Genomic DNA, 123,117 nt, shown 5'->3' on the forward strand with positions numbered 1-123,117 from the left:
AGAAACTCTCCAAATACAGGTGTGCCAAGCTTGTAGCGTCATACCCAATAAGACTCGAGGCTGTAATCGCTGCCAAAGGTGCTTCAACAAAGTACTTATTAAAGGGTCTTATCAGGATAAAGGTAAGACCCAGATGCAGCCCGTGTCGAAGTAGCAATGTTTATTACAGCAACAGGGGCAAAGGTACAGGACGGCAGGCAGGCTCAGGGTCAGGTTAGGCAGAGGTCGGTAATCCAGAGGTGGGGCAAAGGTACAGGACGGCAGGCAGGCAGGCTCAGGGTCAGGTTAGGCAGAGGTCGGTAATCCAGAGGTGGGGCAAAGGTACAGGACGGCAGGCAGGCTCAGGGGGAAGCAGAGTGGTCAGGCGGGCGGGCTCAGGGTCAGGACAGGCAAGGGTCAAAACCAGGAGGACGAGAAGAGAGAGACTGGGGAAAAGCAGGAGCTGATACAAAAAATGGTGGTTGACTTGACAAACAAGACGAACTGGCAACAGACAAACAGAGAACACAGGTAAAAATACACAGGGGATAATGGGGAAGATGGGCGTGACCTGGAGGGGTGTCACGGTTGTCGTCTGGGAAGGACCAAAACGCAGCGGGTTGTATACTCACCTTCTTTTAATAGGTGAAAGAAGGAAAACCAAACAAACACGTATACAAAAATAACAACAATGATGATGAACGACGACAGTCTTGTCAGGCAATGACAGCTAAACAAGAAACAACCTCCCACAAATTACAAACACACCCTAATATATAGGACTCTCAATCAAAGGCAACTAGACAACACCTGCCTTCAATTCAGAGTCCACACCCCAATTAACTAAACATAGACACAGACTAACTAGAAAGAACATAGAAATAGACTAACATAAAGCAGTGACCAAAAAAACCCGGAATACATAAATCAACTACCCTCTACATAATACACACACCCCGAACCACATAAACCAAATACCCTCTGCCACGTCCTGACCAAACTACAATAACAAATAACCCTTATACTGGTCAGGACGTGACAAGGGGGGAGGACAGGTGAAACAGATCAGGGTGTGACAGGTCTAAATACTTATGTAAATGTGATCTTTTTTATTTGCATTTTTACAAATACATTTGCAAAGATTTCTAAAAACGTGTTTTTGATTTGTCATTATGGGGTATTGTGTGTAGATTGATGCGGATTTCTTTTTAAATTATTTTTTTAATAAGGCTGTAGCATGACAAAATGTGGAAAAAGTCAATGGTTCTGAATACTTTCCAAATGCACTGTAGGTAAAAGGCCCTGGTAACTTCATGACCCTTTTCTACACATTGATTTAACAAATCAAAATGCTGGACAGTAAAACAGAGTAACAGACTGTATAATTCATTATGATAATATATAGCACACAGCGCCGTCAGTCACCTTGATTTATGTCACAAAGCCATTAAATAATTTGCCACCTCATTTGGTAATTTGCCAACATTGATAAAGATAAATCCTTTCTAAGTACATCTTACAATAGACTTTGGTCTGAACCTGAACTCCTGTGACTAAGCTTAAATCAAGAAGTTCTTTATTCACTCAGAAGCTATTCAACAAGCAATCTGGAATTCTTGTTCCTGACTCAAAATGGTCAAGTAATTGGCTTTGTGTTTGACAAGATGTAGTTTAAAAGGATAAATACAAAAGTTCCTTTGGATTAGAACTCAATATCTTGCTTTGTTGCAATTGTAAAGCATACATTGACTATTTGAATCTTTTTATTGAGTAAATGCTGAGCATAACAATACAAACATACATTAACTGTACTATTATTTCTACCTCATGAGAACTGGACTATGTTAGTAAATATACTTCCCTATGGTCCCTTGCTTTGGTCTTGTGAGCTCCATAATTGTAACCCTTGTGTTCTGACACATCTTTGCTGTAACCAGTAATGCTGCCATTATGATGACCTGGCATAGGCCCTTTTCCAATCCTTTGTAGAAATTAGGAATGCACTTAGAAAGTCCTCTCTCTCTCTCTCTCTCTCTCTCTCTATAATCTTTGAAAAGTTGAAATGGGGGCAGACTTAGCTTTGAGGTCTCTACAATGTCCACATTGTTTTATGATCTGCAGTGAGAATAAGACCCAGGTCAGTTCAAGCTGTAAACCATCTTAAAGGCATGATCAAACAACATCTTTTGTGAATGATAGGCGGCATACATTCCATTGAAACATGTTAAAACCAATTGTGTGTGATATAAACTGAGAGTACAAAACATTGGGAACACCTGCTCTTTCCATAACATAGACTGACCAGATGAATCCACTTCAATCAGTGTAGATGAAGGCGAGGAGACAATTGAGACATGGATTGTGTATGTGTGCCATTCAGATAGTGAATGGGCAAGGCAAAACATTTAAGTGGTAGTAGGTGCCAGGCGCACCAGTTTGAGTGTGTCAAGAACTGAGGTTTTTCACACTCGAACAGTTTCCTGTGTGTATCAAGAATGGTCCACCACCCAAAGGACATCCCAGCCAACTTGACACAACTGGGGAAGCATTTGGGGTCAACATGGGCCAGCATCCCTGTGGAACGCATTCGACACCTTGTAGAGTCCATGCCCCGGCGAATTGAGGCTCTTCTGAGGGCCAAAGAGGGTGTAACTCAATATGCCTAATGTTTTGTACACTCAGTGTATGTGAATATACAGTAGACTTATGTGCACAGGTTCGGGTTATCAAGAAAAACATTTTAAAATGTGTTCCTCAAGGCTAAAATACACTCATCAATAATATTTTGTCTCAGGACATGTCAACACTGTATTCATGCCTTTGTCATCCCTTCTTCCAGTCAACAGTCTCCTAATAAGAGTGTTATTCCCAGTGTTGCCCTCGAGTTCATCAGACAAGATGGCGCCGTACTGGATGACTCCCACCCCTTGTGATTTTTGGGGCATTTTCACAAAATGTATCCACTACCGTTTCTTATAACCGATGATAACTTTTGAACATGAGATCTGCAGTTACTTACCCCAATTCCGGCTTCAACTTTGACTTCGACTCATCTGCCCTGGGCTCTTTCTGTAATTTCAGGGTAACCAAGAGGAAATGGCGGCATTACAGAGGCAAGAGAGGGGGAATTCTGTCGAGATTAAAGCAAAGGGAAAACCGGCCACCTCTTTCCTCCATTCTATTGGCCAGTCACTGATTTGCTACCAACAGGACTCCCGTAACTGCAATATTCTCTGCGTTTCTGAAACATGGTTTTCCAACTCGCTGGATTCTCCATTCAGAGAGCGGACAGGACATTAGAGTCAGGGAAATCGAGAGGGGGAGGGGTGTGCCTCTTCATTAACAACAAATGGTGTTCTGACTCGAGTGCAGCGGTAGTCTCAAGCCATTGGAATACCTGACGGTCAAATGCCGACCCTTCTACCTCCCAAAGGAATTTTCAGCTGTTATCGGGACTGTTGTATACATTCCACTTCAGGACAAGAACTATAACAAGCGGGCACTTAACAAACTGTATGAAGGCTATAAACTAGCAGGGAAACTGACATCCAGAGGATGCCTTCCTCGTTGGTGGAGATTTTAATTCTCCGTCATTAAGACACGTGACGTTCAACTTCCATTAACACGTCTCTTTCGCCGCTAGGGGCGATAGCATCCTAGACCACTGTTACTCTACACAGAAGCAAGGATACAAGGCCCTCCCCTATTCGGCAAATCAGATCATGACTCTGTACTCCTGCTTCCTGTTCACAAGAATAAGCTCAAACAGGAAGTACCTGTGAATCACTCCATTGAGAAATGGTCATCAGTATCAGAGATTATGCTACAGGACTGCTTTGCTAGCGCTGATAGGAATATGTTCCGAGACTCCGCCCATAACATCAACGAGCTAATCACCTCTATCACCGGCTTCACAAGGAAATGTATCAGCGACGTTCGACCCACAGTGAAGGTTTGCTGCTTTCCAAATCAAAAGCCCTGGATTAACACAGAGGTTGGTGCTAAACTAAAGGACAGGGCTACCACACACAGGGCTATCGCTGACAACTCTGAGGCTATAGCTGAGGACAGGAACAAGTACATGAAGTCCCGGTACGACCGCCGCAGAGTCATTAAATGAGTAAAAGGCCAATATAGGAATAAGGTGGAATCATATTACACAAACTCCTATGCCCATCGCATAGGGCAGCTGGCAGGCATATTCGCATCGATTTTTCAACCTCTCCTTGTCCCAGTCTGTAAATCCCCTCATTTTAAGATGACTACCACCATTCCTGTTCCCAAGAACTTTAAGGCTTTATGCCACAATGAACACTGCCCTATAGCGCTCACATCTGTAATCATGAAGTGCTTTGAAAGGCTGGTTATGGCAAGCATCAACTCCATCATCCCAGACATCCCAGACCCACTCCAATGTGCATACTGCCCCAACACCATTGTTCCCTCCAAGCTCGTCACCAAGCTTTGGATATTGGGACTGAACACCTCCCTCTGCAACTCAATACTGGACTTCCTGACGGGCCGACCCCACTTTGACCCTCAACACGGGGGCTCCACAGGGGTGTGTGCTTAGTCCCCTACTGTACTGACTGTTCACCCATGATCGCGTGGCCCCGCACAACTCCAACACCATCATCAAGTTTGCTGACGACACAACAATGGTAGGCCTGATCACTAGCAACGATGAGACAACATGCAGGGAGGAGGCCAGTGACCTGGCAGTGTGGTGCTGGGACAACAACCTCTCCCTTAACCTCAGTAAGACAAAGGAGCTGATCGTGGACTACAGGAAATGGGGGGGCGAGCATGCCCCCATCCATATCAACGGGGCTGCAGTGGAGCGGGTCGAGAGCTTCAAGTTCCTCGGGGTCCAGATCACTGACTTAAAATGGTCCACACACAGACGTTCAGGAGGTTGAAAAAGTTATACAGCTGCACCATTGACAGGATCTTTACTGGCTGCATCATTGCTTGGTATGCACCACCCTCGATCGCATGGCACTACACCCAGGACCTCTATATGAAATGAAGGCCTGGAAAATCGTTAAAGACTCCAGCCACCCAAGCCATTGACTGTTCTCTCTGCTTTCGCACGGCAAGAGGTAGCGGTGCATCAAGTCTGACACCAACAGGCTCCTGAACAGTTTCTATCCCCAAACCATAAAACTGCTAAATAGCTAACAAAATGGCTACACGGACTATCTGAATTTACCCTTGTATTTATTTTTATTTTTGCTGTCTTTATGCATACTCACAGGACTCTACACACACGCACACTGACACTCCAACACACACAGTACATGCACACACATTTATACTGACTCTACACACACACACACACTCACATGCAATTTTAATTTACGCTGCTGCTACTCCGTTTATCATACATCCCGATGCCCAGTCACCTTACCCCGATACATATCTACCTCTATCACTCCAGTATTCTGCACATTATAAATATGGTATTGGAACTGACCCTGTAGATATACTGAACAAAAATATAACTGCAACATGCAACAATATAAGGAAATCAGTCAATTGAAATAAATAAATTAGGCTCTAATCTATAGATTTCACATGACTGGGAATACAGATATGCAACAAAGTTGGAGGTGGCTTGTGGTAAAGCGATGAACATTCAATTCTTTGGCAACAGCTCTGGTGGACATTCCAACAGACAGCATGCCAATTGCACACTCCCTCAAAACTTGAGACATCTATGGCTTTGTCTTGTGTGACAAAACTGCACATTTTAGAGTGGCCTTTTATTGTCTCCAGCACAAGGTGCACCTGTGCAATGCCACACTTGTCAGGTGGATGGGTTACGTTGGCAAAGGAGAAATGCTCACTAACAGGTATGTAAACAAATTTGTGCAAAAGATTTGAGAGAAATAAGCTGTGCGTATGGAACATTTCTGGAGTCTTATATTTGAGCTCATGAAACATGGGACCAACACTTTACATTTTGCGTTTATATTTTTTGTTCAGTGTAGCTTTATTTCTCATGTGTTTTTGTTCTAACTTATGTTATTTTTAGTACTACATTAATATTGATCATTGCATTGTTGGGTTTAGAGATTGCAAGAGATGCATTTCACTATACTTGTGCATGTGACATGACACACAAAACATGAAACTTGGCTGCCTTGACAGACAGTTAAGAGTTAAATGTGTTCTCAGCGCTGTCTTACAGTGGCTCTGAGTGGCTCATCCATTTTTTTTTCGTTCCCAATATGTCTTGAGAAGATAGCAGGGCATGACTGGCACATGGGCTGGGTTCTTCCTGTAAAGGGATGTTCCAAGGAGCTTGGGAGAGGAGGATGCCATTTCTTGAAGACCTTCCCACAATTGTGACGTAAACGCAGAGACCACATTTAGGAATCATGGCTAATTCATGAACAGTGTGTCCACCAAGTGTTATTAGTCAGAATGGTCATACATATTTCAGAAGCCATTCTTTTTTTGGATGAATGATTAAGGAGCCTATCAAATTGACCATTGTCTTTCAAAAAATAGTCCTTGTTTTAAAAGCTTTTTTTTTCAACTTGGCAAACTAGTGTGACACAAGACATTCCCTGACTCTCCATGTTTTCTTACGGAGCTTGAATTTGAGAGGCTCCATTCCTTGCAGCTTAATGAACTCAAAAGGCTTGAAGGCAGAGTGTCCAGTCAGTGCCAATCCTACCTATCTCTTTGTCCACCTGGATTTGGGAGGTTCATTTGTCCAATTGATTAGCTTCACATTTGACCTACTGTCCATCCCGTCCAACCATTACATTTACTGTCGGCAAAGACTAAAAGCCCTGGCCACTCGTACATTATTAGCTAGATGACACCATGTGACACCATGTATATTTTATAAAATGTTACCTCTAATGTGAATTGGAATGAATGAGGTCAACTGAATGGGCAGGGACTGGAGGTAAAATCAAACCCCAAAGTTAGAAAACTGTTAGGGATTTGTGCGGTGACGTAAAGGGTGGAGGGAGCAGAGGAGGAGCGCTGTAGTGCACGATTACTAATCCGTAAACCCGGGATAACAACAGAAGCATTCAGCAGGTCATGGAATTCAGCAGCGAATCCTGAGCGAGGGGTAGTGGAACAACCAGCACAGCATTGAACTATAGTGGTACCCTTAGGTCCTAACGCAATGGTGCTCCCGAGAAGATATTTTCCAATTCATGTGGCACTTATTTGTTTGCTAGAATGGACCCATATATTAGGCTTCAACCTGGATACATTGAATGTCCTGAGGAAAGACGGAGAACCGGGCAGTTTATTTGGATTCTCTCTAGCCATGCACCGGCAACTTAATCCTTCAGATAAGACAATGTAAGATTTGTTGTTTTGTTTGTTTGTGTTGTTGTTACTGTATGAGTTCTGTTGCATTTATTGCACTTATTATGGGTTGGTTAGCTACTTATTTTACGTCTCCACTTTACGCATAGTTGGACCATTCATCACTCGTAGCAGGTTCATTGGCCAAATTCTTATGGGACCGTTTTCTTGTCGACGGAGGTGAAAATGTAAATGTTAAACTAATACGTTTTGTTAAACTTTTCCTAATTTAAAAGCAACTTTTCGCAATTGTTTCATTATGTAGATAAATTACCCATTGCTTTTCCTACATGGAAATAATGACAGATTCGTTGTCGGATTTTAAATACTTGTAGAAATTACGTTAAGGAATTTAGAAGATTTTTACTCCCAATGTTTTGTAGACCTACATGTTGAATGCGCTGTAGTAAGAGCACAGTGAGGATTTATATTCAGTAGAGCGTGTGGTTTTATTAAGAATGCCCTTTGACAGAGACCTTGCTACAAGTTAACAATGGCAAACCAGAGGTAACAAGCTTTGTCACTCGAGAAATCTTGCATGTTAATTGAATTTGTTCAAAAGAAAGTGACTCTAAATCCCCAGTAACAAGTGACTACTCAAATGATATCTATCAAACCCATTTTCACAGTATTGGACACTGTAATGCATGCCTAGCTGTTATTTAAAAAGTATAATATTACTGTTATCATTTCAGAAGCCTTTTGGCAGTGTCAAGTGATCAAACAGTATTATACTGAACAAAAATATAAACGCAACATGCAACAATTTAAAATATTTTCTGAGTTACAGTTCATGTGAGGAAATCAGTCAATTGAAATAAATTCATTAGGCCCTAATCTATGGATTTCACATGACTGGGAACACAGATATGCATCTGTTTGTCACAGATACCTTGAAAAAAGTGGGCCTCGCAATGGGCCTCAATATCTCATCACAGTATTTTTGGGCATTCAAATTGCCATCGATAAAATGCAATTGTGTTCATTGTCCGTAGTTTATGCCTGCCCACATCATAACCCCACCGCCACCATGGGGCACTATGTTCACAACGTTGACATCAGCAAACCGTTCACCTACACAACGCCATACACGTGGTCTGCGGTTGTGAGGCCGGTTGGATGTACTGCCAAATTCTTTAAAACAATGGTGGAGGCGGCTTATGGTAGATAAATTAACATTACATTCTCTTGCAATAGCTCTGGTGGACATTCCTGCAGTTAGCCAGCCAATTGCACACTCCCTCAAACTTGAGACATCTGTGGCATTGTGTTGTGTGACAAAACTGTACATTTGGCCTTTTCTTTCCCCAGCACAAGGTGCACCTGTGTAATGATCATGCTGTTTAATCAGCTTCTTGATATGCCACACCTGCCAGGTGGATGGATTATCTTGGCAATAGGAGAAATACTCACTAACAGGGATGTAAACAAATGTGTGCACAACATTTCAGAGAAATAAGCTTTTAGTGCACATGGAACATTTCTGGGATCTTTCTGCGACCAACACTTTACATGTTGCGTTTATATTTTTGTTCAGTGTACTTTGTATGGGGTTCTTACTGTCAATATTTCCTTTCACCAATGACTCCAGCCTTGTGCACTTATTGAATGAGTTCATAACATGGTTATAAACCCTGGTCTATAAAACAAACGGTTGTCATTCTACTAAATAACAACTCTGACATCTTCAGTGGTGTGACCATGGTTTTCACTATGACGCTATGGTCCGTTCTTTGATAGTTGAGATTTATTCCTGTGAAAAGAGCAATGATCTGTGACCTTTTTGTTTTCCTAACTGTGAGAGTGGCTACGTGGTACATGAGTCAAGGTTAGTTATTGGTTTAGAACAGGAGTGCTAAGGGCAGTGGTCCAGACAGAACCCACTGGGATTTTAACTGTCAAACATCTGTGTAAGTACAGTGCATTGTGCACCATTTTAAAAACATGGCAGCCCAATCATTGCATATATTAGATAATTAACAATCCATCAAGTCTAAGTTCATCCAGCACCCTGTAGGTAAGAGGTATTTACTATTGAAAAAAATGGCTAGCTGGAGCACATCTGAGCAGTCGACTTCTGAGCCCTTACCCGCTATGTGCTGATTGACTTAGGTCTGCCCACTACAGGCGGTCCGGCAAAAACCAGGCAGATGTGTCCATATTCAGAGTTTTATTGGCTCTTGGTCACCACCACAGAGTTGTGTGCACACACACATCATAAATGCACCGTTCTGTATACATCTGGCCCTTGTGTTGTTGTCCTCTGGTGGCTAGCTAGCTTGCTAAGATTGGCCTGTTCCTAAATTAGCTATGGATGGAGATAGGGATTTGGACTTGTGCTTTTACTTAATTCTCCTTACTGGCCAATGATTATAACGGCGATCCAACCATACATTTATACATTTATAGTGCCCCTGGACTGAGATGATGGAAGTTCAATATGTAGCTAGATGTAGAAGGCTAATGTAGAAGGCTAATGTTAACTAGCTAACATTGCCCATGATAGGAAGTTAGGCTAGCGAGCAAGCATTTTAGCCAGGTAGCCTAGGACAACAAAAACTAAAAGAGTGTACTGTAGACCGTTTCGTCAACATGAAAGAGAGGAGGATGGCGTTGGCTTTTCTCCACAAGTAGAGTGAGTCAACATGTTTTTTTCTACTTGCACAAATACACACACACACACATCAGAACCATGGACAGCCACATCATATTTAGCTTAAGTTGATTGGACTAAATTGTTTTTGGAATCTTTTAGTTGTCACTGTATTAGACTAAGCAGAGGTGATTTGATGATGTTGAAATGGTGCTGGAATAGTGTAGGCAGCTCCTGTTTTCTTTGCGACATCCGGTAACCCTCCGTGGTTCTAAAATGTTGGAAACATTAACTTGCTTGACCATGCTGTAGGTCATGTTTGTTACATGCAATATGCTTTCACCATCAAACAAACTATCATGGTCCAAACACACCAAGAAAATCATTAAGAGACCACGACAACGCCTTTCCCCCCTCAGGAGACTGAAAAGATTTGGCATGGGTCCCCAGATCCTCAAAAAATTATACAGCTGCACCATCGAGAGCATTCTGACCGGTTGCATCATCACCTGGTATTGAAACTGCTCGGCATTCCAAACGTAACTCGCTACAGAGGGTAGTGCGTACAGCCCTGTACATCACTAGGGCAAAGCTTCCTGCCATCCAGGACCTATATACTAGGCAGTGTCAGAGGAAGTCCCCCAAAAATGTCCGACTCCAGTCACCTAAGGCATAGACTGTTCCCTCTGCTACTGCACGGAAACAGTACCGGAGCGCCAAGTCTAGGTCCAAAAGGCTCCTTAACAGCTTCTACCCCCAAGCCGTAAGACTGCTGAACAATTGATCAAATAACCATCCAGACTTTGCATTGACACCCTCCCTTTGTTTTTACACTGCTGCTACTCGCTGTTTATTATCTATGCATAGTCACTTTACCCCTACCTACATGTTCAAATTACCTCGACTAACCTGTACCCCCGCACATTGACTCGGTACCAGTACCCCCTGTATATAGCCTCATTATTGTTACTTATTTTTGTACTTATTTTTTTAACTTTAGTTTATTTAGTACATATTTTCTTAAAACTGCATATTTGCCGCATGTGACAAATACAATTTTATTTTATTTTGACTTCACTGGACAGACTTCACCGGACAGAGGTTGCTCTCCGGTTTTGTGATGAAACAAAGATGTGGTTGAATTTATTCTTCTTATTGTCTCTGCCTTAGACCTATACAGTATATCACGGTCGCAAGGCTTATGAACTAGCAGGTTATAGAGCAAACAACGCAATTATCACAACAGGTTGAAAAATTGCGTTTTTGGGGGGCTTGGCTTCCCAAGTGATTTTACCCACACACCGTTACTGACTGTAGACTACATAGCCTATCATTATCATTGCAGACACCAATTCACACCACTAAAGATGAGATGTCAACATCTTGGCAGAGAGAGAGGCTAATTACTGCTGCCAGTCAGAATTGATGGCCCTCTCTCTCTAGTCAGCTCGAGATCTTATCTGATAGGCCATAAATCAAGTGTGCATGCAGAGTGCACCAGGCCGTTTAGAGTCTTCTACTAACTTTATCTGGCATATAACACATTATCTTCCAGTAATAGTAACATGCACAACATACTCATAATAATACACTATACATACAAAAGTATGTGGACACCCATTCAAATTAGTGCATTCGACTAGTTCAGCCACACTCATTGCTGTCAGCTGAATAAAATCGAGCACACATCCATGCAATCTTCATAGACAAACATTGGCAGTAGAATGGCCTTACAACGTGGCACCGTCATATGATGTCACCTTTCCAACAAGTCAGTAAGTACAATTTCTGCCCTGCTAGAGCTGCCCTGGTCAACTGTAAGTGCTGTTATTGTGAAGTGGAAATGTCTAGGAGCAACAACGGCTCAGCCGTGAAGTGGTAGGCCACATAAGCTCACAGAAGGGGACTGCAGAGTGCTGAAGCACGTAGCGTGTAAAAATTGTCTGTCCTGGCTGCAACACTCACTACCGAGTTCCAAACTGCCTCTGGAAGCAACATCAGTACAATAACTACTGTTCATCAGGAGCTTAATGAAATGGATTTCCATGGCCGAGCAGCCACACACAAGCCTAAGATCATCAATGCCAAGCGCCAGCTGGAGTGGTGTAAAGCTCGCCGCCATTGGACTCTGGAGCAGTGGAAACACACTCTGGAGTGATAAATCACGCTTCACCATCTGGTAGTCCGGCTGATGAATCTGGGTTTGGCGGATGCCAGGAGAACGCTACCTGCCCGAATGCATAGTGTAAGTTTGGTGGAGGAGGAATAATGTCTGGGGCTGTTTTTCATGGTTCGGGCTAGGCCCCTTCGCTCCAGTGAAGGGAAATCTTAATGCTACAGCATGCAATGACATTCGAGACGATTCTGTGCTTCCAACTTTGTGGCAACAGTTTGGGAAAGGCCCTTTCCTGTTTCAGCATGACAATGCCCCCGTGCACAAAGTGAGGTCCATACAGAAATGGTTTGTCAAGATCGGTGTGGAAGAACTTGACTGATCTGCACAGAGCCCTGACCTCAACCCCATCGAACACCTTTGGGATGAATTGGAACCCTGACTGCGAGCCAGGCCTAATCGCCCAACATCAGTGCGTGACCTCACTAATGCTCTTGTGGTTGAATGGAAGCAAGTCCCCGCAGCAATGTTCCAACATCTAGTGGAAAGGCTTCCCAGAAGAATGGAGGCTATTATAGCAACAAGAGGGGGACCAACTCCATATTAATGCCCATGATTTTGGAATGAGATGTTCAACGAGCAGGTGTCCAAATACTTTTGGTCATGTAGTGTAAATACAACCATGCAAAAGTCATATTAAATGGCAATTCTGTACTGACGTTATGTATTAGTTAAATAGGTAAACAATGATACCAACTGGCTACAGAACAACTATGTTATAGATGTAACAAGATAACCAACATTGTTCAGGTTTCAGTAGCATGCAGTAATCATCATAAACAATCCCCAACAATATAAAGCCCCAACTTACATTGTGGATGCACACACCACTTCTAAAATAAACACTGAAAACTTGGTCGCCAGCCAGACTTGCATCTTCTGTCGAAGACTAAAAAACACTGAGCTACAGTGGGCGGAGCCAGAGTCCAAATGGCCATTCAAATCTGCTGATTGGCTGAAAGGAATAGCCTTTTTTACAGCCGCCCCTGGATTTCTTACGGAAATCCAAACAACTTCGGAAATGCCTCAATGTGGGGCATAGTCTTTAAGTGCCTTGTCCTATCCAGCAGGACAGGCAGGGCAGAGGGTCAGAGCAGCTAAGGGACCAGACAAAGTGGGGTCCAGTCCTACTGTGCATCTTGCCAAACTAGAGCGGCAGCTGATAGCAAGTGTCACTTTAGAGGACCATGGGGGCCAGGAGGGTGCTGGCTTTGGGGCACGTAAGGGCGTAGGGGCCACCCCACGAGGAGGTTGCACAATGTCGCAGGAACAGTGTCTGGCCATCCCATGGGATGCCACGGGGGTGGTGGAAGATCCTCTAGCTCAGCTGGTTGAAGGTCGCTGGGGCTCATTCCTGGGCACTGAGTTAGACTTCTCCCTACTGCTGAAGATGATGGCTCCCATGGTGGAGCAGGTGGAGACCTCTGGGCGAGGCTCATCAGAGATCCGAAGGCAGGGGCAGGCTGGGCCGCAGAGATGAGGTCAGGTGATTTCCCAGGTGTGAGGGCCAAGGGTCTTCCAGTGCAGGAGGTGGGGCGGCCTCCCAGAACTGGAGACAGCAGGCCCCTGGGTCAGTGAACAGTGGTTCCCCCAGGTCAGGAGGCTGAGGGCCTAGCCGGGCAGGAAACTCAGGGCCTACTACTAAGACAGAGGACTGCAAGCCTAGATGAGCAGGGAACTGGGAGCTTAGCTCTAGGACAGGTGGCTGGGCACCGGCTGAGGCTGGGGGCTGCGAACTGGCTAGGAGCAGGGACTGCAGACCTAGGGTGACCGCCAACTCGGGGCCTAGCAGGGCAGGAGACCCAGGGCCTGGAACTAGCACAGGAGGTTTACATTTAATGATCTTTGATGGAAAAACAGAAGCTTGGAATTTCTCAGGAGCCTGGCAGTTGGCTGTGTCCCAGTAAAGCTCAAAGGCAGGTTATAATCTACTGGGTAAAGACTGAGACACTGATTTATTAGCAGTGATAGAGGAGCTCAGACCCTGGTGGTTTGAAAAACCACACACTTTTGCCAAATGTTGTTATGGCCTGGCTGGTGTAACAAGCCAGTGCCAAGTGTTGGTGTAGGTAAACAGACACAGTTAGAACAGCTGCAGTGGTTCTGGGGACTTTGAGTGCACAGCTGTAGGGTCAGCATCACACACCATTTGGGGGAAAAGGTCAGCAAGGTCACAGGATACAACCACAGTTTGGCCACCACTATTCATTTACACGTTGGGCTCTATTTTAACAGGCCTAACGCAATTGTAAATCGTTGCGCTGGTGGTAGCGTTATAGGTTCAGGGGTGTGTCAGAAATATTTGAACTATTTTCACAATCGGAATTATGGGCGTAGTAGCTGGCGATGCCGTGAAAGGGCTGGGTTTTGGAGAATAAACAACTTGTGGGTGTGTGTGAAGGCTTGGCCCCTCACTAGCCAATCAGAATGTGCTCCATGGCTAAATATGTGGTTGCTTCATGTTGTGTATTTACGGTATTTTATGTATTGCTTTGTCATCAACTCCAATTTGAAAGTTAGTCCCTTATAAGCCTACTTCGTTAAATAGCCTGCCCCATATTTGCTAAATATGTTGAACATGTTTGCAGTCCACAGTCTTCTAATTGCATTGGTTCAGTATGGAAATACATTGTTAAACATAGGCTACAGTATAGCATTCGCACTGATATAGGGGCTAGCCTTATGTCACGTCCTGACCAGTATAAGGGGTTATTGGTTATTGTAGTTTGGTCAGGACGTGGCAGGGGGTATTTGTTTTATGTGGTTCGGGGTTTATGGGATATGTATTTATGTAAGAGGGGTGTTTGATTTATGTGTTCCGGGGTTTTTGGGTAATGTTCTTGTTTTGTATTTCTATGGTTTTCTATGTTGTGTATTTCTTTGTGTTGGCCTGGTATGGCTCTCAATCAGGAACAGCTGTACATCGTTGTTGCTGATTGAGAGTCATACTTAGGTAGCCCTGTTTTGCCTGTCCCTTTGTGGGAAGTTGTTGTTTGCATAGCTGTATATGTAGCCTGCAATCCTGTTCGATCGTTTTTTCTTGTTTTGTTTGTGTTCAATAAAAGTCATTATGAGCACTCGACCCGCTGCGCCTTGGTCCACTACGTACGACAACCGTTACACCTTACTGTAAATTGCAGTCTGAATATGGACATGCCAAACGTAGTCAATAAGCAAGATTAAATTCACTAGGCTATTGATAAGGCCTAAAAAGACAAAAAAAAAAAAAATGACCTAGCAACTTGTTTTAAATAGGCGATGTCTAGATACAGTTACAGGCACCATAACTGCTCCCTGTGGGCGTATAAACCAGACGAGGCAACTTAGACTATGGATGGTTTTACGCACATCCAAACTTTGTTTCTAAAATCATGTTTTATAAACATCATAGAACCATCTTACAGATCATACTGTATTTGCACTTCTGCAGAAATAACAGACAAAATTGCATTGCATTCGAAGCCATGGAAGTTTGGTTTTTAATCAAATTATACGAAAAACAACCAACAACAATATTTCTAAGTAGGATCGAGTCAGAAGCATGAAATCATAAATCACTTCTCTCGTTTCATGGCATTGTGTGCACACACAGCCTTAAATGTCTTGTCACGACTTCCGCCGAAGTTGGTCCCTCTCCTTGTTTGGGCGGCGTTCGGCGGTCGACGTCACCGACCTTCTAGCCATCGCCGATCCACTTTTATTTTCCATTGGTTTTGTCTTGTCTTCCATCACACCTGGTACCAATTCCATCAATTACATGTGTATTTAACGGGTTTTGTTTGACCCATTTATTGTATTATTCTGTTGACGGTGGTTTATGGTTATTAAACACAACCGTTGTAAATCAGTTTCCGCTCTCCTGCGCATGACTTCTCTGCCGCCAGTAGCATTGCATTACATGTCTTTACACATAACATTTGCATGTCTGTACTTAATACTAGGCTCCTGTCAATTATCGTTGCCTATGTGTGTGGCAGATTCTCCCAAAAATTATAGGAGGACTGAATAGTATTTGAGGAGTGTGTCTTTGGTATCGGATGAGGAGTGCTCTTCCAAAAGGGGGGTGGATAGCCTACGTGAACAAGCAAATGCAGGGATGTGAATTATGAGTAATAAAAAAGCATGCGGGCAAAAACCTCCAAAATATTTAAAGCATTCTCAGTAGAACATTTTAAAACCCCTTTATTCAGAGGCTTCTTTTGGCTAATGGTCAAAATCAAAAGACACACTATATGCTATGCTGCTAAACCAGCCATGATTAAGGGGAGGGTAGGCTATGGTTGGTTTTGAATCAAATGAAATGAAATGGGGGGAAACCAATTGTTTTTTTAAATATTTCTAAATACGAGATTCAAATCCACAAAAGGCACACCTCTCATTCCATGGGCACTGTGTGTCATGACTGGATAGGCTGCACTTCTGCTCTCAAAATCCCTGCCATTAACAACTACGTTACTGATTTTTGTGGGTCTTAAAACTTCCCGTTAGCGCTGCATGAAATTGTCACTTTTCTGCTTGTTTTTAAGGACACACCGCAAATATTGCCACCCCTCCTAGCCCTAGTCTGTAACCAATCCTACTGTCTTAAACTTCTTGACATGGATAGGAATATGATGGCTCTCCATGTACTTAGTAGCTCAGCTAACTTGATGCTATAACCTGGGGGTTTATGTTTTAGAGGAACAGAGGGCAGTAGATTTGCAATGTTATTTTTGATAATGTGTCCTAAAAAGTTAATTTCCGATGCGTTGAACCTTTTCAAATCTTGTTGTACTTGGAAAATGAGTCTCCTTTCCCCTAAGTGTAACTTGTTGGCAGTTCCGTCTTTTGCCTGGCTACCCATCCACATCGCTCCTGTCAAACACCACACGCACTAACGTTCCTTCTCCACGACGAGTCTGGATTTGCTTCCTCCCCGAGGACTTCTAGAATGTGAACACATTCAAACCATTCTGTTTGGTTCAAGAAACGCATTGGGCCAGAGCCGGCCTACACCAATCATGATTCACGTCATTTTTACGTCAGCACGTACTACTTCTAGGATAGCGGGTTCAGACTGATGTATCGAGCGATCGATACAGCAGCGAAATTAAATTCAGGATGAGTCGTCAGGCAAGTTCCATGACTGTCAAAGTTCTCAACTACCAGTAGCACTTTTGACTTTTTGTCTTGTGGACTCTAAGCTAACAAAGTCCAGCCTTGCTTGTGTCTAATTGCTTAATTGTTCCCTATTAGTTTATCTAGATCAGAAGCTGTTGGGTAATCATTATAACAGGGGAATAAGGTGCTTATCTATAAGTACTTTAAAAATATATTTATTTTCTCCTTCAGAAAGGATCAGCTTGTTTTCATGTGTCATCTAGACTTTGTACGCAAAGGCTGGAGTGCTGCGTGTGAATGCCGATGTTACCCTTCAGTGCCTTGCCAAATTTTACAACTACAGCTGAAGTCAGAAGTTTACATACACCTTAGCCAAATACATTTAAACTCAGTTTTTCACAATTCCTGACATTTAATCCTAGTAAAACATCCCTGTTTTAGGTCAGTTAGGATCACCACTTTATTTTAAGAATGTGAAATGTCAGAATTATAGCAGAGAGAGTGATTTATTTCAGCTTTTATTTCTTTCATCACATTCCCAGCAGGTCAGAGGTTTACATACACTCAATTAGTATTTGGTAGCATTGCCTTTAAATTGTTTAGCTTGGGTCAAACGTTTCGGGTAGCCTTCAACAAGCTTCCCACAATAAGTTGGGTGCATTTTGGCCCATTCCTCCTGACAGAGCTGGTGTAACTGAGTCAGGTTTGTAGGCCTCCTTGCTCGCACATGCTTTTTCAGTTCTGCCCACACATTTTCTATAGAATTGAGGTCAGGGCTTTGTGATGGCCACTCCAATACCTTGACTTTGTTGTCCTTAAGCCATTTTGCCACAACTTTGGAAGTATGCTTGGAGTCATTGTCCATTTGGAAGACCCATTTTTGACCAAGCTTTAACTTCCTTGCTGAAGTCTTGAGATGTTGCTTCAATATATCCACATCATTTTCCATCCTCATGATGCCATCTATTTTGTGAAGTGCACCAGTCCCTCCTTCAGCAAAGCACCCCCACAACATGATGCTGCTACCACGTGCTTCACGGTTGGGACGGTGTTCTTCGGCTTGCAAGCCTCCCCCTTTTACCTCCAAACATAACAATGGTCATTATGACCAAAAGTTATATTTTTGTTTCATCAGACCAGAGGACATTTCTCCAAAAAGTACAATCTTTGTCCCCATGTACAGTTGCAAACTGTAGTCTGGCTTTTTTATAGTGGTTTTGGAGCAGTGACTTCTTCCTTGCTGAGCGGCCTTTCAGGTTATGTCGATATAGTTCTCGTTTTACTGTGGATATAGATACTTTTGTACCTGTTTCCTTCAGCATCTTCACAAGGTCCTTTGCTGTTGTTCTGGGATTGATTTGTACTTTTCGCACAGAAGTACGTTCATCTCTAGGAGACAGAACGTGTCTCCTTCCTGAGTGGTATGACGCCTGCGTGGTCCCATGGTGATTATACTTGCGTACTATTTTTGTACACATGAACGTGGTACCTTCAGGCATTCGGAAATTGCTTCCAAGGATGAACCAGACTTGTGGAGGTCTACAATTTTTTTTATCTTAGGTCATGGTTGATTTCTTTTGATTTTCCCATGATGTCAAGCAAAGAGGCACTGAGTTTGAAGGTAGGCCTTGAAATACATCCATGGATACACGTCCAATTGACTCAAATGAGTTCAATTAGCCTAACAGAAACTTCTAAAGCCATGACATCATTTTCTGGAATTTTCTAAGCTGTTTAAAGGCACAGTCAACTTACTGTATGTAAACATCTGACCCACTGGAATTGTGATACAGTGAATTATAAGTGAAATAATCTGTAAACAATTGTTGGTAAAATTACTTGTGTCATGCATAAAGTAGGTGTCCTAACTGACTTGCCAAAACTCTAGTTTGTTAACAAGACATTTGTGGAATGGCTGAAAAACGAGTTTTAATGACTCCAACCTAAGTGTATGTAAACTTCCGACTTCAACTGTATCAATGGAGAGCACTGCTGAGAACCTTTACATGCAGATACAAATCCCTGTGTGTTGTTTCCCACTCTAATGCAGCTCTATGGGGTTGGTTTTCCCAGGCTTTAAGTGAGAGTGTGATGTGCAAGAGTAACATTGGAATAAATAGTGATTTTGAAAGCCCTCAAATATCTTGAACTGCACTTCGAACTGACAGCTCAGTTGCTCTGTGAAACTGTAGTTAACATCTTTGTTTTGACTGAGCTGTTATTTGCATTTCACTGGCTGTTGATAGAGGGGAGGGGACATAATTTGGGCTTCGATCTTCCCCTTTCCCAACAAGCTTCCTCTTCGGAGGCCTTGTTTGGTAAATGAAGGTCCATGACCCTATCCAAAGAAGAAATAGGTGGTTCACGGAATAGCTTGTGGAATCATGCAGAGTGGAGGAAGAAGGTGGAGAGGATTCCCTGCCCCCCTTTGTGGAAATTCCCACAACGTATTCAATGGATTTGCACTGTGGCCCACTATCACCCATATACGCATCTGTTTTCCAGTAACTCCCTTAGCGATTTAACATATCACTTGTAGTGTATGGACAGTGATCACTCAATTATGTCCCCAATATAGTTCCCTAATAGCATTACAATACTACTTAATCTATGTAACACAACAAACATGCTGCACAATATGCAATATTGTTACCCAGATATGCAATAGAATCAAATGTATTTATAAAGCCCTTTTTACATCAGCCGATGTCACAAAGTTCTATACAGAAACCCAGCCTAAAACCCCAAACAGCAAGCAATGCAGATGTAGAAGCATGGTGGCTAGGAAAAACTCCCTAGAGAGGCAGGAACCTAGGAAGAAACCTCAGAGAGGAACCAGGCTCTGAGGGGTGGCCAGTCCTCTTCTGGCTGTGCCAGGTGGAGATTATAACAGTACATGGCCAAGATGTTCAAATGTTCATAGATGACCAGCAGGGTCAAATAATAATAATCACAGTGGTTGTAGAGGGTGCAAAAAGTGAATACCTAAGGAGTAAATGTCAGTTAGCTTTTCATAGCTGATCATTCGGAGTTAGAGACAGCAGGTACGGAAGATAGAGCAAGAGAGTCGAAAACAGCAGGTTCGGGACAAGGTAGCACGTCCGGTGAACAGGTCAGGGTTCCATAGCCACAGGCAGAACATTTGAAACTGGAGCAGCAGCACAACCAGGTGGATTGGGGACAGCATGGAGTCATCAGGCCAGGTAGTCTAGAGGCATGGTCCTAGGGATCAGGTCCTCTGAGAGAGAACATACACTGAGAGAGAGCATACACTTAAATTCACACAGGACACCGGATAAGACAGGAGAAATACTCCAGATATAACAGACTGACCCTAGCCCCCCGACACATAAACTATTGCAGCATAATTACTGGAGGCTGAGACAGGAGGGGTTGGGAGACACTATGGCCCCATCTGACTATACCTCCGGACAGGGCCAACCAGACAGGATATAACCCCACCAACTTTGCCAAAGCACAGCCTCCACACCACTAGAGGGATATCTTCAACCATTTGAGCTAACACCGAGTATAGCCCACGAGATCTCCCCCACGGCACTAACCCGAGGGAGGTGCCAACCAAGACAGGAAGATGACATCAGTGACTCAACCCACTCAAGTGATGCACCCCTCCTAGCACCAGTAAGCCAGTAACTCAGCCCCTGTAATAGGGTCAGAAGCAGAGAATCCCAGTGGAGAGAGAGGGGAACCGGCCAGGCAGAGACAGCATGGGCGGTTCGTCGCTCCAGTGCCTTTCCATTCACCTTCACATCCCTGGGCCAGACTACACTCAATCATAGGACCTACTGAAGAGATAAGTCTTCAATAAAGACTTCTCTCACATGGCTAGGCAGACCATTCCATAAGAATTGAGCTCTATAGGAGAAAGCCCTGCCTCCAGCTGTTTTGCGTCTTGTGACCATAGCGTACATGTAGGTATGTACGGCAGTACCAAATCGGAAAGATAGGTGGGAGCAAGCCCAGGCAATGCTTTGTAGGTTAGCAGTAAAACCTTGAAGTTTATTTAGTGCTTCATCCAGGTAGCCGGATAGTAGAGCATTTCAGTAGTCTAATCTAGAAGTGAAAAAAGCATGGATACATTTTTCTGTATCATTTTTGGACAGAAAGTTTCAGATTTTTGCAATGGTACGTAGATTGAATAGAGCTGTCCTTGAAACAGTCTTGATATGTTCATCAAAAGAGAGATCAGGGTCCAGAGTAACGCTGAGGTCCTTCAGTTTTATTTGAGACGAAGATTAATTGTCAGATCCAACAGAAGAGCTCTTTGTTTCTTGGGACCTAGAACTAGCATCTCTGTTTTGTCCGAGTTTAAAAGTAAAACATTTGCCGCCATCCACTTCCTTATGTCTGAAACACAGGCTTCCAGGAAAGGCAATTTTAGGGCTTCACCATGTTTCATCGAAATGTACAGCTGTGTATAGTCCGCATAGCAGTGAAAGTTAACATTATGTTTCCAAATGACATCACCAAGAGATTAAATATATAGTGAAAACAATAGTGGTCCTAAAACGGAACCTTGAAGAACACCGAAATGTACAGTTGATTTGTCACTGGACAAACCATCCACAGAGACAAACTGATATCTTTCCGACGGATAAGACTGAAACCAGTTCAGAACCTGTCCGTGTAGACCAATTTGGGTTTCCAATCTCTCCAAAAGAATGTGGTGATCGATGGTATCAAAAGCAACACTAAAGTCTAGGAGCATGAGGACAGATGCAGAGCCTTGGTCTGACGCCATTGAAAGGTAATTTACCACCTTCACGAGTGCAGTCTCAGTGCTATGATGGGGTCTAAAACCAGACTGAAGCATTTTGTATACATTGTTTGTCTTCTGAAAGGCAGTGAGTTGCTGCGCAACAGTTTTTCAAAAGGTTTTGAGAGGAATGGAAGATGTAATATAGGCCAATAGTTTTTTATATTTTATGGGTCATGGTTTGGCTTTTCAAGAGAGACTATTACTGCCACTTTTAGTGTGTTTGGTACACATCTGTTGGATAGGGAGCCATTTATTATGTTCAACATATGAGGGCAAGCACAGGAAGCAGCTCTTTGAGTAGTTTAGTTGGAATAGGGTCCAGTATGCAGCTTGAAGGTTTAGAGGCCATGACTATTTTCATCAATGTGTCAAGAGATATAGTATTAAAAAACTTGAGTGTCTCCCTTGATCCTAGGTCCTGGCAGTGTTGTGCAGACTCAGGACAACTGAGCTTTGGAGAAATACGCAGATTTAAAGAGGAGTCCGTAATTTGCTTTCTAATGATCATGATCTTTTTGTCAAAGAGGTTCATTAATTTTTCACTGCTGAAGTGAAAGAAATCCTCTCTTGGGGAATGCTGCTTTTTGGTTAGCTTTGCGACAGTATCAAAAACAAATTTTGGATTGTTCTTAGTCTCCTCAATTAAGTTGGAAAAATAGGATGATCGAGCAGCAGTGAGGGCTCTTTGATACTGCCACGGTACTGTCTTTCCAAGCTAGTCAGAAGACTTCCAGTTGGTGTACTACCATTTCCGTTCCAATTTTCTGGAAGCTTGCTTCAGGGCTTGGGTATTTTCTGTATACCAGGGAGCTAGTTTCTTATGACAAATGTTGTTAAATTAAGTTCCTCAGTTAGGTGGTTAACCGATTGTTTGTACTCTGACAGCTTTGGGTAGGTGGAGGGAGTCTGGAAGGGCATCTAGGAAACTTTGGGTTGTCGGAGAATTTATAGCATGGCTTTTGATCCTTGGTTGAGCAGATTATTTTTTGCGATCGCAAACGTAATAAAATGGTAGTCCGATAGTCCAGGATTATGAGGAAAAACATTAAGATCCACAATATTTATTCCGCGGGACAGAACTAGGTCCAGAGTGTGACAGTGGCAGTGAGTAGGTCCGGAGACATGTTGGAAAAAACCCACTGTCGATGATGGATCCGAAAGCCTTTTGGAGTGGGTCTGTGGACTTCTCCATGTGAATATTAAATTTAAAAATGAGAATATTATCTGCCATGACTACAAGGTCCGATAGGAATTCAGGGAACTCGGTGAGGAACGCTGTATATGGCCCAGGAGGCCTGTAAACAGTGGCTATAAAAAGTGATTGAGTAGGCTGCATAGATTTCATGACTAGAAGCTTAAAATACGAAAACACAGTAATTTTTGTTTTTGTAAATTGAAATTTGGTATCATAAATGTTAGCAACACCCCCGCCTTTGCGGGATGTGCGGGGGATATGGTCACTAGTGTAACCAGGAGGAGAGGCCTCATTTAACACAGTAAATTCATCAGGCTTAAGCCATGTTTCAGTCAGGCCAATCGCATCAAGATTATGATCAGTGATTAGTTTACTGCCTTGGAAGTGACGGATCTAACATTAAGTAGCCCTATTTTGAGATGTGAGATATCAAAATCTCTTTCAATAATGACAGGAATGGAGGAGGTCTTTATTCCAGTGAGATTGCTATGGCGAACACCGCCATGTTTAGTTTTGCCCAACCTAGATCGAGGCACAGCTCCCGTCTCAATGGGGATAGCTGAGCTGACTACACTGACTGTGCTAGTCGCAGACTCCACAAAGCTGACAGGCTGGCTAACAGCCTGCTGCCTGGCCTGCACCCTATCTCATTGTGGAGCTAGGGGAGTTAGAGCCCTGTCTATGTTCACAGATAAGATGAGAGCACCCCTCCAGCTAGGATGGAGTCCGTCACTCCTCAGCAGGCCAGGCTTGGTCCTGTTTGTGGGTGAATCCCAGAAAGAGGGCCAATTATCTACAAATGATATCTTTTGGGAGGGTCAGAAAACTGTTTTCAACCAGCGATTGAGTTGTGAGACTTTGCTGTAGAGCTCATCACTCCCCCTAACTGGGAGGGGGCCAGAGACAGTTACTCGATGCCGACACATCTTTCTAGCTGATTTACACGCTGAAGCTATGTTGCGCTTGGTGACCTCTGACTGTTTCATCCGAACATAGTTGGTGCCGACGTGGATAACAAAATTCCTATACTCTCTACACTCACCAATTTTAGCCTTAGCCTGCACCATCTTCAGCGTAGCCTTAACGTCGGTAGCCCTGCCTCCTGGTAAACAGTGTTACTTATTATTTTGAAGTCTAATACTGCGGGTAAGGGTGTCGCCAATGACTAGGGTTTTCAATTTGTCAGAGCTAATGGTGGGAGGTAATGTTAGCCATTCTCATTGACTCATCCGATCATGTTTTCAGTGTTCCTTAGTATGTGGCTGTGGCTCTCACTCACTGTTCAGGCTGGAAAATATGCCCCGGAGAGGTCCTGCTGAAGTGTTTGTCTCTCACTAGGGTTGTTCTGTTTGTTCCTCTTTTATAGTGTTAGCCTAACAGGGATGCTTTTTTTCATTTAGTGAAGTGCCAAGTACAGCCAATTCCTAAAAACCCTCCTAAGCTATTACATTTAATTGCAATATCAGTCAGTCACATCTCTTATATTTACATTTTAGTCATTTAGCAGATGCTCTTATCCAGAGCGACTTAAAGTAGTGAACGCATACATTTCCTACATTCTCCGTACTGGTCCCCCATGGGAATCGAACCCACAACCCTGGTGTTGCAAACACCATGCTCTACCAACTGAGCCACACAGGACCACTTACACAGTATTGTGCATAAATATAGGGCATAAAAAAATGTCTCTACAAGTTATTCAACCCTAAAACGTATTCATGCAGGATATTGTCACTTGCGGTTGTTAAGATTCTCTTAGGCACTCCGGGTGATTTGGATATGTTGTGGTCAGTGAACTAATGTTGTACAGGACAATCATATGATTGAATATGCTCCAAATTAGATCATACTGTTTCTCTGCCTTGTGCTAATTGTACAGCACAGTAGACTACTGTACTACAGAGACAGATCATGAGAAGTTCCCCAAAATAATTATTCTGAGGACATTAACTGACAGCCAGATGAAATACAAAAAAAACCCATCTTTAATTGTGGTACATCTCAAATGGCATGTTCACAATTTCTTGAAGTCTATGAGACAGTACTATGATTGCTGGCAGTTTGAATATTAAGTAGTGGACATGTGCTATATTTGCCAGTTTGACATGGTGTCCAGGCCAGTTATCCAGGCCAGTTCTGGGTTACTAAACTGACCTCTTTGGTCAATATGGATGATTGAATATGACAGCTGCAGTATAGGATTACCAAACATCTCTGACATCTGCTATTGTCACAGTATATTCATCTATAGACCTTGAATATCTTAAAGAGACAGTAATTGGATTTTTTAATTTTTTTTTATTATTTCTTTTTTTTTTGCAGACTGTTGATTGGAGCACCAAGAGCCAAAGCACTGGCTAACCAGAGAGCCAACATAACCGGTGGCCTGTACAGTTGTGACATCACCACCGAATCCGATGACTGTGACCGCATCGATTTTGACAATGAAGGTGAGGTGTTACTGAAATCTGTTTCTCTCTGTTTCTCTTTCTTACACAACATATGGTTGAACATTCTGCTTTATTAACCACAATATACTCCAAGTAAAATTCATTCTAAAGCGAGAATCAACATAAATTCCCACAGAGGATGTGAGAGTTGAGAACAAGGAGAACCAGTGGATGGGGGTGACAGTTAACAGCCAGGGCCCCGGAGGGAAGATTGTGGTAAGTCACAGTGTCAGAGAATACTGTGCATTGCTGTGTTACTAGCCAGGTTCATAGTGCTTTGTATGTCTGCCGTGCAGAACGTTGCGTCAGATCTACAGCATCATCGGCTTAGGACCTAGCCTTGCGAAGCTGATTCCGCTGTCTCGTCATTGCAGACCTGTGCTCACCGCTATCAGAGACGTCTGTTTGTGGACACTGCTCAGGAGTCCCGCGACATCACAGGTCGCTGCTACATCCTGAGTCAGGACCTCACTATTGATGCATCCTCTGATGAAGATGGAGGGAACTGGAGGTTCTGTGAGGGGAGAGCCAGAGGCCATGAGAGGTTTGGCTTCTGTCAGCAGGGTCTGGCTGCCACGTTCACCAAGGACTACCACTACGTGGTGTTTGGCGCGCCTGGCGCCTACAACTGGAAAGGTAGGTGGATGTACAATATATAGATTTAAATCTCAGCAGAATGAGCTGTGCAGTATATTGTGCTTCACATGTCCTCTAGAGGTAAGGAAAGGCTTTGCAGCATACTTCATCAGACGTTTCCTAACTGTGCTTTAAAGTGTCAATCAGCAGTTGAAACGATGACCAAGCATTCTTCCGACCACTGTTTCTGTAAAAAGCGGGGGGACGGGGCTGGATAAATGTAACCACCCTCAAATTCAAAGACAGAGCTATGGATGCAAGGACTGACCGTCTATGGTTTCACAATTCTAGTTTGAACCATGTTTTTAGGCTATACAGTGTGTGTTTACATTTACTTTGTTTACAAACATTGAACAAGCTTATATTTTGGGTTCTGATGTGGTACGCCAGTTGAACTAAGCTCAGGAGTCATTTGTAAGTCATTCTTCGAGAATGAATGGGTAAATTTCATTAATTCAGAAGTCCGACCATGGATTGCCTTTCAATACAATGTTATTTTCACCTGTAAAAAAAGAAATTCACCCAGTTACATTTTGCTTGTGTCATTATTGTTGAAGTTTTCATATTGTTTTGTTGAGGATCATATTTAATCCAGCACCATTTCGTTGACATCTTCACCCCTCACTCTCAACCACTCTAGGCATAGTACGTGTAGAGCAAAAGAACAACACTTTGTTGGAAAGGGGATTTTATGATGATGGGCCTTATGAAGTTGGAGATGAGAACATCTTGGATCCTGACCTGGTGCCTGTGCCTGCTAACAGCTACTTAGGTGGGTACAGTAGGTCTGAACTTTGACTGCGGGAACTATGTGTTTTCTGTGCTTAGGCATCCTGTTCATGACCAGTTTGTCTGCTGCCAACGCTGATCAGTTTCTGTATAAGTCGTCTTCTCTACAGGTCAGCCCTGAGAAAAGTCTGGATGTGACGACCAATAGTTTCTTAGGTTTGTGACTTCTGAGGTGGCTAAAACATACTCTCTTAACCATTCCATCTACATGGTCACTAACTTGTGAATGGTTTATAATCTGAATTTTTACCATGTAATTATTTCAACGTAATGCTTGAATGTACTGCTGTTTTTACTGGGATACTTATATGTATATCAACATATGTTTTCTTGGTTGCTTCAAGATGACATGACGACTATATTTCACATCGTGTTTTTCTTTACATCCCAAATTCACTCATTTATTCATGAAAGATGAACGCTCTGAATGATGCATAGTATAAGATATAAGATATATACCTAGATTCCTCTTATGTCATGTTGCAGGGTTTTCCATTGATTCTGGGCATAGCATCACCAAGGGGCGTGGCCTGACCATTGTGTCTGGGGCACCGCGAGCCAATCACTGTGGGGCTGTGGTCCTGTTGAGAAAAGAGAATGAAGCGTCCGCAAGACTCTCCCCAGAGTACATTCTAGAAGGGCCTGGACTGGCATCTTCTTTTGGATATGATGTAGCTGTGGTCGACCTGAATGGAGATGGGTATGTGACACAAGTTGACTTCTGCTTTTTCAGTTTTGGCTTATCCATACATTATGTCAGGGGCCCCCAATTACATTCAGCCGTGGGCCCATTTTTCCTTGAGCGGAAGGTTGGGGGGCCGGAACTTAGTTATAATTTGTACACTGCAAATTCACTTCAAGAATCCCAAACAGATACAGTATTTGGCATAAACAGAATCATTTCAAACCTTGATTACATTGGGATTAGAGCTCTGCTATCCAAGCTGAGTCTGACCGCCCTGACATTATACATTGGGTTAGTGCCATGCAGGGCCTGTTTTTTTCATAAATAACTAGGATATGGGCAGGGCATCACTAAATTGATCACTAACATTTTGAAGCTGAGCCATTTGCCCGTGCCCTGCTGCGTCGTAGAAGTCCTTCAACCTCGTCAAATATAAGATGGGAGATTTCACCGAAAATTATAATGTTCCTTGAGTTTTGTTGGAGTTTACAGCTAACTGCTCTCATGTCTCATCATTGAGCAGAGCAGCCCAAGCGGAGCCGTTGCTATGGGTACTTACAGACCCAGAGCCGCCATGAGCAGAGTGCATGCAGAGTGAGCAGCGTGCAGGGAGTGAGTGACACACAGAGAGGAGCAGCTAATGGATTTACTAATGGAGGAAGTTATTTCTGGTTTTGGGCAGGGCCGGGCCGGGCCTTAAATTTGGCAGAAACAATCGGCCTGGGTAGGGTAGGGCATGAACATTGTGGGCATGTGTAGGGCTCGGGTTTAAAATTCATGCCCGTGCAGGGCTCTAATTGGGATACGATCACAGTGTGAATACTTGGGAGCAGATTTCCTGAATTAAAATCACTTTGAGATGATTTCCTGGTGATTTTAGGAAAATTATATCCCCCCCAAAAACGTTTTATTTTTTACTCAGAAAACTTGTGGGGCCAAATATACTGAACAAAAATGTAAACGCAACATGTAAAGTGTTGGTGCCATGTTTTATGAGCTGAAATAAAAGATCCCAGAAATGTTCCGATATGCGCAACAACAAAAGAATTCTCTCAAATGTTGTGCACAAATTTGTGTACATCCCTGTTAGTGAGCATTTCTCCTTTGACAAGATAATCCATCCACCTGACAGGTGAGGCATATCAAGAAGCTGATAAAACAGCATGATCATTGCTCAGTTGCACCCTGTGTTGGGGACAATAAAAGGCCACTCTAAAATGTGCAGTTTTGTCACACAACACAATGCAACAGATGTCTCAAGTTTTGAGGGAGCATGCAATTGGTTGGCTAACTGCAGGGTTCTCCACCAGAGCTGTTGCCAGAGAATTTAATGTTCATTTCTCTACCATAAGCCGCCTCCAACGTTGTTTTTGAGGATTTGGCAGTACGTTCAATCAGCCTCACTACCGCAGCACACGTGTAACCATGCCAGCCCAGGATTTCCACATCCGGCTTCTTCACCTGCGGGATCATCTGAGACCAGCGACCCGGACAGCTGATGAAACTGAGGAGTTTTTCTCTATGTAATAAAGCCCTTTTGTGGGGAAAACTCATTCTGATTGGCTGGGCCTGGCTCCCCAGTGGGTGGGCCTGGCTGTACCCCTGCCCAGTCATGTGAATTCAATATTTGACTGATTTCCTTATATGAACTGTAACTCAGAAAAATCTTTGAAATTGTTGTTTGTTGCGTTTATATTTTTGTTAAGTATAAAATCACCCGCCTATTGGGGAACCCTGTATTATGTCATCAAACCTACATGGATATTGTAACTTATGTTTCAAATTTGGTCTTTACTTTTTGCTTCCCAGGTGGCAGGATATTGTTGTGGGAGCCCCTCAGTTCTTCATGAAAGAGGGAGACTTTGGAGGAGCTGTTTATGTCTACATCAACCAGGCAGGAAAGTGGGACAAGATCACCCCAATCCGCCTCAATGGAACCAAAGACTCAATGTTTGGGCTGGCAGTGGAGAACATCGGTGACATCAATCAGGACTCCTATCAAGGTGGAAACCTGGCATCTGTACTTATTTCTGACCTTTCTGTGCTTGTGTCATAACATTCCATAGCTAAATGGCTTCTCTTTTACAGACATTGCTGTTGGAGCGCCCTACGCTGATGCCGGGGCAGGAAAAGTATACATTTACCATGGCTCTGCTAATGGAATCAACACCAAGCCAGCACAGGTTGGTTATGCAGTGTTTTATTGGTCAAAGGATATGCTTGTTGAAGTAATGGAATGACATCACTGCTGCATCCCATTTTCACTTATTGATTTATTTGTCATTTCAGATCCTTGAGGGAATGCCCAACAACATCAGATTATTTGGATATTCTCTGGCTGGGAATATGGATTTAGATAAGAATTCCTATCCTGATATAGCTATTGGGTCTCTCTCAGATACAGTTCTCATTTACAGGTAATGATCTTGTTAGGCTATCTACAACAATCCAGTTACGACCTCACAAATACATTTCACGATAACACATACAGTAACAACTCTTTTTTTAGGGCAAGGCCAATTATTAGCATTAAGAAGGATGTCAAAATTACTCCAAAGGAAATTGACTTCACAAAGAAAACCTGTGGCAACAGCATCTGGTAAGGTGTTGATGGGATTTGATGACTACTCATGTTTGAAAATATGTCTGACATCTTTGCACTTCTGTAGATTTGTTTCCTATTAACACAACTGAATTATAATCCATTTGTGGTCTATAGCTTGACCGTGGAGGCATGTTTCACCTATAAAGCAAACCCTGTATCCTACAGCCCAAAACTAAGTAAGTCAAGCCTCTCTCTTCTTTCACCTCAAGCCAAATGGCATAATTTGTCATAGTCCTGAAAGTCCTGAATCCCTTTGTCCTTACATAATACATACTGTTGTTCTGGAATGCTTCCTTACAGCTATCCGCTACGCATTTGAGGGTGAGGCAGATCGCAGGAAGCAAGGGCTTCCCTCCAGGATCCTCTTCCTCAATAAGTCTCGCACCGACCAGGACTTCCAATCGACCGGAACTCTGGACCTCCGGGGACAAAACAAAAGAGCTTGCATCAAGACAAAAATCAAACTGCAGGTATAGTTTTTGGTATTCTTCTAACCCTCTTGGGATTCTAGAATGATACCTAGAAGGGAGCTGGTGTACATAATTGTTTTCTCTGTCTGTAGGATAACATTAGGGACAAGCTGCGTGGTATTCCCATTGAGGTGTCATTGGGAATCCAGGGTACCAAGCGGCAGAAGAGGCAGAACGCTCTCCCCCAGCTTGTGCCTATTCTTGACAACTCCCAGCCAAGCAAGGTCGTCACGGAGGTAACCATAATTTCCCAACTGTTACACATGTTTCATGATGTCATTGAATGTCTCAGAGTGATTGGAATTCAGTAAAGTTTAGAATGGACTTACTGTCAGATGCATTGAAAATAAGCTTGATCTTACTTCATTACAGGTGAACTTCTTAAAGGAGGGATGCGGAAATGATCATATTTGCCAGAGTAACTTACAACTGGAGTACAGATTCTGCTCCAAAGAGCTCAACCAAGATATATTTCCCCCATTACCTATGTGAGTATGAACACACATTCTTAGTGCATATACATTCTGGGACTTTCGTGATAAGATTTGGAAAAGAACCATGAATCTGAGGAAGAGGTATAAGGCAATGTTTTGTTTTTATCCAGGGAGAATGGGCTACCAGTGATATCCCTCAGTGATCAGAAGGACATAGCTCTGGAGGTGACAGTGAAAAACAGAAATGGGGATGATGCCCATGAGGCTAAGCTGGTGGGGAGGTTCCCCAACGCTCTCTCATACTCCGGTTTCCGCTCTCAGAAAATGACAGTAAGTGAAGTGACTCTGGTTTATTTCAGCATGCACATTTTTGCTATCCGTCAAGTAATAACATTGTAATGAGTTTTTGTTCTCCAGAGGGATAAACCGGTTCTCTGTTTAGCCAATCAGAATGGCTCCCAAACAGAGTGTGAACTGGGGAATCCATTCAAAACAGATTCAGAGGTAGGCTATGCACTTGTTTTCATTACAGAATTTTTTTAATTCTGTCATTGTGTGGCTCACTCGTGGTGAATGTTATGAAATATTTGGATGCAATGTGTTTCCAGGTTACTTTCTACATAATCTTGAGCACTGCTGGTATCTCTCTCAATACTGCAGAAATTAATATTGACCTTGAGCTTCAAACGTAAGTAGCACTATTATTTTTTTCACGAAGGTGACTGATGATTGACTTGGTGGACTTGTATAAATATTCTTTCTTCAATTCAGTCTGGTATGAGAACGGTAGCCCCTATCTGCAGAAGTATGGTGTCTGTGGAAAGCTGAGTATCTTGGCCAGTATCTTGTACCTTCAAATCTTTGGTGTGACTTAATACCATATATGGGCACACACATTTATAAGGGCCGATGACTGCAACCTAGATTGTGGTTAGCGTTTTTTATTTAACTAGTCAAGTCAGTTAAGAACAAATTCTTATTTTTAATGACGGCCTAGTGGTTTACCTTGTCAGCTCGGGGATTCGATCTTGCAACCTTTCAGTTACAAGTCCAACGCTCAAACCACTAGGCTACCTGATAGTTAGCGTTGTGTAGCATAAACAAAATAAATAAGGAAGACGTTGATACACACCGAATCCGGGGCTTCACAGATCATTAGGATATCATATTTGTCTGACTGTGACCTAATGTTATTGATCACCAGCCCCGAGAGTCAAAAATGTGTATTTTACACAACGTTTTCACCAAGCATCTTACATTTGGTCTGTCTTTGAGCTATAACTACAGGGGGGGATATCAAATTAATCTGTAGGTTGGTAGGAACAAATCCAGCCAATGTTATCTGATGAAGTATGACTTAATGGCAACATCGAATGTCTACGGAGTGACTGTCTTTGCGCATCAAAATATGTTCCCTGCTTACGCGCTGTAGGCATCCATTAGACTGGAGATTGGCTACTAATGGCAACGTGACAGTCTTGTAGCCAATGAGATACGCTTTCAAGGGATATGGAGTTGACTTGGACAAGGCCTCGAACCTTTTATGCGTGATGCGAACAATTGCTACCTGGCTCAGAGGACGAGACGTACCGCTACATTACATTGTAAACATATTTAATCGAATTTTCACAAAATATGGCTTCTCAAGAAAATAAAAAGGATATCGAAGTGAAGTAAACTCATATAAATATATCCAACAGGAACCTAAAAAGAAGGCCGCTATGAATATGTATATCGACATAGAAGCTTTAGATACAATTCTGGAGTCAGACTCGGATCAGGGGAGCGATTTGGACAACGAAGATTTCGACTCGGCCGATGAAGATTGCTTTCTAGAAGGATTCGATCCACTTTTAGATTTGTAAGTAAATGATTTCCATGGCTTTACATAGCTAATTTACTATATGTATTTCGGTTTTTATAAGTTGTCTGCTTTTTGTGCTTTGGATTTAGTTTACATGGGCCTATGTAACAAGTAATTTCAATGTTATATAATTCCAAAGTAGTTATTGTCTATGTTTCATATTAGTTAACTGTTTGCTGTTCTAAGTTTCATCCTTGTAAATCTGGAGAGGCCACAAAACTCTTATGGCCGTTATTTATTCAGAGGGGTTTAATGCTGAAGACATCCCCCTTTTCCTTTCCCTTTCTCTGTGGTTCTCACCTCTACCTTTGTCTCCAAAGTGTTACTGTTTGCATTGTGTGTGTGCTTTACACCATCTATGTGAGTCACTGTCCAGATCAAATTTAGGCTTGGTGTTTTTACTTTACAGTAATGTTATTTGGTAACAAAATATCAACAAAATATCCCTTTATTTTAGTCACCACAGTATGGAGGATGCAGAGGATTTGCATGATGATGTTTGGGAGCCACCCTTCCCAGCAAGCGCCCAGCCGGTCAAGGTCTTCACCCCCCACTGCTATGTCAATTACCCCGTCTGATGGTTCTAAATCCACCACTCGACAAAGGCCCCACTCCTCTTCAACCACCCCCACTGCAGGCCTTGGCACCACTCCCCTGTCTGCATGTTCATCTGGAGGTGCGGAGGCAGGGAGGAGATCTAGGCCTCAGAGAAGAGGGAGAGGGAGAGGCAGTGGAAGCAGCACAACTGAGGACAGGTGCTATACAGTCCTTCAAGATGATGAGGAGCCAGAACAATTTAGGTTTAAACCCAAACGACCTGAAGGCCCACAGTTGGTTAGTGATGAAACATACACCCCCTTACAGCTGTTTCAGCTCTACTTTACCACCTCTGTACTGGGAACACTAATTGGTAATACCGACAAGAAGCAGCAGGGGGGAAGGAAGATGTCTTGGAAACCTGTCACAATGGCTGACATGCTCAACTACATGTCCTTGGTGATTTACATGGGACTGGTACAGTTATCAAGACTATTTGACAACTGGAGCAAGTCCCCACTCTATCGGTTCGAGTTCCCCACCTCCATCGTAGGTGAAAACCGATTCTTGGCCATCAACTGTGCTCTTCACATGAGTGACCCACAAAAGGAGAATGACCAGAAGAAAGGGGCTGCAGGGTATGATTGTCTTGCTAGAGTCAAGCCCCTTTATCATGACATGGTGGAGGCATGCAAAACTTATTACCAGCCTGCTCAAAATCTATATATAGTTGAGCGCATGGTTGCCTCAAAGACTCGAATTGGCTTGAAGCAATATATGAAAAATAAGCCGACCAAATGGGGCTACAAGCTCTTTGTGCTAGCCAATTCAGAATCTGCCTACACGTGGAACTTTTTCATCTATGAAGGCAAGGTGATCACACCCACTGGGAAGGGCCTTAGTTATGACTCTGTCATGCAGCTGATGGACTTCCTCTTACTTGGCAGTGAGTACAAGCTCTTTGAGGACAATTTCTGTACTAGTCATAGACCTTTTCATAGACCTCTTGAAAAAGAAAAAAATGGGGGCTTGTGGCACTATTCATCCTAACAGAATTGGGTTTCCTAAGACCAAGGTAAACGACATAACAAAGACAGCGAAGAGGGGTACTATACGTTGGATCAGGACTAATACGCTGCTTTTTGTGAAATGGATAGACACTATGGAAGTAACCATGCTCACCACACAGCATAAGGCATTTAATAACAACAATGTCTCAAGGAGGGTGAAAAATGCCAATGGGGCAGGGATGAGGAAGAATATCCCCGTTTCTGTGAAGGACTACAATGACAGCATGGGGGGTGTTGACCTAGCTGATGCTCTGATAGGCTACTACCAGGAAGTGGTATAAGACTTTTGTTTACCACTTTGTGGACATTGCTACAGTAAATGCTTTCATTCTCCACAAGCAGATGGCCAAAGCTAAAGGTCAAACCCCTCTCTCTCAGTTGGCCTTCTGAGAGCAGCTGGTGTTGGAAATGGCTGAATTAGGGGCCCAAAGCAACCTCACTACCATCACAAGACACACCCCCCCCCCCCCCACACACACACACACTCAAGGTGAGCGCCACTATCCAACACACATGCCAAAAGACAAAAGGAAGAACTGCAAGCATTGCACAAAACACGGGGGGGTGAAATGCCAGATCGCTTTTTGTTTCCTTGCAGAGAGGGACCGCTTCAAAGACTATCGACATGCACAAGCTATGGTGAAATCGAATCATCTGGGATGTAAAACGAATATGAATGCAATTTATAAATAGTTCAGCCTATTTCTATTTTTGCACATTTTCTAGCGAAGGACACGTGTAACCAAGTTTGTGTTTCAGAATACATTTTATATCTATTTTTTTATGTATACATGTTGCTTTCATATGGTTTTTGTAAACAGTTCATTTGAATGTGGGACCAATACATTGGATATGCCTAGGCTAAACATTCAGGCACTTTGGAGAGGTTGAAAAAAACACTTGTATGTCCCCCGACACCACCACAATGTTTGAGAGAGGTTGGTGTTGTAGAAATGTTGTTTTTATAGTTACCAATAACTTTTAGGCACATCCATTTAGCAAAAACAGTGTACTTACCACATTCAGACACTTTGGAGAGGTTGAAAGGACACTGGAATGTACCCTGGATACCCCATAACACCACCACAATGTTTGAAGTGAGGTTGATATGGTAGAAATTGTTTTTATAGTGAACAAACAGCATTTAGGGATTGCAAATATGTAATAGCACTGGAATTATCTAATTTACAGACATATGCCACTTTGGAGAGGTTTAGGGACACTTGGAAACGTCCCGTGACCACACATGACAACACTTTACTACAACATCTCCCCATTTCTAGTTGTTAGGTCTATCAAGCCTATTTTTTTTCTGATATTGTTCACATGTTGTGGAAGCCACCTGATGTGTTTCCAGCTCTAGCCATCAATAATTCACTTATAGCTTGTCAATGAAAGATGACCATCAAAATAACAATAAAAACGTATTTTGTGTGTGCTTGTTCTTGTGTTAACTATCTATCTTCTAATCATTTCCTCATCTCCCAGATGTCTTCTTTCCAAATATACAAAGTTTCTGCATGTCAGAAGCATGTAATTACACACGAACAGCAGTTACTTTTGGGTATGTCTATTTCAGGCGGAAATCTATATTTTGCAATTACATTTTAAGAGGATAACAAACACTTATGTGTCACTTCTCTACTTTCAGGACCAGTACACAGGACAAAATGGGAAGAGTGAAAGCAAAGGCTAAAGTTGTGATTGAGCTGTTACTTTCTGTTGCAGGGTAAGTAGTGTTTCTAACATGTTGACTACTGCATCAACTAGATTTAAAATACTTTTTGATCTGATTTATTTAAAAGTACACGGAGAGCGAACATCAATGACATGCATGTCAATCTCTCATGGCTCAAAGTGGAAGAGAGATTGACATCATCATTACTTGCTTTCGTAAGACATGTTGAGAAGCTGAAGGTACCGAGCTGTCTGTTTTAAAATACTAGCACACAGCTCGGACACCCATGCATACCCCACAAGACATGCCACCAGAGGTCTCTTTACAGTCCAGAACAGACTATGGAGGCGCACGGTACTAGAGTCGTGGCCAAAAGTTTTGAGAATGACACAAATATTAATTTTCACAAAGTCTGCTGCCTCAGTTTGTATGATGGCAATTTGCATATACTCCAGAATGTAATGAAGAGTGATCAGATGAATTGCAATCAATTGCAAAGTCCCTCTTTGCCATGCAAATTAACTGAATCCCCAAAAAACATTTCCACTGCATTTCAGCCCTGCCACAAAAGGACCAGCTGACATCATGTCAGTGATTCTCTCGTTAACACAGGTGTGAGTGTTGATGAGGACAAGGCTGGGGATCACTCTGTCATGCTGATTGAGCTCGAATAACAGACTGGAAGATTCAAAAGGAGGGTGGTGCTTGGAATCATTGTTTTTCCTCAGTCAACCATGGTTACCTGCAAGGAAACACGTGCCGTCATCATTGCTTTGCACAAAAAGGGCTTCACAGGCAAGGATATTGCTGCCAGCAAGATTGCACCTAAATCAACCATTTATCGGATCATCAAGAACTTCAAGGAGAGCGGTTCAATTGTTGTGAAGAAGGCTTCAGGGCGCCCAAGAAAGTCCAGCAAGCGCCAAGACCGTCTCCTAAAGTTGATTCAGCTGCGGGATCGGGGCACCACCAGTACAGAGCTTGCTCAGGAATGGCAGCAGGCAGGTGTGAGTGCATCTGCACGCACAGTGAGGCGAAGACTTTTGGAGGATGGCCTGGTGTCAAGAAGGGCAGCAAAGAAGCCACTTCTCTCCAGGAAAAACATCATGAACAGACTGATATTCTGCAAAAGGTACAGGGATTGGACTGCTGAGGACTGGGGTAAAGTCATTTTCTCTGAATCCCCTTTCCGATTGTTTGGGGCATCCGGAAAAAAGCTTGTCCGGAGAAGACAAGGTAAGCGCTACCATCAGTCCTGTGTCATGCCAACAGTAAAGCATCCTGAGACCATTCATGTGTGGGGTTGCTTCTCAGCCAAGGGAGTGGGCTCACTCACAATTTGGCCTAAGAACACAGCCATGAATAAAGAATGGTACCAACACATCCTCCGAGAGCAACTTCTCCCAACCATCCAGGAACAGTTTGGTGATGAACAATGCCTTTTCCAGCATGATGGAGCACCTTGCCATAAGTTAAAAGTGAAAACTAAGTGGCTCGGGCAACAAAATATCAATATTTTGGGTCCATGACCAGGAAACTCCCCAGACCTTAATCCCTTTGAGAACTTGTCGTCAATCCTAAAGAGGCGGGTGGACAAACAAAAACCCACAAATTCTGACAAACTCCAAGCATTGATTATGCAAGAATGGGCTGCCATCAGTCAGGATGTGGCCCAGAAGTTAATTGACAGCATGCCAGGGCGGATTGCAGAGGTCTTGAAAAAGAAGGGTCAACACTGCAAATATTGACTCTTTGCATCAACTTCATGTAATTGTCAGTAAAAGCCTTTGACACTTATGAAATGCTTGTAATTATACTTCAGTATTCCATAGTAACATCTGACAAAAATATCTAAAGACACTGAAGCAGCAAACTTTGTGGAAATTAATATTTGTGTCATTCTCAAAACCTTTGGCCATGACTGTACATAGAGTCATGCCTACATAGAACTTTATTCCACATCAGGTAACTGATGCAAGTAGTAGAATCAGATTTAAAAAGCAGGTAAAAATACACCTTATGGAACAGCGGGGACTGTGAAGTAACACACACAGACACATGCATACACACAATAACATGCGCACTATACACACACAAACAAATATATTTTGTGTTGTAGATATGTGGTAGTGGAGTATGGGCCTGAGGGAACACACTTGGTGTGTTGTGAATTCTGTAATGAATGTATTGTAATGTTTTTAAAATTGTATAACTGCCTTAATTCCGCCGGACCCCAGGCGGCAGCTAATGGAGATCCATAATAAATACAAATGTAGTCCACTAATATGTGGTTTGTTTATCAATCAGAGTTGCGAGACCATCCCAGGTGTATTTTGGGGGTGACGTGAAAGGAGAGAGTGCCATCAAGACAGAAGAGGAGATCGGCAGTTTGATTGATTATGAATTTAAGGTAATTGTCATTGTCTGCTTATCTCACAGTTTCTTAATATCACTTTGTCTGAGTTTGACCGTGATGTCAATTTTTGTAATATTATACCTCCAGATAATCAATTTGGGTAAGCCGTTGAAGTCCTTTGGCACAGCCTCGTTGAACATCCAGTGGCCCAAAGAGAATGTGGATGGGAAATGGCTGTTATATCTGGTTAAGATCAGCAGTACTGGCCTGGAAGAGATCCCCTGCTCCCCAGAGACTGAGATCAACTCTCTCAAACACATTCAGGTAATACTTTCCTACTGAAGTTTCACTGTACTTGATGCATTTGTTGAAAAGCAAAATCGTCCAGAGATTAAGCGTTATTAAGACATTTTAAAATGTCAAGTTTGAATCACTAACTTGTGATGAGTTTATTTTTTTGTATTTTTTAGGAGTCCAGCACATCTAGGAAAAAGCGTGAAGTTGGAGGCAAAAAATCTGGAGGCAATATTACTTTATTGGACCAAAAAAAGCACAAGATTTTGGTAAACACATTTTCACTTGCATTTAAAAATGGATCAATAATGACATGTCTGTCTGACAAAAGGTTATGTTCCTCTCAGATGTGTGGCAATGGCTATGACGCTAGATGTGTGGTGATCAAGTGCCCTCTACAGGGCTTGGACAGTAGTGCAGTGATTGCGCTGCGATGCCGTCTGTGGAACGCGACCTTCCTTGAGGTGAGAAACAACATGCCTGTTGCTATTTGCTTCTCAAAATAGTCCTAAATAGCAGACACAATTATTTCAGTCATTTTCTAACATTGAAAACCTTTGTTTTGAAACAGAATTATGCCTCGTTGAACTATCTTGATATAATTGTGAAAGCTTCCATCAGCCTTGATGCTCCTGCAAAGAATATGGTTCTCAGGAATGCTGAGACTCAGGTGTGTGGCAAAGAAGAACTCTTGACATCTGTTATCATCCACTCACACAATGACTCCTTCACTGATCAACACAATTTAAGAATGTATGTGTAACAAATCGAAATAAACTGACCGTTTCTTCTTGTACCCATGGAGGTGAGAGTCACCGTGTTTCCAGAGAAGGCAGTAACCCAGTATGGTGGAGTTCCCTGGTGGATCATCCTTGTGGCTGTCCTGGCTGGTATTCTGATGTTGGCATTGTTAGTGTTTCTACTCTGGAAGGTAGGCATGGTCTACAACCGCAACACATTTACCAACATATTCACTGTATTGTACTCTGAGCTATTAGTGGACACATGCAACATTGAATCATTATTCATTCAGGTAGTATTATAGTATATCTATGTTCTCATATTGTTCCCAATGATTCATCACCCTCGCTCTCCTTTAGTGTGGCTTCTTCAAGAGAGCCCCACAAGACCAGTACGATGCAGCGTATCACAAGGCTCAGATCCATGTTCAGGCCTCTGATAAAGAGAAACTCACTACTGAGGCATAGTGCCCGATCTCTGCGCTCAGACCTGGGGTAAAATGGGCATTGCAGTCAGCATGGCGTGTGGGCTTAATAAACACTAACTCACTTTTGCTTTAAAGGAAATGCTTACTTCCGCACGTCTCGAGTGCAAAAAGTCAGAGACACATACATAGACCAATGTAGTTTGTACTATAATTGATCATTGTTCCAATTGGAGTATGTACAACAAGCTTTGATAGGGTGTTCAGACATTTGTTCATGTATGTGTGTTTGAATTAGGTCAGCATTCAATGTCCCCCCCCAAATGAGCAGTTATTACATTTTACTACATTTCACACCTATCAACCACTATTTCTTGTGTGCTTTGACGTTTCTTCATTTTTATAGGTTTCTGCTTTGTCAGCCTGGCTGTTTGGAAATGCTATTTTGAATACTACTCTTACCATGCGAAGCATGCTCTCACACAAGACTCTTTGGATTGCCTCTCTGATTTGCTTGAGCATTATGTGTGTTGTATTTGCACGTTCAGGTTGATACAAGTCTATAAAATGCAGAATTAATAATTATCTTTGCTTTTCTCTTGCCAGTGTGGATTTTTCAAACGTTCCGAACATGATGACAGCGTTCCAAGATACCATGCTGTACGGATAAGGAAAGAGGCTCATCGGTTCAAAGACAGGAAAGCCAAGCTGGATTCCTTTGAGAAAAAGCAGTGGATGACAAGCTGGAATGAGCATGAGAACTACTCATAAGACATTTGACTGTTGGGATGCTGTCAGAGACCAGAATCTCCCGTTTTTCAGAACATCCCAGTGTCACGAACCCGTTGAACTTATTTATTTTGTACAGTCTAAACTCCATTGACTGCATTTGTGAAGCAAACTCCAAAATATACGTTTATCTATTCTCCCGAGGGATTCTCAGATCAAAACTGTGTCCTATCCTGAGGAAATGAGAAGCATTTCCAATTACAATTCATTTTTTCTGAATTGGGACTTTTTAAATAAATTATCTGCCACTTGATACTGTTTATTTTGTTTGAGCATAAACAGTTTCAATCCAATGTTTAGCTGAAGATATTTTTTTTGCGGTCAGTTTTGTCCAATCTATTGTACTGTATAGACTGGAACATTTTGTATGTTTGTATATATTTAAATACTTTAGCACACTGTATATTTATTTTAGTCATTATCTTTAAAAAAATGCATTGGCCAAAGGGTAAGGGCAAATGTTACTGATGATTTTCTAGTGCTACACAGACAAAAGTAGCTACAGGTATTAAGCAAATAATATTGTCATTGGGACTCATTTCTTTGCACTTGTTTTGATTATAAAAAAGTCATTTCAATACACGCTATTAGATATAATCAGTTATGTCAAGAGTTTGAGTTAAAACTATGATTCAAACCATACCTTTGTTTATCCCCCTGTACTGGGATATGCTTCAGTTAATAGCAATGCAGCTGGGACAACTGGAGCCAACAAGCAATAAAATGCTGATTTATTGTTTAGCTAATTGTATTTGAAGGATGTGTGGGTCTTGAAGATGACACAACATATGCACCAAAATGCAGATTTCAGAAACATTTGGATCTTGTGGATGAATAACCTGCATCATTGTTTACTTGTAGTTATGGCCAGGTCCAGGTGATGGAGTTTGGACACTCCAAATTGGTTGTTCTCACATAGGTTCACTGTGACAAGAGGTGCAACTAAACTATTATTAACATTTAAATCTAAATGTATGTTTTATGTGATTGCCTCTGTATCAGACTTCATTATATGGAAGCTATTCAAAGGGATATTGCTATGGAATGGTGATCAATGAGAAAAATGTAGTAGACCTACCTAAACAAAAGTGGGGGGGAAATTGTGTAAATCACTGGCTATTCATTCATTCCTCAATTCAGATGTTTTGAATACTGTGCAAATTGCAATAAATAGAGAAATGTATGGAAGTTGTACCAGTATTTCACTCCTTTTCCTCCTTGTGCTTTACATGTCTATGGTCAAAATATATTAGATCAGGCCAGATATAAACTCAGCAAAAAAAGAAACCTCTCACTGTCAACTGCGTTTATTTTCGGCAAACTTAACATGTGTAAATATTTGTATGAACATATCAAGATCCACAGACATGTGACTAACAGAAATTGAATAATGTGTCCCTGAACAAACGGTGGGTTCAAAATCAAAAGTAACAGTCAGTATCTGGTGTGGCCACCAGCTGTATTAAGTACTGCAGTGCATCTCTTCATGGACTGCACCATATTTGCCAGTTCTTGCTATCAGATGTTGCTCCACTCTTCCACCAAGGCACCTGCAAGTTCCCAGACATTTCCGGGGGGGAATGGCCCTAGCCCTCACCCTCCGATCCAACAGGTCCCAGACGTGCTCAATGGGATTGAGATCCTTACAGGGGGCAGTGTGCATTGTCCATTGTCCATTGTCCAGGGAGGCAACAGGTCCCCCTGCGCCCTACCAAACTTGTCCCACAGGTGCTACACCACCTGGGGATGTAGGCTCCAGTCCCAAGGTGGCGGGGCCCTCCCTCAAGAGCAAATTCGCTGCCACACTCAGGATGTCAGGCACGTGTGCTGCGCGTAGAGACGCTAGACTTCCCTGAGCCCAGAGAAGGAGCTCCCGTGCTATAAGATTGAGGCAGTGGGACCTCAGTCCACCCTGATGGTTGATGTTAGCCACCACTGTGGTGTTGTCTGTTCTCACCAGGACATGTCTTCCTTTCAGATGTGAAAGGAAAGACCGCAGGGCCAGCAGTACAGCTCAGAGCTGTAGTGAATTGATGTGCCTGCCGCTCCAAGGGGGTAGCCAACAGCCGCTGGCCGACCTGCCCTTGGTCACACCCCCCCAGCCAATGGGAGGCGTCTGTGCTGACCAGCTCCCGGCTGCACATCCTCAGCATCTCTACTCCACCTGAGAGAAAGGAGTGACAGCGCCACCTCAACAATGCCCTGAGGCCCTGTGTGGTCACCCGCAGCTGGCGGTGACAGTGGCGCTTCAGGTGCAGCCGGTGGGAGTTGAACCACCATTGAAGAGGCCGGAGATGGAGCAGGCCTAGAGGACTCAGCAACGAGGCCGCCGTCAGTAAGCCCAACAGGCGTTGGCAGGTCAGGGCGGATACCACCCACCCCTGCCGAAAGTGGTCGAGGCAAGATAAGATACCCTGAACCCTTCTGGTGGGCAGGCGTGCTCTCATGAGGACTGAGTCCAGTTCCATGCCAATGAAGGCCACCCTCTGGGTGTGCGTCAGATGACTCTTGTCGTTTACAGTAATGCCCAGCCTGTCGATGTGGGTCAGGAGCACGTCTCTGTCTGACAGAACCTGGGTCCTGGTCGGGGCACAAATCAGCCAATCGTCCAGGTAATTGAGGATCAACAATCCTCAGGACGTGAGAGGTGCCAGGACAGCGTCCATGCACTTTGTGAAAGTGCGGGGTGCCAAGGAGAGGCCGAAGGGAAAAACCATGAATTTGTAAGTTGTCCCTTTGAAAGTGAATCGGAGGTACTGCCAATGAGCTGGGTGAACAGGCACATGGATGTATGCATCCCTCAGGTCCATGTAACCAAGCACCTGGGTCTCCCAGGCACGTCCCTATGGTGGTGACAAAAACCGGGGAAGACCCGTGTGGGAAAAACAGGCAGACAAAAAACAGCAACCAGGTAATGGATTTTGATTTATTTGTTTTACGCCACCTGCAATATTACCTACCGGTTTAATATCCAAGCAGTAAAAACAGAACCATATGGAGTAACGCCCTTTAAGGAACTCCAAAGTTAATGTCTCAACGTAGTGGAAAGCCCACCACGATACTCACAATCTGCAGGGGAAAGAACAAGAAAAAACCCTGCAGGATAATTAGCAGAGAGCAGAAGCATGTTAAACCAATTCACAACACACATAGACCAAGCCAGTCGGCAAGTTGTGCAAGGTATATTACAGTTCGTGGCAGTAATAGCCACCAATATATTAATGCACACGGAGTCGTAGTGTAATGCTAATGAAACACGGGCGGAAGATTACAGATCAACTGCACGCAGCGAGTGGAGCACTCAAGAGGGCTGGCCATGTGGCCAGCTGCTACAGGCTGCAAACAGCCAATCAATCAACCAGTCAAATTCATTTATAAAGCCCTTCTTATATCAGCTGATGTCACAAAGTGCTGTACAGAAACCCAGCCCAAAACCCCAAACAGCAAGCGATGCAGGTGTAGAAGCACGGTGACTAGGAAAAACTCCCTAGAAAGGCCGGAACCTAGGAAGAAACCTAGAGAGGAACCAGGCTATGAGGGGTGGCCAGTCCTCTTCCCTGGCTGTGCCGGGTGGAGATTATAACAGAACATGACCAAAGTGTTCAAATGTTCATAGATGACCAGCAGGGTCAAATAATAATAATCACAGTGGTTGTAGAGGGTGCAATAGGTCAGCACCTCAGGAGAAAATGTCAGTTGGCTTTTCATAGCCGATCCTTCAGAGTATCTCTACCACTCTTGCTGTCTCTAGAGAGTTGAAAACAGCAGGTCTGGGACAAGATAGCACGTCCGGTAAGTATACTTCCACCAAGATATTACACTTACTAAGCGAAAGTCAGAAAGTTTGTATCTCAAACCATACGGATGTCCGCCGAGAAAGTGAAAGAGAATGTGTGTAGCGGCCATGGGGTCTATTTATAGGGGCGGACCCCAGCCGTGACACAGGTGTACACCTGGAGTAAATATGTAAATCCTCACCTCGGGTTTATCTCTCCGCCACGGAGTGATACCAATATATTGGAGTGATCCATATAGTGAAACATAACCCCCTTTCACTTTCACTGCTTGCCATTTTATTGTGTCAACAGGTCACAAATACTGCTGCTATGATTGCACACTGTGGTATTTCACCAAATAGACAAGGGCGTTTATCAAAATTGGATTTGTTTTGGGTCTGTGTAATCTGAGGGAAATATGTGTCTCTAATATGGTTTTACATTTGGTAGGAGGTTAGTAAGTGCAGCTCAGTTTCCACATCCCTTTGTGAGTAGCGTGGGCATAGCATGTCTCTAAATATCTCAGGCTCATTGAAAACAGGCACTTCTACGTGCCTACTAAAGTGACGTACGTGTGAAGTCAAGGACCGATAAGAAAGCTCGTGTTTGTTTTGACTACTAGCATGCAAGTTAGCGCAAGAAAACGAATTATGATTCTTAAAGCTATATGGTTTCACTTAGACAGTATGATAAGTCAAACGTACAAATATGTTTGAAGCAAAGTAACTTTGTTTCTAGGAACTGTTACGAACCAGTTCCAGTCGACTTGAATGAAGACGTGCTCCAGCACGCTAGATAAATAATCCTGCAAATTGAACCAAATCAGCTGGCTAGTTTGTGTAAATATATTGTAAACTAACGTAATTTACTTTGTGGACCGTTATGGTTGGAAACGAAATTCATGAAAGCTAGGTAAACTAGCTAACAGTAGGTGATGAAGGCTAGCTACATTCCGCACTGTCAACAATATTGGGCAAGCAGCTGTTGAACGGCGTGAACTGAATAATTTCGATCCACTTTTGTTTATCAACTGAATGTGAGCTAAATCGGTCAAAATGAGGATCGTAAGCGCCTTGATGAGCAACGCCTCCTCCATGAGAAAGCATATTGATTACTACTCCAGATTTTCCCCTTCACCACTCAATGAAACAATTCTTGGACTTCGGTAAGCGGACTTGAATCTCAATGCTTCTAGTCAACTGATTGCTAACATCATTGTGACATGTGGCACGTAGCAGGGCAGGCTATACACAGTGTACAAAACATTAGCCATACCTTCCTGATATTGAGTTGCACCCCCTCATGCTCTCACAACAGCCTCAGTTCGCCAGGGCGTGGACTCTACAAGGTCTTGAAAGCGTTCCATAGGGATGCTGGCCCATGTTGACTCCGATGCTTCCCACAGTTGTCTAGTTGGCTGGATGTCCTTTGGGTGGTGTACCATTCTTGATACACATGGGAAACTGTTGAGCGTGAAAAACACAGCAGCGTTGCAGTTCTTGACACAAACCAGTGCGCCTGGCACCTACCCCGTTCAAAGGCACTTAGATCTTTTGTCTTGCCATTCAGAGGGTGAATGAGCACACACACAGTCCATGCCTCAAGGATTAATAACAAGGATTAATAGACTCCTCACCTTCATTTACATTGATTGAAGTGGATTTAACAGGTGACATTAAAAAGGATCATAGCTTTCACCTGGATAGTCTGTCATGCAAAGAGCAGGTGTTTATAATGTTTTGTACACTATAAATATATATATATATCACACACACACACACACAGTGCATTCAGAATGTATTCAGACCCCTTTGCCTTTTCCATATTTTGTTACATTACAGCCTTACTCTAAAATGGATTTACAATCTACACATAATACACATAATACCCCATAATGCAATAAAAAACTGCTGACATTTACATGAGTATTCAGACCCTTTAAAAGCACCTTTGGCAGCGATTAGAGCCTCGAGTTTTCTTGGGTATGACGCTACAAGCTTGGCACAGCAGCTCGAGAGGCTATGAGGAGCCTACTCACTTGGGTAGCCACTGCACTGGACATCAACTGGTGATCGCCACATATGGGTCCCTCTGCACTCTTGGCCTTACCAACGCGGCCATGCTGCTGCAGGCCTACCTGCAGACCATGTTTTCCTGGCTGCACGAGGCCACATAGGAGCTCCTCTGGGAAGTGATGGAGGTGTCTCGTCACCACGGGCCATGGTGCAGGTGGTTACCTCTGGGCGCCATCTCTGGCTGGCCCAATCCCGTCGCACATCATCTCAAGCTCTGTCAGTTTGGATGGGAAGCGTTGCTGCAAAGCTATTTTCAGGTCTCTCCAGAGATGTTTGATCGGGTTCAAGTCCGGCTCTGGCTGGGCCACTCAAGGACATTCAAAGACTTGTTCCCGAAGCCACTCCTGTGTTATCTTGGCTGTGTGCTTAGGGTCGTTGTCCTGTTGGAAGGTAAACCTTCTCCCCTGTCTGAGGTCCTGAGCGCTCTGAAGCAGATTTTCATCAAGGATCTCTCTGACCAGGCTTCACCATAGGGATGGTGCCAGGTTTCCTTCAGATGTGACGCTTGGCATTCAGGCCAAAGAGTTCAATCTTGTATTCATCAGACCAGAAAATATTGTTTCTCATGGTCTGAGAGTCTTTAGGTGCCTTTTGGCAAACTCAAAGGGTTGTCATGTGCCTTTTGCTGAGGAGTGGCTTCCGTCTGGCCGCTCTACCATAAAGGCCTGATTGGTGCACTGCTGCAGAGATAGTTGTCCTTCTGGAAGGTTCTCTGAACCTCTGTCAGAGTGACCATCGGGTTCTTGGTCACCTCCCTGACCAAGGCCCTTCTCCCCCGATTGCTCAGTTTGGCTGGGCGGCCAGCTCTAGGAAGAATCTTGGTGGTTCCAAACCTTTTCCATTTAAGAATGATAGAAGCCACTGTGTTCTTGGGGACCTTCAATGCTACAGAAATGTTTTGGTACCATTCCTCAGATCTGTGCCTCTACACAATCCTGTTTAGGAGCTCTACGGACAATTCTTTCAACCTAATGGTTTGGTTTTTGCTCCGTATTTCCAAATAATGTCCAATTAATTGAATTTACCACAGGTGGACTGCAGTCAAGTTGTGGAAACATCTCAAAGATGATCAATGGATACGGGATGCACCTGAGCTCAATATCGAGTTTCATAGCAAAGGGTCTGGATACTTATGTAAATAAGGTATTATTTAAATTTTTAATACATTTACAAACATTTCTTAAAACCGGTTCTTGCTTTGTCATCATGGGATATTGTGTGTAGATTGATGAGGATTTAAAAAAAAATGTATTTAATCAATTTTAGAACAAGGCTGTAATGTAACAAAATGTGGAAAAAGTAAAGGGGTCTGAATACTTTTCGAATGCACTGTATATATATATATGTGTGTGTGTGTGTGTATGTATGTGTGTATATATATATATATATATATATATTACATTACATTACATGACCAAAAGTATGTACACCTGCACGTCGAACATCTCATTCCAAAATCTTGGGCATTAATATGGAGTAGGTCCCCCCTTGGCTGCAATAACAGCCTCCACTTTTCTGGGAAGGCTTTCCACTAGATGTTGGAACATTGCTGCTGGGACTTGCTTCCATTCAGCCACAAGAGCATTAGTGATGTTGGGCGATTAGGCCTGGCTCGCAGTCGGCGCTCCAATTCATCCCAAAGGTGTTTGATGGGGTTGAAGTCAGGGCTTTGTGCAGGCCAGTCAAGTTCTTCCACACCAATCTCAACAAACCATTTCTGTATGGACCTCGCTTTGTGCACAGGGGCATTGTCATGCTGAAACAGGAAAGGGCCTTCCCCAAAATGTTGCCACAATGTTGGAAGCACAGAATTGTCTAGAATGTCATTGTATGTTGTTGCGTTAAGATTTCCCTTCCCTGGAGCTAAGGGGCCTAGCCCGAACCATGAAAAACAGCCCCAGACCATTATTCCTCCTCCACCAAACTTTACAATTGGCACTATGCATTCGGGCCAGTAGCGTACTCCTGGTATCGTCTGTTGGACTGCCAGATGGTGACGCGTGATTCATCACTCCAAAGAACGCATTTCCACTACTCCAGAGTCCAATAGCGGCGAGCTTTACACCACTCGATTTTTATGCGCTTCAGCACGTGGTGGTCCCTTTCTGTGAGCTTGTGTGGCCTACCAATTTGTGCCTGAGCCGTTGTTGCTCCTAGACATTTCCACTTCACAATAACAGCACTTCCAGGGTAAAGATTTGACCAACTGACTTGTTGGAAAGGTGGCATCCTATCACGGTGCCACGTTGAAAGTCACTGAGCTCTTAAGTAAGGCCATTTTACTGCCAATGTTTTACTATGGAGATTGCATGGCTGTGTGCTAGATTTTATACACCTGTCAGCAACGGTTGTGGCCAAAATGGCAGAATCTACTCATTTGAAGGTGTGTCCACATATATATTTTATATTTGAGATTCTTCAAAGAAGCCACCCTTTACCTTGATGACAGCTTTGCACACTCTTGGAATTCTGTCAACCAGCTTCATGAGGTAGTCACCTGGAATGCATTTCAATTAACAGATGTGCCTTGATAAAAGTTCATTTGCGGAATTTATTTCCTTCTTAATGCGTTTGGGCCATTCAGTTGTGTTGTGACAAGGTAGGGATGGTATATAGAAGATAGCCCTATTTGGTAAAAGACCAAGTCCATATTATGGCAAGAACAGCTCAAATAAGCAAAGAAAAAACAATCCATCATTACTTAAGACATGAAGGTCAGTTAATGCGGAACATTTCAAGAACTTTGAAAGTTTCTTCAAGTGCAGTCACAAAAATCATAAAGGGGTCTCATGAAGACCGCCACAGGAAAGGAAGACCCAGAGTTACCTCTGCTGCAGAGGATAAGTTCTTTAGAGTTACCAGCCCTAGAAATTGCAGCCCAAATAAATGCTACAGAGTTCAAGTAACGAACACATCTCAACATCAACTGTTCAGAGGAGACTGTGTGAATCAGGCCTTCATGGTCGAATTGCTTTAAAGAAACCACTACTAATAAGAAGAGGCTTGCTTGTGTCAAGAAACCGAAGCAATGGACTTTAGACTGGTGGAAATCTGTCCTTTGGTCTAATGAGTCCAAATTTGAGATTTTTGGTTCCAACCGCCGTGTCTTTGTGAGATGCAGAGTAGGTGAACGGATGATCTGCATTGATACGCCATCCTGTCTTAGTGGGACTATCATTTGTTTTTCAACAGGACAATGAGCCAACACACCTCCATGCTGTGTAAGGGCCATTTGACCAAGAAGGAGAGTAATGGAGTGCTGCATCAGATGTGAAGGAAAAGCAGCCAACAAATGCACAGCATATGTGGGGACTCCTTCAAGACTGTTGGAAAAAACATTCCAGCTCCCGAGTGGTGCAGCAGTCTAAGGCACTGCATCTCTATGCTAGAGGCATCACTACAGACCCTGGTTCGATTCCAGGCTGTATCACAACCGGCCGTGATTGGGAGTCCCATAGGCCGGTGCACAATTGGCCCAGCGTCATCCGGGTTAGGGTTTGGCCGGGGTAAGTTGTCATTGTAAATAAGATTTTGTTCTTAACCGACTTGCCTGGTTAAATAAAATAAATTATAAAAAAAGCTGGTAGAGAATGCCAAGAATGTCCAAACTTTTGACTGGTACTGTTTTATATAGCTTCTTCACCTGTTTCATATATTTCATCTAACTAACCTATCAGTCATGTTTGTTCTGTTTCACATTCAGGGTCTGGTGAAAATGCATGTGAGAGAACATCGTTTACATTCCTGAGACAGGAGCTACCTGTGAGGTTGGCAAACATAATGAAGGAGATCAAGTTGTTACCAGATCATCTGCTGAAGACTCCATCAGTCCGGTTGGTCCAGAGCTGGTGAGTACACTTTATTTTAGGCCTAGCTCACTCCCATCTAGCCGGGGGGAACCAGCCTGATCGCTGCGTTTACCGTTCTATTTCACTTCAGTAAAACAGAATGGTGAACGCAGCATTCAGGCTGATTCCACCAAGCTAAACCCCCATCTTCTGTTATGCATGTTCCAACAGGCCTATAAATAACATCACCAATGTATGAGATCATTTTCTTTTTTTTTTAGGTACATGCAAAGTCTTCAAGACATTATGGAGTTCAAGGAGAAAGATGCTGATGATGAGAAAGTCACACATGAGTAAGATGATGATTGCGTTTCGTTATTAAAATCAAATCAAGATGGCCCCTTTTGCAGATGTTATTGCGGCTGTAGCGAAATGCTTGTGTTCCTAGTTCCAACAGTGCAGTAGTATCTAACAATTCACAACAATACACACAAATCTAAAAGTAAAAGAATGGGATTAAGAAATATGTAAATATTAGGACGAGCAATGTCGAAGTGGCATTGACTAGAATACAGTATATACATATGCAATAAGTAAAGCGGTATGTTGTAGGCCCATTCCTCCTGTGGATGAACACATCACTGTAATTGTAGGCCGATTCCTCCTGTGGATCATAATTCCTTTGGTCTCGGTTTTCACACAGTTTCACTGATGCTGTTATAAAGATCCGAAACCGTCACAATGACGTCATCCCGACTATGGCCCAGGGGGTTGTGGAGTACAAGGAGACCTATGGCACAGACCCCATCGTCAGCCAGAACGTTCAGTATTTCCTGGATCGCTTCTACATGAGCAGAATATCTATTAGGATGCTGCTTAACCAGCACAGTGAGTATGTCACTTGTTATAGCAGAGTAAATCCATTTGAATTCAATAACTTTTTTGACAGAATTTCTTTTGATTTAAACAAAACTTTCCATACATGTTTGCCTATGGAAGAAGTGGTCAGATAGGGGACTTTTTGGACATGAATGACAAAACATTCAGGAGATAAGTCGTTAAAAGTTGACCCATTTTGCATGCCTCACCATCACATGAGACATGCATGTCTTCATCACTGGAAAATATAAAAGGTTGTGTTTGATATAATTTAAAAGCTTACAAACTATTTAATATATATTTTTTTACACATTTAAAAAAAATCGAATGTCATTTTCTAACCTTATATAAATTAGCTAAAGACACATTAACTCTTATTTTTTTCATATTTGCATACAGTGCCTTGCATTCACCCCCTTGGCATATTTCCTATTTTGTTGCATTACAACCTGTAATTTAAATTGATTTTTATTTGGATTTCATGTAATGGACATGCACAAAATAGTCCAAATTGTTGAAGTGAAATCAAAAAAATAAACAATGGAAAAGGGGTGCGTGCGTATGTATTCACCACCTTTGCTATGAAGCCTTTAAATAAGATCTGGTGCAACCAATTACCTTCAGAAGTCACATAATTAGTTAGATTGCACACAGTTGGACTTTATTTAAGTGTCACATGATCTCAGTGTATATATACACCTGTTCTGAAAGGCCCCAGAGTCTGCAACACCACTAAGCAAGGGACACCATCAAGCAAGCGGCACCATGAAGACCAAGGAGCTCTCCAAACAGGTCAGGGACAAAGTTGTGGAGAAGTACAGATCAGGGTTGGGTTATAAAAAAAATATTTGAAACTTTGAACATCCCACGGAGCACCATTAAATCCATTATTAAAAAATGGAAAGAATATGGCACCACAACAAACCTGCCAAGAGAGGGCCGCCCACCAAAACTCACGGACCAGGCAAGGAGGGCATTAATCAGAGAGGCAACAAAGAGACCAAAGATAACCCTGAAGGAGCTGCAAAGCTCCACAGCGGAGATTGGAGTATCTGTCCATAAGACCACTTTAAGCCGTACACTCCACAGAGCTGGGCTTTACGGGAGAGTGGCCAGTAAAAAGCCATTGCTTAAAGAAAAAAATAAGCAAACACGTTTGGTGTTCGCCAAAAGGCATGTGGGAGTCTCCCCAAACATATGGAAGAAGGTATTCTGGTTAAATGAGACTAAAATTGAGCTATTTAGCCATCAAGGAAAACATGTCTGGCGCAAACCCAACACCGCTCATCACCCCGAGAACATCATCCCCACAGTAAAGCATGGTGGTGGCAGCATACTGTGGGTATATTTTTCATCGGCAGGGACTGGGAAGCTGATCAGAATTGAAGGAATGATGGATGGCGCTAAATATAGGGAAATTCTTGAGGGAAGACCTGTTTCAGTCTTCAAGAGATTTGAGACTGGGACGGAGGTTCACCTTCCAGCAGGACAATGACCCTAAGCATACTGCTAAAGCAATACTTGAGTGGTTTAAGGGGAAACATCTAAATGTCTTGGAATGGCCTAGTCAAATCCCAGACCTCAATCCAATTGAGAATCTGTGGTATGACTTAAAGATTGCTGTACACCAGCGGAACCCATCCAACTTGAAGGAGCTGGAGCAGTTTTGCCTTGAAGAATGGGCAACAATCCCAGTGGCTAGATGTGCCAAGCTTACAGAGACATACCCCAAGAGACTTGCAGCTGTAATTGCTGCAAAAGGTGGCTCTACAAAGTATTGACTAGTTATGGGGGTGAAGAGTTATGCACGCTCAAGTTTTTGTCTTATTTCTTGTTTGTTTCATAAGAGAAAATATTTTGCATCTTCAAAGTGGTAGGCATGTTGTGTAAATCAAATGATAGAACCCCCCCCCAAAATCTATTTTAATTCCAGGTTGTAAGGCAACAAAATAGGAAAAATGCCAAGGGGGTGAATACTTTCGCAAGCCACTGTATGTTGTAACTTAGACCCTATTTTATGAGGTTTTTGTGTTGTGCCCGCCATCGGTTGAGACAACATGCTCTTGAATACAGGGTGGGTGTCATGTTTTGGCTGATAATGTACTAAAAGGGGGAAAAAATATATTTCACATTTCAAATAGTACCACAAAGATAGTTGGAGGTCCCCTTATTGTATGCAACGCTTTTAAATGTGCCTTTAGAGGCCATGCATTTCAATACTTGTCTTTAAAACAAAAGCAATTTAGGTCAAAAGATTTCATAATAAACAAAGGAAATAGAGGCACTAACAGTACAGATAGATGGCAATAAAAACTGTACCATAGAGGCACAGAATAAGTTAGAGGGAAAACAAAAAGAACTGGAGGAACTTATTCAAGAAAGATCAAGTGTAATATATTATATACTGAACAAAATTATAAACTCAACATGTAAAGTGTTGGTCCCATGTTTCATGAGCTGAAATAAAAGATCATAGAAATGTTCTATAACCTGTTAGTGAGCATTTCTCCTTTTGCCAAGATAATCCATCCACCTGATAGGTGTGGCATATTAAGAAGCTGATTAAACAGCATGATCATTACACAGGTGCACCTTGTGCTGGAGACAATGAAAGGCCACTCTAAAATGTGCAGTTTTATCACACAACACAATGCCACAGATGTCTCACGTTTTGAGGGAGTGTGCAATTGGCATGTTGACTGCAGGAATGTCCACCAGAGATGTTGGCAGATAATTGAATGTTAATTTCTCTGCCATAAGCCGCCTCCGTCATTTTAGAGAATTTGGCAGTACGTCCAACCGGCCTCACAACAGCAGATCACGTGTAACCACGCCAGCCCAGGACCTCCACATCTGGCTTCTTCACCTGCGGGATCATCTGTGAGGGGTGCTGAGGAGTATTACAGATTAATATTCAATACTCTGAGACTAGTTTGTGCAGCCAGGGATCTTTAAATACCTTTTGTTTAAGGCAAACCTTTGTGATCGGTATTACATGAACTCTCCAGAGTTGGTACTGGAAGAATTCAATGGTAAATGTTTGTATTTCATTGCCGACTTATGTGTATTTATAAACTTGGTGACTTGTGATAATATTATAGACTACCTTAACTTATATTTTCAGAAGTTGTTGTATCTCTTAGTTTCCAATTGTCTCTACAGTAAAAGATGGAAAACCTGTAACTCTTGGGTATGTGCCATCCCATCTTTACCACATGGTATTTGAACTTTTCAAGGTATGCCTTTATTTTTTTCACTTCACAGTTCATTACTTATGAGCTTAAGTTTTCAAGTTCTGAGAAAAAAAATGTAACCTTAAATGTGGATTTGATCTCTTCAGAATGCCATGAGAGCCACCATGGAGTTGTATGAAGATTCCATGGACTATCCTTCTGTACATGTCCAGGTTGCCCTGGGGAGTGAAGACCTGACAGTCAAGGTACAACTACTTTACAGTGCTGCTTCTCATTTAACCACTCTTATATGGCTAAAGACACCATAGAGGAGGCTGATCGGTGCATCTCTTTCTGATCGGTGTCATTTACTCTTCCAGGTGAGCGATCGCGGAGGAGGGGTTCCCCTGAGGAAGATCGAGAGGCTGTTCACCTACACCTACTCCACCGCCCCCCCCACCCAGCATGGATGGCCAACGCAGCCCTCTGGTGAGTCCTTTCACTTTATAACATGGAGTCAGCACATACTATTGATACTTATTTCACTACTATAAGCTTTCTCTTATCTGTTCTGTTGTAGGCTGGCTACGGGTACGGCCTTCCCATCTCCCGATTATATGCCAGGTACTTTCAAGGTGATTTGAAGCTGTACTCCCTGGAGGGCTATGGCACCGATGCTGTGATATATATCCGGGTAAGTCACAAAAAAGTCAACAAATGAGACTTTTTTAAGCATATTGTATACAAAGTATTCATATTTTTCAAAAGACTCATTCAATCTACAATTGTGCAGGCATTGTCCACGGAGTCCATCGAGAGGCTTCCTGTCTACAACAAGTCAGCCTGGAAGCACTACAAGACCATGCATGAGGCAGACGACTGGTGTATTCCAAGCAAAGAGCCCAAAGACATGACAACATTCCGTAGTTTCTAGGCCAAGATACATACATTATGTACTAAGTTAAAGATCAAAGTAAAAAAAAAAAATTTGATCAATAGTTCCTTGACAGTCTAAATATGCAATTTTTCAAAGAAGTGAGTTAGTGTTTCTCATGACTATTGTATGAACCCCTTCTGGAAGTGTTGCTTTGTTAAAATGGTGACGTATGATATGAAAAAATTTCATTAATGTGTATGATCTACTTTATCACTTAGGATGTAACTTTTCAGTGCTGTTTTAGTCAAACATATCTGTTTGGGCTTCTTGCAGCCTACAAATTATGTTCTGGCCCCCTGACCATCCTCTCTCTCAAAAACAAAATAATAATTCATGATCCCTGGCATATATTAGCTATACATGACGGGAGAGGCAATAAATACAGATATAGAACTTGTTCCAGACACTGAGATACGTTTGAAGTACAATGTGGTTTCATTGACGTAGTGTATATGTCAAACATCTCATTCCAAAATCATGTGCATTTAATATGGAGTGGGTCTCCCCTTTGGTGCTATAATAGCCTCCACTCTTCTGGGAAGGCTTTCCACTAGATGTTGGTACATTGCTGCGGGCACTTGCTTAAATTGTCACAAAAGCATTAGTGATGTTGGGGGATTTGGCCTGGCTCGCAGTCGGCGTTCCAATTCATCCCAAAGGTGTTCGATGGGGTTGAGGTCGGTGCTCTGTGCAGGCCAGTCAAGTTCTTCCACACCGACATCGACAAACCATTTCTGTATGGACCTCGCTTTGTGCACGGGGGCATTGTCATGCTGAAACAGGAAAGGGCCTTCTCCAAACTGTTGCCACAATGTTGGAAGCACAGAATGTCATTGTATGCTGTAGAGTTAAGATTTCCCTTCACTGGAACTAAGGGGCCTAGCCCAAACTATGAAAAACAGCTCCAGACCATTATTCCTCCACCAAACTTTACACTTGGCACTGCATTGGGGGCAGGCAAAGCGTTCTGGCATCCGCCAAACCAAGATTCGACTGAGGATGGACAATTTTTACGGGCTACGTGCTTCAGCAATCGGCATTCCCGTTCTGTGAGCTTGTATGATCTACCACTTCGCGGCTGAGCCGTTGTTGCTCCTAGACGTATCCACTTCACAATAACAGCACTTACAGTTGACCAGGGCAGGAATTTGAGTTGTTGGAAAGGTGGCATCCTATGACGGTGCCACGTTGTAAGAGACTGAGCTCTTCAGTAAGGCCATTCTACTGCCAATGTTTTTTTCTATGGAGATTGCATGGCTGTGTGCTCGATTTTATACACGTCAGCAACGGGTGTGGCTGATATAGCTGAATTCACACATTTTTTGAAGGGGTGTCCACATACTTTTGTATGTATTGTGTTGACTATTAAAGTGTCCATTTGTTGAACTTAGCAGTCTGCCATCTCTTGAATGCATAAACCATTAGACCGCCCAGTAAAGCACAGAATACAACCACAACAGAATCTGGTGTGAGAATTTGTTTATTTTATGCTGCTTTTACAATATGTACCAAGAATAGAATAATAAGATCTATCTCTTTGTATTAGAACAAGTGGAGGGAATTAAACTAGTGTTTTTACATCCAAAATATAAACGAATCATTCTTGAATTTAAAATGTACATTGAAAAAAAATGCTTGGGTATGGACAAGCTCAACATGCACCCAACAGACACAGCCAACCATTCAATGGATTTATTGTCACAGGCGCACACACTTCCATGGACCCCCACACCCTGTCAGCAAGCAGTGCATGCAGTGTACAATAATATTGCATGTCTTGGTACCATCTCAGCAACACATAAACCTCTTCGGCACAATAGGACCACAGAGTAGTACATCCTCCATTCTCGAAACAGGCACAGTTGCGGAGGGGATCAGCAGCATTGTTTGTTGTCATTACTTGATTCCTTTCACTTAGCAAAAATTCTCTCATCCTAGTGGCTATTCTACTTAGTAGAAAAAGTATATATAAAATGATGAACCTTAATTATTTTTTAAAAGTTATGCAGTTAATCAAACAATGTATACACACCTTCTCACGCTTAGAAGCTTAAAAGACAATATAGTGCTTTTATCTCAATAACTGTACAAAGTTCCTGCAAGAAAAGATCTGTACATGGTTACAGGAAAGTTATGCTAGCAAAAATACAATATAAAAAAAACACAAAGCCGTACTGAATTCATTCCACTTGTTGTATGGGTAAATGTGCACAAATGCTGCAACTACATATCTGGAAACTTTTAAAATGGATAAAAGTACTTCTATAGCTTTATAGTGGTAAAAAAACATGTTGGGTTTTGTTCTTGGTCATCCCCCCACCAACACTTGTCAATATTACAGTATCACTTTCAGAAATCCCCGTTTCCCCAACCTATCACAACGATGACGTGATACAGATACTGCTGGAAACAGGACTGTCAGTGTGTTTGATTTGATTAAAAAGCAGAGCCAGCTTGTGTGTTCTTGTGAATAACCCAATGACAAATAGGGCTATTTTCAGATGATTCTTCCAATTAGCACATTAAATCAACACTGTTATGCTAGCGTTATCGTTACTGGCCATTATAGTCTCAGTACTGTGTGTGACTGTGCTTGTGCCCTCTTAGTAACTACTGTGAAGTGGATGGCACTTACGCAGGCCTATAGGTGAAACAGAACAAATACAGGGGTCATTGAATGTCCTGCCTCACTCGAGGGACATTGGGTTATGTTACGACAGAGAGTGGGTCACCTCTAGGGCAGCTCAGCAGACAGAGTCAGTGTTGGGAGGCAGCCTCCCACTGCGTCGTGCCTCCTTCTCCCTTTTCTCCCTCTGTTTCTCCAGCTTCTCCTGGGTCTTCCTCATGTCCTTCAGCTTCTTCTTGATGGTGGCCCGGTCACTCTGGCTGGACACACCCAGGGCCTGACGGGACAAACATCACGGGTCACATTCTAGAACACTACTTTCTGAAATGCATATAAACATCTGACAATTATCCTCTTGTTTATTATGTGTAATTTTCCTTATGCACCGTGTTAGTGTGAATTATTGTGCAATTCACCCAGTGTATGTTTGGCCATTAGGAGGCAGTCAAGGCCTTAGAAACCTGACTGATATTGAGATGAGCGAGATGCAAGACTTCTCTCTCACACGGTATCTGTGCGTGTGCAAGAGTTCCTTCCCACACTGTTCACAGCGTGGTAGCCAGGGCGCCAAAACACTGGAGAAGTGAAGCCTTGCGCTTCAACGCTCTTAGTTGTTGCAGAAATTGACCCACTATGCTTTTTACATCCATGTCATATCGCTGAGTCTACATTTACATTTTCTTTGGCCTTGTTGCTTGCGATGCCCTCTCACCTTCAACTTGTCACTGTCCAGGTGCATGAGCTGATGGCCATCCACACCCTTGGCAGTGAACTCAGGCGTGTATTGGTCCATGTTCATGCCCATCAACCAGTGACAGATTTGCTGATTGGTCCACTCTGAGACAGGGCGGTTCTGCCATTGGTACTCCTTCCCTGTGGGCACTGGCTCATCATCCAGGGTCTACGGAACACCAAGAAACACATGCCGTCCCAAGAAAACTAACCAAACAACAGTAACAACAATGGATTAAATAGCGAATCAATGTCAGTTACATGACAATATGTAAGCACAATATCAAAATATCATGGCACGGTGCAAAGTGTCTGAAATCCCATAAAAAAAGACGTGTACTGGTCAATTCAGTTTGTCACAACGCTGTTAAGTGGAAGAGGCCACGACATGCAGAGGGAGCGTGTTTGTTTTGTTCTACCTGGCATACCTGGCTTGTTTGAGTATGGTAGGCAGGGCTTTGGTCTTAACGTTTATCTGAGTATATAAAACAATCACTTATCAACTGAAACACCAACAAGATAAGCCATACAGCCACAAAACACAAGCATACACACAATCCAACACCATATACAAAGGAATGTTGCTTTCCGCTAAACAGACACAGGAGCAGCACAGGTCGTTCTAGGGTCTAAGGAGCCTCTTCTGCTAGTTCAGATAGTGCACATCAAGGACGCAAAGCTGAAGACAGAAACGTGTTTTAACACCACACATGCAACTTCCTTCTCCGGCGGCCATTCACAATTCCATCATCGCAGCCACAAGGGGGCAAAAAGCATGCTTTGAGACTGTCCCGTCTCAGAGACATCTGAGCAGCACCATCCCGCACGGGCTTTTGTGGACGTGGAACAAAGAGAGAGAGAGAGAGCACTCACCTCACTGGACGAGAAGACTAAAGTATGCGAGCGCCCAGGCAGATTGGGCTCTGCAACTAAGCCTGCGATGTCTGAACTGGGGCTGCCAGGGATTGAATCATCTATGACTGACAAACTCTGGAACAAGTGGAAACAAGGAGGAACGCATTAACTAGACAAACACATGGGTGGGTAAACAACAGTTCTTTACTCTGGGGAGTAAAGCTCTAGGGAAGAAGGGGATCCACAGTAGTACCGTAAACATGGAACTAAAGGTTGAGAACTACAAAAGTACATTTCTCTGAAGAAAAAGTGGTGTGCTTGCAAGCTTGTGAAGGATCGATTGATTCCTAGGATAGGATAACGTGAAGGTCACGAAACAAACAAACAAACTACTTCTACTACGACACTTAATACTAATCATCAAATCATGGGTGATATGAATGTGAAGTGTTAGATTCAGAATGCCCGACACACTACCACAAACCCAATTCCACTACGACGACACAAATCAAATCTGGGGGTATAATTAGTATGATCTAGATGCGACATGAACAACCACAACACTAGATGAAGGGTTAGTTCTAGTCTACCAGCTCCTCTAAGATTTGGGGGGGGGGGATAAAAAGGAAATCATACTGTACCAAATCTAACGAGCGACTGAATAAAGAGGACCAGGAGAGATTTGTCTGTTTTGAAAGAAGGACGGTTAGTGAGAGAGCTTGTCAAGTCGTTCTCCCGACTTTACACTGTGGATCACACTGCTCTAGCTTGCACAGGACCATGGGACACAAAGTAGAATCCCAGCCAGCAGAACCAGGGGGAGACCCTGTTTGTGGCCAACACTGCCCACACACTGTCCACTATCTCCCCATAGCCCTGGTGCTGTTGGCCTCCATCTACACCCCAGGCAACCTGGTTGTGAATTAGTCAGGCCTGTTTGAGTAGATGCATTTTAAAAAATGGGGATAATTCTGTGGTTGCTAAGCCATTGAAATGCCAGTGAATCCTCCTCCTCCTCTCTCTCTGATTAATAACGAGGCTACGTTTGAACTGCAATGTCATCATCCCTCGCTGGGAAACACGACACCAGCCGTCCGGCCGGCTGGCTGCTGCTGCTCATCTCTTGACTGGATTCTCTATTCATTTCCATGCAGAGCAGAAACCTTGAACTGTGGACTACTGACCAATGAATCACTGACTTATTACTGGCAAACATACCATGAATTGGTCCAGAAATGACGGAGAGGGGTCAGTTCAGTGACACAGGGAAGGCATTTCATTTCACTTTGTAGCAGCCAGAGCCATTTATTTAGAGAGTTAGGCCAACTTTTTGAATACTCAGTTGCATAGCATTGTTTAATCATCCCCCATGTGACGTTAATGGGGAGCTAACATGGCTGCCATAGAATGTTGTAGTGTCATGTAAAATGCATCATACTGGCCCAACTCTTTAAATCCATGGCTTTAGTAGTAGCTAATGAAATGTCATTTTGAGTCCCGGCTGGATTCGGCATACTAATTAAAATTGCTTAATACAATCTCTCCTTAATGCAAACATCTTCTGCTTCTGTTTGTTACCGGTGATTCTGAAATGACTAAACATCTGTGTCTAGATTATGAGTGCTTTTTCTTTACGTCTTTTGATGGGGTCAGCTGTGTGCGCGTGCTTACCTTGTTTTTGCGGTCCTGGCTCTGCTCGCTGCTGGTCTCAGTGGCTGCGTATGGTAGGCTGCTGCTGGAGGACGAAGGCTCCTTGTCCCTGTCTCGGTCTCTGTCCCCGAACCAGGAGAAGGGCATACAGGTGGGTATAGAGGTCATGGACTCAGAGGGGGACAGGTTCCCTCCAGATTCCTCCAGGAGCTCGGCAGAACCCCTGGGCATTAAGAAAATGAAGAAAAATATGTCTCCAAATGAAATGTTGTCTCTTCAATAGCATTAAGGTCCTCAGATAGCAGAGCTGTGAGTGTACGGTGATGACATAGCCAGGATGTGGTGACACAGTAGGCATAGTGACATGACATACCTGCTGTCCAGAGATGCTCGCATCGCCTCCTTGTCATTTTTCTTCCCTTTGCCACCAGACTTCCGAAGGCCACTGTTGGTTTTCAAAAGCTTTAGGTAACACAGGACTGACAGGACTGTCACATTGAAAACAAAATCATTCTCTCAGGCACTTACCCAAAAATTGTCTTTTTGGGTTTTCCTGCTGAAGAACTCTCATTTGTCTCATCTGTAACAGAGTCACATTTTCAAAAGAACATAATTATATCAACTGCTGCAAGCAGAGAGCCAGTAAGTGACATCAATATGGTGACCGTGGTGATAGTAGCAACATTTTGTTTTGTAAATGTACTGTGTGAGGAGAACGCTGTGGTTAGCAGACTGATCTCTGGATGTGGGACAGTACCTTTGAGCTCCTTGCCCTTCCCCTTGGACTCCCTTTTCTTGACACTGCGCAGGAGCCCTGAAGGGGAGTGTGGCGAGAGCGAAGAGGTATCTTTAGGCGGCGTCAGAGAAGGACTGCTCCCACCCTCGGCGCTGTTTCTCTGGGACGGGGGCAGGGAGGACCTGCTGGAGAGCTCCAGCTTGCTCCTGGATCTCTCCCCAGCCTCGGTGATCTCGTCCTTCTGGCCGTTCCCAGGGTAACAGATGGGCACTGGCAGGGACAGGCTCTCCTGGATGGACCTTCTCCTCCTGGCATAGTCCTCCTCTGCATCCTCCCCCTCTTCCTTGTACTCCTGGAGGGAAAAACACAGTCAGCAGTGATGACAAAAGAGACAAACCGTGTCCCAGTGATGGGACTGACACGTGAACATTGGTATTGAACATGCAGTCAATAGAAGGAGATGAGGAAGGATGTATCTATGAATTACCTAGCACTATTCACCCTGATATTATCTCCAAAATGAATGAGAGTACATTCTGAGCTGACCTGCGACTGGCAAGGGGACGCGTCAAGGTTCTCCTTCAGTTTGTTGCGAGACGGACGATTCCTCCTTGGGGCCAGTAAGCCCTTGGCCTTGTGTGCACTGGTGTCCAAGCGGTCAGTCTCAGGGACCAGCTCGCTCCAGTCTGTATCTGTGGAGGAGGGACAAAAACACAGCTTGGTACAATAGACGGCAGGCCTGGGAATTGTCAGGGACCTCATGATACGATATCACGTTACTGCAGATACGATTCAATACTGCGATTTGATGTTCCAACCATATTGCTGACTATGAGTCTGGTGCAGAGAGACGACAGTATGAGAAAACGAGTTTTGATCAGTCTGGGAAATAAAAGTGGTGAAAACATGTTGGCTCACTATCCTAAAATAATACTGCGATAAGTGACTGTCACTTTTTTGCTCCATCACTGCTACACGGGGTACACTATTCCCAGACACTGATTTTCAGAGACTGTGGCTGCTTCACAAATTGCACCCTATTCCCTATTTAGTGAGCTACTTCTGGTCAGGGCCCACTGGTTCACTGAGTGGACAAAACATTAGGAACAACTCTAATATTGAGTCTTTTGCCCTCAGAACTGCCTCAATTCTTTGGTGCATGGACTCGAGAAGGTGTTGAAGGCGTTCCACAGGGATGCCGGCTCATGATGACTCCAATACCTCTCATAGTTGTGTCAAGTTGGTGACATCAATAAGGGATCACAGCTTTCACCTGAATTTCACCTGGTCATCCTGTCATGTTCCTAATGTTTTGTGCACTCAGTGTATAGTAAAAAAGGTGGCATTTGAGACATATCCACACTCTCGCCCTCCTTTAGTGGTAAATGGAGGGTGACTCCTAGCCTCGTACTTACCTAACAGTAGAGAGTCCACAGACTGTGTGTTGGTGACGGGGCCTTCACTCCCCTGGCTGCTCCATCTCCTTTCCTCTGCAAAGTCCTGACCTGACTGGGTCTCCACGCGGTCAGCAGACGGACCGCTGCCCTCCAACACCGCTATCTGAGGAGAGAACCACAGAACGGACCGTCAACTCTCTCTCCTTCTCCACTAGGTCTGAACCCTCTCTCCTTCTCCACTAGGTCTGAACCCTCTCTCTCTCCTTCTCCACTAGGTCTGAACCCTCTCTCTCTCTCCTTCTCCACTAGGTCTGAACCCTCTCTCCTTCTCCACTAGGTCTGAACCCTCTCTCCTTCTCCACTAGGTCTGAACCATCTCTCCTTCTCCACTAGGTCTGAACCCTCTCTCTCTCCTTCTCCACTAGGTCTGAACCCTCTCTCCTTCTCCACTAGGTCTGAACCCTCTCTCTCCTTCTCCACTAGGTCTGAACCCTCTCTCCTTCTCCACTAGGTCTGAACCCTCTCTCCTTCTCCACTAGGTCTGAACCCTCTCTCCTTCTCCACTAGGTCTGAACCCTCTCTCCTTCTCCACTAGGTCTGAACCCTCTCTCTCTCTCTCTCTCTCCCATTCTCCACTAGGTCTGAACCCTCTCTCTCTCTCTCTCTCTCTCTCTCCTTCTCCACTAGGTCTGAACTCTCTCCTTCTCCACTAGGTCTGAACCCTCTCTCTCTCCTTCTCCACTAGGTCTGAACCCTCTCTCTCTCTCCTTCTCCACTAGGTCTGAACCCTCTCTCTCTCCCCTTCTCCACTAGGTCTGAACCCTCTCTCCCTCTCTCTCTCTCTCTCTCTCTCTCTCTCTCCCCTTCTCCACTAGGTCTGAACCCTCTCTCTCTCTCCTTCTCCACTAGGTCTGAACCCTCTCTCTCTCTCCTTCTCCACTAGGTCCGAACCCTCTCTCTCTCTCCTTCTCCACTAGGTCCGAACCCTCTCTCTCTCTCCTTCTCCACTAGGTCTGAACCCTCTCTCTCTCTCCTTCTCCACTAGGTCTGAACCCTCTCTCCTTCTCCACTAGGTCCGAACCCTCTCTCTCCTTCTCCACTAGGTCTGAACCCTCTCTCCTTCTCCACTAGGTCTGAACCCTCTCTCCTTCTCCACTAGGTCTGAACCCTCTGTCCTTCTCCACTAGGTCTGAACCCTCTGTCCTTCTCCACTAGGTCTGAACCCTCTGTCCTTCTCCACTAGGTCTGAACCCTCTGTCCTTCTCCACTAGGTCTGAACCCTCTGTCCTTCTCCACTAGGTCTGAACCCTCTGTCCTTCTCCACTAGGTCTGAACCCTCTCTCCTTCTCCACTAGGTCTGAACCCTCTCTCCTTCTCCACTAGGTCTGAACCCTCTCTCCTTCGCCACTAGGTCTGAACCATCTCTCCTTCTCCACTAGGTCTGAACCCTCTCTCTCTCTCTCTCTCTCCTTCTCCACTAGGTCTGAACCCTCTGTCCTTCTCCACTAGGTCTGAACCCTCTCTCCTTCTCCACTAGGTCTGAACCCTCTCTCCTTCGCCACTAGGTCTGAACCATCTCTCCTTCTCCACTAGGTCTGAACCCTCTCTCTCTCTCTCTCTCCTTCTCCACTAGGTCTGAACCCTCTGTCCTTCTCCACTAGGTCTGAACCCTCTCTCCTTCTCCACTAGGTCTGAACCCTCTCTCTCTCCTTCTCCACTAGGTCTGAACCCTCTCTCTCTCTCCTTCTCCACTAGGTCTGAACCCTCTCTCCTTCTCCACTAGGTCTGAACCCTCTCTCCTTCTCCACTAGGTCTGAACCATCTCTCCTTCTCCACTAGGTCTGAACCCTCTCTCTCTCCTTCTCCACTAGGTCTGAACCCTCTCTCCTTCTCCACTAGGTCTGAACCCTCTCTCTCCTTCTCCACTAGGTCTGAACCCTCTCTCCTTCTCCACTAGGTCTGAACCCTCTCTCCTTCTCCACTAGGTCTGAACCCTCTCTCCTTCTCCACTAGGTCTGAACCCTCTCTCCTTCTCCACTAGGTCTGAACCCTCTCTCTCTCTCTCTCTCTCTCCCATTCTCCACTAGGTCTGAACCCTCTCTCTCTCTCTCTCTCTCTCTCTCCTTCTCCACTAGGTCTGAACTCTCTCCTTCTCCACTAGGTCTGAACCCTCTCTCTCTCCTTCTCCACTAGGTCTGAACCCTCTCTCTCTCTCCTTCTCCACTAGGTCTGAACCCTCTCTCTCTCCCCTTCTCCACTAGGTCTGAACCCTCTCTCCCTCTCTCTCTCTCTCTCTCTCTCTCTCTCTCCCCTTCTCCACTAGGTCTGAACCCTCTCTCTCTCTCCTTCTCCACTAGGTCTGAACCCTCTCTCTCTCTCCTTCTCCACTAGGTCCGAACCCTCTCTCTCTCTCCTTCTCCACTAGGTCCGAACCCTCTCTCTCTCTCCTTCTCCACTAGGTCTGAACCCTCTCTCTCTCTCCTTCTCCACTAGGTCTGAACCCTCTCTCCTTCTCCACTAGGTCCGAACCCTCTCTCTCCTTCTCCACTAGGTCTGAACCCTCTCTCCTTCTCCACTAGGTCTGAACCCTCTCTCCTTCTCCACTAGGTCTGAACCCTCTGTCCTTCTCCACTAGGTCTGAACCCTCTGTCCTTCTCCACTAGGTCTGAACCCTCTGTCCTTCTCCACTAGGTCTGAACCCTCTGTCCTTCTCCACTAGGTCTGAACCCTCTGTCCTTCTCCACTAGGTCTGAACCCTCTGTCCTTCTCCACTAGGTCTGAACCCTCTCTCCTTCTCCACTAGGTCTGAACCCTCTCTCCTTCTCCACTAGGTCTGAACCCTCTCTCCTTCGCCACTAGGTCTGAACCATCTCTCCTTCTCCACTAGGTCTGAACCCTCTCTCTCTCTCTCTCTCTCCTTCTCCACTAGGTCTGAACCCTCTGTCCTTCTCCACTAGGTCTGAACCCTCTCTCCTTCTCCACTAGGTCTGAACCCTCTCTCCTTCGCCACTAGGTCTGAACCATCTCTCCTTCTCCACTAGGTCTGAACCCTCTCTCTCTCTCTCTCTCCTTCTCCACTAGGTCTGAACCCTCTGTCCTTCTCCACTAGGTCTGAACCCTCTCTCCTTCTCCACTAGGTCTGAACCCTCTCTCTCCTTCTCCACTGGGTCTGAACCCTCTCTCCTTCTCCACTGGGTCTGAACCCTCTCTCTCCTTCTCCACTGGGTCTGAACCCTCTCTCTCCTTCTTCACTACGTCTGAACCCTCTCTCTCTCTCTCCTTCTCCACTAGGTCTGAACCCTCTCTCTCTCTCTCCTTCTCCACTAGGTCTGAACCCTCACTCTCTCTCTCCTTTTCCACTAGGTCTGAACCCTCTCTCCTTCTCCACTAGGTCTGAACCCTCTCTCCTTCTCCACTAGGTCTGAACCCTCTCTCCTTCTCCACTAGGTCTGAACCCTCTCTCCTTCTCCACTAGGTCTGAACCCTCTCTTACTCTCCTTCTCCACTAGGTCTGAACCCTCTCTTACTCTCCTTCTCCACTAGGTCTGAACCCTCTCTTACTCTCCTTCTCCACTAGGTCTGAACCCTCTCTTACTCTCCTTCTCCACTAGGTCTGAACCCTCTCTCTCTCTCTCCTTCTCCACTAGGTCTGAACCCTCTCTCCTTCTCCACTAGGTCTGAATCCTCTCTCCTTCTCCACTAGGTCTGCCCCCCCCCCACAGCGCCCTCTCTCCTTCTCCACTAGGTCTGAACCCTCTCTCCTTCTCCACTAGGTCTGAACCCCCCCCTCCCGGTCTGCCCTCTCTCCTCCACTAGGTCTGAACCCTCTCTCCTTCTCCACTAGGTCTGAACCCTCTCTCTCCTTCTCCACTAGGTCTGAACCCTCTCTCTCCTTCTCCACTAGGTCTAAACCATCTCTCCTTCTCCACTAGGTCTAAACCATCTCTCCTTCTCCACTAGGTCTGTTCTAATATTCCAGTCTCTTTCTCATAATTTGTAAATGAGAACTTTTTCTCAACTGGCCTACCTGGTTAAATAAAGGTGAAATTAAAAAGAAATAATATGTTCCTCTCACCCTGTCCTGCAGGCTTTCAAGCTGCTCCTTGTACCATCGATCCTTCTCATCTAGAACTTTCTTCAGCTCCTCCTCCTTCTTCACAAAGTCAATCTCCCTGGAAAGGAATCAGACCATTAGACTTCAAAATCATTCCACTGACGTGTGGACATACAGTGCATTCGGCAAGTATTCAGACCCCTTCCCTTTTTCTACATTTTGCTACTTTACAGCCTTGTTCTAAAATTAATTAAATTAATGTTTTCCTCATCAATCTACACACAATACCCCATAATGACAAAGTGAAAACAGGTTTTAAGAAATGTTTGCAAATGTAATAAAAATAAAAACAAATACCTTATTTACATTAGTATTCAGACCCTTTGCTATGAGACTTGAAATTGAGCTCAGGTCAAGGTCCCCAAGAACACAATGGCCTCCATCATTCTTAAATGGAAGAAGTTTGGAACCACCAAGACTCTTCCTAGAGCTGGCCGCCCAGCCAAACTGAGCAATCGGGGGAGAAGGGCCTTGGTCAGGGACCAAGAACCCGATGGTCACTCTGACAGAGCTCCAGAATTCCTCTGTGGAGATTGGAGAACCTTCCAGAAGGACAACCCTCTTGGAGTTTACAAAAGGCACCTAAAGGATTCTCAGACCTTGAGAAACAATATTCTCTGGTCTGATGAAACCAAGATTGAACTCTTTGGCCTGAATGCAAAGTGTCACGTCTGGAGGAAACCTGGGTGAAACCTACCCTACGGTGAAGCACGGTGGTGGCAGCAGGGACTAAGAGACAAGTCAGAATCAAGGGAAAGATGAACGGAGAAAAGTACAGAGAGACCCTTGATGCAAACCTGAGCGCTCAGGACCTCAGATTGGGGTGAAGGTTCAACTTCCAACAGGACAACAACCATAAGCACACAGCCAAGACAATGCAGGAGTGGCTTGGGGACAAGTCTCTGAATGTCCTTGAGTGGCCCTGCCAGAGCCTGGATTTGAACCCAATCGAACATCTCTGGAGAGACCTGAAAATAGCTGCGCAGCAACGCTCCCCATCCAACCTGACAGAGCTTGAGAGGATTTGCAGTGATGAATGGGAGAAACTCCCCAAATACAGGTGTGCCAAGCTTGTAGTGTCATACCCAAGAAGACTCGAGGCTGTAATCACTGCCAAAGGTGCTTCAACAAAGTACTGATTAAAGGGTCTGAATACTTCTGTACATGTGATATCTTATTTTTTTTGCAAAAACGTATACAAACCTGTTTTTTCTTTGTCATTACGGGGTATTGTGTGTAGATTGATGAGGGGGGAAAAATGATTTAATCCATTTTAGAATAAGGCTGTAACGTAATAAAATGTGGAAAAAGTCAAGGGATCTGAATACTTTCCAAATGCACTGGACTGTACTTTCTATACAACATGACTCAGCATAGAGGAAGTGGAAGAATGCCTTCAGCTTGATCAGAGTGAGGGAAGCACAGGTCAACACAAGTCAAGACTTCGAATGCAATAATGCACTTCTAAATAACTTCACCCTAAGTGAACTCAACTCACTTCTGCTGGTAATCTTTGAGAAGTTTCTTGGCCTTGTTGTATTTCTTGTCCAGGGCCTCGTACTGGCTCTGGGTCTCAGACAGGTGCTCGTTGACAGTTTTACACAGAGCCTGGGCCTCTAGCCAGTACCCTTCCAGATTCAACATTTTCTCATTGCTGCTCTCAATCTTCTGCTCCAACTCAGCCACTCTCGTCTCCCTGGATGCTTTGTCCTCCTCGGACGACCTTAACTGTAGAGGTATTGTATGTATTTTTAGTACCTAAATCTAAGGGCTTCGCATCAACAAGTACAATCAACATATTCAAATCATTACGGTCAGTCAGACGAGACAGACAGACGACAAGTTGGTCAGCGGCCGGGCGACAGATACTCATGTTTATGAAAGAGTAGCTTGCTCTTCAGATGTACATACCTTTTCCTTCAGTTGGTTTATTGCCGCTGTTCCTAAGCTGTGTTTCAGCTGGAGCTAGGGTGAAGAAAGAAACCATTTAAGTAACAGAAACAAGCACATTTCACACAAACAATTACACATCCACCATAATATAAACCTGTGATAATACTAAATCAGGTGAATTACCTCCTGGAATTTTAAGCCCATCTGCGTGGAGTCCATGTTGAAGGGCATGAACATGGCCTCTGTCTCCGGCAGGTCAAACACCTCCGCCGTCCTTCCGCCGGAGAAACTAGACCCTAGCATATCTTCCTCCTCTCCGTCTTCCTCCTCGTAGTGCTCCTCCTGAAACATAACCAACCACAACCACACGATGACATCACACGGCCAGTCACCTAGCCACGCCCACGTGGCGCCCTGCGGCTCGGCACCCAGCGGGGAGGTATGGGTAATCACTACATCATATCGCGGTGTTACCGTGACGGCCCGCAGAGAGCAGAGCGGGAGCCCCGTGTCAGAAGGAAACTCATCTCTGCGTCAACATGTTCCATCACACAACCAACCCCAGACATGAGGCAACACAGGGAAAAACACTGCATAAATCCCCACACAACTCATTGACTTGCATTCCTACACAGAAATAATCAAATATCTTCCCATTTTGTCACCCACCACCAACCGCACAGCTCCTTGTACACGAGTAGCCCAGTATTGAAGTAGATGCATGCGTATGAAGTATGTTCCACAACGGGACATGTATATATATATGACCTTTTAAGAGATCCAATAGGCTTAAGCTTTGTCTTGCTTTTCCAGGAGCCCTACCTTTCTGTACTCAGTTCCTCTGTAAATAAAGGCTTGTGGTTGCTTGTGCTTTTGAAAAGCAAACATTGCACAATTCCAGCAGGCTCCAGCAGCCAGACCATCCCCCCCCCCCCAGGGTGACAACACACCATGCTTATTCACTGCTACCTTCCCGGCTGGAGTGTGACTGGACTGGGCTAACCACAGGGCCAGGGGCCAGGGTTGGGTGAGGCCGCCCAGGTGACTCACCTCCTCGGTGGACTGTTCGTAGGGGTCGTCCCGGTGCTGCTGCTCCTGCTGGCTCTTCTCCTGCTCCAGAGTCTCGCTGATCAGACGCGCCACCTCGCTCTGTGTCCCCGGCTTCTCCCGGCCAATCAGAAAGCTGTTTGTGTGAGAGCGTGGTGGGTCAGCGTGAAGAGGGGTAGAACCAGCAGACGCCTGGCTGGTCGATGACATTCCCTTTGCTCTAAGCCTTGGCATACCAGTTTAGTTACAATCATAATAGCTGACTCATGCTGATAAGAGTCATTGTAAATGTAAGGCAAAACGGATTAAACCTGTTTATTGAACTTTTCGTTTCGTTTGCCTACGGTCAATCATTTACCTGCGTCCTATGTGGGCTGCTCTCTTTGTGTAGGCTTGAGGCACACTCAGTATAAAATAATAAAAACAAACCCATTTACTCTTTCAACATTTCTCAAGGATATTTATTCTCCTCCATTCATACCCGAACAACTTTAAAACGATAGCTATGGGGTCATTCACTGGTAGGCTACCGGACGGCCACACGTATAATCTCAGAACACAGGGGCCGAGGTTAGTCACACCTAGGATCATAACGACTTATTCCAAAAGGACTACTGAAGCTGGACTGAGCTCACCTGACCGTTCCTTTCGTGTTCTTCAGGACTGTAGCAGCAAACAGCTGAGTCACTCCCACCAGACTGATCCCATCCACCTCCACTATCTGGTCATTCACCTGGATCCTAGTGTGGAAGGACAACATGTAATCGTATGTTGGAAAGGGGGCGTGTAATCGACAAGGGATGCACTGTAACCATGTTGTAGTAACTCTTTTCCTTTTTTTCGGTGAACAAATTCTTCCAGCTGGCATCGCAACACAAGGCCAGATTCCCTGGGAAGCGGAAGGAGCTATTTTCCTTCGCTGCCTTACAGGGTTATAAATACAGCCAGTTGCTTAGAAATGGTGTCTGAAGACCATGGGGAAATGAAGCATTTGTACCCTTTCACATCCCGACAGTGCTGTGGATCATGGTGATGGCTCTATAATGCACCCAGAGACAGTTCCAGGTGTCTACTGTACAACACATTTTAACTGCCAAGGTTAAAACATGGTTCAAATGGGAATGCTTCTGTTAAGCACTGTAGAGCGCAACGCGCTCCCCCAGGGGGTGGGGCATCACCTGCCATCCCGTTCAGCCGCTCCCCGCTCTGTTATGGTCTTCACAAAGATTCCCAGTTTCTCCAGGCCCTGGTCAGCTCCCACTCCCATCCCTATGATACTGATGCCCAGGCCGTTATCTCCTGTGGGACAAACAAGGATGTGGAGTTAGAATGGATGGATGGGACCCTTGTGATGATAATGCTGCTCTTTGCCAGGGCGGCCTTGTAAAAAGAAAATCTCAGATGGTACTCAGAGACAATTGGATTAATAAAGGAAAGATGAAATACAGACGAGAACACGGACCCTTTTCAATTTCCACGGGGAATACGTCCATCTTCTCCACCCTCTTCTCCAGCTCGTACTCAGCCGACGCGGCCACGGGGTCCACCTCATCGTTGCGCCGGTCGTATTCCTCGTTAGAGTAGGTGCTGAACACCTGCAGTGTGGAAACAAGCACAAGAGGGCTTACAACAAGGCTCACCACAGCGTCCCCACACTCCAACAACAAGCAATGGACTTAAAAGGTTAACTCTCAACCCCAATTTCAACCTTTGCCCGACCCCTTAAAAAAAAAAAAAAAGAAATGCATTCAGGTGAGAATTGCTCTTAAATATTCATTTTGGCGGTGGGTAAACATAGTTGTACCTGATCCCAACACTTTCTCACTCTGATAATAGAATTATGAGCATCACGAACAAATACGGCTCTGGACAGCTAGTTAGCTCACAGTGGTAAAGCGCCGAGTTCCTGACATCTATTGCCACTTGCGGTGTAAGTTTGAATCCTCCAATGGACTCATATTTATTGCAGTATTGTGTTGGGAAGAAAAGTGCAATCATCACTTTGAATATTAAGATTAGTGGCTCAATTCGATCCAACCCTCATTGCAGTATTTACCCAGTAGCTCTTTTTCCAGTGGTCAAATACACACACAAAATGGTCTTGGGTACTGTATAAAAACCTACAACTACTACCAGGTGTGACCCCTCTCACAGGTATGCTTTAACTTTCAGAATTAGAAGTGTGTGGGCACGGAATGAATATGGTATATAAAGGATAAAAACAATTATTTAAAAAAACATCTGCCCCATGTGGGATTAGAATTTACAACCACTGAACTACTTTGCAAAAAAAAAATATATATGAACTGAAATATTACATTTACATAAGTATTCAGACCCTTTACTCAGTACTTTGTTGAAGCACCTTTGGCAGCGATTACAGCCTTGAGTCTTCTTGGGTATGACACTACAAGCTTGGCACACCTGTATTTGGGGAGTTTCTCCCATTCATCTCTGCTCTCTCAAGCTCTGTCAGGTTGGATGGGGAGCGTCGCTGCACAGCTATTTTCAGGTCTCTCTAGAGATGTTCGATCGGGTTCAAGCCCGGGCTCTGGCTAGGCCACTCAAGGACATTCAGAGACTTGTCCCACTCCTGTGTTGTCTTGGCTGTGTGCTTAGGGTCGTTGTCCTGTTGGAAGGTGAACCTTCGCCCCAGTCGGAGGTCCTGAGCGCTCTGGAGACGGTTTTCATCAAGGATCTCTGTACTTTGCTCGGTTCATCTTTGCCTCAATCCGGACTAGTCTCCCAGTTCCTGCCGATGAAAAACATTCCCACAGCATGATGCTGCCACCACCATGATGCACCGTAGGGATGGAGCCAGGTTTCATCCAGATGTGACACTTGGCATTCAGGCCAAAGAGTTCAATCTTGGTTTCATCAGACCAGAGAATATTGTTTCTCGTGGTATGAAAGTTTTTAGGTGACTTTTGGCAAACTCCAAGCGGGCTGTCATTTTACTGAGGAGTGGGTTCCATCTGGCCACTCTACCATAAAGTCCTGATTGGTGGAGTGCTGCAGAGATGGTTGTCCTTCTGGAAGGTTCTCCCATCTCCACAGAGGAACTCTGGAGCTCTGTCAGAGTGACCATCGGGTTCTCGGTCACCTCCCTGACCAAGGCCCTTCTCCCCAGATTGCTCAGTTTGGCCCGGCGGCCAGCTCTAGGAAGAATCTTGGTGGTTCCAAACTTCTTCCATTTAAGAATGATGGAGGCCAATTCCTTCAACCTCATTGTTTTGTTTTTGCTCTGACATGCACTGTCAACTGTGGGACGTTATATAGAAAGGTGTGTGCCTTACCAAATTATGTCCAATCAACTGTATTTACCACAGGTAGACTCCAAGTTATAAAAACATATCAAGGATGATCAATGGAAACAGGATGCACCGGAGCTCAGTGACGATACTCATAGCAAAGGGTCTGAATATTTACGTAAATAAGGTATTTCTGTATTTTATTTTTTCTGTATTTTATTTTTAATACATTTTCGCTTTGTCATTATGGGCTAAGTTAAATTGAGTTAATTTTAGAATAAGGCTGTAACGTAACAAAATGTGGAAAAAGGGAAAAGGTCTGAATACTTTCTCAAATGCACTGTAAGAAACGGTAAGCAAATACATTTAAATTTGGTCATACGCGGCAATGTGCCTTACTGCCTTTTGAATTTTGTGTAACGTCAGTTGTCTAGTCAAGAAAGCGTCATGCTAAATATATTGGCACACTTCACTTACCAAGACCATTACCAAATAAGTCATGCTGTCACCAGCTTTTATAGTAAGCCTTGAGGTGGTACCACCCAGCACATCTAGAAGAGAGTGTATTTCATATCGAACCCCTCCCTTGAGGTGGTACCACCCAGCACATCCAGAAGAGTGTATTTCATATCGAACCCCTCCCTTGAGATGATGTAGGTGCCTCTACATCACGATTTCAATGGTAGAATTGAACCTCTAGGGGCAAAATAGACTAGATTTACTACTAAAAGACCAAAATATATGACTTTGGAACAAACTTAAAATGAAGACCAGAATTGGTGTTTCATTATAACTAAGCCAAAAACATTTGGTTTTCAATTATTTTTTATTTACTTCATGAAAGATTCTCTGTAATAAGGGCCAGACACATTTTCTGTCTGTCTGTACTCATAAAACGAGTGTTATTCTCTAAAATAGGCCTGTTCTGCTTAAAACTATTCTATTTATCAGTCTCTACTGTGGTTATGAGTTTCAATAAATACGAAGCAGACTAGGCCTTGAGGTCTCAAACTAACCCTTCTTCATTAGTTATCAATAAAAATAAAGTGATCCCAGTACCATCAACAGTTGTTCACCCTTTGTATTGCCAGTGAAAGAAGCCTCTGTCTCTTATTTTTCAGACAGTGAGGTAGCTCAGTGTCTCACCAGTTTACAGCAAACAGACGCGCTGAGGCATACAAATGCCCGTATGCACAAAGACGCACTGTTCCAGGGATTTCATGAAGGTTTAAAGAACCTATGATTTGAGCAGACATAACATAGCAGGCTGGTTCAGTCTCAGTTCACTGACGATGTGGCTGATTTGTTGTTAGGACCCTAGTTGCACACACAGTATGGCAGGCAAAGAACGCCCCGCGAGAAAGTAGGCCACAGCTGGGAGGAAAAGAGGAATAGATGTGGCAAAGAGCAATGCTCTGTGGCAACAGGTGGTAATCCTCAGTGCTAAAATGAAGAGATAACATGAACAGCGGACAGAAAGCCTGTATTCAGTCCCCAATCTTCTGCTCTCTGCCAGGTTTCATTGCAGGTTGGCCATTTCTATGATTAAATCAAACATAGCATACTATGGTATAAATACTAAAGTATTTACTGTAGAGTTTTTGCAGACTTTACTGTTTTATTTACAGTTAACTATAGTATAAATAGTGTAGTAAAAGAAAAATGTAGTATATATACACACTATAGTAATTAGTGTAGTGTTTTTGCAGATTGTAGTATACTGCAGTGTTTCTGCAGAAATTTCTGTAGTATTTACTATAGTGTTTTTGTTGCATTATCTTTGACATAGAAGTGAAACCTCCTGGAGAAACACTAAAATAGCAAAGTTTCCATAAACTGTAGGTTGGTTGGTAGGTAGGTAGGACTGGGGTCTGAACAGATAGTTCAGAGATTCTGCTCTATAACCTGTACTGAACAAAATATGGTCTATACTTGGCATGTAGGTTTCTTACTTATGGATGGCACAAATGGGATATGGGGAGGGATATGGGGAGGGTATATGCAAATTAAACACTCTAGTATTTACTATAGTTAAAAAAGTGTCATGTTTTGCAGACCTTCCTGTAGTATTTGCTAGTGTTTTTTTTTGTTGGATAGTACTGTAGTATATGCTATAGTATTCTACAGTATACTACAACATTCTATAGTAAGTACTACACATGATCGATGGATACTAGAGTGTGTAGTATAGTATTCTACAGTATACTACAGTTTACTCCAGAATTACAGTATATAGTATGTACTGTAGTATTGTATATTAAAATTTAAGTATTTTGGGAATCTGGGTTTGGCGGATGTCAGGAAACCCCTACCTGGCAGAATGCATAGTGCCAACTGTAAGGTTTGGTGGAGGAGGATCTGGGGCTGCTTTTCATGGTTCGGGCTAGGCCCCTTAGTTCCAGTGAAGGAATATTTAATGGTATCTTTCAGACGATTCTGTACTTCCAACATTGTGGCAACAGTTTGGGGAAGGTCCTTTCCTGTTTCAGCATGACAATGCCCCCGTGCACAAAGCGAGGTCCGTACAGAAATGGTTTGTGAGATCGGTGTGGAAGAACTTGACTGGCCTGCACAGAGCCCTGACCTCAACCCCATCAAACACCTTTGGGATGAATTGGAATGCCGACTGCGAGCCAGGCCTAATCGGACAAAATCAGTGCGTGACCTCACTAATGACCTCACTAATACATCTAGTGAAAAGCCTTCCCAGAAGAATGGCGGCTGTTATCGCAGCCTCCATATTAATGCCCATGATTTTGTAATGAGATGTTCGATGAGCAGGTGTCCACATACTTTTGGTCATGTAGTGTATGTATCCGACCTATCTAAAGCAGCCTGGGCTGTGGGCTCCAAGGCCTTTATGGCATGTTGTCTCTTCCTCAGTCACAATGTGATATCCAGCCAGAGAGACAGAGCCAGAGCAAGCAGTGCAGCCAGATGGGAATTCAAAGCTGCTTTTTACAGATGAGCACAGGTCTGCTCTGGGACATCACCAGTAACACAGTAAGCTCTACTGATCACAGGGATGGAGGGACAGTCAAGAATAAATCAGCCCACATACAGCAGTCTTCGCTCTTCAGCTTTGATTTTTTTTCGGACATCCTGTGTCAAGAACTCTGGGAAACTGCAGATTTGTTTGGGTTTAAAAGAAAAGGAATGCTGACGAGTCTACAACTGTCAAAGCCAAAGGAATGAACTCAGTCGAGTGTGGATTCTGTTCTCCCTCATTTCTAAGGCATGGGGTCAGCTTCAAGTGTGACCTCACTGAAACAGTGCTCTCCATACATGGACAGAGTAGTTGTTACCTCATGCATCCACAGTGTCTGGACCCTACCCAATGCCCTCACTATGTTATTACAACTCAATGAAGGGCTCAGAAAAGAGGGGCCCCACTGTCCAAGTCAGAGAACTTTAAATCGAGTAGAGAATACCAGAGACAAACAAAAACTGGCTTAGTTATTCTCAGAGGATAGATGTAAAGCCTGGCATCAACTGACAGTCCATGGTTTGGGAAGTTAGACGTCTAACTGGGAGAGACTTATCCTCTCTCTCCATGGCGGTTCATGGCCGTTGTGATCTCCGAGTGCTCCCCCAGATGTCGTGAGTGGTGCGGACGTATGGTCCAGGAGATTAAAGCAAGCCATCCTCAGAGAGAAACAGGAGGTTGCCGTCTGCCGAGGCTGGCAGAGTGGGACTGAGCAAGGCTATATAGGATTAGAACTGGGTTCGTTCGGAAGCTTGGCTGGAGTCGTAGTGAGAAGGCTGCACGATGTAATCCAGTAAGCATTTCCACAGCCTGAGGTCTGGATCCCAGGAGCGTGTCTGGACTTGAGGAACCAGGCAGGCCAGACGGTCGGTCGTCTCCTACACCCACTGTCTCTGTGTAGACTACTATGGGTTTCTCACATGAACATTCCTAGTGTAAACAGATTGGAAACCAAAGGGTTTGTACACACTACTGCAATTTTGTGGTGAAGGGAAGAATGCTATTTATGAAGCCTCATCCCCCTCCTATAAGCCCAGCTCTATTCTCCTCGTCATTTTATTAGAGGTAGATCTCGCTTTTGACCGTGTCTGTGGGTATAATTTAGTTTTAGCTGAACACTATCCTCTGCATCCTCTCCTCCTCAAAGGCAAGGCCATCTCATGGAGTATTCAGATTAGAGTGGATTTGCCAAATAATACAGGGCGTACAAATGTTCTCTAGTATTTCAAAGGAAAACAGTTCAGTCAAAGCACATCAGTCCTTGGTTTATCTGACACGCACACACACACACACACACATTTTAAAAAAGGTTGAGAACAGTGTGCTCTACAAAAGTAATTATTTACATGAACAACCAGGCAGATCAGTTTTGGATTTAATTAACAGTTAAAATCCAAACAAATCAATAAAACGAAAGCAGACAGAAATGTCATTAAGGATGAATAAGGCTTGGTTTTGGGGGTTTACAGTAATTAGGTGGAGAAAATGTAACTGTGGAACACACTGATGAATCCCAGGCTTCAGTTGGACTCTGCAGCACTGCAGTGGTTTTGCTTGGCTTCTTCCCTTGCACTTTTTCTGTCCGACTTTCCTGTTGCCATGGAATACTTCCAGCTATTCGGAACAACGTTCCTTTCTCTGCGGCTGAAACCTAATCACTCAAGCACTGTCTTGTGTGGTAGACACAAGAAAAAGACTCAGAAATCAAATCTCTTTATTAGCCCCGAAAAAAAACACAGCTTGCTGTTGTTATCACCGATCTCCTGTTACCATGTGAAACCCCCATTTACCTTTATCTCTGTGTGCAGGCCAGGTGGTTGGGCAGGTAAGGGTCACCATTGGTTCCAATTCTGGAAGCCCAACTTTCAGTGGAACATCACTTAGCCTACACCGACCAGGACTAGCAGATTCAAAATCCATTGGTCAAGCACACTGCATTTCCTTTGACTACTTGGCTGAAAGCTTGGCAATTAATGTAGCATTAGTTTTTATTGTTGTTGTGCCTCTACATCTTTAATGGGGTGGCAGAAGCTGTGAAGTGGCTTGGTGAACCCTAGTGCCATCTGCTTCATATTTTCTCTTTCTCCGCGTCTTGTGAAAGCCCGTCTCTCAGCACGCCTGGCTTGATCATCCACCTTCAACCACCACAGAGGGCTGCTGTCCCCCCCCCCCCCCCCCACACACACACACACACACACACACACACACACACACACACACACACACACACACACACACACACACACACACACACACACAAAAAAACTTTCCCCTCTCCCGTTATCCCTTCCCCCCAAAAAAATACCACTGTGGGAAATGAGTCAGCAGCTGAGAGGGAAACTAACCAGAGAATGCAGCACCGCACCAGGGCACCAAAGCGAGCACAGAGCACTGGATCGGGAGGAGCACATTACGTAAGCAGCTCTACAAATGAAAACATGCTGTGGGAACGGGAAAGGGGTCTGGTGCGGATCATACAGTAATTAGGAAAGAAAGCATGCCACCAAGTTATTCAGTCCTGAATAAACCCAGCACAGAATAGGTCCAATATTTCCTGCTAGCGTGCTCTACAAAAACATAGGACCAGATAAGCATATACATTGGTTGGATAACAAAAACTATGTCAAGTAGGCCTACTTTAGAACTCTACCTTGGAAGAAATAAACAATGAATGAATCACTCTGGAAAAGAAAGATACTGACTGGCTGTTTAATTGGGACAAAGAGGCCATACCCTAACCCTGTGTTTGGTGATGTGGAGTCCGAGAAAGATAGAATGCAGCGTAATTCCAGTTTGGAATCAGATATGTGACTTGTTTCAGGAAACTAGGTGTATGTCGCACATCACTACTTCACAGGAGCACCATTTCTTTTAAAAATCAAAATGCCTTCTGGAACATGTGAACTTTCATGTGCCTTAATAACAAATTTGTACACCATCTGTAAATAAGAATAAAATGGTTAAAATGACTAGCTAAAAAGACAGCAGCCTTCGCGCTAGCCATGATTGGCTGAGATAATGCTGAGAGTTTGGATTGGTCTACCATCTGACACAGGTCTGTCTATAACATGAGCTGGTCAGTATGTGTAGGTAATCATTTTTAACGCAGATTTTTTGAAATATATCACGTCGTAGAACTGCATAAGTGCTGTTCTCCACTTTCGGGAGGACCGAGTTTTGAAATTCTGGTTTTGAATTAGAGTATGATATTAGAGTATGATAGCTAAGGAGATTGAATTAGAGTATGATAGCTAAGGAGATTGATTGCAAATATGCAGACAGGGTCGAAAAGAGAACACACACTTGTCTATGGATTACATCTTCAAGCTAAGGGGCAACCATGAGGGAGAAGGAGAAGTGTCCATCCATATATACGGGTAAGAGAGTCTAGCTAGCTACATTTTCTGATATCTCACGCTTCTAATTTTGTCAGAAAGTTGTTTTCATTTAAAGTTAGTGTACTGTTAGCTAGCTAGCTAACGTTACATGAATGATCTGTGTAGTAATATTATTCTTATCTCAGAGCCATTTGTATTGTTAGTTATAGCCTAACGTTAGCTAACTAATATTGAACCTGGTTGGTTAGCTACCTGCAGATTCATGCAGGGTAGTAACATTATGAGTTTGGATTATGGTTCATTGTTTAGCTAGCTAGCTACATGTCTAAACAAAATACATTATGCAAGTAACTATTTCAACAGAATGTTTATGATGTCACTGCGACAACTGTTGATAGCCAGAGCAAATTTACCAGCGCTGTCTATCTACTCTGATTTCAGAGCACTTTCGTCTGAATGTACCAGAGCGCAGAATAACTGACCAATTTACGAACACTCAACAGCCGTTGAATACGGCCGGTGTCAGTAAATGTTGGCAAAAAAAGCGTCATTCAATTGTTGCCAGCAGCACAGTTGCAGTCACCAACGCTCTGGATAACATTAAAAACAGCCTAACCAGCTCTGCTAGGGCCAGTAAAATGGTCAGAGAGCTGTTCTCTCATTTGTGTCTGGAAGTAGCTAGCAAGCTAGCCAACGTTAGCCAGTTAGCTTGGGTGCTTGACTGCTGAGGTCAGAACGCTCAGATCAACCCTACTCCTCGGCCAGAGCGTCCAGTGTGCACTCTGAACGCTCCGAGAGCTGAACGCTCTGAATTTACGAACGGCAAATCTGACAACGCTCTAAGTTTATGAACGCCCAGAGCACACTCTGGCAATCTAGATTAAATTGACGAACACACCAGTAGTATAAACCAGCCTTTAGTCTTGAAATCTTTGGTTGTTTAGTACCTACAGTAGCCTCACATGTGAATCCTTAAAGAGATGGTTGGGGCTAAAGCTTAACATGGTGTAAACGATGCTGAATGGTTGAAGAGAAAGAAAAGCTCTCCAGTAGGTACCAAAACATTCAAAGGGAATTTTCTCAAAAGTGAGGGTACAAATTCATCAATTTTCAAATCAGAATTACTTTCCCACTGTTCCTCAACTGTAGTGTTTTTCTTATGATTGTATTTGTTTGTCCCACTATCGAGTGAATTGATGAATGAGCACTTGTGCACTTTATCTACATTTTCTTTTCTTATTGCTGTACAGTTATCACCTACTTTTATCCAATGTAGAAAAAAGAAGAAATTAACATAAGACTGAATGGAGCCGGTCGGTCACATAAAATCAAAGGAGCTTGGAGTAGAGACAAGTTGAGCAGGTTTGTTTACACATGGTCCGCAGATTCAGATTAACCCCGTGTGTCCTGCCGTGCGGCTAAGAAGTATCTGATACCACTTCATCTTCTGTAGCGCTGAAAACACAAGTTATTGATGTACTTATTTGTAATCACATAATGAAACACAGTATGAGGCAATCACAATCAGCCCCAGACCAGCCAGTCTCTCCCTGTGCCAAAGAGCTTAAAAGGCAGCATTGAGGCAGCTGTATTGGTATTCAGGCCCATCCCTCCAGTCTCCAGCCCAGTGCTAGCCCAGGTGGCTGGAGAGAGCCCAGATCCTGGCCGGGCCTCACTCTCTTCTCAGGCTATGCTGGTTTGGCTTAAATGCGTAAGACAAATTTCAGTTGAATGCATTCAGTTGTACAACTGACTGGGTATCCCCCTTTCCCTTTCTCTGCTGGCTGGATGAGAGGTGGAGTGTGTCAGACGCATTCCTGTTGCCACCAAAGAGAGATAGGAAATGGAAAGCATAACACTTTGGATGGGACGGAAGGGAGTAGCCCATCGTGAAAGAGGACTCAACTTTGTGTCTGTGCCATTATAGCATCTGTGACAGCATGGGCAGCGCCATTGAGGCTTTCCTCTTCAAGATCGGCTTATCCCTGCTGATGACCTGGTTGGACTTGACTCCAACAGGGTCACCAGGAGGGATCAGGCAATGAAGTTGGAAGTCCCACCCAGTTGACTCCATAAAAATTGTGGAAACCCTCAATGGCACTGCCCATGCTAATATGCCCTTTTGCCCACTAGAGGCCTCTATCATGCTGTATGGAGTAGCCCCTCTTAGCGTTCCCCTGGCCACAGTGGTGGGCCCGGACTATATCTACCCTCACTCACTTTCCAGGATTCACACACAGGAAATAAAGTGGGAAGGAGAGGAGTGGCACAGCCCACTGCTGTGAACAAAGGATCCGTTTCAGATTTTACAACATACATGAGTAATCACACAGCCTCTGGTACGAGGAATTCATTTTCAGGGCTTGTGGGTTGAAGCAAACGGAGAGAAGCAGGGGGACAGAGGGGAACATACCATCACCACCGGCAGACGTTTGTCCCTTACACAGTCAGCACGAATGACGCTGCTACAGCATGACAGAGATGGCTGATGCCTTCCCTATACATACAGCGAACAGTACACTCCTGAAAGAACAGTGTCTAACAGTATAGAAAGCTGAGACTATCGTTAAGCCAGTAAGGAAAAAGCACTCCAGACATAAAATGCTCTGCAACCAATCAATGTTGAGTGCAGTTCACAGTCCACGTAAAAGTTAGCCAGCAAAGACTAACATATTCTTATTTACAATGCCCTATCAAAAGTCTTATCCACCACACCCTGTGTGTGAGGGAAGGGACAATGTCTGTGTTTACTTGACCGAGTCAGTGCATGGTACTTCCTGTGACAGCGTGGTGGGGGTGGGGCAGAGTGTGAGAGCAGCAGGTGCACATCCTGGATCCTGCTGCCATTTACTTTTCTCTGATGATTAACTTATCGCCCAACGTCTACTCCACCCGGGCTGAAACCACGATGTGCAGTGCAGAACAACAGTTACCCCAGCTCCTTTGGACAGTGAATGAAGTGCTTAACTACAGTGTACATAATACCTCTGTACTACACTGTATCTACAACAGGATAATAACACGCCTGGCACTTGGGAGTGTTACCGCTCTACTATAATTCTCCAAGCTGTGGTCATAGCATTGGTGTCAAGGTGAACCTGAATTCCAGCAGACACAGATGGCCGGGTGTGCTGTGTGTCAGCCCTGTGGTTCAGTTTGAACATAGCTCTGTGTCACACCACTCCATGATTTTCCTCAGATTAGGACACACCTAGAAAAACTATTCCGAACGTGCGGAGGGGTTAACCCTTTCCTTACCTCTACTGACGGGTGCAACCAAATGTTTCAAATGCTCGTTGAAGTGCCACTAAAAGCAAAGCTATATTACACTGGGCAAAAATAGCTAAAATAAAAGATCCTAGACATTTTCCATGAGCACAAAAAGCTTATTTCTCTCAAATTTTGTGCACAAATTTGTTTACATCCCTGTCAGTGAGCATTTTCCCCTTGCCAAGATAATCCATCCACCTGTCAGATATGGCATATGAAGAAGCTGATAAAACAGCATGATCATTACACAGGTGCACCTTGTGCTGGGGACAATAAACAGCCACTGTAAAATGTGCAGTTTTGTCACTACACAATGCCACAGATGTCTCAAGTTGAGAGCGTGCAATTGGCTTACTGACAGGAATGTCCACCCGAGCTGTTGCCAGAGAATTTAATGTTCATGTATGTACCATAAGCCGCCTCCAACGTCATGTTAGAGAATTTGACAATAGTCCAACCAGCCTCGCAACCGCAGATCACGTGTATGGCGTCGGGTGGGCGAGCGGTTTGCTGATGTCAACGTTCTGATGTGGGCAGGCATAAGCTATGGACAACGAACACAATTGCATTTTAATTGATGGCAAATTTAATGCAAAGAGATACCGTGATGAGATCCTAAGGCCCATCGTCATGCCATTCATCCACCGCCATCACCTCATGCTTCAGCATGATAATGCACGGCCCCATGTCGCAAGGATCTGTACACAAATATCCCAGTTCTTCCAAGGCCTGCATACTCAGACATGTCACCCATTCAGCATGTTTGGGATGCTCTGGATCGACGTGTACGACAACGTGTTGCAGTACCCGCCATTATCCAGCAACTTCACACAGCCATTGAAGAGGAGTGGGACAACATTCCACAGGCCACAATCAACAGCCTGATCAACTCTATGTGAAGGAGTTACGTTGTACTGCACGAGGCAAATGGTGTTCCCACCAGTTATTGACTGTTTTTCTGATCCGCGCCCCTACATTTCTTTTTTTTTAAGTATCTGTGACCAACAGATGGCATATCTGTATTCCCAGTCATGTGAAATCCATAGATTAGGACCTAATGAATTTATTTCAAATGACTGATTTCCTTATATGAACGGTAACTCAGTAAAATCTTTGAAACTGTTGCATGTTGCGTTTATATTTTTCGTTCAGTATACATAAAACGATAGACTGTGCAAGAGGCATCTCAGAAAGAAAGCAAATGTGTGGGAAAGACAACGTTAAGGCATACGCCCCGTGTTTTATGAATGTTTACCATGAGGCCTGTACTGTCGGTCACGGGACTGCTGCTGCAGTACATTACCACTGACACAGCTGCAATGGGAATGCAGTATATCCTATTCAACAGCCCCATTAAAGTGCTCCGCTAGACAAATACTACCGAGATATTTCCCCACCACAGTATTAACGCACGGACTGACTGAGGAACCTTCAGCAACACAGAGATTTAGACGGCAGTAAATCAAGGAGCAGCAGTCCGCCCTGTTTCCTGGCGTATACTGTAGGAATATGAATGAGTGTGCACGTGTCAACAAGCCAGTGTGTCGTACAGCAACAAAAAAAAGTTCCTTAGTAAGATAAATAAGCCTAACCTTTAAATCAATGTGGCACTTCTGCTTGGAATACTCAGCTTCTGATGGGCACAGGTCAGGAGTGTCACGTAAAGTTGGGATTCCCCAGGTAAAAACACCAAACAACCTCTATTTCTTTAAAAGACAGTATCAAACAGAACAGATAAACTATGGAGTTAACAGAATATGATGAGAATACATGCATCTCTCAAACAACTCATCTGAATGAATAACAATCTATTAAAAATCAGGGGGAAACAAACAGTCTATCCACATGTGCGACTGCAAAGTGCCTTTTGAATTTGGTTAGGGGACATGTTCAGAATGGAAGTCTCCTGCAGCAGCAGCTTGACAAAGATGATCTTTCTTCTTCAGATGACAACCTCTCTGTACAGGCTCAGGTTACACACAGAGACCTAATCCTGCTGCAGGCTGGAGCACAAAGCACTTCATCTCTCCTCTGATAGCAGGCCAGGGCTCCAGAGTGGCCCGCCATGACAGGGCCAGCTCAGACCTGCACACTGTTGGAGGAAAAAGGATGGGCACGACTGGTGGGGGAGAGAGTCATTGTCAATGGAAGCCCCCGGTCAAGCACTACTAGTAAAGAGAACTAGGACGTCATTCGTAATGTGCCGCTAGAGGCGAGGACAGACTTGTGCTGGAGGTGCAAAGGAAAGATGCTTCAGTTAGGCTAAAGATGAAGATCAAACTGTCAAATGGGCAAGTCCACGGGTATCTCTGATTGTTCAGGCAATTCTCACTTAGGAACTTATTTGGGAGGTAAAATATTTAACATGCCTTTTACATCTGTATCACAAACAATCGTTTTTTTTTCACATATCTTGATGAAAGTGGCCATTTTAGGCCCTTTTTATTCCTATATATGCCTCCTGTAAGACCCTACGCTCCAGCAGGTATATTTCACTGGTCATCCCCAAAGCCAACTCCACCTTTGGTCGCCTTTCCTTCCGGTTCTCTGCTGCCAATGACTGGAACGAATTGCAAAAAAAAAAAAAATCACTGAAGCTGGAGTCTTATATCTCCCTCACTAACTTTACGCATCAACTGTCAGAGCAGCTTACCAATCATTGCACCTGTACACAGCCCATCTGTAAATAGCTCACCCAACTACCTCATCCCCATATTGTTGTTTTATTTTTTTGTTGCTCCTTTGCACCCCAGTATCTCTACTTGCACATTCATCTTCTGCACATCCAGTGTTAATAGTAAATTGCAATTATTTCACCACTATGGCCCTTTTATTGCCTTAACTCCCTAATCTTACTACATTTGCACACACTGTATATAGATTTTTCTATTGTGTTATTGACTGTACGTTTGTTTATCCCGTGTTTAACTCTGTGTTGTTTGTGTCGCACTGCTGTGCTTTATCTTGGCCTGGTCGCAGTTGTAAATGAGAACTTGTTCTCAACTAACCTACCTGGTTAAATAAAGGTGAAATAAAAAAATATATATTTAAAAAAATTAACCGTACATGATGCAGACACCATCTTGGTTTCATTATACTCCACATAGTGCTCAAACATATGGAGTATGTTTAGATTCTGAAAGACACATTTTCACTGACTTTATACATTATTCATATCTCAACTATTCTTTTAGATTTTGTTCATTTTAAGACAGATTGTTTGGAACAATATACTCTACAAGTACATAACATTTCCAGAATGGCCTCTCTGCTAATTCTGCAGTTATGATTCATTTTATGAGCACAACCAAGACAGTGAATGGTAAATGGATTCAAAGGGAAGTCCCTCTTCTGGTGATTTGCTGAATGTGCAATCCTACAATTGGGTTGCCCATCCCTATTAGTGTCACCTTGTCCTAGAGAGATTTATTATCAAAACATCACGACAGGGTATGCTCACACGAAACACAGCCCTTATTTTAAAGTGTTTCTAAAATCCCCTATGGGAAAAATGAATGGTGGAAAAACGATTGGAACCATTTCCTTGTTTGACCGCCAGGTTTTATGGGTATTATGACTCTACTGTGGTACTCTATTTGAGAGGGAACGAATACAGCACACATAACTTAACTTTCTAACCTTGTAAGGCAAATTTAAACAAATTGAAACAAAAAAACTAATGGATAAGTATTGTAAGAGAAACCATTCCTGCTTGCAATTTAATCGTTGAAGATTTTTTTCCATATAGTGTGTTCCCTTTCTTAGTCAACACATAGGAGACATCTCATCCTTGTGTTGGTAAGAGATACTCCCTCATCACACGGAGGGCTTAGTCCTAACATGGAGACGCCCTCTAATCTTAGTGTTATCGGGACAAAAACACTGGTGATCATACATTTATCTTTATTACAGGAGTTTAACAAATGCATTCGTTCATTATTTACTGAAACTGTGTTTGATTGTGGAGTTTGCAATGGTTTGAATTGCCGAACAAGTTTGTGAATTTGTCTTCACGCGCACGGTTGCGATTCTCACTGTTCTATATGTATTGCGATTCGATACTGTGATTTTATTGCAATTTCAGGTACCATATTGCTCACTATACACAGTGTACAAAACCTTATGAACACCTGCTCTTTCCATGACATACTGACCAGGTGAATCCAGGTGAAAGCTATGATCCCTTATTGATATCAATTGTTAAATCCACTTCAAAATCAGTGGAGATGAATGGGAGGAGAATGGTTAAAGAAGGATTTTTAAGCCTTGAGACAACTGAACTATGGATTGTGTATGTGTGCCATTAAGAGGGTGAATGGGGCGGCAGGTAGCCTCGTGGTTAGAGCGTTGGGCCAGTAACCGAAAGGTTGCTAGATCGGCTCCCCGATCTGTCGTTCTGCCCCTGAACAAGGCAGTTAACCCACTGTTCCTAGGCCGCCATTGTAAATAAGAATTTGTTCTTAATGACTTGCCTAGTTAAATAAAGGATAAAGAAAAAAATAAGAAATGGGCAAGACAAAAGATTTAAGCGCCTTTGAATGGTGTATGCTAATAGGTGCCAGGCGCACGGGTTTGAGTGTGTCAAGAACTGCAACGCTGCTGGGGTTTTCACGCTCAACAGTTTCCTGTGTGTATCAAGAATGGTCCACCATCTAAATGACATCCAGCCAACTTGACACAACTTTGGGAAGCATTGGAGTCAACATGGGCCAGCATCCCTGTGGAACACTTTTGACTCCTTGTAGAGTCCACGCCCTGACGAATTGAGGCTGTTCTGAGAGCAAAAGGAGGTGCAACTCAATATGTTTTGTTTTATACACTCAGTGTTTGTCTGCTGCAGGGAGACAAGAGAGAGCATGAGAAAAATTGTTTTGATCAGTCATGGAAATAAAAGTGCTGAAAACATGTTGACTCACTATTTAAAAAGGACATGGAGAACAAGCTCTAGGATGAAAAATACTGGAGCTTTGGGGCATTATATATATATATATATATATACATACATACATTCATACACACACACACACAGCACCAGTCAAAAGTTTGGACACACCTACTCATTCAAGGGTTTTTATTTATTTTTACTATTTTCTACATTGTAGAATAATAGTGAAGACATCAAAACTATGAAATAACACATATGGAATCATGTAGTAACCCTCAAAAAAGTGTCAAACAAATCAAAATATATGTTATATTTGAGATTCTTCAAAGTAACCACCCTTTGCCTTGATGAGAGCCTTGCAGACTCTTGGCATCCTCTCAACCAGCTTCATGAGGAAGTCAATTGGAATGCACTTCAATTAAACAGGTGTGCCTTGTTAAAAGTTCATTTGCGGAATTTATTTCCTTCTTAATGCGTTTGAGCCATTCAGTTGTGTTATGACAAGGTAGGGACGGTATACAGAAGATAGCCCTATTTGGTAAAAGACCAAGTCCATATTATGGCAAGAACAGCTCTAATAAGCAAAGAGAAACAACGGTCCATCATTACTTTAAGACATAAAGGTCAGTCAATCCGGAACATTTCAAGAACTTTGAAAGTTTCTTCAAGTGCAGTTGCAAAAACCATCAAGCACTATGATGAAACTGGCTCTCATGAAGACCGCCACAGGAAAGGAAGACCCAGAGTTACCTCTGCTGTAGAGGATAAGTTCATTTGAGTTAACTACACCTCAGATTGCAGCCCAAATAAAATTTTCAGTGTTCAAGTATCAAACACATCTCAACATCAACTGTTCAGAGGAGACTGCATGAATCAGGCCTTTATGGTTGAATTGCTGCAGAGAAACCACTACTAAAGGACACCAATAAGAAGAGACTTGCTTGGGCCAAGAAACACGAGCAATGGACATTAGACCGGTGGAAATCTGTCCTTTGGTCTGATGAGTCCAAATTTGAGATTTTTGGTTTCAACCACCGTGTCTGTTTATTTAGAATTCAAGGCACACTTAACCAGCATGGCTACCACAGCATTCTGCAGCAATACACCATCCCATCTGGTTTGCACTTAGTGGGACTATCATTTGTTTTTCAACAGGACAATGACCCAACACCTCCAGGCTTACTTTGAAGAGGTAAAAATAAAGAAAAACCCTTGAATGAGTAGGTGTGTCCAAACTTTTGACTGGTACTGTATGTATGTATGTATATATATTTTTTTTACTAATTGATATTTGGAGTCAAAGTATCTATCATCCAAAATAATACTGTGATATATAACTATACCGATATTTTTCCCCCCTCCGGAGGCTTCACAATCGGATCACACTCTCTGTACGGAGCCTCTTGATCGCATACCAGATAAAGCACAAATCAGCTTTAACTCAGTTCTTCCAGGATTTTGTGCCGTTAAAAAAAAAAAAAAAATTGTTGCAATTTATCATGAAAATGCGCTGACGAGGGGTAAAGTTTGACGACGTTTTGCTTGATTTAACCATTTTTATGCAGTGATTGGTTAAAATTGCGAGCTCTCGCAGAATTGCAAAATCCTGGAGGGACCGGTTATTGAGCTCTGTCAATATGTGAACTGTTACTGAGCACGAGGAAGACAATGCGACACATTGTTGGAAAGTGTAAAGCTAGGCTAATCTCTGCTATGTCATCCCTGGGACAGACGCGGCGTACTGTTGTTCGTGTCGTCCTCCAGGTCAGCTACTGGCCCCCTTTTCCAGGACCTCCTCCCAGATAACAGATAACACATTTGAGGCTCTGGATAAACATTGACCAGATCAGACTATGGAACGTCCTGAAGTGATTTCTTTTCCCCTGTTCTACCAAAACGTTGATTAGATGTGGTGATAGGAGATATCACCCAACCCAGACCACTCCATGTTAATGCTGTTTACATGATTGCCACTGGTAATGGGGGGAAAAAAAATCTAATAAATGACATAATTAATTTGTTTGGTAATGCCAGGCACAGGCCCAGATAAAAATACCCTCTAGCTTAGTATCTTTAAATCACTCACCGGCAGCCAACTGAGCATATAGACCTGGCGGATCATTAACACAATAGATGGGTGGGAGTTCTGGAATGTGTTGTTTGTTCCCAAAAGCGATTTATGTTCTGCTCGTAAAAGGTAGAGATTAAATAGTCAAACCAATAATTCCCCATACATACCACTGTCATGAAATGACTTGGCACCGGTCTGTAAATCAGATCATACGAGTGAATGAACATCTACACGTTGGCAAAAAAAGAAATAAAGTCCTTACATGTTCACAAGTATGCATGGCTGATTAACAGTGAATGGAAAGAATCCTTCTCAAGGACTAGGCCTATAACCAACATCCTGCAAGTCACTGGAGGAGCCAGGATGAGGTTGTTTATACTGTACAATAGAAGTCAGGTTCCACAACACGTCCCTCCAGTTTCCTCCCTGCTGTCCTCATTCATAGCCCTTATGTAACGTCAACAACGTTTCCAAAAATACCCCTTGGAGCAGTCCATGACTAACATCCGCAAATATATGTCTCCGCTACTACTAGCCTAGATCCTCTGCAGTTTTAATAGGAGAAATATGTGACTCTCAGACACATCAGCTTTAGGCAATGCCTCAGCGTTTACAGAAGCTTAAACACGCCATAGTTTGGGTTGTCATCCACTACACGGTTCGTCTGATGACACAATACTACTACAGCAGCCATAACATCAGCATGTGGAACAAAGATTCTCATTTGGGGTATGATCGGTCAGGCAACGCACCAAAGAATGCCCTCCGCAAATATTTCAACACTGAGCGAAGTTAATGGTTAATAAGTTAGATCCAAAAGGGCACCAGCGGTGACATTGTCCAGTATATTACCACATATACAACCGACCTCTCTCAGACCTTTAAAGGTCAGACAAACATTAGCCAGCTATGAAACCCTATTGTAAAGGTTTGCATTCTTGAAGAGTTGAATAATCAAAGCAATTATCATGAACTTCAGTTTAGATTAACAATGTGACATTTCACTTTTTTATTAAATACATTCTTACCCGTATTGGTGATGTTGAGAACTTGATCTTCCTCCGTGGTTCTGGTTCCTCCTCATCTGAGAGTCCAGGGGCATCCTCAAAGTCCTCTTCATACCTCTCCTCACAGGGCTGCTCCTCCTGCTCTTGTTCCTCCTCCTCGTCCTCCTCCTTGAGGATCTGGTCAGTATCCCTATCGTCCACAAATGCTGCGTTCTCTATGCCGTACACCACTGGGGAAACCTTGCCCCTGATTCTTTGTTCCACCTGTTCACTCTCCTCCTCAGCAACCTCCTCATCCACCTCTTCCTCATTGCAACCCCCAGTTTGATTTACAGGACTTGTGTCTTCCCTCCTCTCCTCTTTCAGTTCATACTGCTGCAACTCCTCAACTTGACTTCCTCCTTCCTTCTCCAGTGTAATCGCAGTCTCCTTGCCCTCATCTTTCTCTAAGATCCGCCGATGGGGGTCATCATTCTGACCGATCACCTTTGGTAGTGATTCTTTTAGCTCCACTTTGAGCTCTTTTGGGGGGTGCACGTTCATCTCCTCAAAAACATTGTCTTCGACATTCTCATCTTCATTCTCCTCGCTCTCGGATGACTCATTCTGTAACACTACGAGCTCAGCCCGGACCATACCAGGCAGAGATGAGGCCTGGGCAGGTGAGTTTTCCATGGTGGGACTCTGTGCCACATGCCCATCACTCTTGGCACTGTCTGATGTTTTGGTCCTGCTGCTACTGTAAACGCTACTGGCAATCGTGGTAGTCTGTTTTTGATCCCTGGCGGATGGGCTGGAGAGTTTTACTCCATCGCTACTCACAGATGGTCTACTGAAACCGTCACTGGTTGAGGGGGAGCGCTTGTAAGAGCTTTGGCCGCCCGGGGATACGGGCTCTGGGGAGATGGGTTTTTGGGTGGCATTGGCTGTTGGGGAAATATGTTTTTGGGTGGCATTAGTGACTGGGGATGTTGGTTTGAGAATGACACCGGTAACGATGGAGGTGGGTTTGTTAGTGGCATCACTAGTTGGAGTGGTGGATTTATACAAACCTTCCCTTGTCAGAGACTTAGGTAGTGAGCGATCAGTGGGAACGCATACTTTAGATGACATCTCTGTGGCTTTTGCCGCGTCGTCACTGTCCACAATGAAGTTGTCTAGCCGCTTGGACATGGGTCCAGCATTCAGTGACAACCTGGACACATGTTTTGTCTCCTCAGTATCACTCCTCTCATCCGGCCGGCTTTTCACCAATGGTGTAGGACCAGGCTCTGTTTTGATGTTGCTCGTCTCAGTGGACCCCGACAATCTCCTGGTACTTTTCCCCCCATCAGACACACTGCCCAGGGACACCCGGCTTACAACTCTGTTGGTAGACTTCTCCGCTGCGGGTTGCTCTTTGATGCTCCTCTCAAAGAGTTTTCTGGTCGAGCAAAACTTCTCTGCCAAAGCCGCTTTGTCAATTTCGACATCATCTCCCTTGGGGTTTTTGTCTAAACTTTGAGATTCTGGGCTAGTGGCACTGCTCAAGCTTGTTTTGTGTGTGATGACTGCAAATGGTACCTTTGGTGGGGAGACCAGCAACACGTCAGATTTCACCTCTTGACTCTCTTGCTGCTGACCATCCATTTGCAGGAAAATATTCTTTATCTTGTTCACCCGATTTCCAAAAGGCCTCCCCCTCGTGTCCTCCCGGGTGTCGCTGGACCCATTTGCATATGTCTTTGCAGCACCTTCGGATTTCGTCCCATCAAATGAGCACTTGATAGCATGGAAGTCCGACTTGTATGCATTTCTATGCGGCGACGCACTCCTCAGAGTCCTTTCTCCTTTGCTCTCGGCTTTTATCATTTTGAAAGACCTACAGGGAGTGTCTTGAGAAGAGATATAACTAAGTATTTCCTTGTTTCTTGTTCCACTATTGTTGTTCTCTCTCGACCAGTGCCAAGGGCCCCGTTGAGATTCTCCGGCGCCCTTACCTCAAATCATGCGTAATGTGGTGGCCATCTACAAAGAAAATAGCAAAATACACATTCAAAACCAAGCTGTTAGAATTATTCGAACCTATCCAGCCAGGACCAGTGTCATATTAACTTCATGTAGACCTCGCATACTTTGGGCAACTTCATAGTAAAGTTACTATGATACTAGTACTGTATGTACATCGTTGTTGACCAACTTCTTTAACAAAAGGATATCAATACATTTTGCCAAACTGAATTTAAAACCATTTTTCTTTTTATCTATCACTAGTCACCATTTAAAACACACCATGCTGCAACATTATGAGTTTACTAGCTTACTGTAGGCTACTGCGTAAATATATGCTATAAATTACAACAGGCTACAGTCGATTTTATTCTTTAAACTGAATGGGCTTTCAAGTATCCAATTCTTAACCGGTCAAATGTATAATAAAAAGTCATTTAAGGAGTTTCAACTGCGCCTGTGAGAAACACATTCGATACAAAGTATCTCTAGTGGTGATCAGTTTCATTGTAACAATTCAAAGTAAATCGTGAGCAAAACATTTGAGCTTTCCCGCACACAGATGAACTAACTTTACATTATACCTCCTATGGTCACTTGTTTCATCGTCCTATGCGCGGAAGACTCCTCAGTAGGCAATTCTTGTGAAATTTATACTCCCAAACTTGTCATTTCTTCACCGCCATCGTTCCCCTTTCCATAGTTTCCCTCCCTCCTTGTACTCCAGACACAGACCTGTCGCGCTGCCGCGCAAACCCTCGCCCTCGAGCGCGCCACACGATCAGACAAGATCGGGGGCGCGCACACGGGCACATTCCAGGACTAGAAACCCCCACCCTCTTCTTGAGTGCATGCAGGTTGCGCAGACACATGAGAGATTTGGGGAATGTCGTGGAAAGAGAATTACTGTATATTTCATGGAGAAACTCACCTACCGCACTGGTGCATATGAAAGAAGAACTAGGGTCTGGAAAAACGATTAAAAAAAAATCCTCAAACCAACAACGGACTGATATAAGGTTAGAGCATTGGGCCAGTAACAGAAAGGTCGCTGGTTCGAATCCTGAAGCTGACAAGGGGGGAAAATCAGTTGCTGTGTCCTTGAGCAAGACACTTAACCCTAATTGCTCCAGTGGTGCTGGACAATTGTGACCCCACTCCCAGCAGGTGTTTTAGGGGGAGTTGGGATATGCAAGAAACACATTTCAATCACACACTTGTGTGTAACAAGGCAAAGATAAGCCTCAACCCAAAATTATTATTATTATAGGTGGCTATGTGTCTTCAACTGCTCTATCTGATAGTGGTAGTATTGTTTGGGGAGTGATAGTATTGTTTGGAGGGTAAATGTCTCTCAAGAGCAATATGTATATTTGATATTTCAGTGGCTGCGATTTTGGTGAATAATCTGAGTGAGATCTTGTGTGAAATAGGCTTGGCATTATGACACTTGCGATATCTGGCCCCTTGGTCAGACCTCACCTCCCTAAATGGTCACCTGCATGACTCTAACTGACAGATACGTGACACTCAACCAAGATATCACACAACCTAATCCTGACTGTGTATGTGTCATAATTTGACTCTGTTCATAGTCTAATAACATTGTTCCAGAATAGCTGACCTGTGAAGACTCTCAAAAAAGTTTAATAAAAGACACGATTTCCTCACTGAGGAACTGTGTTGCCTTGCAGAGAAGCCAAACTAGTCTCCCTCATACAAAGCAAATAGGTCACCATCACAGAGCCTCTCTCTCTCTCTCTCTCTCTCTCTCTCTCTCTCTCTCTCTCTCTCTCTCTCTCTCTCTCTCTCTCTCTCTCTCTCTCTCTCTCTCTCTCTCTCTCTCTCTGTGCAGCATTTATGGCTGTGCAGCCTGTCTCAAAGAAAACATGACTGGTTTTAATTTTAGATGCACTGTCTAGTGCTTCAGTGCTTGCTTAATGAGGACGGAAAAGTACAGTGAAAATGACGAGTGCAGTACAGGGGAACGAGAACGTAAACACTGGTGATGTTTGCACAGGTACGGTAAGGAGAGATCATCTTCTCTGTGGAGAACACACCATAATACTTAGTAAATGGCTTCACACTCACAGAGTTAACTATTCATTGAGATATTTACTGTGGAAAATGAAGTTGGCAAATTAGGCTATACCTGCCAAATGTTTCCACAATCCATACAATTGCAGTCATATTATTTTTAGACTTAACAGTACATCACATTGTAATGCAATGACTGGATTATTATATAGGCAGGAGAGTAAATACAGTACTTCATTCATATGGAAAATGGAGCAACTACTTACCATGCAGCACTTAAAAACTGGTTCCCTCCTTGGGGACAGTAGTCGTGTACGAAATAGCACCAAAATGTACTTTCATTTCTTCACTGTAAATACAGACAAATATTTGACATTTATGTAAATTCTAATGTGAATATACGAAGATAGCCTCATCAGAATTTGCTGATGTTCTTGAGATCAGACTCACGGAAAGAGAGTTTAGTGACATTTCCCAAGTGGCCTGAGGACCTAGTTTTCAAAAATACCAACCAATCAAATAGAAAGGGGGAAAGAACAGTAGAAGAAAAAAGGGCTTTGAACGTACAAGACTAACTAGATATCTTAAAAACGTTGATAAATGGAAGTTTTAATGACATCTGAATCATCTTTGAAATGTTTGAGTGAAAGCAAACAGGCCTCTGCTGTACTGAGCCAAGATTTGTTTAACAGTAGTTATTTTGTAGAGCATCAACTCCTGCCCAATGTCCGTCTTGGTGCAGTAGGCCAGGGATTCCCAAACTTTTTTCCTTCGTGACCAACCAATTGACGTGCCTTTTTAAGTCGTGACCCACCATGAGGGTTGAAAGGTGAAAAAACATACACAGACCAAAGAATAAGACATTGCTGTTTCAAAGCTAATCTCTTGCAATTCCACACATCCTGCCATGGAGCTGAGAGAAAATGTTGCAATTTTTAAGCAAATTTTCTACAATTCTACATGGCTAATCCCATGTTCTTATGCTCAAACGTTATAACAAAGTCAATGGGGACTAATTGCCTAGAATGTTTTGTTTATTGTACATTTTCAAAGATATAGGCAATTTTTTGAGAAATATATAGGTCCAATTATCTTTTCTAAATACTTTCTATTTGGGTTTTAGTCATTTAAGTTTACACTGAAAGCATTTTTTTCCATTATGAAAATGTATTCCATTTTTTTAGCTATGCACTAATAATGTCATCCCACAGTTTGGTAACCACTGCGAGTAGGCTATAGTTACTGGTCTACCCAAGCTAATCATAGACAACAAAATGAATACAGAAAAACTCATCTGGGTATAAGTGATTTGTTTTGAATGAAATATGAAATACACTTGGCAGCTAATGCATAAACAGATGGTGATCTATTTAGCAGGCCAAAGTTTGGAGCTTTGATATTTTTTCAATCGCCCCGGGAGTGAACCCATACATATTTAACTGTGTGAAACATGAAAAATTAACCTTTGTTGACACCAAGAAAGACATCAAACATGTTTCTCCACAAACATAATCTTTTACCCAATTACTCACTCACTGCAGTGCAAAGTAGGCCTACCCAATGTATTTCCTGACAAGTTCAGTAAAGCTTATCAAAGCTGCAAAACACTGTTTTACGACATGTTAGCGTAGCAGTAGCTACATTTAGGGAAGGTATCTGTGCTGTCTGACTGGAGAAATGCTGTTCGCCAGGCATTTCCTGGGGAGTTATCTGCTCTCACATTCCATTTTAGACAGTTATCTGATGTAGGAGGTTTTTATAAAGCTTCTCACAGAAACCCACATGTGCTTCTGGTTTAATTGTAATTTCTTTTCTATAGATAGATTTCAAATTTGGTCACCCATAGGAATTGGTTGTGGGTTCAACAAGGTGAAGGTTGAAAGGTCTCGATTATCTAAATTATGAAGCAGATTGATGATGGCGCTGACTTGATTTCCCTTGACGTTTAGCACTTAGCTTTCAGTCATAACTCATGTCTAGATCCACGGTGTGTGTAACCTTGAAAGAAAGGTAAAATATGATTTATTCTGTGTGAAAACGACTATAGTATTGCCTTTTCAGTAGAGGGTAATATGGACACTTATCTACTACATACCAGCTGCAACAAACAGCTTCCTGAATGCTTGTCAGCATCTGAAATGATGCTACGTGTGCACATGAGGTCTGCATGTGTGTGTTTACTATTACCAGCTCGCTGGATTATCTCCTAGCAACGGTGGGCCATTGGGCCCTGAAAGCTTCCCTCCCAGGGGTAAAATCGCAGCAGGCCATTGTCAAGCCCATAGTCCCCATGACAACATCTCAAACGATGTCTGAACGCACCAGTATCTTCAAATCAAGGGAAAACAGGACATTGTACAGGCAACAAAGCACTCTAAAATCATACTACAAGGTAGACAGCTCACATGATATCACGAAGACGTTCAGCCCTCTGAAGGGCCAGAAATCACATTTTATTAATAGCCCAGCTGTAAGCCATTTTTCATTCAGCCTATATACACTTGAAGTCGGAAGTTTACATACACTTAGGTTGGTGTCATTAAAACTCGTTTTTCAACCACTCTACAGATTTCTTGTTAACAAACTATAGTTTTGGCTAGTCGGTTAGGACATCTACTTTGTGCATGACACAAGTAATTTTTCCAACAATTGTTTATTTCACTCATAATTCACTGTATCACAATTCCAGTGGGACAGAAGTTTAAATACACTAAGTTGATTGTGCCTTTAAACAGCTTGGAAAATTCAAGAAATTGATGTCATGGCTTTAGAACCTTCTGATAGGCTAATTGACATCATTTGAATCAATTGGAGGTGTACCTGTGGATGTATTTCAAGGCCCATCTTCAAACTCAGTGCCTCTTTGCTTGACATCATAGGAAAATCAAAAGAAATCTGCCAAGACCTCAGAAAAAATATTGCAGACCTCCACAAGTCTGGTTCAACCTTGGAGCAATTTCCAAACACCTGAAGGTACCACCTTCATCTGTACAAACAATAGTACTCAAGTATAAACACCATGGGACCACGCAGCCGTCATACCACTTAGGAAGGAGACACGTTCTGTCTCCTAGAGATGAAGGTACTTTGGTGCGAAAAGTTCAAATCAATCCCAGAAAAACAGCAAAGCACCTTGTGAAGATTCTGGAGGAAACCGGTACAAAAGTATCTATATCCACAGTAAAACGAGTCCTATATCGACATAACCTGAAAGGCCGCTCAGCAAGGAAGAAGCCACTGCTCCAAAACCGCCACAAAAAAGTCAGATTACAGTTTGCAACTGCACATGGGGACAAAGATTGTACTTCTTGGAGAAATGTCCTCTGGTCTGATGAAACAAAAATAGAACTGTTTGGCCATAATGACCATCGTTATGTTTGGAGGAAAAAGGGGGAGGCTTGCAAGCCAAAGAACACCATCCCAACCGTGAAGCACGGGGTTGGCAGCATCATGTTGTGGGGGTACTTTTCTACAGGAGGGACTGGTGCACTTCACAAAATAGATGGCACCATGACGAGGGAAAAGTATGTGGATATATTGAAGCAACATCTCAAGACATCAGTTAGGAAGTTAAAGCTTGGTCGCAAATGGGTCTTCCAAATGGACAATGACCCCAAGCATACTTCCAAGGTTGTGGCAAAATGGCTTAAGGACAGGAAAGTCAAGGTATTGGAGTAGTCATCACAAAACGCTGACCTCAATCCCATAGAAAATTTGTGCGCAGAACTGAAAAAGCGTGTGCGAGCAAGGAGGCCTACAAACCTGACTCAGTTACACCAGCTCTGTCAGGAGGAATGGGCCAAAATTCACCCAACTTATTGTGGGAAGCTTGTGGAAGGCTACCTGAAACGTATGACCCAAGTTAAACAATTTAAAGGCAATGCTACCAAATACTAATTGAGTGTATATAAACTTCTGACCCACTGGGAATGTGATGAAAGAAATAAAAGCTGAAATAAATCATTCTCTCTACTATTATTCTGACATTTCACATTCCTAAAATAAAGTGGTGATCCTAACTGACCTAAAACAAGGATTTTTTTTACCAGGATTAAATGTCAGGAATTGTGAAAAACTGACTTTAAATGTATTGGCTAAGGTGTATGTAAACTTCCGACTTCAACTGTATGTAGATCCTTCTGACGGTTTTGCTGGCAGCCTCCCCTTTACTGCCAGAGAACTCATGAAATACAGCCATGAATCCGGAAACAAAGGTTAGTTGTGTTTCTTCTCAGAACACCTTTTCACTCTCTGTTGTTAGTCTCAGGTGTTCTATTAGCTGCATTAGTCCATTGACTTCTTCTCAGAGATACAGTGGATTCGACATATGAAGGTTTTCTCAGCACATTTTTTATGAATTCAAGAGAATAGTTTCACCAAGGTACCATGAAGTGGGCCGTGTTGGTATTCAGCAAGCGAGAGGTTACAGTAAAATGGCAAGTGACTAGATCCTAAAGTAATTCAATTAATTCAGAAACACAAATCAGATAATTAATGTACAGTCTTTTGGCAAAAAACCCCCGATATGCCTTAATCCTCCACATGTGGACAAAGGCCCTCTGGAGTGAACTACTTTCCATTCCAGCAGCACAGATTTTTTTTTCTGTTGGAAACTTAGTCACGTCATACAAATCTATGAGTTCTTCACAGATCAAATCTCTGACGTGCAAACTGATTATTTTCCTCAATGTTTCAGATCTCTGCCCGAAGTTACATTACTAAAATTGCATCAGTAAAACTTCACAGACTACGTTCAGATTTCCACTCTTGGCTTCTTGACTGGAAACACGTAGCACGTGTTGTATAATCATTTCATGTTCAATTACATGAAGCAAATCATACTCCATTCAAAACATTAAATGTTCTCAACAGTTCCCTGTGGTTAACATTTTCACTGTGTTATCCAATGGGTTGTTGATGAGCCTTGGAAGATGATATAAACTTCATGAAGCCATTTTACATGATGTCGTCTATATCTTAAACATATTATATATTATGTAACAATGTGGTTGCCTGTTTAATTGGAAATAAAAACTTGGCGACAGTGATCACTAATTCTAGCCTGTAGGCAGTGTGACGTAGCGTTAAATGGCAGGGTGAATGTCATGTGGTTGCATGGTGCAGCTGCCATGCACTGCATGCCCAAGCCTGCGTAGAAACTGCTCACATGACCCATCCTCCTAACCAACTCACAAATTCCAACTCAGATGAGAAGGAGTAACTATGGTGATGGCAGCAAACTTTCCCTTCAGTTGATGGCAATTACCGTTCTGAAACACACACGGTGGTTTGTCGCCAGCACACAACAGTAGATCATACTAGGCAGTCGTATGTGGGTATGTATGTGAGTTGTGGTCTGTTGGATAAGTATACAGTATTCAAAAGTTAGAAAATAAAGGATATCATGACGTTACTGGACAGAATGAACCCTGATAGGTTTACCTTCGAGAAGAAACAGGCAATGGTGCCATCTTCTGAGAGAAAATAAAATTGCTGGGAACAAATCGAATCAAAGGTTATTTGTTACACGTGCTAAAGACAACAGCAGTCGACCTTACCGTGAAATGCTTACTTACAAGCTCTTTATTAACCGACAATTCAGTTTTAAGAAAATAGAGTCAATAAAATATTTACTAAATCAACTAAAGTAAAAAATCTAATCAAATTAAAAAAGTAACACAATAAAATAACAATAACAAGGCTATACGGGGGTACCGGTACCGAATTAATGTGCAGGGTACAGGTTAGTCTAGGTCATTTGTACATGTAGGGGTAAGGTGTGTGTGTGGGGGCGGGTGTCAATACAAATAGTCCGGGTGGCCATTTGATTAATTGTTCAGCAGTTTTATGGCTTGGGGTAGAAGCTTTTAAGGAGCCTTTTGGACCTAGACTTGGTGCTCCGGTACCGCTTGCCGTGCAGTAGCAGAGAGAACAGTCTATGACTTGGGTTACTGGAGTCTTTGACAATTTTTGGGGCTTTCCTCTGACACCGCCTGGTATATACCGTAGGTCCTGGATGGCAGGAAGCTTGGCCCCAGTGATATACTGGGCTGTACGCACTACCCTCTGTAGCGCCTTACAGTTGGATGCCGAGCAGTTGCCATACCACACGGTGATGGTCAGGATGCTCTCAATGGTGCAGCTGTATACCTTTTTGAGGATCTGGGGACCCATGCCAAATCTTTTCAATCTCCTGAGGGGGAAAACATGTCGTCGTGCCCTCTTCACGACTGTCTTGGTGTGTTTGGACCATGATAGTTCGTTGGTGATATGGACACCAAGGAACTTGAAACTCTTGACCCGCTGCACTACAGCCCCGTCAATGTGAATGGGGGCGTGTCCTTTGTCTTGCTCACTTTGAGGGAGAGGTTGTTGTCCTGGCAGCACACTGCCAGGTCTCTGACCTCCTCCATGGGTGAGATAGATCAGAAATGCTCCTAAATCATATCAGTAGTATGATGATGGCAATGATGATGATGACAATGATAATCTCATGCCAAAATAATAACTTAAAAAAGAATCTATACTGTGTAAGTGCCCTCGTCAATTAATATAATACCACACTTTGTTTTTATTCCCAGTTCAGTGAGGTCATTTTGGACTAAAAACTGTAATCAGATGGAACTTTCATACACGAATTACAGTCTAGCTAGCAAACACATAGTGGATTTAAAAAAAATACTGCCACATCTAATGAGGCAAGATAACAACATAGCCATTACTTTCCATTTCCAAGGCAACTGTTAAGGGTAGGACAAGAAGCAACTTAACATTGTAATGAATGTGATACTGTTTATGAATTATATTCTTCTCTTCTCCATAGTCACGGGCACAGCTCCAACGGTGCATAAATGAGATTAGCATACTGTTTTCAGGAGAAGAAATGGTGTGCAATGTGAATAAAAATGCATTCTACGGTCATAATAGCAGCCAAAGTTTACTATAGAGCAGACATAAGCAAATGTTATTCCCTGTCTGTCCTAGCTTCCTGTTACTTGACTTCACAGGACCCTTCCTGTACGATCCTCCAAATATCACACTGTACGTCTGCCTCCCTGCATGGCATACTAATACCCTTTAGCACTGAATTCCCCTTCCCCTGGCCATTTAAATCATGCTGTTTGGCACATCTGTCTTCAGCAGCTGCTGCCACTTGATTCCCTGGGTATAGCGCGCACACACCGTCTGGACATCAGATATTGTATATGGGATACATCTGCAGGATGTGGAACCGTCCCCTCCTGCCAATCCAAAGAGCCCATTGGGCTTGAGTTGCTTTTTTTTTGTGTTGTGGTAGTCCGTGTGTGTTGCAGTGGAATGAGAGTGGCAGAGCCTGCAGCTAGCTACCTTAGGGCTCCTGTGGTTCCTTTTCGTCTGAATGTCTGAGCACAGAGTGCAAGAAGTTCTCCAAATCAATCAGAGAGATGGTTGGAACCCAGAGTGATTTGAGTGAACCAGTGTGATGCTAATTACATATTTTTGCAAAACCACAAAACACAGGAATCGCTCTCGGGTTGCCAAATGTTAAGCAGGCATTAGCCTACGTGAATGCGAAATTTGCACTTTTATTGTCCCGTTATCCACAGCGTACCAGTGTGTCATTCCAATATTGACTATTCATGACCTACCATGGGTTGACTGCAGGTTCCTCCTTACGGTGGAAATAAAAGCCTTTAACTGTTTCTCTTTATATCCTCCCACTCATCTTGCTGCAGTGCTGTCACCGTGGTGACTGGCCTTCACAGCTATTGTGTTGTTTATTGCTCGTCTGCTTTGCTTTGTCATCCCATCAACTCAGTAACATCTCTCTGGTGGCCGTGCATTTACTGTGTTTGTATAATCTACTGCAATCGAACACCATAGTCATAATGGCTTTGTATCCACAAAGTCTGCACATCATTATTTCCAACCCACAGTAGCTTCCTTTCCGGAGGAAATAGCCGGCTTGTTTTATTCATCATCACTAAGGTGACAACCCAGCACATTACCTCTGTTACATTCACCCCTACATTCAAGCTCATTTGACCACCTCCTCCTCTCTGCAGCAACCCCAGCAGCTGACTAATACCAGCTCTCTGGAGATAGGAGTCGCAGCACCACTCTAACCGATTTCCATCAAACCTTGGCTGTCAGTGCTGCCACTGTTTTAGGTCCCAGGTAAGGTTGTAAACACTGAGCTATTGCAAAGCCTGCCTTTAAAAGGGGCAATCTGTAATGCAAACAACAAAAAAGCAGCCACCCACCACTGTTTTGGTAAACAGCTGAGGGAAGGGGCTGTAGACATGTAAACACTCTCAAATGCATATACAGAGCTTCGGATTGAAGGACTGACCATCCATCATCCAAATTGTAGTTTGAACCTGTCACGCCCTGATCTGTTTCACCTGTCCTTGTGCTTGTCTCCACCCCCCCCCCCCCCCCCCCGGTGTAAATACCTGTGTTTTCTGTCTCTCTGTGCCAGTTCGTCTTGTTTTCCAAGTCAACCAGAGTTTATCTCCTAGCTTCTATTTTTCCCTGTCTCTGTTTTTCCTAGTATTCCTGGTTTTGACCCTTGCCTGTCCTGACTCCGACCCCGCCTGCCTGACAATTCTTCCTGCCCTGACCTAGAGCCTGCCTAACGCCTTGTACTGTTTGGACTCGGACCCGGTTACTGAACCTCTGCCTGTCCTGACCTCGAGACTGTCTAACGCCTTGTACTGTTTGGACTCTGACCTGGTTTACGAACTCTCGCCTGTATCCGGCCTGCCTTTTTGCCTACCCCTTGTGTTATAATAAATATTAGAGCTCAACCATCTGCCTCCTGTGTCTACATATGGGTCTCGCCTTGTGCCCTTATAGAACCATGTTTTGATGCTATACAATGTTTGTTTACAATTACATTGCTTACAAACAATGAAATAAAACAAGCTTATATTTTGGGTTCTGATGGGGTATGTATGGGGTATGTAAGCTCATTTATAAGTTATATGCTTCAAGAATCAATGGGTGTATATCATTCATTTAAAAGTCCAACAATGGGTGTACCAATCGCAGATTTCCCCTTTAATGACTTTGAACCTTACTTGCTTCACATGTTGTCCCACAGTCTATTGTTTTTGTATTGTAGTAGGTATGTTTTCCAAAAAGTATAAGCTGGTCTGGACAGTTGAAGTCTGGCAAAAGCTCCCATGTCTGTATTGTTTTTGGAAACTTGCCAACTGTACAGTTGTAACTCGTAGGCTAAAAATGGTCCTATAAATTCTTTGTTTTCAGAATATCATCCCCCGTCTCCCATCAGATTTTCTATTTACAAAAAAATATTATTTTTAACGTTCCACTCAAGTTAACCTATTGCGTGAAAAGGATCACAAAAAAAGGCGTCAAATTCAACGATCCATTGAAGAGCAGGAGGGATAAGGGAATAGACCAATAAAAAGAGCTGCTGATGCAAGTCTTCCTTTCACCGGGTCTATGATCTCTCCGAAAATGGTAGCAGCGCACTCCTCTGGCCATTCCTCTGCGTCTGCAGATTGGATTATTTGCCTTGATAAAAGGTAATTCCAGTTTTGTTTTTAAATGTATTTTGAAACCAACTTCATACTTTTCACACTACGTAGTGTATTAGTCTGAGTATAGAGATGACTACAACGTTTTAGGCATTTCTTTCCAATGGGACCAGTGTAGCCTGTTCACTTGCCTCACAGAAGCAGGTTATCCTCCGCAATGCACTCTTTTTAGGCTACCATATGTTGTCTAACGGGCGAATTTGATATAGTGAATATCGCTAGGTTCATGCCTTTATATGTCTTCATAAATATGCCATACGAAACACTGCCCTTGCCTACGTATGTTTTATATTCCAGATACAGCCCATTTCTAAACACGATATGAACTGATTCAGAGCGTGGATGTGCCTTCATTCCTAATTAACATATAACACTACTAACTGATGATTCTGAAAGTAATAGTAGGTTACGTACTATAATTAGGAGATCGTTTACATCAAATGCCACGAGGAGATGGACAAGAACCAGTGATGTATTTACAAACACATACTGCTATGGTCCCCCACTGTGGGTGCACCCCATGCGTTCTATTGAGTGACTAGGGTGTACCACTGTGTAAATTATTAGATGGAAATATCAGTCATTGAGTGTTGAATGTTCATCATCTATTTATGACTGACAGATACATAACTCCCCATGATGGTCACGAGTTGGAAACCAAGGGATGATCCTTCTAGAAATCAATGTTGCTCTATTCCTATTCCTACTTCTACTGCACTACTCTTCATGCAGAATACAACCTCAAGTCAGAATACTGTACATTGACTTATTTGGTTCTTATTGTCCAGTGAGAATTGTAAACGTAAGTGAATACTTCTTGGATCATATGTGCTTCCTAACAGCATGTTAAATAGAAAGGGCATGTGTTGAATCACCAAAGACATCTATTAGGTGATACAGGTGGGAGGTTGTGGTTGTTTCACTGTTGATCGCTCCAGGCTAGAGCTTTAAACGTGCCATTCTAGCTTTGGCCAGAGTAGCATGATGCAACGTTACCTGTCTGGAAAATGACTTGTAACACAGGAAGGAGATGATGCTGGGGCTGACATGGTTTATTCTTGGGGGTTCTCCGGGGCCTCTGCTCTGAATACTAAGCTGTGGATAAGGCTGCAGGAGAGAGGAAGGAAAGAGGCCCCAACACTCTAGAAAACCTCCTTCTCTACAGTCTCTCCATTCTGCACCATCACCTCCATGAGAGAGAGAGAGAGAGAGAGAGAGAGAGAGAGAGACACAACCATTCTGAGAGCAGGTTCAAAGTGCATTAGCCACACGGCCATCACGGCTTGCCAGATGTGTTTACACAATACATGTCCCTTTGTCACTGTAGAGAGTACAAGGCACTTTAGGCAGTGCAGCTTAAATGAGTTGCTTTTGGTGTGGCTCATTATTACCTGCTGGCAAACATGACTCACAATATGATGTAGATATTTGACATTTACAGTACAGACTTTTGATTTGACTTTGGTTGGTTGTGTCACTTCCCCCACCAAATGTAAGTGCAAATACAATGTGAATGGCTAAATAGAGAATTTCATATGTGCATTGTTAAACTCTGTCTTGCATTAAACACAACAGGTATCAAAGGGCCTATACCAACTACCAAGACAGATGGTAGTCTCTCAAATATGTATGATCCCATAGTCGGCTAGTAAGGTACAGACAAGCAGCTATAATATGTCATGAGGAAAATGTTTAACTCACACGATGCAATTTGGGGCTTAAAATATTGCCGGTGTGTGTAGGAAGGGAACGACAGGAAATCGGAATAGCTGAATATGCAGCTGTATCCCTCACATTTAGGAAGTATCTTCCTAAATCTGCATCCAGTCATGTTGTTACACTTTATCAATATTGGGAAGTTATCTCACCGCTAGGGAGTTGAAAGTGTGCCAGAAAAATTATATTTTTTCCGCACTTTACCCCCAGGCTCTAGGTCAGTGAAATATGTTGGATTTTTTATATATACATTACCTGTGGCAAGTAATTCCACCGAGTAATGTGAAAGCAAGATAGTGGATCCAACACGGTCTTGTGAGGGGGTGCGAAGAGTCAGGTGCAAAATGGTGGTATTTATTTACAGGGGCAGAACGTGAGCTGGATCCATGAATATTTACAAGACGTTGACAAACACTGACAAATAGACAGAGAATTTAAAAATAACAGATAATTTGCTGGCTTCTAAGGCAGAGCGCCTATAATTTTGACAGTCAATAATTTCTTACACCACTCAGGCTGAGAGCCCTGGGACAACATGTCACTCCAGCCCAAGCTCTCCTGAAATAAGCATCCTGAACAGGTTAAAACTTCTTTGGGATCGGTGTCCCTTCCATGGGACAGTTGAGCTAACGTAGGCTAATGCGATTAGCATGAAGTTGTAAGTAACAACAAAAGTTCCCCAACATAGACATATCTGATATTGGTAGAAAGCTTAAATTCTTGTTAATCTAACTGCACTGTCCAATTTACAGTAGCAATTACAGTGAAAGAATACCATGCTATTGTTTGAGGAGAATGCACAATTTTGAACATGAAAAGTTATTGATAAACAAATAAGGCACATTTGGGCAGTCCTGATACAAAATTTTGAACAGAAATGCAATGGTTCATTGGACCAGTATAAAACTTTAGACATACACTGATGCCATCTAGTGGCCAACATCTAAATTGCACCTGGGCTGAAATAATACATGATGGTCTTTCTCTTGCATTTCAAGGATAGTACAAAAAAATACAAAAGAACGGTTGTTTTTTTCTTTGTATTATCTTTTACCAGATCTATTGTGTTATATTCTACTACATTCCTTTCACATTTCCATAAACTTCAAAGTGTTTCCTTTCAAATGGTACCAAGAATATGCATATCCTTGCTTCAGGGCTGGAGCTTCAGGCAGTTAGATTTGGGTATGTCATTTTAGGCGAAAATTTAAAAAAAGGGGCTAATCCTTAAGAGGTTTTAAGGAACAAAAGATTAAGACTACAGATTATTGTATGGGACAATATACAAACGTTTTTGAGAAAGATAATTTGTAAGATACAATTTTATTGAGTAAATGTATTTATTGGTTTCTCTTCATTTTGATAAGAGATGAAAATGAAATGAATTGAAGGCTATTTGTTGATGTAAAAATCAAAATTTACAGATTTTAAGGTTGTTAAATTTGGAGTGGGATCGCAAGAAATTCTGGGGGGAAAAAAATAGGGTCCTCAGAAATTCTGTCGGAAAAAAATGGGATCCCCGCTGAAAAAGTTTGAATGCCGTAGAACATTCTGCTGGATAACTATGCGTTCTGGGTCGGCATGTGCTCTCCAAATCAGTACACAAACATTCCACTGTGGTGAGGAAGCTACAAGTCATCGATTTTATGTAACTTTAAAGTTTAAATTCGAATAAACAACGTTAACAACTTTTGTATAAAACTGTTGGACATTACATTTACATTTACATTTAAGTCATTTAGCAGACGCTCTTATCAAGAGCGACTTACAAAATGGTGCATTCACCTTATGATATCCAGTGGAACAACCACTTTACAATAGTGCATCTAAATCTTTTAAGGGGGGGGGGGGGTTAGAAGGATTACTTTATCCTATCCTAGGTATTCCTTAAAGAGGTGGGGTTTCAGGTGTCTCCGGAAGGTGGTGATTTACTCCGCTGTCCTGGCGTCGTGAGGGAGCTTGTTCCACCATTGGGGTGCCAGAGCAGCGAACAGTTTTGACTGGGCTGAGCGGGAACTGTGCTTCCTCAGAGGTAGGGGGGCCAGCAGGCCAGTGGTGGATGAACGCAGTGCCCTTGTTTGGGTGTAGGGCCTGATCAGAGCCTGAAGGTATGGAGGTGCCGTTCCCTTCACAGCTCCGTAGGCAATCACCATGGTCTTGTAGCGGATGCGAGCTTCAACTGGAAGCCAGTGGAGAGAGCGGAGGAGCGGGGTGACGTGAGAGAACTTGGGAAGGTTGAACACCAGACGGGCTGCGGCGTTCTGGATGAGTTGTAGGGGTTTAATGGCACAGGCAGGGAGCCCAGCCAACAGCGAGTTGCAGTAATCCAGACGGGAGATGACAAGTGCCTGGATTAGGACCTGCGCCGCTTCCTGTGTGAGGCAGGGTCGTACTCTGCGAATGTTGTAGAGCATGAACCTACAGGATCGGGTCACCGCCTTGATGTTAGTGGAGAACGACAGGGTGTTGTCCAGGATCACGCCAAGGTTCTTAGCACTCTGGGAGGAGGACACAAGGGAGTTGTCAACCGTGATGGCGAGATCATGGAACGGGCAGTCCTTCCCCGGGAGGAAGAGCAGCTCCGTCTTGCCGAGGTTCAGCTTGAGCTGGTGATCCGTCATCCACACTGATATGTCTGACAGACATGCAGAGATGCGATTCGCCGCCTGGTTATCAGAAGGGGGAAAGGAGAAGATTAATTGTGTGTCGTCTGCATAGCAATGATAGGAGAGACCATGTGAGGATATGACAGAGCCAAGTGACTTGGTGTATAGCGAGAATAGGAGAGGGCCTAGAACAGAGCCCTGGGGGACACCAGTGGTGAGAGCGCATGGTGCGGAGACAGATTCTCGCCACGCCACCTGGTAGGAGCGACCTGTCAGGTAGGACGCAATCCAAGCGTGGGCCGCGCCGGAGATGCCCAACTCGGAGAGGGTGGAGAGGAGGATCTGATGGTTCACAGTATCAAAGGCAGCAGATAGGTCTAGAAGGATGAGAGCAGAGGAGAGAGAGTTAGCTTTAGCAGTGCGGAGAGCCTCCGTGACACAGAGAAGAGCAGTCTCAGTTGAATGCCCAGTCTTGAAACCTGACTGATTAGGATCAAGAAGGTCATTCTGAGAGAGATAGCAGGAGAGCTGGCCAAGGACGGCACGTTCAAGAGTTTTGGAGAGAAAAGAAAGAAGGGATACTGGTCTGTAGTTGTTGACATCGGAGGGATCGAGTGTAGGTTTTTTCAGAAGGGGTGCAACTCTCGCTCTCTTGAAGACTGAAGGGACGTAGCCAGCGGTCAAGGATGAGTTGATGAGCGAGGTGAGGAAGGGGAGAAGGTCTCCGGAAATGGTCTGGAGAAGAGAGGAGGGGATAGGGTCAAGTGGGCAGGTTGTTGGGCGGCCGGCCGTCACAAGACGCGAGATTTCATCTGGAGAGAGATGGGAGAAAGAGGTCAAAGCACAGGGTAGGGCAGTGTGAGCGGACCAGCGGTGTCGTTTGACTTAGCAAACGAGGATCGGATATCGTCAACCTTCTTTTCAAAATGGTTGACGAAGTCATCCGCAGAGAGGGAGGAGGGGGGGGGGGGGAGGGGGAGGAGGATTCAGGAGGGAGGAGAAGGTAGCAAAGAGCTTCCTAGGGTTAGAGGCAGATGCTTGGAATTTAGAGTGGTAGAAAGTGGCTTTAGCAGCAGAGACAGAAGAGGAGAATGTAGAGAGGAGTGAGTGAAAGGATGCCAGGTCCGCAGGGAGGCGAGTATTCCTCCATTTCCGCTCGGCTGCCCGGAGCCTTGTTCTGTGAGCTCGTAGTGAGTCGTCGAGCCACGGAGCAGGAGGGGAGGACCGAGCCGGCCTGGAGGATAGGAGACAGAGAAAATCAAAGGATGCAGAAAGGGAGGAGAGGAGGGTTGAGGAGGCAGAATCAGGAGATAGGTTGGAGAAGGTTTGAGCAGAGGGAAGAGATGATAGGATGGAAGAGGAGAGAGTAGCGGGAGAGAGAGAGCGAAGGTTGGGACGGCGCAATACCATCCGAGTAGGGGCAGAGTGAGAAGTGTTGGATGAGAGCAAGAGGGAAAAGGATACAAGGTAGTGGTCGGAGATTTGGAGGGGAGTTGCAATGAGATTAGTGGAAGAACAGCATCTAGTAAAGATGAGGTCAAGCGTATTGCCTGCCTTGTGAGTAGGGGGGGAAGGTGAGAGGGTGAGGTCAAAAGAGGAGAGGAGTGGAAAGAAGGAGGCAGAGAGGAATGAGTCAAAGGTAGACGTGGGGAGGTTAAAGTCACCCAGAACTGTGAGAGGTGAGCCATCCTCAGGAAAGGAACTTATCAAGGCGTCAAGCTCATTGATGAACTCTCCAAGGGAACCTGGAGGGCGATAAATGATAAGGATGTTAAGCTTGAAAGGGCTGGTAACTGTGACAGCATGGAATTCAAATGAGGAGATAGACAGATGGGTCAGGGGAGAAAGAGAGAATGTCCACTTGGGAGAGATGAGGATTCCAGTGCCACCACCCCGCTGGCTCGATGCTCTAGGGGTATGCGAGAACACGTGGGCAGACGAAGAGAGAGCAGTAGGAGTAGCAGTGTTATCTGTGGTGATCCATGTTTCCGTCAGCGCCAGGAAGTCTAGGGACTGGAGGGTAGCATAGGCTGAGATGAACTCAGCCTTGTTGGCTGCAGACCGGCAGTTCCAGAGGCTGCCGGAGACCTGGAACTCCACGTGGGTCGTGCGCGCTGGGACCACCAGGTTAGAGTGGCAGCGGCCACGCGGTGTGAAGCGTTTGTATGGCCTGTGCAGAGAGGAGAGAACAGGGATAGACAGACACATAGTTGACAAGCATGTTAAGGACATGTTAAGCGATAGAAGTAAGTTTGAAAACGTAACATAAACAGCCATTTTGCAAACATTTTCAATCAGTTTTTGGCTCTAATCGAGGGGATACGAACGGAGCTGAACGTCTGACGGGTGCTCTCCAGGGAGAATTGTCACACACAATTATTTTCCTCATTCTCTAACGTTGTGCTGAATAACTGACCAATAGGATATGTCCTCTCCATCTAGACCTGCTGAACGCTCTGGGGAAGATGTGGACATCATCCTGGCCAGGCTGAAATGTGTGAAGGCCTTTGAGCAGTTCCACCCTAGCCTTCTACAGCAGATATGCCTGTGTGGATTCTACGAATGTCTAGAGAAGGGTATCACGTGTAAGTTTTGGCTTCATGTTCAAAAGACCTGTATGTTAAAACAAGGCTCTAGAATATGAGAATATGTTCTCACCTCATGTATTTTCTTTTACAGTATACCGTCAAGGAGATATTGGTACCAGCTGGTATGCTGTCATCTCTGGCTCACTTGATGTCAAAGTGTCAGAGACAGCAAATCATCAGGTATATTGGGAGGGGGTTATGGCGGAGTGCAAACCAGATGGTGCATTACCGCCACCTTCTGGATTGGGGTATGGTGTAGACTGGAACTAGGTTCTTGTTGTTTATATTCTAGACTTAAAACCACAGGTGGTTAGGAATAATATTAAAGATGCACACCGCAGAAATCGCTTTGCCATTTCCTTGCAAAAATTTTAATAGTTCACCTCATTTCTGTTTATTTGACAAAACAAGCATGTGTAGCGTAGATAATCATTGTATCTAAACCGCTGTGAAATACAATATATTTTACATAACCCAAAATCGTATATTTTCAGCTGTTTGAAGCTGGTGTACAAAAACAAAAATAAAAGACGCAAAAACGAAACTTATGAACCGGGCCCCATAGAAATAAAAATTCAACAGATCTACCACATCTTAGACTTTCTTTCAATGAGAAGGACAGATATAGAACTCACATTTTTATGTGCATTTGGTCGGGTCTCCCAAAAAGTTACATATTCCTTCTTTAAAGCTTTCAGGATATCCTCGTCAGACTGTTGGGAGGAGGGGTTGATAGAGTAGCACAGTATGAGTCATAACACCCTAGCGGTCAAACAGGGAAATTGTTCCAATCGTTTTTCCACAATACATTTTTCCCATTTCCCTCCCAAAATGAAATGCCAATTGGCTGCTAATGTGGCTATCATAAAGAACTACAAATGCCATGATGTTTGGGATGAGACTGCCGAATCAAGGCAAAGGCACGAATCTTGGATTAACTATCTAATGTTAGCGAAATGTAGTAACAAATAAATTGGCTACATTTATTTGTGAACTGTCTTGTGCAAGTTTTAAATTGACACAATACCATCTAGCAAAGGGGTTAGCTAGCGATGACGTGCAGGAGCTTGCAGGGATTTGTAGTCTTGTATGATGTCTACATTGATGCTAATTAGCATTTTCGAATCGGAGAGTAAATAGAGCCAAATATATTGATAAAAGTCAACTTGTCTGAGAGAGATTTACATGGTTATCAAAACTTTACGCCAGGGTAAGCCTACACGAAACAGCACTTATTTCCTTGTTTGACCTGCATGTTTTATGGGTATTATGACACTTCCAATATGGGGCTCTATTGCTCTTTGCCGAGTGGGTGACCACCGGGAGATTTCTACTGAGGTCACTTCTGGTCACTTTTTAAAAAGATATTCTACTCCAAAATGCATGAAACTGTAATTATGTTGACACCATCGGAAATATAACTGATGTGCGCCACTGCACTATAGGTGGCTGTGCACTCGTCTCTCATTCGTGCCACTGCTCGCTCTGTTTGCTACAAATATAAGTTGTGATCTTCACTCTGATCTTAAAGGGACAGTGTGAGATTTTGACTAACCAGAGTCAGTGCAGTTTGAAGGAAGTTGAAGGTAGTTTCACAAGCCATTGACTGGAATCCTACAGGAACAGCTAGCATGCTGCTGCTAAATTAATATAGGGGAAACACTACCTTTAATGAAAAGCGATATACTTAATTGAGTAGATGCTATAAACAGTAGATGGCATGAAAAATAGCAAATGAACAAGATTGCAAAATGAAACGGCAGATTGAAATGACCTCCCTTAATGTGAATTACTTTTCTGTGTAATATAAATCACTACCCTGTATGGTATTCAATCCATTCCTTGGTTCCAAAATACATTTTACTATAGCTACAGTTAATATTTATTCATACAATCATGAAATACCAAATGAGATATAGCAGAGGTGTATCCACTTTCCTGCAATAAATAAATAATGAATATTCCTTATGGTTTGCCTGTAGTGTTGCAAAATTCCTTGAACTTTCAATAAATTCTCAGGTTTTCCCGAATTCCCGGTTGGAGGATTCCCGGAATCAGAAGTTAATAACCAGGAAATACGGAATCCTCCAATCAGGATTTCTGGGAAACCAGGGAATTTATTGAAAGTTCCCAGAATTTTTCAAACCTAATTGCCTGACATGGGAGAAAATCTTTTCAATACCTTCGATTCTATTAGTTAGTTGGTCTCCTCTCACGTCATAAAGGATGAACTGCACTGTAACATGTGCATGAGGAGATCAAGATGCACATTAACCCTGGAGCTCATCTGAAGAGCCAACTAGAAAGGGCACTCTACTTCACAGTGATTTGTGTCTTCTGAGATTGGTAACCTTGGGGACACCAGGAGTCTTTTCCTATAATTACCAGCGCCCCATGTGCTCTAGTCTGCCTGGCGACCCTCTGTTGATTGGAGTGATTTTAGAAGCCCTCTGTCTAATGCAAGTGTTCAGATCTGCTAGATTGCGTTCCACCTTTGGGAGTGATCTGATCACTGCCAAAGCCAGCATTTTGAGTCCCATTTTTAAGGCAAGGCCCATTTTTAAGCGGATTAAAAAAAATTGATTAGCATAGTCCCCCTACCTCCTCCCTGTCTCTTCCTCTTTTGAAAATGACGAGGAACCATCAAAGCAGAGATCATTTTCAGTGTCTCTTGTAGGATGCTGTCACAATCTGCACTCTGGGTATTGGGACAGCATTTGGGGAGTCGATCCTGGATAACACCCCTCGGCACGCCACCATTGTCACCCGGGAATTCAGTGAACTCCTCCGCATCGACCAGAGGGAGTTCAAGTCTCTGTGGGAGGTAAGGGCCTCAGCATTACGCCTTACCTTTGTGGATTCAGCTTTCAATACACCATCCAGTATGACTCACCTCAGATAGTGGCTGTAGCAAATGAGGCTGCTGAGGGGAGAACAGCTCATAATAATGGCCGCAACGGAGCGAATGGAATGGCATCAAACACATGGTACCATTCCTCATATTCCGCCACAGCCATTACCACGAGCCTGTCCTCCCCAATTATGGTGCCACCAACCTCCTGTGGGCTGTAACTATCTGGTAACTATCTGTATCGGTGGACTGATAATACCCACACACTGGAAATAATGAGGCTTTGTGGGGGTTCTTGTGTTTATACAATGTGTTTACGTCACGTGAGGAGGACATGAAAGCGCAAAGCAGGTTATATATTCCACAAGACATAGCCTTTTTTAATATATTAATTGGGATGGTATTTCTCTTCTTGAAGTTCTGTTTGAAGTTCCAATGTGAGGCAATATCATTTAGACATTTCGACCACTAGGGGGAAGTGCAGGGTTATAGAGAATCGGTGCACTTCCTGTTGTGTGTGGACTCACTGATCCCCATGATACGTTTTTACAATTGTGGTTAGACCACTGGTGTCATCGTCGTCATTTAAGCGGCCATCTAGAGCCATTCCTCCCTTGAATAATTAGTGTAGGAATAATAGTTTACCGGGTAGATTTTTCTCCCCATGTCTATGACGGATGGATCCTTGTGCGCAGGTCACAAGTATTCCATGGGGATTTGTTTTGGAAGAGCAGTATTGATGTTTGTATGTCTGTTAGTGTCACCCATGTTGATTTAAGACTAAAGGAGTAGAGCTTGTCATCAGCAGGTTAGAAAATTATATCCCTTGCCAAATTGTCCCTTCCTGCTGCCCTGAGGAGCTCCTCTCTCCCCTTTCCCTCCACCCCCTCAGTTGTACAGGAAGGCAGGAGTGAGCGAGTTGGTCAGGATAGGAGGTGCCACACTGTCCAAAGGCCCCTGTCTGCCCTGGTGGAGCCACTACACTGGCTTCCTGAGTGAGAGAACTGGTTTCCTCTGAGAGCAGAGGGCAGGCAGGGGGGGTTGTTAGTTTTAAAGCTATGGACTCTACGTCACACACTGGTCCTTCTCACTGGAGCTGGAATCTGAGCCCAGTCTGAATGTACTGAATGTTTATGCTGTGGACAACCACGTGGAAATACTACACGTCTCTATTCAGAGGGTAAGCTCTTCTGAGAGGTCGGTCTGAGGTGAGCCGCTCTCGTAAAAAAAAGAAGGCTTTTAGCTGCCAGACAGGAACACCATCACTGTACATTTGCTCATGCTTCATTGATGGAACATGCGTTTGTCCTGTCTTAAGATAATACTTTCTGCCCACGGTCGTGCTTAGCTTTTTAGAGCGGGGATAAGAGGAGTCCTGAGTGATATAATGGCTTTCTATATTGTGGCTTTCAGTTGGATTTGTTGATGGGTTTTAGCTCGGAACTTTGGATGATTGTGTAGTTATGTCCAGCGACTTCTTTTCAAACGATTCAACAATAACGATTCGACAATAACATACATTAGTGTCTAGAGAAGTGTCTGCATCTCCCTCGCTATGAGGTAAATGTTTAGTGCTTCATTGACTTGCTCCTATTTCATTACTAACACAGCCAAGTCATTGGAGATACTGTAGCAACTCACAGCTCATTGCTTAATTGCTGTCAATAGTGCTCAGTGAAAGCAATCTCTTTCGGCCCAGCCACTCTAGCCAATGCCCATGACAGCCATTTGGTTCTGCGAAAACATCACTCCATCGTGGCGTCGTTGCTTGACTACCTGACGTGCTGAGTTAGCTATGTCACACAAGCTGTGAGTGGCTGAACTGAACCCTGTGAACTTGCCCGTTGACAAGCTTTAAATGAATGTCGTTAGCGTGTCTCTATTGTGACTTTGGGTTGTGTACTGGTCATGCCGTCACTCAGTGTTTTGCTCATGATCACCAGATTTCGTTGATCCCTTTCAATTCTTTTGAGAATCTCCTCTTTGCTCAGCATCAAGGTGCTGGACACGACGTGCGATAGGAATATTTAGCCATGCTTGCCCGTGGAGCTTTGGTTTGAGACGGTCCAGGGGTGCCCATTTATTTCTGTCAGACATGCCGCAATGCAGAAAGTGTTCCTGATATCCTCTTACTAGCAGCACAGGGCTTTAGAAATTCTTCATTTTCTCAAATGTTTATTCCCTGCCTGTTTACGATACATCACTTGCGCTGTGCTGTCATTGATTGTAAACGCAGCCTAACACCCTGCGGCATAGACAACCCGACTTCACCTTGTGTGTTTTTCTGATTGAGTCAAACGCAAAGCTAATTAAAGGCAAATGATCTCCCTCAGGCCATGACTACAGTAGTATTCCACCATGTATGAGTTGCATATCATTATTTGTCTGAAGAATCAAAGAGTAGTAGTTGCCTTAGGAGCTCCTTTGGGAGTTGATTGAGCACAGACCGATCTGTGAGAGAGGTTGATACACATGAGCGCGCGCGCGCACACACACACACACACACACACACACACACACACACACACACACACACACACACACACACACACACACACACACAGACACACACCACAGACCTCCACCCACACAGATCTGAGATCTCTCTCCCAGAAGTGAGCAGAACACTCCTTCAAAGTGGTGGCAGACTGAGAACAGCTCAACACTCCTACAGAGTGGTGGCAGACTGAAAACAGCTCAACACTCCTGCAGAGTAGTGGCAGACTGAAAACAGCTCAACACTCCTACAGAGTGGTGGCAGACTGAAAACAGCTCAACACTCCTGCAGAGTAGTGGCAGACTGAGAACAGCTCAACACTCTACAGAGTGGTGGCAGACTGAGAACAGCTCAACACTTCTGCAGAGTAGTGGCAGACTGAGAACAGCTCAACACTCTACAGAGTGGTGGCAGACTGAGAACAGCTCAACACTTCTGCAGAGTAGTGGCAGACTGAAAACAGCTCAACACTTCTGCAGAGTGGTGGCAGACTGAGAACAGCTCAACACTCCTGCAGAGTAGTGGCAGACTGAGAACAGCTCAACACTCCTACAGAGTTGTGGCAGACTGAGAACAGATCAACACTCCTGCAGAGTGGTGGTAGACTGAGAACAGCTCAACACTCCTGCAGAGTGGTGGCAGACTGAGAACAGCTCAACACTCCCGCAGAGTGGTGGCAGACTGAGAACAGCTCAACACTCCCGCAGAGTGGTGGCAGACTGAGAACAGCTCAACAGTCCTACAGAGTGGTGGCAGACTGAGAACAGTTCAATACTCCTACAGAGTGGTGGCAGACTGAGAACAGCTCAACACTCGTACAGAGTGGTGGCAGACTGAGAACAGCTCAACACTCCTACAGAGTGGTGGCAGACTGAGAACAGCTCAACACTCCTACAGAGTTGTGGCAGACTGAGAACAGATCAACACTCCTACAGAGTGGTGGTAGACTGAGAACAGCTCAACACTCCTGCAGAGTGGTGGCAGACTGAGAACAGCTCAACACTCCTACAGAGTGGTGGCAAACTGAGAACAGCTCAACACACCTACAGAGTGGTGGCAGACTGAGAACAGCTCAACACTCCTACAGAGTGGTGGCAGACTGAGAACAGCTCAACACTCCTACAAAGTGGTGGCAAACTGAGAACAGCTCAACACACCTACAGAGTGGTGGCAGACTGAGAACAGCTCAACACTCCTACAGAGTGGTGGCAGACTGAGAACAGCTCAACACTCCTACAAAGTGGTGGCAGACTGAGAACAGCACTGCCTGTATGAACTGGGCATTATTCTTTATTCATGGCTGCCATGTTGTGTTCAGAACACATTCTTCATCCAGTCTCAGCCTTCTCACTTCAAGGCATCGTGAAAAAAACAAACGACCAAACAGTACGTGTATATTCACTGATGGTCTTTGCTCCATGTTTGCTCCCAGTTTTGTGGCTTGCTGAAGTGAATGGGACACAAACCGTTTGGGATTATGGTGTGATATACTGTCGCACTCAGCTTGACATTGACTGTGGCTGAGTCACAGAAATATCTCTGGAACATGCCATGTTCATTGTTCTCTATTCGCCTTCAACAACAATATCAACTGTCACGTCTACACTCTTAGAAAAATGGGTTCCAAAAGGGTTCTTCGGCAGTCCCAATAGGAGAACCCATTTTGGTTCCAGGTAGAATGCTTTATGGTTCCAGGTAGAACTCTTTTGAGTTCCATGTAGAATCCTCTGTGTAAAAGGCTCTACATGGAACTAAAAAGGGTTCTACCTGGAACCAAAAATGGTTCTTCAAAGGGTTCTCCTATGGAGACAGGTTGTAGATAGCACATTTGTTTATAAGAGTGTATCAGGCATGGCTCCCACTCTGCACATGTCAGAGTCTGGCTTATGTTATTGGGAGAGGCAGGCGTGTGCTTGTTTGTTTAACAGAGAAGACATGGGCTGGGCTCTTCACACACAGGAAAATTGGCTGTGGCTCCAATGACCTGATCATCAATTTCCCATACACTTTTCCTGCTTCCGCCGGCCACCGAGATAGGATAACACAATTGTGATTTGTGCTTTGCTTTTCCCCACTCTTCTTCTTTTCTTGCACGACAGCACAATCTGTATCGGTAGCTTGTAGCCAGTCTATGGCTGTCTGTTCCATGTCCTTCATGCACAAAGGAATGATTTTCATACACAGGATTTTATTTGTCGCCCAATTTTCTGTTATATTACACACTGTACATCTGTGCTGTAGGTTAGTGGAGAGACAGTGTTCACAAAGGCATGTCCATGTTGGCGTGTGTGCATTACAGGCGAGCCCTGCAGGTTTTGAGGCGGGACGAGGTTCTGTTGGAGGCATGGCAGTGGGTGGGTGGTGGGCGACCACCGTAACATCAGTCCATGAAGTAGCCTGGTGGTCAGTGGTGTCCACAGAGAGACATGATTAACAGGAAGTGGCAGAGACACAGCGTGCCCTCGGGGCACGGTTCAGGGAACAGAGCGCCGGTGTGTGTGTTTGCGTGTGCATGTTGTGTATGCACCCTTACCACATCCAAATGCCAGCAGATCCCAGCACAACCACAGTCCTTCCCAGAGAACAGCGGATATACATAAGGAATGAGCACAGAGATGATTGTAACAACAACACCTGTTTATTTCATTATCTGTTCTCACAGAGGTATTACATAATTCAAAACTATAGAACAGTGATTTTGAACCTGGAAGAGAATACATTTTTAGTTGTGCAGCAATTGTAGTGTACAGCACCATGTCTTTAGATACAGTGGCGTTGAGTTGTTTGGAAGGAACACACACAACACTATGTGTGGAGAAAAAAAGGCATAGCATACCAACATCAAAACCTCATTCCAACTGTAAAGTATGGTGGAGGGAGCATCATGGTTTGGGGCTGCTTTGCCTCAGGGCCTGGACAGCTTGCTATCAGACGGAAAAATGAATTCTCAAGTTTATCAAAACATTTTACAGGGGAATGTTAAGTTATCTGTCCGCCAATTGAAGCGCAACAAAAGTTGGTCGATGCAACATGACAACGACCCAAAACACAGAAGTAAAATCAACAATGGCTTCAGAGGAAAATACGCCTTCTGGAGTGGCCCAGTCAGATTACATGAGGAAAACGGAATATACATTTTTCACAATGGTCCATTATTTATTGTATTGTGAACTTCACAATTTATCATGTAAGCAACTTCAGTCTCTGAATATAACCCAAAACGTATCTAATCAACAACTTCAAAACAGAGCTTTGTGTTTCCTGTCATTCCACAACATTATTTTAACCTCACAGAGCGTTTGTGTCCAAAGCCGATTGAAAGTGTGCTAAACCACGGCTTTGGGGGGTCAAAGTGTGAATTCCAGAGTATGGCAAACCCCCCAAAAAAGTGATATGATTTACAATTATATGATTTGTCCAATCATGATTATTTTGTTGTTTCCTCAAAGCAGCCGTGACAGACCGGATGGCTCAGAAGCTGGGTATGAGGTGTCCACATTTACCAGAGCTCCTCTGCTAACACGTCTCAGCACCTGTTCACCTCCTTGCCTCTGACCATGCTCTCTCTCGGTCTCACTCCAAACCCTACTGAGAGTGTGGTCATTCCCACAGATACCTCTCTCCATGTATGGCTGGCCCATACTTTCATCCAACTGTTACTCTGATCTTTAAAAATAAAAAAAAGTTTTGCAGTGGTCACCCCTCAGTGTAATGATGGGGCGGTGAGTCGGAAGCAGGTGAAACGTTTTAATAAAACAAAACAAGGCGGTACATCGATAAACAAGAACAATACCAACTGGTGAGTGAACATGGGAGATTGACATATAAAGGGGAGGAACTTATGAAGGCAATGGAGTCCATAATGATTCACAGGTGCGCGTAATGATGAATCCCAGGACTGGTGGTTAGTATTCTGGCGACATCATACGCCAGAGGGGAGGAGCAGGAGCAGACGTGACAGTACCCCCTCTCTGACGTGCAGCTCCAGTCGCAGGATGACGCCGACCAGGGGGACGAACCCGAGGAAGAGGAGCGGGTCAGTCCAGGCGGCGAAGGTGGAAATCACGGATGATGTTGGGGTCTGGAATGTCCTCCACCGGAACCCAACACCGCTCCTCCGGGCCATACCCCTCCCAGTCCACTAGATACTGGAGCCGACCCCCACGACATCGGGAGTCCAGTAGGGACCTGACAGCGTACGCCCCCCCCCCCTCGATGTCCGGGGGGGTGGTGGTGTGTCACGGGGGACAGCGTCAGCTAGGGGACCAGGAACCACCGGTCTGAGAAGGGAGACATGAAGAGGGTAAGATACGGTAGTGACTGAGTAATCGTAACCTGTATGTCACCTCATTGACTCTCTGGAGAACCTTGAACGGCCCCACAAACTGGGGGCTCAGTTTCTTGCAGGGCAGGCAGAGTGGGAGGTTCCTGGTAGAGAGCCAGACGCGGTCCCCAGAACACAGGGGTCTCACTGCGGTGACGGTCTGCCTGCTCCTTCTGACCATGGTCGGCTCACTGGAGTCTCACGTGCGCATTGTTCCACACCTCCTCCGTGTGCCGGAACCACTCATCTATCGCAGGAGCCACGGTCTGGCCCGGGGTCCACGGGGCCAGGGCCGGCTGGAAACCCAAAACACACTGGAAGGGGGTCAACCCAGTGGAGGAGTGACGTAGAGAGTTCTGGGCGTACTCTGCCCAAGGAAGAAAACATGCCCACTCACCCTGCCAGTCCTGAGAGTGACTCCACAGGAACCTCCCCAGCTCCTGATTCATCCTCTCCACCTGCCCGTTAGACTGAGGCCAATACCCGGATGTGAGGCTAACCGTGACCCCGAGCTTCTCCAAGAAGGCCCTCCATACTCGGGATATGAATTGGGGGCCACAGTCTGAGACGATGTCCTCCGGAAGGCCAGAAGACCTGTTGGAAGAGTGCCTCAGCGACCTGGAGAGCAGTGGGAAGACCAGGAAGAGGAATTTATCGACATGTCTTGGATAATCTATCTACTACCACCAGAATGGTGGTCAAACCACCAGAAGGGGGAAGATCAGTAACAAAGTCAATGGATAGATGGGACCAAGGTCGCTGAGGAACCTGGATATCCTGCGATGACAGCTGTGTGTGTGCCCAGGTCAGCAGCCGACCCCTTATCCCTGTGGGAACGTAGATGTCCACATCTACGTCCCAAACCACTGGACCCATGACTCGGGAGGATGGGATTATGGGTGCCCTCTGGACGGGAGCCTCTCCCAAATTGTAGATATGGGACAGGGCATTGGCCTTGATGTTCTTAGAACCTGGGCGATTGTTGAACCTGGTGAAAAATAGGGCCCACCTGGCTTGGCGCGGATTCAGTCTCCTCGCTGTCTGTATGTAGTCAAGGTTCCGATGGTCCGTGAGGATGACGAATGGTTCCTTGGCACCCTCCAGCCAGTGTCTCCACTCCTCTAATGCCAACTTCACCGCCAAGAGCTCCTGATTGCCGACTTCGTAATTTCTCTCTGCGGAGGATATTTTCTTGGACAAGAAAGCACAAGGATACAATTTTAGTGTGTTCCTCTGTCTTTGTGACAAAACTGCCCCCACATCCACCTCCGATGCATCTACCTCAACCACAAAAGGCAGCGTGGGATCTGGGTGTTTTAGCAAGGGGGCGGGGGTGAAACGCCCCTTGAGGAGACGAAAGGGCTCGTCGGCTGCTGGAGACCAAACCAACCTACGAGGCCCACCCTTGAGGAGGGAGGTGAGAAGGGTGGTGACGGCACTGAAGTTCCTGATGAAGCGGTGGTGTAAAAGTTGGCAAATCCCAAAAAACGTTGTAATC

General features: G+C 44.0%; 2 protein-coding genes and 1 pseudogene across 9 annotated transcripts; 2 read left to right on the forward strand and 1 right to left on the reverse strand.

Moving 5' to 3' along the window:
• The first annotated feature begins 7,016 nt into the window (after positions 1-7,016).
• On the forward strand, positions 7,017-42,163 carry LOC106581763 (integrin alpha-6). 2 transcript variants are annotated; one of them, XM_014164046.3, is made up of 26 exons: positions 7,017-7,311; positions 25,481-25,608; positions 25,745-25,824; positions 25,983-26,244; positions 26,885-27,016; positions 27,520-27,733; positions 29,528-29,721; positions 29,807-29,901; positions 30,008-30,135; positions 30,228-30,317; positions 30,438-30,499; positions 30,624-30,793; positions 30,886-31,029; positions 31,166-31,281; positions 31,398-31,557; positions 31,645-31,731; positions 31,836-31,915; positions 36,350-36,427; positions 38,684-38,786; positions 38,880-39,056; positions 39,203-39,295; positions 39,374-39,490; positions 39,598-39,696; positions 39,832-39,957; positions 40,127-40,261; positions 40,798-40,931. In XM_014164046.3, exons 1-25 carry the CDS (start codon positions 7,130-7,132, stop codon positions 40,232-40,234), a joined length of 3,225 nt encoding a protein of 1,074 aa, XP_014019521.3. In that variant the 5' UTR covers positions 7,017-7,129; the 3' UTR covers positions 40,235-40,261; positions 40,798-40,931. The 2 variants fall into 2 exon arrangements, with proteins under 2 accessions (XP_014019521.3, XP_014019520.3); XM_014164045.3 differs by lacking the exon at positions 40,127-40,261 and having other exon boundaries at positions 40,798-42,163.
• Positions 42,164-45,329: 3,166 nt separating this feature from the next.
• Positions 45,330-56,994, forward strand: LOC106581762 (pyruvate dehydrogenase (acetyl-transferring) kinase isozyme 1, mitochondrial-like; annotated as a pseudogene). The gene is made up of 11 exons (XR_014382001.1): positions 45,330-45,921; positions 47,862-47,974; positions 50,024-50,337; positions 50,535-50,679; positions 50,901-50,972; positions 51,323-51,507; positions 54,661-54,734; positions 54,839-54,937; positions 55,052-55,160; positions 55,252-55,365; positions 55,465-56,994. The product of XR_014382001.1 is annotated as a pyruvate dehydrogenase (acetyl-transferring) kinase isozyme 1, mitochondrial-like (transcript).
• A 76-nt stretch (positions 56,995-57,070) lies between these two features.
• On the reverse strand, positions 57,071-94,254 carry LOC106581761 (neurabin-1). 6 transcript variants are annotated; one of them, XM_014164043.3, is made up of 20 exons: positions 94,040-94,254; positions 91,488-93,473; positions 72,121-72,253; positions 71,837-71,957; positions 71,294-71,398; positions 70,662-70,794; positions 69,795-69,953; positions 69,630-69,683; positions 69,217-69,446; positions 67,680-67,776; positions 63,623-63,767; positions 62,754-62,899; positions 62,229-62,559; positions 62,000-62,051; positions 61,845-61,916; positions 61,493-61,592; positions 60,463-60,507; positions 59,840-59,956; positions 58,947-59,135; positions 57,071-58,511 (listed from the first exon to the last, which is right to left on the reverse strand). In XM_014164043.3, the coding sequence occupies exons 2-20, from the start codon at positions 93,315-93,317 to the stop codon at positions 58,353-58,355; spliced, it is 4,218 nt and encodes a 1,405-aa protein (XP_014019518.3). In that variant the 5' UTR covers positions 93,318-93,473; positions 94,040-94,254; the 3' UTR covers positions 57,071-58,352. The 6 variants fall into 6 exon arrangements, with proteins under 6 accessions (XP_014019518.3, XP_014019516.3, XP_045560436.2 ...); XM_014164041.3 differs by having other exon boundaries at positions 61,493-61,694; XM_045704480.2 differs by lacking the exon at positions 60,463-60,507.
• Positions 94,255-123,117: the final 28,863 nt, after the last annotated feature.

This window comes from Salmo salar, chromosome 21 (assembly GCF_965601325.2).
Source record: "Salmo salar chromosome 21, fSalSal1, whole genome shotgun sequence".
Taxonomy (NCBI): Eukaryota; Metazoa; Chordata; class Actinopteri; order Salmoniformes; family Salmonidae; genus Salmo; species Salmo salar.

What these genes read in the sequence shown, in the direction of transcription:
- LOC106581763 (XM_014164045.3), top strand. Translation starts at nt 7,130, where the DNA reads ATGGTGCTCCCGAGAAGATATTTTCCAATTCATGTGGCACTTATTTGT. An exon ending in GCCTGCTAACAGCTACTTAG is followed by an intron (nt 27,017 to 27,519) that starts GTGGGTACAGTA and finishes GTCATGTTGCAG; the next exon opens with GGTTTTCCATTGATTCTGGG. An exon ending in ACCTGTGGCAACAGCATCTG is followed by an intron (nt 30,318 to 30,437) that starts GTAAGGTGTTGA and finishes TGTGGTCTATAG; the next exon opens with CTTGACCGTGGAGGCATGTT.
- LOC106581761 (XM_014164041.3), bottom strand. Translation starts at nt 93,317, where the DNA reads ATGATAAAAGCCGAGAGCAAAGGAGAAAGGACTCTGAGGAGTGCGTCG. An exon ending in TGGGCTTAAAATTCCAGGAG is followed by an intron (nt 69,684 to 69,794) that starts GTAATTCACCTG and finishes TCTTCACCCTAG; the next exon opens with CTCCAGCTGAAACACAGCTT. An exon ending in TGGACAGTGACAAGTTGAAG is followed by an intron (nt 58,512 to 58,946) that starts GTGAGAGGGCAT and finishes TTGTCCCGTCAG; the next exon opens with GCCCTGGGTGTGTCCAGCCA.